This window comes from Mobula hypostoma, chromosome 2 (assembly GCF_963921235.1).
Source record: "Mobula hypostoma chromosome 2, sMobHyp1.1, whole genome shotgun sequence".
Lineage (NCBI taxonomy): Eukaryota > Metazoa > Chordata > Chondrichthyes > Myliobatiformes > Myliobatidae > Mobula > Mobula hypostoma.
Window position 1 is genome coordinate 34,269,734 of NC_086098.1, and position 121,896 is coordinate 34,391,629.

The following is a 121,896-nucleotide window of genomic DNA, read 5'->3' on the forward strand; positions in this document are numbered from 1 at the left end:
AAAATGAACCTGAGACAGCTATGGACTTGTTAAAGCTGATCGAGACGTTCAAACAAAAAAAAATGCTGTTGAATTTAAAAGAAACAGCCCAGCACATGAAAAATTGGTCTTCAGAAGGGAAGACACAATTGAGTTTTTTTAAAAAAGGCCGTAAATGAAATATTCAGTGAGTATAAGGTGATAATAATCATTAATAAAAAGCAGAAATGGCTGGCTACATTGGGAAGAAAGTTTGATTACACAACAGGTAATTGGCTCATGTATACTGGAACAGTATTTTGAAGCAAATGAAATAACCAATGAGAAGCAAGTACCAATTTTGCTAAGTTCATTAGGTTTAAAGGCATACAGTTTGCTTCAAAGTTTGACTGCTCTAATCAAACCATCAGAAATGAGCTTTGCTGCTATATTGAAAATGATGCGGGAACATTTAGAACTAAAGCCATTTTTGATTGCAGAATTCATGAGGTTTCATAAGTAGAATCAAAAAGAAAGGCAGTGCATTTTAGTGTACATTACAGAATTGAAGAGATTATCTGAGCATTGTCAGTTCAGCAATGGACAGTGATTCACTGGGAGATCCTTTAGTTTATGGGATCTTACAAGAAAACATTCCAAAACAACTCCTAACTGAAGCAGAACTTACATTTCGAAGAGCAGTGGAAATCACTGTTTTAATGGAAACCTCAGACAGAGACGCAATTGAGTTGCAGTTAGGAATGAAAATGAGCATGAACAAAATTGCAGAATCTAAATAGAAATCGGACTGGCCAAACAAACTGTGTTACTGTTGTGGTAGGGGCTCACATACACGAAACAAATTCAGATTTAAAGGTGAAGCTTACAGAAAATGCAACGAAGTAGGACATTTACAAAGAGCATGTCAGGCGGACAAAAATAATGGACAGCACAGATAAGAGAAGAAGATAAAAAGTCAAGTGCAGTTTCAAAAAGAACACTAATCTGCATGCTGTTGATTAAAAATCTGATAGCGATGAGAGTGACACAGGATTGTGTAGTCTTGAGATTCACCATGTGAACATTAACAATAGACAAGCGATATGGCTTATGCCAGAAGTGAACACCAAATTAATTAAAATGGAATTGGACACTGGCTCAACTGTTTCAGTCATTCCACAAAGTTAATTTGAACTGCATTTTAAAGATACCGAACTGAAGCCTGCAGGTATCCAACTGAGAACTTATGCTGGAGAAAATTTAATTCCTATGGGAAAGACATTTGTAACAGTGAAATACAACAACCAACAAGCTACATTGAGCTTATATGTGGTAAAAACAGGAAGACCAGCATTGTGGGGGGATGATTGGCTCAGACAACTACAATTTTTGCATGCCACATTCCCTGAAATGAAGCCAACTGAAAGTGAATTAAGAAATGTAGCGAATGATGCCACAACTGTCTCTATGTCAAATACCATGAATCGTTGCCTAACAGAGGACAAACAGGCATTGGTGCCAACCTCTGTGCTTCAGGTTGGAAAGCATATTGGACCAAGGAAAGACCATGCTGCTCAGAGAAATCATGAAAGTGTTGAAAGCAGTGATCCGACTACAACAGTTTTTGTTGGCAACATATTTGAGAAAGCTTCTGATATATTAATCAGGCAGTTACTTGTGAAATGTGGCTTGGTTTTAAGCTGGAAGAGAGTTCAAGGAGCTTCAGGAAAGTTGCAAGCATTCAGCTTTTATGATTATAAAGAACCAGAATGTTCTCTACGTGTATTGTATGAACTTCAAGTGGGAGACAAAAAGCTGCTTGTTAAAGGACATGCAAAGACCAAACCCCAGCTGGATGAATGGCAGGCGAGAAAGAAATTACTCAATGGAGATACGAAAACAGAGGATTCATCAGATAATGTTGTGGATGTGGAAATAAAGAGGAGAGATCAGATCATAAAGGGAGCAATAGAAACATTGACAATAGAATACTCCAGTGAACTAAATGGATCTTTCCAAGATCAAGATGCATAAACTAAAAAAAGAAAAAGGAAGGGAGAGATGGAGAGAAGAAACATGAGAAAGAAAAAGAACAGGATCGAAGTAGATCCAGAACGAGAAAAGGAGATGAAAGGTGTGCAGAGCTGTCAGAACCACTTCCTGCAGTCTCAGAGTCAACTCGTGCAACCACCACAGAGGAAGGTGCAGAACCTGAGATTGTTTCACAGCCACAAGTCTCACCCGTCAAACAGAGTGATCTCACTTGTCAGGAAAGACGTTATCCCACAAAAGTAAGAAATCCTCTACAGCGATGAAATCGTTTGGCCTGGATGGGGTAATTTACCATGCTGTGGATGTCTGTATTGTAGTTGTATTATATAGTATATTGCATATATAGTTGAGGTGGAGTTTATAGCCAACAGGAGGTGTGATGTGTATTTAATATCTCCATAATATTTGAGTAATCTTATATATATACTTAATTAAGCATTCTTGTTTGTTTAAACAAGAACCTACAGGCTATATGTAAAAATACCTTAATTGCATATGTCATCAAGCTAGTACATGGCACATACATGCCTCATTTAAACAAGCTCAAACTGCACCCGTATTTTCAGACTCTGTGTGTTTCTTTGAATTAGTTTAGTGTTTTGAAGTTACAAAACATAACAAGAGGAACATCCATTTAGAATGGAGCTGAGGAGGAATTTCTTTAGCCAGGGAGTGGTGAATCTGTGGAATTCATTGCCACAGGCAGCTGTGGAGGCCAAGTCATTGGGTATATTTAAGGCAGTGGTTGATAGATTCTTGATTGATCAGGGCATGAAAGGATATGGGGAGAAGGCAGGAGAAGGCGGGAGATTGGGGCTGAGAGGGAAATAGATCAGCCATAATGAAATGGCAGAGCAGACTCATTGGGCCATATTGCCTAATTCTGCTCCTATACCTTGTGGTCTTATGGTCTTTCAAAGGTGTGCCTGAGTTAGGTCCTTGGTGAGTTTCAAATAAAGACTGAGGCCATAATAGTTCTTGAGAGAGCGCAGGGACTGGGACCTCAGTGAGTCTTGATCTGTATTCCAGTGAGACCTAGGGGGGCACGGGGATGCTCTGGTTATTTTGCTAAATGACCTTATGTCGTATCCTTTCTATTTAACTATCGAAGTTCTCTTTGTACCTCTGATTTTTGAATTCTCTCCCTATTTAGAAAATAGACTAGGCCTTTTTTATTTCTATCAAAGTGCATGACCATACACTTCCCTACACTACATTCCATTTGTCATCTTTTTGCCCAAGCTGTCTAAGTCTTCCTGCAGATTCCTTGCTTTCTCAGCACTACCTTCACCTCCAGCTATTTCATATCATCTGCAAACCAGGTCACAAAATCACCAATTCTGTCATCCAAGTCATTGATATACAACGTGAAAAGAAGCTTTCCTAACACGCTCCTGCAAAATAACGTTAGTCACCAACAGCCAATCCGAAAAGCTCAGCTTTATTCCCACACTTCGTCTCCTGCCAGTCAGCCAATCTTCCATCCATGCTGGCATCTTTCCCTTAATATCATGCTCTTATTTTGTTTAGCAGCCTCATGTGTGGCACCTTGTCAAAGGCCTTCTGAAAGTCCAAGTACACAACATCCACTGACTCTCCTTTGTCTATCTTGCCTGCAATTGCCTCCAAGAATTCCAACAGGTTTGTCAGACAAAACTATCCCTTAAGGAAACCATACTGACTTTGGCCTACTTTATCACATGCCTCCAAGTACCCTGAAATCTCATCCTCAATATTGGACTTCAACATCTTACCAATTACTGAAGTCAGGGTAACTGGCCTATAATTTCCAGTGATTTGCCCTCCTCCCTTCATAAAGAGTTGAGAGACATTTGCAATTTTTCAACACTTGGGAATCATTCCATAACCTCGTGATTCTTGAAAGATCACTATTAGTGTCTCCAAGTCCCTTCTCTTTTGTAATAGCAACAACATTCACTTCTGCCCCCTGACTCTCTAAAATTTCTTGCATACTGCTGGTGGAGACAGATGCAAAATACTTAGAAGGTTCACTCACCATTTCCTTGCCCCCTATTACTACCTCTCCAGCATCATTTTCCAGTGTTCCAATATCCACTCTCATCCCTCTTTTACTCTTTATCCATCTGAAAGTACTTTTAATATCCTGTTTTATATTATTAGTTTTATATGTCATCTTTTCTCTCCTTATTACTTTTCCAGTTGCCTTCTGCTGGTTTTTAAAAGCTTCCCAATCCTCCAACTTCCCACCAATTTTAGTTATATTACAGTATATGCTCTTTCTTTTGCTTTTCTACCATCTTTCATTTTCCTTGCAGCCGGGTTGCTTCGTCAATAATGGGCATTAGAGTTGCAGGCTCACACTTCTCTGACTGGCAAAAGACTGATAACGTTAGAGAACTGAAAGTGTGGCTTGGAGGCTGGTGTGGAAGAAATGAGCTTTACTTCATTAGGAACTGGTGTAAGTACAAGGAATGAAGGAAGATCATTCTCCCTTTAGAATTCTTCTTCTTTGAGATGTATCTATCCAGCATCTTCCGAATTGCTTCCAGAAACTCCAGCCATTGCTGTTCTGCAGCCATCCCTGTTAGAGCACCCTTCTAATGAAATTTAGCTAACTCCTCTCTCATGTCTCTATAATCCCCTTTATTCCTCTCTAATACTGATACATCTGACTTTAGCTTCTCCCTCTCAAACTGCAGGGTAATTTCTATCATATTATGATCACTGCCTCACACGGGTTTCTTTATCTTAAGTTCCCTAATCAAATATGGTTCATTACACAACAGCCAATCTAGAATTGCCTTTTCCTTAGAAAGGCTCAACTACAAACGAAGCTGCTCTAAAAAAAAACCATTTTGCAGGCATTCCACATATTCCCTCTCCTGGGATCCACCACCAACCTGATATTCCCAATTTACCTGGATAATGAAATCCCCCATGACTATCATGACATTGCCCTTACTGCATTTTTTTTCTATCTCCGGTTGCAATTTGTATTCCACATCCTGGCTACAGTTCAGAGGCTATCAGGGTCTTTTAACCCTTACAATTTCTCAACTCTACCCACAAGGATTCTACATCTTCTGATCCTAATCTCCTCTTTCTAAGATTTGATTTCATTTTTAGCCAACAGAGCCTCCCCACCCCCTCTGCCTACCTGCTTGTCCTTTTGATACAAGGTGTACCTTTGGATATTAAGCTGCCAACTATGATCTTCTTCCGGCCACGACTCTATGATGCTCACAATGTCATACCTGCCAATTTTTATCTAACCGTGCTACAAGATCATCTAACTTATTCAGAGTTTGGAGCATTCTGACTGGATGCATCCTCACCAGGTATGGAGCCTTCAATGTGCAGGATCTCAAGAGGTTGCAGAGGGTTGTAGATTTGTTGTCACATGCATACGCCTCCCTGCCATTGAGGACATCTTCAGGAGGAGGTTCCTCAAGAAGACATCATCCATCATTGACCCCACATGTCCTCTCTGTGTTCGTACCATAGGGGAGGGGGTATAGGATCCTGATGATGCACACTCAATGTTTTAAGAACAGCTTCCTGCTCTCCGCCATCTGATTTCTGAAAAGTGCATGAACCCATGAACACTACCTCATTATTCTTCTTTTGCACTTTTTTCATTCCTCTATCCACCTGTATCACCACTTTCAAGGAGCTATGGCCCTACACACCAATATCTCTCTGCACGTTAATGTTTCTCTAGCCATTGCCATTTATTTTATATTTCCTACCAGAATTTGACCTCCCAAAGTGCATCACCTCACAATTGTCTGGATTGAATTCCATTCACTGCTGCTTTACCAATGTTCCAACTGATCCGTATCCGGTTGTATCCTTAGGCAAATTTCTTCACACTCTGTGACTCCACCAATTTTGTTGTTGTCTGCAAACATACTAACCTTTCCCCTTATGTTTGCATCTAATATCACAAACAATGAAGGTCCTGTCACCAGTCGCCGTTGTTACTTGTTACAGATTTCCAGTCATCCCACAGCCACACCACTCTGCCTTCTATCACCAAGCCAAATTCGCAACCCTTGTGTTTTAACCTTTAGGACCAGGTTACCATGCTGGACCTTCTGAATCTATTTTTTCCAGGGCAGGAGATTCCAGGAACAAGTTTAATAGCCCATTGCTAGCAGTGATGCACCAGAGATCTAGCATCCATGACTGGACATTTTTCATGGTACCTTGGAGGACTGAAAAATCCAGCTATAGTCAAGATCCAATAAATATGAAAGAAAGTGAAAATAGAAGATTAAAGTTCAGAGCAGATAAAAACTTCATAAGACCATAGGGCATAGGAACAGAATTAGGCAATTCAACCCAACAACTCTGCTCTATCTTGCTCAGTCATGACCCTAAAATGAATACCTGAATATGAAATGATACTTTGTAGGTGAGTATTCTCATCGGCACTGAGGCAAGTTTATGTTGTTGCAATCCATAAAATCAGTGGTTGAGCATTGTATAAAACATCACTGGTCATTGTTTACTGTTTTTTTGAAATAAAATAGATTTCTCCAAAATTAATGCTTGTTTTTAGATCTGTTTTCCTCCTAGCACAAAAAAAATCTGATAACTCTTCTGTGTTTAAATTATAACATGCTACTGAATTTGAAAACTCTTTTCAGTCCTGCATTAGTAACCTTCTCTAAATAGGTGCTCAAGGTCTTAATAGAATCAGGCACCAAATAGTGAGTGAAAGATACTCACTATTGGCAGCTTTGCTGTTCTTAAGGCTCCGTTGCCCCCTGTGACTGGGTAGGTGTTTCTTGTTCCATGGTCCACAGTATTTGAATACGTCTGTTTCATGTGACTGCTGAAATGTTAGAACTGCATTGCAACATACTCCCCATCAACTGCTGCATGCTGCCTCAGGTAGATCTAAACAAGGTTGCAAAAACCTTATGATTTTGAATTGACATCTGAATAAACAAAAGACATGTGGGAAAACTATCCCTTGTCTAGTCAGTTGATATGAGAGATTGAATTTCTAAAGTATTTGCATCCAGTGACATATTTAATCAGGCTGTGAAACAAATGTCCTCTGTTATAGATTGAGGAACCTCAGATAGAAATTCCACCAGGTTCAGAACCTTAACAAAGTCTGGAATTGCCACATAAGAGAATATTAGCTGTGGCTGGCTCAACAGTTTGAAAAAAAAAAGGAGTCTCTCTATTTTCCAGAATAAGATTTTTTTTTGAAGTGTTACAAGAAATGTCTTCTTGTGTTTGAGACGTTCCCAGGGGAACATAGTTTTAAAACACACCCTTCTTTGAGAAAAACTTGAATACAGGCCAATCTATCAGGGAGTGTAGTCTCCAGTAACTGGAATCTGATAGCTAAAACTTTTTTCTCCTATTTTTCTCCTATTTTTCCTTCTCAATACCAAAAAATACCAAAAATTTGTGTTGGTATTTTTATTTAGTTCGTATTTTTACAGCTATCAGGAAGAGTGAATATAGTGAACATTTTGACTCTAAGGGACTTTGTATTCATATCCAATTGTGTTCTAACCCAAAATCCATGCACATACTGTACATATCTAGATGATGTAAATGTTTAATAATCAAAAGCAGGAAACCTATTCAGTTTTCCTTCTTGAAGCCAAGGACTTTGTGACAAATTATTGTACTTTTGGCTGAAATATTTCAAAAGAACAGGAACCAAAATCTGTAAATCCAATTGAAACATATTAAGAATGTGCTGTGCAATGGATACATGTTAGTGACTTTTAGAGATGGATTCTTGTACGTATATAACAAGTGAATTCTGGATTCTAAGTGCAGCTGCACGCAATGACTTTCAAGTGAAACTTGAAGAGACACGGTAAATTCTTCTTTACTGTCAAGGCCTCCCAATGTGGTTGCAGAAACAGCAGCTTGAACAAGTAGGAGTGGGGTAGACATAAATGGAAATGGATAACAAAGGACATTTTGGAGAAGTCAAGGACCTCATTCAAAGAAAACAAAAAAAAAAGCAGGAAAGACAAATGTGGTTAGCAAAGAAGCAAAGAAAAAAATGAACAGCAAAATCGATACAAAAATTTAATTTCTGAAGGGATGGGCCACCACATTTGTAAAACTGACCTTTAGAAAAGTTTTAAAAGTTTATATTACCTATATGCCTATAAGAATTAATTTAGACTTCAATATTTTATGTCATATTTAGTGTGTGATTAATGGGCAAGATCTCCAAATTCATACCATTACAAAGGCTGTTCTAGCTCAAACCTGTATTTCTATAAGAACTCATGTAAGGACACCGGAAGTTGCTTTCTAATTTTCTTTATAATAATTGTAAACACAATTAGTTGTATTCCAACTCAAAATCCATGGCATTGATTTCATTGTGAGCAGATAACTTCACTCTTCATCTGACAGGAGACAAATGCCCAAACTCTAATTAACAAGGTGAACTTTGAGATTCCATTCCTCATGAGGCCACTCCGATGAGCTCAGTTTCACCTTCAGCAGCTGAAGATTGCTACCTTGAGCCACCAGATTAATTTATCAACGTTGGATTAGGCGGGGCACTGTGGTCTACTGTTGAATGGATTCTTCTGCACAATTGATGCCACACTCCAAAAGACTCAGCATTCAAAAGACACAGTAAATGGGATCGCTGGAGAAGGCAGGTTTGACTCCGCTAGGTGTAAAACCACTCCCCAACAAAAGGAGGAAATTACTTTGGTGATAGCCATCACTTCCCTTGCTAAAATTATTTTTACACTTCCATCTGAATATCCATAACAACGTCCCAGCTTTCTTAGTTGAAAGTGTTCTCACTCATTAAATGTTGTTGACAATATTTATCCCTCAGCCACTGATCATTTTCTCATTGTTGTCCGTGGTACTCTATTGTGTGAAAGTCGGCTGCCCCTCATGCCCATGGAATCAACAGCACCTAAAAAGGACTCCGCCTGCTGTTTGTTAAAGCCATTGCATTATTATATTAATTGATCCTCGCAAAAATAAATCATTCTTCCTTCCTCTGACATCAACCAATGCGCCAATTCACCACAAAGAAGCCATATGAAATTCAATTGTACCAATACCCACAGTGAAGTCGGGAGGCAGTGATATTGCCAGTTGGCAGCTGAGAAAAAAATAGGAGGTGTTGCAGGAATTGCTATTGGCAGTTGTCTGACTACATGATAGGTCAAGTCAAGAGGCAGTACATTGTTAAGGGCAAGACCCTAAACAATATTGATGAGCAGAGATCTTGGGGTCCAAGTTCATAGCTCCCTGAAAGTGGCTAACACACTTTGATAGGATGGTTAAGAAGGCATATTGCTTGCTTGCCTTTATTAGTTGAGGCTTTGTGTTCAAAAGTCAGGAAGTTATGTTGTAGCTTTATAAAACTCTAGTCAGGCAGCATCTGGATTATTGCATACAGTTCTGGTTGCCTCATTATTGAAATGATATTGAGACTTTGGCGAGGTTGCTGAAGGGGTTTACCAGGATACTGCCTGGATTAAAGGACATGTGCTATAACAAGAGGTTGGACAAACTTGGGTTGTTTACTCTGGAGTGGCAGATATTGATCTAGGAATGAATTTATTGTAAGTGTGAGAGGAGTTAGACTGAAGTATAGATTTAAGGTCTATGGTGTTAATGTTAAATCTATGGTGTAGCAAGTATCAGGAACAAACTTTGTTTTTTTGAAGAGAAGTAACTATTTCAAGGAGAATTCATGTGGTAAGGCGAGGGAAGTTTTTAGAAGTTCTGTTTTGTATCCAATGTATTTCTTGTTATGTTTCTGTATTATTTTTGCTAATCTTTTCTTCTGTGTTTCCCCTCCCTCTTAATCCAACCATGCCTTCCCTGCAACATTTGAGCATTAGTTGTTTCTCCTGAAGGTAATGCAGAAATAAATCTAACTACTAATTAGAACCATTTTGGCTCAGATGAGGAACTCTTGCATTTTAATCAAAAACTTGTCCATTCAGATCCTAATTCTTGTCACACAGTGTGTAACTGAGGAAGTGTTGGATTGTCGGAACAGCCATTTTTTAGATAAGATGTTAAACTCTGTCAGATGGACATGAAAAAGCCAATGTAACATTGTTTCATAATCAAAACATGGAAGTATTCTCCCCTGCGCTCTTCGACTGTTTTTAATGTATACCTACAAGGATGATCTAATTTTTATCATAGCTGGCTTATGAGAACTTGCAGTCCAATTAGTAATCATGATTTCCATATTGTAAATGTAGTTATAACTCCAAATTAATGGTTATAAAGCACTTTCAGGCATCTGTGGTTGCAAGAGCTGTTGTATAAATACAAATTCACTTTTTGAAACATTACTTACTGTCCATATTAAAAATGTCACAAATAAGAGTCTTATCCAATTTAGATTAATAATTTTGTTCCTCGCGCCTACTCATTTTCAACAATAAATATATCCAGTGGCTGCTGATGCTATAAATTATCAAAGCAGCTCAACTAAAAATTACTTGCAAACATTAACTGAGATCCTCGTGAAGCCTATATTCAAAGAACGTAGGCTTCTCTCAGTGCACATGTAGCATATTTCAATTACACCTTTGATTAAATAAATATCTTTGACAATGTAGCTTCAAGGGGGTATGACTCTCTAACATGCTGAATGTCCAAGCACTTATGAATTCTTAGGTTTGCTTGACAAAATTAAAACGTCAGAGGATCAAGTCAAAAGTGACAAGCTGGACTAACTCTCAAATGATCAGAGTGAATGATTGATTATACAAGAAGTCTGGTGCTAGCATACAGTCCCATGCTAAGAAATTCCATATAAGCCATTATGTAGTAGTACCCACCAAGCAATAAGAGCCCATGCTTTGTTTTGTGAAACCAGTAACTGAAAGGAGGGATTCTTGAATAATTTTGCTGGGCTCCCTGGATGAAAACAGGCAGCCAGCATCCCATATAATGATAAAGCTGCGCATGCCAGGGTGAGAAACATCAACACACTTGAGAGATGTCATGTTACATCAGAACGTATTGGCTATAATTTTCCAGAGCAAACTGTTGGGATTCAATGTTTAAATATTTTGGGTATGTTGTAATCAATCATTTTTGCTTCAAGTTTATGGCTTGCCTAAAGAAGTGAACTGAAATGAAGAGTGAAAGTGGGACTTCCGAAAAGGAATAAGTCTGCCAAACGTGTGGGCTGAAACTGCATATCATTTTTCATTGTTTTTGGTTCATTTTTCTCCCTTGCGGGCATTGTGTCATTCCAAGTTATATTTCTCAATATGCTTGCAGTCCCTAATAACTTATCCAACAGGCAAATTTCATGGGTGAATCTAGTTTAGGAAACACTTTAGTCAAACATGATAGGTCAGAATCCTAAGGGAAAAGTGCAACAATACTTCTAGAGTCTCCCGGTATTACTCTCCACTGATGTAAATTTGCTGCTAGCTGGATTTGGTTCAAATTCTTTCCTGAGTTCTACCTCACTATTTGACTATAGGAGCAACACAATCAAGAGATAGTGGTAGAGACTGTGGAGGCATTAGTAATGATATTTCAAAAATCATTGGACTTTGGCATGGTGCCAGAGGACTGGAAAATTGCAAATGTTACTCCACTCTTTAAGAAAGGAAAGTGTAGACCTGTTAGCCTGACCTCACAGTCAATTGTTAAGGATGAGGTTATGGAGTACTTGGTGACACAGGACAAGTTAGAACAAAGACAGCATGGTTTCCTGAAGAGAAAATCTTGCCTGATGAACCTGTTGGAATTCTTTGAGGAGATTACATGTAGGATAGATAAAGGGAATGCAGTGGATGTTGTATACTTGGACTTTCAGAAGGCCTTTGCCAAGGTGCCACACATGAAGCTGCTTACCAAGTTAAGAGCCCATGGCATTACAGGAAAGTTACTGGCATTGGTAGAGCATTGACTGATTAGTAGGAGGCAGCAAGTGGGAATAAAAGGATCCTTTTCTGGTTGGGTGCCAGTGACTTGTGTGTTCCGCAGGGGTCAATGTTGGGAGAGCTTCATTTTATGCTGTATATCAATGATTTAGATGATGGAACAGATGGCTTTGTTGCCAAGTTTGAAGATTGTACAAAGATTAGTGGAGGGGCAGGCAGTGTTGGGGAAACAGATAGGCTGTAGAAGGACCTAGACAGATTAGGAGAATGGGCAAGACAGTGGCAAATTAAATACAGTGTTGGAAAATGCATGGTCATGTACTTTGGTAGAAGAAATCAATGTGCAGACTACTTTCGAAACAGGGAGAATATCCAAAACTCTGAGATGCAAAAGACTTGGAAGTCCTTGTGCAGAATATCCTAAGGGTTAACTTGCAGGTAGATCAGGTGGTGAGGAAGGCAGGTGCAATGTTAGCATTCATTTCAAGGGGTTTCGGATACAAGAGCAGGGATGTGATGCTAAGACTTTATAGGCACTAGTGAGGTCTCACCTTGAGTATTGTGAACAGTTTTGGGTTTCTCATCTAAGAAAAGATGTGCTGGCATTGGAGAAGGTTCAGAGGAGGTTCACAAGGATGTTTTTGGGAATGAAAGAGTTATCATATGAGGAACATTTTATAGCTCTGGGTCTGTACTCACTGGAATTTAGAAGGATGAGGGGGGATCTCATTGCAACTTTTCGAATGTTGAAAGGCCTAGACAGAGTAGATGTGGAAAAGATGTTTCCCGTGGTTGAGTGATCCAGGACAAGATGGCACAGCCTCAGGATGGAGGGGCGTTCATTTAAAACAGAGATGCAGAGAAATTTCTTTAGCCAAAGGGTGGTAAATTTGTGGAACTTGTTACCGCAGGCAGCTGTAGAGGCCAGGTAGTTGGGTGTATTTAAAGCAAAGCTTGATAGCTTTTTGATTGGACTTGGCATCAAAGGTTACGGGGAGAAGGCTGGTGAGTGTGGCTGAGGAGGGGAAAAGAGGATCTGCTATGACTGAATGGCAGAGCAGACTCAATGGGCCAGATGGCCTAATTCTGCACCTGTGTCTTATGGTCTTTATTTATTTATAAGTACAAACTCATTATTACAAACACACATCCAAGAATGGGTGATAAGTTCTAATGGGTAAATGAAAAAAAATTGTAGATGCCGGAAATCTGAAATAAAATTAGCATCTGTAGAAAAGAAACAAAGATGAAAAAATATTATTGCTTCAGGTCCAAGGCCCTTGGTCAGAAAGTTCTGGTGAAAGATTCAAGATTCAAGTTTGTTTAATATCATTTCCAGTACACACACGTAAAGGAGAACAAAATAATTGTTACTCAGGATCTGTTGCAGCACAAAAAAAAACACAATAAGATAAAAAAATACAGTAATAATAAAAAAACACAATAAACTTAAATACATAATGTAGCTTCCATACATAGAGTTAATGTCCACAAAGTGAGGCAAGGCACAAGAGTGTCTGTGCATAAGGTGACTGACACAAAATGGTTGGGTGTGTGGAGGGGTGAGTTACAGGGTGGAGTTGCTGATCAGCTTTGTTGCTTGGGGAAGGTAACTGTTTTTGAATCTGGTGATCCTGGCACAGATGCTACATAGCCTCCTCCCAGGTGGGAGTGTGACAAACAGTCCATGAGCAGGGTGAGTGGGATCCTTTATGATGTACTAGCCCTTTTCCAGCACCTTTCTGTAGCTATGTCCTTGATTGGATGTAGGTGGGTGCTGGTTACACATTGGGTGGATTTCACTACCTGTTGTAGAGTCTCCCTGTCTGCCACAGTGCGGTTTCCGTACCATGCAGTGATGCAGCTCACTAGGATGCGATGCTCTCTACTGCACATCTGTGGAATGACATTGTCATGGTGCACTCTCAGGGACTGGACCCAGGTGCGGAGGAATAGCAGGATCCCTAGGAAGAGACTTAAACAGGAGATTAGACATCAGAATACCAACAGCACCTCAGAAGAGCGACTGAGCGAAACCACATGACAATTTATTCTGTTTTTTTACAGAACTATAAAAGTTTATTTACACAACAAATACACAAAGTACAAAACTTTCAGCATTTACAAGACAGCGAATAATTCAAATTAAAATTTGATTACTACAGTACTATCTACAAAACAGTCAACTTCCTGCGGGGCCCACTGGTCCCAAAACCCTCCACTCCACCCATTGTGACCACATACTCCCTGTCTAAGGACGGCAGGGCAGAAACGTATCCTTGGAAGAGGGGCAGGCAGTCAGCCCTAGCAGAGCCCTCGACTTTCAGCTGTGTAGACCCATGAAAAGCAATCTTGGCCAGGCCCAGGAGAAAGCCCACCAGTACATCCTCCTTGCGACCTCCGACACAGTGACCCCAATCAGGCACTGAATGAGAGTCCTCTTTAAATAATCATGGAAAAATGTGCCAGACACAATTAACTTGACAAGATTAAACCAAAAACACAAGGGCTTAGCGACTCTAATTAAGATATTGATTAATAAATACAGGTGCTCAAAACCTTTAGAAGATGAACGCTCTATGGCAAGCAGTAGGGCTCATGATAGACCTGAGTATGAACGTGCAAAGTCCAGCTCTCTTCAGCCACCTCAGAAAGCAGAGTCATTGGTGAGCTTTCTTGGCTGTGGAGGATGTGTTATGGGACCATGAGAGGTTGTGCACGACGTGTGCTCCAAGGAGTTTGAAGCTCTGTCTTAGACCTCAGTTTTAAATTGTTTCTCAAACTCAAAGTTCAAAGTAAACAAAGAGTGACAAACAACAAATGTGGAAATGAAGGCAAACTGCCCCGTATCCAGCACTTTTTGGAGCCTTTTCTGTTCTTGGGACAGGCATTTTCCCATATCAGGCTGTGATGCAACAAGTCAGGATACTCTCCACTGTGCATCTGTAGAAGTTTGCCAAAGTTTTAGAGGACATGCTGAATCTGTACAAACTTCTAAAAAGTAGAGGTGCTGCCATGCCTTCTTTGAAATGACATTTACGTGCTGGTCCCAGGACAGATCCTCCGATAAGATAAAGCCCAGAAATTTAAAGTTACTGACCCTCTCCACCTCTGATGCTCGAACGAGGACTGGCTCATGGACCCCAAGTTTCTTCCTCCTGTAGTCAATAACCAGCTCTTTGGTGAGCTTGTTGTTTTGTGGCACCATTCAACCAGGTTTTCAATATCCCCTTCGTATGCTGATTTGTCACCACCATATACTGATATGGCCAACGACAGTGGTATCATCAGCACCGGTTAAAAGTAGAAAATGAATATTGCAGGAAACTAAGCACACAGTCTTGTGGTGCACATATGCTGATGGTGATTGTGGAGAAGATTTTGTTGTCAATCTGTACTGACTAGGGTCTACAAGTGAGGAAATCGAGGATTCGAGAGGTAGCACGGCCTAGCTCTTGGAACTTATTGATTACCTTTGTGGGGATGATAGTGTTGAATGCCGAGCTGTAGTCGATGAAAAACATCCTGGTGTATGCATCTTCTCAGTCTAGAGGTTCTAAAGCTGAGTGAAGAGCATCTGCTGTTGTCCTGTTGTGATAGTAGGCAAATTGCAGCAGATCCTCAGACAGAAGTTAATAGGCCATGACCAGCCTCACAAAATACTTTATCACAGAGGATGAACTGTAAGTACTACTGGGTGACAGTCATTGAAACAGGTTGCCACGTTCTTCATTGGCACCAGTATGATTGAAGCCTGCTTGAAGAAGGTAGTTACCTCAGGCTGCTGAAGTGAGAGGTTGAAGACGTCAGTAAACACTCCAGCCAGTTGATTAGCTCAAGTTTTTAGTACTCGGACAGGTACAGCATCTGGGCCAGATGCTTTCTCCAGGGTCACTCTCCCCATGGATGCCCACATGTCAGCCTCGGTGACTGAAATCATCCGATTGCCAAAGTCTGTGGGAGTTTATAAAGGCGCCCCCATGCGTTGTTGGTCAAAGTGAGAATAAAAGGCATTGAGCTCATCTGGGAGCGAAACCTTATTTTCACATATCTTGCTTGGTTCTGCTTTGCAGGAGGTGATAGCATTCAAGCCCTGCCACAGCTGCCGATCATGTATAAATGTGGTCCAGAATTGCTGCTTCACTTGTGGGATGGCTTTCTGGAGGTCGTAGCCGGACCTCTTTTGCTTTCGGGGGTCGCCAGACCTGAACACCACCAATCTAGCCCACAGTAGATTGCAGTGCACCCTGGGCTTTGGGTTGGGGAAGGCTGAATTATTTTGTGGGAACACACTTGTCCATGAGTGTATTTATAAATGTTGTGGCAACTATGGCTTATTCACTCATTCATATCCTCTGATGAACCGTTGAACCGACCCAAAGCAACCTGTAGCCGCTCCTCTACCTCCCATGACCACCTCTTTATTGTCCGTACTTCTGGTGCCTTGCTCTTTAGCCTCAGCCTGTTGGAGGACAGCCAGAGGAGATGAGGTTTTCTAAAATTGCAGTCTTTCCATGGATGCTGGCTGGATGTTTGCAGCATTTTCTCTTTCTGTCTCTGTAAGTAAAATCGGTTTATTTTTCCTAAGGCAAAGAATCCCGAACGATTGAACAAAACTAGTCCAGCACCGCTCACGCAGAACACATCTCACAGTGAGACTGTACAATCACAAAACTCTAGGCCATGTATAGAAAATTTATCAGCTGAATCAGTGGATACGTTTGTATCATCCATGTCCTTACGCTTTCAAAGCTTTGTTTTTGTTTGATTTGGATCGTACATTGATTTATAGGCTGCTTGCTTAAAAACTTTCCTTCTGGACAGGAGACCAATATGAAAATACTGTATCCTTAAATCACCTTTAACAAAGACTGATGGTGTACAGCCAGACACAACAGCTATTGAAAAGACCGATGGGAAACAGAACTTTCAAGTGAGCTGTAATATTTAAAGAAAACACGGTAAAGACCAAGACCACACAACTTATTTCCAGTTTATATTTGTGCTCAGTATCAATGTATTAATCATTTAGCATTTCTGGCAATGCTTCCCGTAGTAAACCAAGACAATAAGTAGTTACACAGCCTGCCTTTTGTTATTGGCTAGTCCTTATCATCACAAGGCCTACATCCAGGAACTCTCTTGACACAACAGAACTATGAGACTATTTTCACCAGAAGGACAAGAGCAAGATGGTGGTCCATTACTACCGTCTCAAGGGCAATTCCGAATGGCCAATGAATGACTTTTCCATTGATTCCTACTTCCTGAAAATAAATACAAAACAAAAAGCACCACAAAGAGGCAAAACCAGAAGTGCTGCAAGAACTCAGCCAAGTAAGCAGTATCATTAGAAAGAGAAAACAGTTAACATGTCAGGTTAATATCTATAGCTCAGGGAAGTTTACCTTGGATTAAAACTGTTGACCTTTTCTCAGCTTGACTGTAAACGTAAATGTAACCAAATCTTCACTGCTGGGGCTGAGTCCTAAGAATCATTGAATTGGTGGAAGATGAATGGAGAAATAATGTATTTGGCCATTTTAAATTTTTCCATAGAATAATAGAAAAAAAAATGACACATTAGGAACCTATTTGGTTTATTGTGGTCACATCAATTAAAAGGTGATGTCACGTGGCCAAGTGGTTAAGGCATTTGTCTAGTGATTTGAAGGTCGCTAGTTCGAGTCTTGGCTGAGACAGCGTGTTGTGTCCTTGAGCAAGGCACTTAACCACACATTGCTCTGCAACGACACCGGTGCCAAGCTGTATGGGTCCTAATGCCCTTCCCTTGGACAACATTGATGGTGTGGAGAGGGGAGACTTGCAGCATGGGCAACTGCTGGTCTTCCATACAACCTTGCCCAGGCCTGCACCCTGGAAACCTTCCAAGGTGCAAATCCATCGTCTCATGAGACTAACGGATGCCTATATATATAATTAAAAGTGAAAGCCTAAGCTCAATTTTTACCAATTAGTATGTTATTTCATCTCTTCATGTACATTTGCAAGCATTTATTAAGTGTGATGAAAGATTTTGCCTCTACCACACTTCCAGACAATGAGATCCAGAGTACTATCATACTTCAGCTAAAATGCAGTTTTCTCTCTCATCCTTCTACCTGTTACTTTAAAATGGCTGTTAGTTTTTAAACTCTCGACAAAGAGAAATAGATTCTCCTACTTATTTATTCTCGATCACTCGTATATTATATACTTCAGTCAAATCTCTCTTAGCCTTTTCTGCCTTAAGGAAACCAACTCCAGGTGATCCAGTCTTCCCCCATAGCCTTGGTTTTCCAATTCCTCATAAATTTCCACTTTACCTGTTCAATGCAATTTCATCTGTCCTGTAATGTAGGAACAGAATACATTCATCAACTAGTTCTGTATTGTATGCATATTATTCTAGCTGTTGTGTGATTGGGTTACAAAGGATGGTCTCTCATACACCTCTTTAACTACATTATCAACCTGTCCTGCTAACTTTAAGGATCGAATGAGATGTGCTGTGGATCCCTATTTTCAATATCACTACTCAGTATGCCTTAATGTATTCCTTGCACTGAATGCATTACTGACTTCCTTTGGATTAAATTTCACTTGCTGCTTTTCTGTTCGACTAACCCAGACTGTCTACATCTTCCCACTCTTTGCCAATCACATATCGAATTTTCGCATCACCTGAAAACTTCTTTATCATGCCACCTACTCTTGTCTAAGTGAAATAATATGACAAAATGCAACTAAGTTCTGGCCACTGTAGAATCCCACTGAAAACAAACTTCCAGTCATCAAAAACACCCATCAACCATTCCCCCTTCTTTCCTATCATCAAGACATGTTGATTGGCACTATCCCTTGGATCTTAACAGCTTTTAATCATTTGACATATCTACCATTTGGAAACTTATCAATAGCCTTGCTAAAATCCATGTGGACTGCATTAAAAGTACTGCCCTCATTGAAAGTCCTCAAAATGTTCCTTAGCTAATCTATGCGAGTGATACTTCATCAATTTGCCTTTCTATGTGAAGATTCTGATATTTTTCCCACCACTGAAGTTAATCTAACTGGTCTGTAAATGAATTGGGCTGTACTTAGTTTATTCCTCTCTCTCTTTTTAAACAATGGTTCAACATTTGAAATCTTCCAATTCTGGCACCACTGTGCAGCCAGGGAAATTTTTTTTAAATATATATGTTAAATATAATTTCCACTATTGCCTCTTTTTACAGTCTGGGATATGCTTCATTTGGTCCTGGTGATTTATCCACTTACAAAGATATTAATCACCCTAATAAATCCTTAATATTTATTACCGTACTGTGTGTATCCTATCCAACATTTCACACTCTCTCCTGGGATGGCCAGTTTGTCAGAGACTTAGCAGACTAGGTTCATATGCTCTTATGTTCGGAAGTACGGCAGTTGTCCTGATTGAAAGGTAAAGCATTCTGATGGAACTTGATAGTGTTTGGCAACTTGGTGATTGCCCTGTTGGACTATCCACCACAGTGAGTCATAATCTCAACATAAGGAGTCCGCGACTGAACAGAAATGAGAAGAAAGTTCAACATCTGCCCTTGGACTCTTTGGAACTCTCCACCCAATGAGGTAGCAGACGCCAGTTGTTGTGAAATTCAAGACCATGATTAGATTAATAATAAGGTTTTTAGGTTAAATTTGTAGTTATAAGGAAATCAGGGGATTCAGCAATTGGGCAGGAAAATGATGCTGAGGTAAAAGATGCTGTTGAATAGTAGAGCGGGCCTGCAGGGCCAAGTGGCCTTCTATTTTTACTCCTATGTTCGCTTATTCTCGCTCCTTAACTATAAATTTTGACATAAGATCAGAAAAAAAACGATGGAAAGTCCAGACAGTATTTCCTGTGTTTGAACTAGGCAATGTTATTGCTTGTCAGTTTCATGGAGTCCAGGTTTTGTGGTGAGCCCTTAGTAAATTTCAGTTATTGTGCAAAACATCACAGGTGATTGCACCTATGCTGTCAGTTGCATAATCCTTATATATTTATTTATTTATCAGCACAGAATTGGCCCTTCCAGCCCTTCAAACCGTGCCACTCAGCAAACCCGAATTTAACCCAAGCCTAACCACGGGAAAATTTACAATGATCAATTAACCTACCAACCGGTATGACTTTGGAATGTTGGAGAAAACTAGAGTACCTGGAGGAAACCCACGTGGTTAATGAGAGAACGTTTAAGTCCTTACAGGCAGTGGCAGGCAATGAACCCAGGTCACCTGTGATCTCTGTCTTTAAGGTTGACCTCAGGCTGTCCCTCAAGAGGGTGAATCTTCGCAAGGTGACAGGCCCTGATGGAGTACCTGGTAAGGCTCTGAAAACTTGCACCAATCAACTGGCGGGAGGGTTCAAAGACACTTCCAGTGCTCATTGCTACAGTCGGAGGTTCCCACCTGCTTCAAGAGGGCAACAATTATACCAGTGCCCAGGAAGAGCAGGGTGACCTGCTTTAATAACTATCATCCAGTAGCACTCACACCTACGGTGATGAAGTGCTTTGAGAGGTTGGACATGGCTGGAATCAACTCCTGTCTTAGCAAGGACCTGGATCCACTGCAATTTGCCTACTGCCACAAAAGGTCTACGGCAGATGTGATCTCATTAGCTCTTCCTGCATCCTTGGATCACCTAGACAATACAAATGCCTATGTCAGGATGCTGTTTATTGACTACAGTTGAACACAATCATTCCTACAGTTCTGATCAAAAAGCTTCAAAACCTGGGCCTCTGTACCTCACTCCACAACTGGATCCAATGACTTCCTTACCCGAAGACCACAATCTGTGCGGCTTTGAAATAACATCTCCACCTTGCTGACAATCAACACTGGCACAACACAGGGGTGGGTGCTTAGCATAATGTTCTACTCTCTCTACACCCATGACTGTGTGGCTCAAATCTGCTGATGACACAACTATTATTGGCAGAATTTCAGATGGTGAACTGATTGTGGACTTCAGAAAGGTTAAGACGAGGGGATAGGCACCAGTCCTCATAGAGAGAGCAGAGTGGAGAGAATGAGCAATTTCAAGTTCTTGGGTATCAATATCTCTGAGGCCCTAACCTGGACCCAACATATCGATACAGCCATAAAAAAAAGGCAAGACAGTGGATATATTTCATTAGAAGTTTGAGGAGTTTCGGGATGTCACCAAAAACATTCGCAGATTTCTACAGATGTACCGTGAAGAGCATTTCAACTGGCTACATCACCGTCTGATACGGATGGGGGGAGGCTGCCGCACAGGATCAAAGTAAGCTGCAGAGAGTTGTAAAATCAGTCAGCTCCATCATGGGCACCAGTTTCCATAGTATCCAGGACATCTTCAAGGAGCGGTGCCTCAAAAAGGCAGTGTCCACCATTAAGGACCCCCATCACCCAGGACATGCCTTCTCCTCATTGCTACCATCAGGAAAGAGGCACAGAAGCCTGAAGGCACACACTCAGTGATTCAGGAACAGCTTTTTTCCCTCTGCCATCTGATCTCTAAATGGACATTGAAACTCCTGAACACCACCTCGCTACTTTTTTAAAACTTTTTTTGCACTACTGATTTAATTTAACTATTTTATATTTTGTAATTTGCAGTTATTTGTATCTCTGTTATCATGTTTTGCTTTGTACTGCTGCTGCAAAGTTGACAAATTTCACAACATATGCTGGTGATATTAAACCTGATTCTGATTGTGTAAAGAGTTGGGCTAATTATTATTCTACCATGTCGGTGAGGATTTGATTTAAAATACCACCTTATTCTTGGGTTTCAAGGGACTATAGAACTCGAGCATGGATTTTATTGGAACCAAAACATTTGAAAACCTTCTTAAGGACAACACATATTATTTTATGTTCATATCTGCAGAGTAGATATGCAATGAGGAAAATCTAGTCATTCTAAACATAATTCAGAAGAATTTTAGTTAGGAATCTGAGGACAGAAATTTTCTACCTTTTTCAAACTTATTCTATTTCTTTGTAATATATGTTGAGAGGAGCAGAGTCGATGACACTAATGGTTCCTTTTTTTATCATGTTACATAACAGCCCATATCTTCTTTTTTTCTTAGTTTAGTTGATTAACACTGTTTAGGTTAGTTTTTTTGGGTGATTTTTTTCCTTTTTCATGATTTTTTAAAGATTTTTTTGTTTTATATTGTTCATCTGTATCCTGTATGATTGGGAGATTTAACACTCATGTGTCAACTGGGCTTATATTTAACTATGTTAACTACAACAGTGTATTCCCAATAACTTTGTATCAACATTATGGTATGTTTATTATTATGAAACTAATAAAAAGATTGAAAAAGAAAAGAAAGAAAAGAAATTTTCTTCTGCTATCTGAAATATAGCCTCTGTGGGGCTGTTGATAAGCACACAACTGAACATTAATAAAAAAAAGAAACTGAACCATGTATTATCTGTGGTTTATTTGTCTGTCTTTTCTATTGTTCTATATGGTTCATGAATATCTTCAATACCTTTCCCTTAAGTTTTTAGCTTGCACTGGATCATTAAGAAGGTACCCGGTGAATGAATGAAGTGATCATATTATCTTTCCATTTATACTTAAGATTGATTTCCATTCATATTTAAGGTTGAATTAGGAATCTAAAAAAATTACTCCTGACCAAACTCACAGTTACCTATAATAATTATTCAAATTATGTATAAAGTTAAATGTTTCCTTGTCCAGGACTTCCAACCAGCAATATATTTTCAGTGGCCTTAAGTTTGTAATTATCAGTAAAACACTCCTTGGAAAAGATTCATATGAAGTTAAAGAATTTTAGTAACCTTTATCAATACTCAGAACTTCGTTTATATCCGTAAAAAAACTGAAGGACAGAATTTGCACTGAAATTCAGGGGATGTTGGTGCTCATAAAATCTGGATCCCATTCTGATGATCAGGAGTTAATCTTCATTAAACTTCATTTTCATAGGAAGCTGTAACAGTGGAAGTTGGCGCAGAACTAAGATGGAATAGTCACATCTAATTCTGATCTGCCTAGGATGGTCACAAACCCAAACTTGTGTTTCTAAAGACAGTTAATGTTAAGTGATACATTTATCACTAAAATTGCTGTAGCAGCTGCTTTTCAACTCTAAACATTAATCCGTTGTGAACCTCTACTCAAAATTTTCCAGAACAGACTGCAAAGTTATGATTTGCTTGGAAACACTAGGAGCTCTGAGAATCAGTATTTAAACAGAAAGGCTCTTTGCACCATATTGGAGTTGGAAAAGCACAATGTCAGAATACCGTAGAGAAAATGTCTTTCATGTTTATTTGTATAACCCTTGAATACTTGAAGTCAATAAAAACCTTAGTGAATTATTTTTCATAGTACATACTTCAAAATGCAGTAAAACAGCTCACTTTGTGTAAGATGTTAATGGCAAAGGAAAAATAATTTTAAAATGGAGCTTGTAAAAGGTCTTTGATAGTTACCATCAGTCAAAATAACATCACTCATTCCTAAAGGGGGATTTGATCTTTCTTTCATCACATATTCCTACCTCCCATTGATGATTTTTTACCACATGCAGAAACATTAATTTTTTTTTGTTCAGGCTGATATTACAGAGAATGGTGACTCTAATCTGTACTTAGATGATTTTGGTCGAATACAGATGTGACAAACTTCCTGTAGTTTAAGTCAAATGAATACAGGTATAATGTGAAACCATGCCAGATTTACAGTATGGTATTCAGGTTCTGATTAAATATCATAAGACCACAAGACAGAAGCAGAATTAGGCCATCTGGCCCATCGCATCTGCTCAGCCATTCAATCATGGCTGATCCTTTTTTTCATCTCCTCCTCAACCCCAGTACCCGGACTTCTCCCCGTAACCTTTGATGGCATGCCCAATCAAGAACCTATCAATCTCTGCCTTAAATACACCCAACCACCTGGTCTCCACAGCTGCATGTAGCAACAAATTCCATAAATTCACCACCCTTTGGCTAAAGAAACTTCTCTGCATCTCTGTTTTGAATGGGTGCCCCTCTATCCTGAGGCTGTGCCCTCTTGTCCTAGACTCTCCCACCATGGGAAACATCCTTTCCACATCTACTCTGTCTAGGCCTTTCAACACTCGAAAGATTTCAATGAGATCACCCCCTCATCCTTCTGAATTCCAACGAATACAGACCCAGAAACATCAGACGTTTCTCGTATGATAACCTCTTCATTCCTGGAATCATCTTAGTGAAGCTCCTCTGGACCCTCTCCGATGCCAGCATATCTTTTCTAAGATGAGGGGCCTAAAACTGTTCACAATACTCAATGTGAGGCCTCACCAGTGCTTTAGAAAGCTTCAGCATCACATCCTTGGTCTTGTATTCTAGACCTCTTGAAATGAATGCTAACATGGCATTTGCCTTCCTCACCACTGACTCAACCTGCAAGTTAACCTTTAGGGTGTTCTGCACAAGGACTCCCAAGTCCCTCTGCATCTCAGATTCCTGGATTTTCTCCCTGTTTAGAAAATAGTCCATACATTTATTTCTACTACCGAAGTGCATGACCATACATTTTCCAACATTGTATTTCATTTGCCACTTTCTTGCCCATTCTCCTAATCTGTTTAAGTCCTTCTGCATCCTACTGGTTTCCTCAACACTACCTGCCCCTCCACCAATCTTCATATTGTCCGCAAACTTGCCAAAAAAGCCATTATTTCATCATCTAAATCATTTATATACGGCATAAAAAGAAGTGGTACCAATGCCAACACCTGTGGAACACCACTAGCCACTGGCAGCCAACCAGACAAGGATTCTTTTATTCCCACTTGCTGCCTCCTCATCTACATGAAACGTTAATTCTCTTTCTAACCTCACAGATTTGTGATTATTTGCACCACTCTCTGTTTTCATTTAAGAATTCCGGCATCTACAATATTTTACTTGAGGGAAAAAAAGACAAGATTGAACATTTAGATGGAAATATGCATTCTAAAGCTTGGTCTGTTGAAGTGCAAATAGACCGAGTTTTTATTGCCCATTTACAGGCCGTGGGCATGATAGGGATGTGCAGTGACGGTGTAAGTTCAGAGAGAGAAACACTGAGGCTGATGAACAGTTCACTGACTTTTAATAAGAACTGGGCAGAATTAAAGAAAAAATAATAAATGCTAGACCAACAGGATTGTTAACCAAAATTGCCAAGCTAAAAGCTAACACTGACACTGCCGCTCTGAAGTAGTAACTTAATACTAAATAAATAGCACTCCTTTACAACATCAATATCTAAATGTAGTCCTCTTTCCCAGAAATGGGACAGAGGCAAGCAGGGAACTGCTTTTGGTCAAGACTGCCTGAGACAGTGGTGGAGGCAGATACACTCGTGAAATTTAAGAGACTACTAGACAGGTATATGGAGGAATTTAAGGTGGGGGGTTATATGGGAGGCAGTGTTTAAGGGTCGGCAAAACATTGTGGGCCGAAGGGCCTGTACTTTGCTGTACTATTCTATGTTCTATGTTCTATTCAACAAAACTGAAATGAGAGGAATGCAGTTAATATATTCACCTCAGTGAAACACTAATTGTCCGGAACGTGCATACTCAGGAGTGTTGTTGGCCGATCCCCTTCTGCGGCCTGTCTGCGAGAGCACCCAGTCCCCACGGTGGTTGTGAGCGGGCATTGCTGAAATGCTATCGCTGATGAGGTGCAACTGTACCCACAGTATTGTTGGGCAGGAGCTCTAGTGATGTGACATACTGATGATGCAAGACTGGTAGAATACCAGCATTGTGTGTGATCGGAAGTTCAGCCCACAGGCGTTTCTGTGTGCTGCACCTACTGCACATAAGCTTGGTGTTTGACGTTGCAAGGCTTGCAAAGTGTTGAGAAGAAGCCTTGTTGAGTTACTGCAGGATATGATGTAACCATGATATTATCAGCTTATGATCAACTCCATCCCTCGCTGATGAAAGTGCCGAGGAAAATTAAAATTGTCAAGGCATGTGTGGAGGTGAGTGAGTGTTCTGCGCCACCTACTACCCTCTTGCTCGCTGCTCCCAAATGAAGGCCTTGTGTTGAGTGATCTCTCTCTCCCTCGGTGCTTTCGGAGGATGGTGCTGGAGCAAGGGTCAATCAATGTGGTTTGTGGATGTGGAGTCTCATTCACGTTTATGATGTGTTCTGGCTTCTGGTTGCTTCTTCTCTTGTTGTTAGCTCAGGCGATTTTGAATTGGGTGGCCTGCGGATAATGAACATGAACATATGCAATACTGAGCTGGTGAAGCGGTGAAAATTAATGTCAATGAGGGTGAACTCATCCAAAGCAAGTGGGCTGTTTTGTTATGCTGCCAACTTTCTAAGTGCAATTCAAATGGCACTTACTTTAGCAAATTAACTCTAATTCATCACACTCTTGGCTTGCTTTGTATTTGATAATAAGGCTTTGGAAAGTTAGCATATAAGACATTTGTTAAAAGTACCCAAATTCTGCTGTGCTCAGTATTGATAAGGATGTTGTAGTTAATTTTTTGAGCAATAATGAGCTCCATAGCTACTTAATGATGGTAATGCTGGTGAATGCCAAGAGATAGTAATTAGGCTTGACAAAACTGCATGAGATTATTATTGCCTGGCACTTATGTGACACAAATATTCCTTGCCATAAACAGTCTCGACTTAATACTATCTAGGTCTTTGTACGTGCTGGCACAAGATGCCTCATGCATGATCTGAGATGTAGTGAATGAAATTGTCAGCAAAATCCCGACTACTGATCTTATAGTAGAAAAATATCATTAATGAGGCGGCTGATGAATGTTGTGCATTGCATGCTACCCTGAGAAACCTGCAATTTTAACCTGGGGCTGATATAATCGACTTATAGAACCACAACCTTTTTCCTATATGTGAACTATGACTTCATCAATGGGATGTTTTTCCCGCGATAACACTGACTTTAATTTTACCAGGGCTAACCTATGCCTTGAAGTCTAGGGTAGTCACTCTCACACTGGAGTGTTGCTCTTTGGTCTACTTGGACCAATTTGTGATGAGATCCAGACAAAAGCCAAAGAGGCCACTGCCAGGAAGGCTATTGGGTGAGAGATTATTGCATGATAGTACTGTTTTTACATCTTTCATCACATTGTTAGTGATCGGGGAGGGCGCAGTCAACTGATTGACAGTGATGCAATGGATTGGATTGCCTGCCTTTTTGTAAACAGTAGACTTTCAGGCAATTTTCCACATTTCAGGCAGAGGGCATTGTTACAATTGCACTGGAATGGCTTTGGTTAGAAGTAGGGCCAGACAGCCTGGATGTTGTCAAGTACTGTAAACTGGCATATTCAATGTTCTCTGCTATTTATTGATATCACACAGAGAAAATAAAATCATTTGAAGACTACCTCCTGTGCATTGACGACTTCAGGAGAGATAGAGAAGTATCACTCATAGAGCATAGAACATAAAACTGCACAGTACAATATGGACCATCCAGCCCACAATGTTGTTCCAACTCATACACAGCCCATAATCCTCAATTAGTCTAACATCCATGTGTCTATATAACAGTCTTAAGTGTTTCTATTGTGTCATCTTCTACCAGCACCCCTGGCAGAGAGTTACAGGCATCCATCTTTCTCTGTGTCAAAACACCTACGTCTGTCATTTTCAGCTGAACTCTGTCAAAAACTTTTGTCAGGATGTTTCTACTTTTATCATTGTCAAGGATGTGGATGTCAAAGGAGCTTCTTCTTAGTGTTTGTTGTTTAGTTGTATACTGCTATTCACACTTGCTATGCAAAGGTCACAGGGAACTGACGAAATCGTTCTGGTATTTCTTCTGTGTTGCTCCTGCCATTTAGCATGCAAATACTGTACTCAAGTGATTAACCTACCCTCACTGGCACTTCAGTTTTACATATGCCAAGTGTGCTCCTGCTAGTCTTCTATATTCTTCACTGAAACTAACCAGTTCTCTGGCTTGATAGCATTGGGAATGGAAAACAAAGGCCATGGATTCACAGATTTACGATGGAAAACAATTCTGCTACTACTTGTTCCTTGGCATTTCATTGATGCCAGGTTTTGAATTGATAACTCTGTTCCAAAACCATCTGAGGTAAGTGCCTCGGTCTGGCCAATATTGTCATGACCAGCCACCCATCTGCCACAGGTATATTGACAAGGACAAATTCAAGGAGGTTTATCTTTGGCAGCTGTCTCTTAAGTTGGCTCCTTTACTTCTTTACAGGACAAACCCAGCAGATATGATAACATTGTGTACATTTGGAAGAAATGACTCTGAAAATCTTCGGTATTGATTTAGGATTCCATGAAATTGCATCCTAGCCCTTGTCCATCAGGACTTGGACATTTCAATCAATGGTCATGCAATAAACCATCTTGATAATGAATCCGAACTGCCAGCTTAAAACTACATTCAGAATCAGAATCAGGTTTAATATCACTGGAATATGTCATGAAATTTGTTAACTGAGCAGCAGCAGTTAACGTTCTCTGTCCTTGCTAATCACGTTGCTTCTTCAGTTCCAATTTCAACCTGCAGGAATTCTGACATCATCTGAGGATGAGCACATTTCCCTCTCAATTCTTTACCTAATTCCATGCAATTTCATGGAGTTCTGAATCTATACTGAAGATTTGCAGTCTCATATATTCCCTATATAGCTCAGGAGACAATGATAGAGGCTTCTAAAATTATGAGAGGGCTCATTCTGCTCCTATGTCTTAGGGTGTTCAGGCAGACAGTCAGAATCTTTTCCATAATATAGAAATGTCAGCCACCAGAGGACATGCTTTTAAAGTTAGAGGGATAAGTATGAAGCTGACATGAGGGGTAAAGTTTTTACACAGAGCGGTAACAGCAGGTGATTCTATACAATTTCAATACATAGTTACAATGACATTGCTTACTCTAACACTTTGGGTTGACAAATGGTTCCTTTGAGATACACAGTGGAAACACTTTTTAATTCACAAGACACCTCTGAAGGTCCAAATGCCTTTGGGAGAAGCTAATTATCACAAATATTTAAAAACCTTTGACAGAGAGCCAGACACCCAAAATTAATGTAGTCAGGTCTGTCTCTGAATACACAAACACAAAACATGCTGGGGAACGCAGCAGGCCAGGCAGCATCTATAGGAAGAGGTACAGTCGATGTTTCGGGCCAAGACACTGCATCGTGATTTCTGATCTCCTTAAGAGCACTGGGGTGTAGTCTATTTAGTCCAGGTGACTTATCTACCCTCAGAGCTTTCAGTTTTCCAAGCACCTTCTCCCTAGTTATAGCATCTGCCCCTTGACACTCTCAAACTTCCTGAATTAGAAACATAGAAACATAGAAAATAGGTGCAGGAGTAGGCCATTCGGCCCTTCGAGCCTGCACCGCCATTTATTATGATCATGGCTGATCATCCAACTCAGAACCCAGCCTTCCCTCCATACCCCCTGACCCCTGTAGCCACAAGGGCCATATCTAACTCCCTCTTAAACATAGCCAATGAACTGGCCTCAACAGTTTGCTGTGGCAGAGAATTCCACAGATTCACCACTCTCTGTGTGAAGAAGTTTTTCCTAACCTCGGTCCTAAAAGGCTTCCCCTCTATCCTCAAACTGTGACCCCTCGTTCTAGACCTCCCCAACATCGGGAACAATCTTCCTGCATCTAGCCTGTCCAATCCCTTTAGGATCTTATACGTTTCAATCAGATCCCCCCTCAATCTTCTAAATTCCAACGAGTACAAGCCCAGTTCATCCAGTCTTTCTTCATATGAAAGACCTGCCATCCCAGGAATCAATCTGGTGAACCTTCTTTGTACTCCCTCTATGGCAAAGATGTCTTTCCTCAGATTAGGGGACCAAAACTGCACACAATACTCCAGGTGTGGTCTCACCAAGGCCTTGTACAACTGCAGTAGTACCTCCCTGCTCCTGTACTCGAATCCTCTCGCTATAAATGCCAGCATACCGTTCGCCTTTTTCACCGCCTGCTGTACCTGCATGCCCACTTTCAATGACTGGTGTATAATGACACCCAGGTCTCGTTGCACCTCCCCTTTTCCTAATCGGCCACCATTCAGATAATAATCTGTTTTCCTATTTTTGCCACCAAAGTGGATAACTTCACATTTATCCACATTAAATTGCATCTGCCATGAGTTTGCCCACTCACCCAACCTATCCAAGTCACCCTGCATCCTCTTAGCATCCTCCTCACTGCTAACACTGCCACCCAGCTTCGTGTCATCCGCAAACTTGGAGATGCTGCATTTAATTCCCTCATCCAAGTCATTAATATATATTGTAAACAACTGGGGTCCCAGCACTGAGCCTTGCGGTACCCCACTAGTCACCGCCTGCCATTCTGAAAAGGTCCCGTTTATTCCCACTCTTTGCTTCCTGTCTGCTAACCAATTCTCCACCCACACCAATACCTTACCCCCAATACCGTGTGCTTTAAGTTTGCACACTAATCTCCTATGTGGGACCTTGTCAAAAGCCTTTTGAAAATCCAAATATACCACATCCACTGGTTCTCCCCTATCCACTCTACTAGTTACATCCTCAAAAAATTCTATGAGATTCGTCAGACATGATTTTCCTTTCACAAATCCATGCTGACTTTGTCCGATCATTTCACCGCTTTCCAAATGTGCTGTTATCACATCCTTGATAACTGACTCCAGCAGTTTCCCCACCACCGACGTTAGGCTAACCGGCCTATAATTCCCCGGTTTCTCTCTCCCTCCTTTTTTAAAAAGTGGGGTTACATTAGCCACCCTCCAATCCTCAGGAACTAGTCCAGAATCTAACGAGTTTTGAAAAATTATCACTAATGCATCCACTATTTCTTGGGCCACTTCCTTAAGCACTCTGGGATGCAGACCATCTGGCCCTGGGGATTTATCTGCCTTCAATCCCTTCAATTTACCTAACACCACTTCCCTACTAACATGTATTTCGCTCAGTTCCTCCATCTCACTGGACCCTCTGTCCCTTACTATTTCTGGAAGATTATTTATGTCCTCCTTAGTGAAGACAGAACCAAAGTAATTATTCAATTGGTCTGCCATGTCCTTGCTCCCCATAATCAATTCACCTGTTTCTGTTTGCAGGGGACCTACATTTGTCTTTATCAGTCTTTTCCTTTTTACATATCTATAAAAGCTTTTACAGTCCGTTTTTATGTTCTCTGCCAGTTTTCTCTCATAATCTTTTTTCCCCTTCCTAATTAAGCCCTTTGTCCTCCTCTGCTGAACTCTGAATTTCTCCCAGTCCTCAGGTGAGCCACTTTCTCTGGCTAATTTGTATGCTACTTCTTTGGAATTGATGCTATCCCTAATTTCTCTTGTCAGCCACGGGTGCACTACCTTCCTTGATTTATTCTTTTGCCAAACTGGGATGAACAATTGTTGTAGTTCATCCATGCAACCTTTAAATGCCTGCCATTGCATATCCACCGTCAATCCTTGAAGTGTCATTTGCCAGTCTATCTTAGCTAATTCATGTCTCATACCTTCAAAGTTACCCCTCTTTAAGTTCAGAACCTTTGTTTCTGAATTAACTACGTCACTCTCCATGTTAATGAAGAATTCCACCATATTATGGTCACTCTTACCCAAGGGGCCTCTCACGACAAGATCGCTAATTAACCCTTCCTCATTGCTCAAAACCCAGTCCAGAATAGCCTGCTCTCTAGTCGGTTCCTCGACATGTTGGTTCAAAAAACCATCCCGCATACATTCCAAGAAATCCTCTTCCTCAGCACCTTTACCAATTTGGTTCACCCAGTCTACATGTAGATTGAAGTCACCCATTATAACTGCTGTTCCTTTATTGCACACATTTCTAATTTCCTGTTTAATACCATCTCCGACCTCACTACTACTGTTAGGTGGCCTGTACACAACTCCCACCAGCGTCTTCTGCCCCTTAGTGTTACGCAGCTCTACCCATATCGATTCCACATCTTCCCGGCTTATGTCCTTCCTTTCTATTGCGTTAATCTCTTTTTTAACCAGCAACGCCACCCCACCTCCCCTTCCTTCGTGTCTATCCCTCCTGAATATTGAATATCCCTGAACGTTGAGCTCCCATCCCTGGTCACCCTGGAGCCATGTCTCTGTGATCCCAACTATATCATAATCATTAATAACAATCTGCACTTTCAATTCATCCACCTTATTACGAATGCTCCTTGCATTGACACATAAAGCCTTCAGGCACTCTTTTACAACTCTCTTAGCCCTTTTTAATGCTTGCCCTGGATTTGTCGGCCTGCCACTTTTACTTTTCCCCTTTGTACTTTTTGCTTCTACGCTCACTTTACACCCCTCTGTCTCTCTGCACTGGTTCCCATCCCTCTGTTGTGAACTAACCTCCTCACACCTAGCCGCTTTAATTTGATTCCCACCCCCCAACCATTCTAGTTTAAAGTCACCTCAGTAGCCCCCGCTAATCTCCCTGCCAGGATATTGGTCCCCCGAGGATTTAAGTGTAACCCGTCCTTTTTGTACAGGTCACACCTGCGCCAAAAGAGGTCACCTTCTACTAGTGTCTTCCATGGTGGCGATGGCTCTCGGCCCGAAACATCGACTGTACCTCTTCCTATAGATGCTGCCTGGTCTGCTGCGTTCACCAGCATTTTTTGTGTGTGTTGCTTGAATTTCCAGCATCTGCAGATTTCCTCATGTTTCTGAATGCACAAATATTGATTGCCTATGCCTGTGACCAGGTATGATATGCTAAGTAACAAAATCCATCTGGTCTGCCAGCTTGCACTCAAATCACAATCATGCAAATAACTTGGCCACGTTTGCCTAGTTTGATGCAATCCAATTAACACAAACATATTGCCTCAATTTTTATCTCTTAAATATGCAATCCCTATGTCTGTAGAGCTGCCTGTGCCTTTAACTTTAATTTACTGCTTGAAAAAGTTTCACAAAAAAACTGAAGACTAATTGCAGGCTTTTTGAACTTATTTATATTTTCAATAAGAACTGAAGCCTGGTTCTTGTTTGAATTAGTATCTGTTATATTCAGATAACTCATGAATACTCCCTGACATACTCTCCTCTTGGTCCCTGGACAGAAATCTGTCCCAGGAATGCCAAATTTAACGAAGATATGATTAAGTAGGGTAGCAAAAAATGCCCTTCACTTCAAATCCCTTCCCCAATTATGTCCACAAGATGCTGAAGGAACTCTGCAGGATAGGCATCATCTATGGAAAAAAGTACAGTCGACGTTTCGAGCCCGAAACCCTTCGGCAGGACTGGAGCCAAAAAGATGAGGAGTAGATTTTAAAGGTGGGGGGTGGGAGGGAGAAGCACAAGGTGGTAGGTGAAACAGGGAGGGGAAGGGGTGAAGTAAAGAGCTGGGAATTTGATTGGTGAAAGAGATGCAGGACTGGAGAAGGGGGAATCCGATAGGAGAGAACAAAAGGCCATGGAAGAAAGAAAAGGGGGAGGAGCACCAGCGGAAAGAGAAGGGCAGGTGAAGAATTAAGGTGAGAGAAGGAAAGCGGGATGAGGAATGGTGAAGGAGAGGGGAGGCCACTACCGGAAATTCAAGAAATCGATGTTCATGCCATCAGTTTGGAGGCTACCCAGATGGAATATAAGGTGTTGTTCCTCTGACTGTGGCTTCATTGTGACAGTAGAGGAGGCCATGGTAAACATATCAGAATGGGAATGGGAAATGGAATTAAAATGGGTGGCTGCTGGGAGATCTAGGTGCTTGACGAAGCTGTCTCATCAATATACATGAGGCCACAATGGGAGCACTGAACACAGTATATGACCACAACAGAATCACGAATGAAGTGTTGCCTCACCTGGAAGGACTGTTTGGGACACGAATGGTAGTGAGGGAGGAGGTGTAGGGGCAGGTGTTGCACTTGCAAGGATAAGAGCCTGGAGGGAGTTCAGTGGGGAGGGACAAATGGATAAGGGAGTCGAAAGCTAACTTTGTTTCAGGTTCACAGCCAACAGCTCACTTTCACACCAGGACAGAAGGTTATCAGAACCATCCTGACAGCCAGTCTTTCTGATCAATCCACAGGTGGGTTTGTGGTGGTCTCTATTCGAATAGCTGCAAGGACCTCGCCCCGGTCACACCTCCTCCCGGACTTTCCTTCAGTCATAGGCTAATCATTGAAGGGGCTCAGCTTATTTGTGTTCACTCCCCATTCAGCTGGTGTGGCAGCCTTCTGACGCTGTGTGCAATTTCTTCTCTCTTTCTCTGTCTGCCTTGCCATGAGGTTGTGGAACTTCATGTCTCTGATCTTTTCCCATCTCTTTTCCCCAATATCTTACTATTCTGATCTATACAACTAATCATCTACCTCCAAGAACCAGCCTTCATTACAAAGCATAGTTACTGTTATACTTTAAATTTCATTCACAATTCGCTGACACACTCCCTCTGTCTTCCGCATTTGGGTTTCCATTCTCTTTCATCTGTGGGTCTACTTCCATCTGGTGTGGTCAGATGTTCATCACTTAGATTCTCTGTAACGACACTGTTCATGGGAGAACTTGATCCCCTGTTCTGTCTGTGAGGGTGACAAGGAGGTAAGTCATACTGTTTAATCAGAGTCCAGTATTTCCACCGGCTGCCTCGCCAGGTCTGCACACAAACAGGTGTCACTTACCAGAGACACCACCTGTGTTCCTATCCACCTGGGAGTGAACCCTGCCCCTTCAGGCAGCTCCCTTATTAAGACTTGGTCTCCTGGCTGTGGGAGGATGATCTTCTTTCCCTCTGGCTCTCTCTGCTCAGCAATGTATTGCTGTTGCTTTGTTCAATTCCTCAACATTTTAAGCTGGTCACAGAGGTCCTTTACGTACTGGGTAGTTTTATCCCTGTGCTCCAGTTTCTTCTGTAACCCATAGTCACCCTGTAACGGAGTTGCATTACTCCCCCCCTCAATAATTCATAGGGGCTGAGACCCAGTGCGCAATCTGGGGTTGCTCACAATCTGATCAGGATTCCTGGCAATATATCAACTCATGTCCTTCCTGTCTCTGTTATAGCTTTAGCTAAGGCAGTTTTGATTGTTCTATTTATCCCTTCCACCATTTCTGAGCTCGGAGATAGGGTAGGGTAGGTGGAATTGTTGTTGAGTCCCTAACAGCTTGCACATTTCCTTCATCACTTTCCCTGTAAAATGTGCTCCCTGGTCTGAGCCACCTGGGCTTGGATTCCCCACCCGGGGAGGATTTCCAAAGCTAAGATCCATGCCTCTGTGCTGGCAGTACAATCTCTTGTTGGGAAAACCTCTTACCAGGGTTATGCTGAGCACATATGATACAACGGTAAAGAATTTCTCAACATTCCCACTCATCCCTGGCCAACACCTGGCCTGCCAGAGAGTCAGGATCATGCAGTGCCTTCCCTGATGCATTGCCCCATGTTATAACTACAGTAGTATTTGCCTAATACATGGTGGCACTACTGCGACTCCTGCCTCCCCATGAGTCTCGCTCCTATCTAGACCCTCCTTTAATCCCTCCCTCCTCCATCTCTCCTTCTCCTCTGCCTCCACCTCTTCACATAGTTTTACTAAGGTGGCGCCAGCGGTTTCTTCCTGCACTCTTGCAATTTGAGTTGCCTCTCGTTCTTCTGTCTGTGCCCTGGTGTCTGCCCACTCAGTCCCTTTCTGCTCCTTACTCGCCCCTTTCTGGTGAGCCTTTACTTCAACACTGTCGCCTCGCTACCGCTGCTGGCAGCCTCACTACTTCCAGCAGTTCTTGTATGAGGTGACATGCTGAGCACCTGCCTCTCTTCAGGTTACAAATCCCAGTTGTGTCCTTGCCATCAGATAATCATGCACCACCCCATAAGCATACCTACTCCCTCTCTGTATATATTTACTAGACTTCCCTTACTGTATCTCATTGTTTCTATAAGAGCCACCAGTTCCGCCACCTGAGCTGAGCAACTACAGATAACTACTCACCTATTTCCTTCACCACGGTACATCCAGTCCATGGCTTCCCATCTATGTACCTCTGAGATCCATCTATAAAAATCTCCTCTGCTTCCCCTTCCAGGGGTCTTCCCCTCACACCAATATCTTCCTCCTGCTCTCTTTCCATTTGGCACTCTTGTGCCTCCCCCTCCATTAGAATGGTGCTTGCAGGGTTCATTCCAGCGTCCCTTACTATTGTCACTAACATGCCTTTGGGGATGTGAAATGCCGCCCTTGTGATGTCAGTGACTGCTCTCAGCCTCCCTGTCTTCAGCAGCGCCACAGTGGGACAGGGAGCGTGTAACGTGAGTTGTCCCATCATCACAACAGGTTTGCTTACTTGCACTGCTCACATTGCACAGTCCAATGCCCCTACACAGCGGGCAAGTCCTGCTACAAGAGGTGCCTGCTTTGTTCAATAATATGTCACTGGATTTCTTGTGTGCCCATGGGTCTGTACAACCACTGCGCTGTAATGCTCTCCCTCGTTGCTGCAGTATGGGTGAGAGAGGCATTGGGTAATCCGAGTGCAGGTCCAAAGACCAGTACTTACTTTACTTCTGTAAAAGCCTTTTCCTCATCTGGTCCCCATTTTACTTTCTCCAGAGGGGGCTTCACTCCTTTGATTAAAGCCTGTCTCGGACCCACTAATGCTGCAAACCCTGATATGAAATTACGGCGGTAATTGAATAGACCCATTATCTTCCTCACTGCCGTTACGGTGAATGGGTGAGGCATGGAGCTGATTGCAGAATGTCTGTCATCTGACAAGTCCTTCCTCCCCTGCTGAATTTTGTATGCTAGATACAGTACAGTTGGTTCCCTATCTGAGCTTGTGTGGACTGCTTTTAAACCCCTTGTCAAGCAGTTCTAAAACACTGGCCATCACCCCTCAATGACCTGCTTCATTCTCCAACCAATTAATAGATCATTTGTATATTGTAAGATGGTCGAGCAATAGGGTGTTAAATTGAGCTTTCCCGACATCTGTGCCAAGACCTTATGGAAAATGGCTAGGCTATTGTGGAATCTCTCTGGTGACTAGTCTATGTATACTGATGCCCACCAGGGGTGAAGGCAAATCATTCTTGGGACTCAGGCACTAATGGGAGCCCCCAAAGCCCATAATGTCCAGGACTGTGAACATTTTACATTCTGCAGACAGGCCATTCAGGATTGTGGCAGGGCTGGCCAAAATGGGACACCATCTCCGTGTGGTCTTAATGAGGGCGATATAGTCTATTGTTAAACAATATGATCCATCAGGCTTCTTTACTGGCTATATAGGCGAGTTAGTGGTTGACACAGCCTCTCTTAGTATCCCCTGGTGTTTCACTGTTATCTGTATAGTTGCCATTGTATCAGCTTTTATGGGATACTGCTTATGGGGTTTATGCAGATACCACCCCCATCCCATTCTTAATAGGTCTCTTTTCACCCTACCACAGTCTTGTTTGTGTCTAGCCCACACCTCTGGGAACTGCTGACAAAGTGACCCATAGACACCATCCTGGCTCCAGTGCGGAATGACTGGAGTGTCTGTGGCTATGCTGGCTAGGTTGTGTACCTGTACCCTACTGCTTACACGTGTTCACTGCCCCTGCCTTGCCCTTGTTACTTGTCCCTCTCCAGAATCTATCACAGCTCCTGCCTCACTCAGAATGTCTATTCCAAGGATATTGCCCTAACTATTTGGACAGAGCTGGAAACACACTGGAAGCTGCGCTCCACCGATTTTGAGTATCTATGACTCACTTCTTTCTGCCTTCACAGTTTATCCCTGTACCAAAATCCACCAGGTACACCCCAAAGACAACACACACATTGGTTAAAGCTAAATGCCTGAGAACCACATGGGGCAGTATGACTCCAGGGGTGCTGGATGGAACATGGAAACTAAAGGGAATATTGGCAGGGAGGAAAGATATTGGAACTCTAAGGAAGTGAGGCAGCGACTTGGGGGAGGAGAGAGTAACTTGGAATGATAATGTCAGATGTTCAGATGCCCGAATGAATCTGCCATGGACTGGGCAGAGTGAAAATACCAGGCCTGTGAAGAATACTCAGGGCTGGGCAATCCAGGGAGGGTTGATCCAGTCTTCCTGAAAATGCTGAAGGAAGGGCTGAGTTCAGCCCAGCAGGAGGTTTTAGACTTGGGGGTAACAATGGGATCCACCTACTCCTCTACATGAGGGCAGTTCAGATAGAAAGTTCTGCTTTTCCCCCAGAATGAAGGGCTTGTGGATGGTAATGATGAGTGTGAGTGACTGGCTGGGATCATCGACATTCTGAGCCTGTCACTGCCTGGTCTGAAGAGGTGCCCAGATCCCCAACTGGTCAATTCCTGCATTGTTCGAATCGTTCTGTCTGTTTCTCACCCACATCTCCTTCTCTCCTTAAATGTTCTGCTCCTTCAATCTGTCTAGCCCTAAACTCGTACACTGTCTTGCTGTTCCTTGTGTTCAGTAGCTCTGCCATTTGTACACAATGTGATTCCAGGCGCTTTGTTCCCTCTCACAAATATACACAACACAGAATGACTGCTGCTTTATGTCCATTCCTCTTCGATTGGCTTTTCCACCAGTGCCAATGTTCCTCCAATCTCCAGGTCTTAACCCACTGAACTTTGTCCATTCCCTCTTCAACCTTCTCAAGTTTATGGAGCATATATTCTGTGCGTTCTCCCCTCTTCATAATTGAGCCCATGATGTTTATGTAGAAAGTTAAATATTTCTGCTCTGTCGCCCGTCTTGGGCTTTGATTCTCAGGTTTGTCCACACACAGAAAGACACAGCATGCTAGCACAATGCTTTAAAGTAACAGGTAACCAGGTTCGATTCCGGTCACTGTCTGTAAGGAGTTTGTACGCTCTCCCCATCGCCGTGTGGATTTCCTCCGGGTGCTCTGATTTCCTCCCACAGTCCAAAGATGTACTAGTTGGTAGGTTAATTGGTCATTGTAATTGTCCCGTAATTAAGCTAGAGTTTGGTGGTGGGGTTGGAAGGGCTATTCTGTGCTCTATCTCAATAAATAATTAAATTTTCCAAACGAATATACACACATCCTCGGGCATCCCAAACTGTATCTCCTAGTGTTCTCAGAAGGAGGAGGGAGGAGAAGATGGCAGCGCTACGCAGCGCGTATGGCCGTTCCGAACGAATATCGTATGTGTTAACTAGGGGGCCGTGCACAATCCAGATTTGATGGAGACAGACGTGAGAAGCACAGAGGAACACCTGGAGTAACTTCTGAAATGCCCGCTTCGCTGCCGCTACTTCTGTGCGATCGAGAATCTCCGGAGGGGAAGGCCCCGAATCCTCGGCTTTGCCTATTGCCTGTTGCCGGGGCCGGGGTCGAAGTGCTCGGTGCTCGGTGTCGGACAGCTGGTCGGAGGCTTGGCGTTTTCAGATGGACTTGGAATTGAACTGTGATCAGATGCTTCCAGGATGCTGCATCGGCAAGTTGGCGGCGCTGGAGGTTCACCGTCTGCGTGAGATGATGGGACTTTCGAGAGACTTTGAGATTTATACTGTGCCATGGTCTATTATCAAATTATGTTATTGCTTTGCATTGTTGTAACTATATGTTATAATTATGTGGTTTTTGTTAGTTTTTAAGTCAGTTTGTCATCTGTTTCCGTGATATCTTTCTGGAAAAACATTGTATCATTTCTTAATGCATGCATTACTAAATGACAATAAAAGAGGACTGCATGCCCTCATAATCTAATCTAATCTAAACACTTAATCTGTTGCCCACCAAATGAGTACACACAATCTCTGGCGTCCCAAATGATCAGTCATCATCTTTCGCAACTGGTGGCCCTGTCTCGACAAACTACTCAGTGCTGTCTGGTGGCTGATCTCTTACATGAAACACAGAAATATATACACACACACACACACACACACACACACTCTTTTATATCTACCAGTTCAGCTCTCAGCCATGTCCTTTGATACTCCCTGATCATTGTGGTCATTGACCTAAACTGTCCTAAATATGTGGGTGTTACTCTTTAAAAAATACTTATCCACTTAGACTGCTGAAGTCACTGGCCACACTGTGAGTCATGAACGTATTCCGGATGAACTAAGTGGTCAGCCCTTTATTCTGAGGCTGTGCCCTTTTGGTCCTTGACTCACCCACTGCAGGAAACATCCTCCCCAAATCCACTCCATCCAGCCCTTCAATTTTCAATTGTTTTCCACGAGACTTCCCCTTCATTCTTCTAAACTCCAGCAAGTACAGGCCTTGAACAATCAAACGCTCCTCATATGTTAACTTTTTCAATCCAGAATCATTCTCGTGAACCTCCTCTGGATCCTTTCCAACACCCGCACATATTTTCTTAGATAAGGAGCCAAAACTTCTCACAATACTTCAGGTGTGGTCTTACCAACACCTTACAAAGGCTCAGCATTACTTCAGTGCTTATATGGCATCAACACAGGTGATGCCAACAGGCTCAATAAACTGATTAGAAAGGCTGGCTCTGTTATAGAAGTCAAACTCAATAGACTGGGGGCTGTGGTAGAACTAAGAACCCTACGGAAAATCCGGGCAATTCTGGACAATGTTTCTCACCCTTTGCGTGTCACCTTGGCTGAACAGAAGAGCACTTTTAGTAATAGATTAAGACAGCTACACTGCTCAAAAGAGCTCTATATGAAGTCATTCTTACCCTCGGCCATTAGGCTCTATAAATAGTCAACCTATAGCTGGGGAAATGATGACCCCTCCTGTTAGACTCTTTGTGGTAACTCATTTTTTATTCTTTCTACCTCTCTTCTAATATTTATATCTGTGCACTTGTTCAGCTGTAACACTAATTTCCTTTGGGATCAATAAAGTATCTATCTATCTATATTCAGGTCCTCTCAAAATGAACACTGACATTGCATTTGCCTTCCTAATAGTGTGCATGCGCCGGTCGTGCGGGCAGCCTGGTACAGCCGTTCCGATCTATTCTTTTACTTTCTTCTTCTTACTTTTTAATGCATGTTATTTTTGGTATTTTTTTCTCACGGTAACACATCGAAGCTGCACCCTCTCTAATATGCTGGTAGAGAGAGTTTTATTTGGATTTTCTTTAGCGCTGGAAATGGTTACACCCTGACACGTGGGACAGAAGCAACGTCGCATTGTGTATTCCACAGACCAGCAAATTCCGGTCGGCTTAGCGAACAGAGCAGCAGACACCCCTGCTGAAATCCAGAGGAAAGCACACAGGGGGGGATCACAAAGCCGAGGAAAGAGGACTGGGTCGAGACAACAGAGACTTTTGGAGAAGAGGGGTTCGGTGGGTAATACTATTCCACCTGACCAGAAGAGCACTGAGAGTGGTAAGTGGCGTGAAGGAGTGGGGTGCTTACTGTTCTGGCTAACAACGGATGGTGCAATCCGGGGCATATTACGATCGAGGAACATGTTTGCAGACTGGATATTGAACTTTTTACTGTTGGACTTCGGCCACATTCCACCGTGATACAACACTTGGCGGCATGGGAGGTCGTTCCTGCCTGTGGCCATCGAACGTGCAGCTCCTCCCATGGAGGGTCAGACACCCTGAGCCAATAGACTGGTCCTGGACTTATTTTCCATCTGGCATAGTTTTGCATTTTGTTGTTTGATTGTTGGAGTTTTTTGGATTGCTATATTTACGCTCTATTCTTGGTTGGTGCGGCTGTAATGAAACCAAATTTCCCTCGGGATTAATAAAGTATATCTATCTATCTATCTACCTATCTATCTATCATCTTATCACTGACTCAACCTGCAAGTTACCCTTTAGGAATTTTGCACAAGAGCTTCCCAGTCCCTTTGCACCCCTGAATTCTGAATTTTTCCCATTTAGAAAATAATCCACACCTTTATTCCTTCTGACAAAGTGCATGACCTTGTATTTCCCTACACTGTAAAGGATTTGTCAGACAAGATTTTCTCTTAAGGAAACAATACTGACTTCAGCCTATTTTATCATGTGCCTCCAAGTAACCCAAAATCTTATCCTTAATAATGGATACCAATATTGAAATCAGGCTAACTGGCAATTGCAATTTTCCAGACTTCAAGCCATTCCAGAATGGCTCCCAACTATGATCTTCTTTCAGGAATAACTCACTGATGCCCATAATGTCATAGCTGCCAGTTTCAATCCTGTATTCATCATTCTTTTCAATCTTGCCCCCATGTTACTGGAAGCTATATTCTTATCCCTTTCTAAACCTTTTGCCTTTGTATTTATTCTGCACGCTTTTCTAACCTCTGCTGCACTTCCCCTTCCTTTTATCTTATCCTTACCTATCCAAACCGTTGAACTGTTGAACCCACTATTTGGTTTAAAGACACGCATCAACCCATCCCACTGACTGCAAATTTGCCTTTCAACTGCCTATCCTTCCTCAAAGTCTCTCTACACACTGCATCTACCAACTGCTCCGTCCTCTGCCCAATCGCTCCTCCGTTCGTCCTCCTGCCAAATTAGTTTAAACCTTCTCCTACAGCTCCAGCAGACCTGCTTGCACGATATTAGTCCCCCTCGAGTTCAGGTGTAACCCATACTTTTTGTAAAGGTTATAACTTCCCCAGGAGAAATCTGAAACACTCCTGCATTAACTCCTCAGCCACACATTCAGCTGCCAAAGAAGTTAGAATTGCTTCCCGAAAAGACATCGGATGTAATTATGCAAGATGCTTTCTGAGTCGAATTAACAATGTCATTAAACCCCAGAAAGCTTCAGGAGATCTCAGACAAGTATGTGATAATTACTTGCTTATGAGACATAAAGGGGGCACTAAATTGAAAAGCCACAAGTCAAATAGCCAGTACAGACTGTGTTTGTACTCAGGCTGTTGCGAAAGTTATTTGGAACTTTAAATAGGTTTTCACTGCCCCATCCTAGAATAAGCATAGGCCCATCACATGTTAACAAGACGTCTGATGTCTGTTTGAGAACTGTCCAAGGGGAGCTGGCACCAAGCAACACACACAAAATGCTGGAGGAACTCAGCAGGTCAGGCAGTATTGATGGAAAAGAGTACAGTCGACATTTCATGCTAAAACCCTTCGGTGGGACTGGAGAAAAAAAGCTGAGGAATTGGGGGGTGGGTGGGGAGGAGAGAGAAACACAAGGTGATGGGTGAAATCTAAAGAGGGAAGGATGAAATAAAGAGCTGGGAAGTTGATGGGTGAAAGAGACAGAAGGCCATGGAAGAGAGGAAAAACAGGGGGTGGGGGAAGAGCACCAGAAGGAGGCGATGGGCAGGCAAGGAGATAAGGTGAGAGAGGGGAAAAGGGATGGAAAATGATGAATGGGGGGATGGTGGTCACTACCGAAAGTTTGAAAGGTTGAAAACTACCCAAATAGAATATAAAGTGTTGTTCCTCCAACCTAAGTGAGGCCTCATCATGACAGTGGAGGAGGCCATGGATAGACATATCGGAATGGGAATGGGAATGGGAAGTGGAATTAAAATGGGTGGCCACTGGGAGATCCCGCTTTCTCTGGCAAATGGAGCGTAGGTGCTTGGCAAAGTGGTCTCCCGATCACCGCCGGGTATCACTGATATACGGGAGGCTACATCGGGAGCACCAGGCACAGTACATGACCCCAACAGACTCCTAGGTGAAGTGTCACCTCACCTGTTTGGGGTCCTGAATGGTAGTGAGGGAGGAGGTGTAGGGACAGAGGTAGCACTTGTTCCGCTTGCAAGGATAAGTGCCAGGAGGGAGATCAGTGGGGAGGGACGAATAGACAGGGGAGTCGCAGAGGGAGTGATCCCCGTGGAAAGAGGAACGTGGGGAGAGGGAAAGATGTGTTTGGTGGTGGGATTCCATTGGAGATGGCGGAAATTTCAGAGAATTATTTGCTGGACATGGTGGCTTGTGGGATGGTAGGTGAGGACAAGAGGAACCCTATCCCTGGTAGGGTGGCAAGAGGATGGGGTAAGAGCAGATGTGTGTGAAATGGAAGAGATGCTATTGAAGGCAGCATTGATGGTGAAGGAAGGGAGGAAAAGGAGGACATCTCCTTCATTCCGGAATGAAAAGCCTCATCCTGATTGCAGATGTGGTAGAGATGGAGGAATTGAGAGAAGGGAATGGCGTTTTCACAAGTAACAGGGTGGGAGGAGGTATAGTTCAGGTAGCTGTGAGAGTCTATGGTTTAAAATAGCGGATAAGCTGTCTCCAGAGATAGAGACAATGAGATTGAGAAAGGGGAGAGAGGTGTTGGAAATGGACTAGGTGAATTTGAGGGTCGGGTGGAAGTTGGAGGCAGAGTGGATGAAGTTGATGAGCTCAGTACAGGTGCAGGAAGCAGCACCAGTGCAGTCATCAATCTAGCATAGGAACAGTGCGGGGCGGTCACCAGTGTAGGCTTGGAACGTAGTCTGTTCCACGTAGCCGACAACGGTAGAAATTATTTAAAGTGAGGGCACTGGCACCAAATCTGCTCTGATTATTTCTTTAGAGGTTCCTATATCCTCCGCAGCACTAACCAACCAAAGGCAGAAACGAGTCCTTAAGAAATTAAGGATTAAACCTACGGAGGCAGGAATTCTCGCACAGCCTGTTTGCATTCTGCAATTTGCTTCCTGATATTTTCTTTGTTCTCTTCAACTGCAGCTGGTAGAGCTGGTGCCTTGGACCTGGGATCAATCCTTGTCATGAACCCTTCAGACCAGCAAGGGGCACTGGGCAGCAGCAGGTCTCAATACACCTGTACGTCATTTATTTGAGTTCATTAGAGTTTTTTAATGCCTACTTTTATCATTAAGCTGTCACTGTTTTTTGTGTTATTCGTTATGTGAATAGTTTCCTTATACTTCTCATTCTTACTGTGTTGGGCACGTGGCCAAGTGGTTAAGGCGTTTGTCTAGTGATCTCAAGGTCGCTAGTTCGAGCCTCAGCTGTGCTTGTGCTCTTGAGCAAGGCACTTAATCACACATCTAGACTGTGCGAGGAGTGGCGCCCCACACAGACTTCCAATTTGCGCCTTGTAAGGCATGAAGATGCCCGACGCAGGCCTCTCATGGTCTGAGTCGACGTCCCCCTCCCCTCTCATTCTTAAATGTAAAAGTTGCTGGTGAACGCAGCAGGCCAGGCAGCATCTCTAGGAAGAGGTGCAGTCGACGTTTCAGGCCGAGACCCTTCGTCACGACTCACGAGTCATGACGAAGGGTCTCAGCCTGAAACGTCGACTGCACCTCTTCCTAGGGATGCTGCCTGGCCTGCTGCGTTCACCAGCAACTTTTATGTGTGTTGCTTGAATTTCCAGCATCTGCAGAATTCCTGTTGTTTTCATTCTTAAATGATTAGTTTTTCATTTTGACCTGCACGAGCATCCTGTGTTTTATGCTCTACATAAGGTTATTGTGGCCCAGCACTCAAGTTCTTTGTGAACTACCGTTCTTTTTGCTCAAGTCCCACGTAAGTGAGCTCTTAGCTTGATTATTCCCCATATTATTGTCTGAATAAATCTTCATCGTTAATTTCTGCTATCAAGTCCTGGGGCTGCTTGTCTGAAACAAGAGAAAATCTGCAGATGCTGTAAATCCAAAGCAACACACAGAAAATGCTGGAGGAACTCAGCAGGCCGGGCAGCATCTACGGAAAAGAGTAAATAGTCAACATTTCAGGCCGAGACCTTTCATCAGGACCGGAAAGGAAAGAGGAAAAGTCAGAGTAAGAAGGTGAGAGGGGAGGGAAGAAGTACAATGTGGAGGATGATAGGTGAAACTGGGAGACGGGGAGGGGATTTGAGCAAGGAAGTTGATCGGTAAGAGATAAAGGGGGAACCTGAATGGATGGCATTTTTACAAGTAACAGGGTGGGAAGAGGTATAGTCCGGGTCACTGCAAGGATCAGTAGGTTTATAATGGAGAATTATGTGCAGAGGTAACATCTCAGAGGACATCTCAGAGGTTCTATCCTGGGCCCAACTCTTTGATGCCATCATGACAAAGGCACACCAGTAGCTATACATCATTGGGAAACTGAGGAAATTTGCCACCAAAGGCTCCAGCAGAACCCTACATATTTATTACGGAGGGCATTCTAACTGGTTACATCACCAGTTGGTATGGATTCTCCAAGCACAGGATCAACAAGGGTTGTAGAGAATTGTAGACACTTTCAGCTCCATCCTGGGCACAACCCTTCCCACCATCAAGGTCATCGTCAAAAAACAATACCTAAAGAAGGTGGTTTCCAGCATTAAGGACTCTCACCATTCAGGACATGCCCTTTTCTTATAACGACCATCAGCGAGAAGATACAAGAGTTTAAAGACCAACACACTATATTCTTAGTTAGAACAGTTTCTTCCACTCTGCCTTTAGATTTTTGAATGGTCTATGAATACTGCCTCGCTATTCCTCTTTCACACTATTTATTTATTGATTGATTATGGCAACTTGCAGTAATTTTATGTACCATACTGCTGCCACAAAGCCACAAGTTTCATGATATATCGTATGCCAGTGATTATATACCTGTAGCTTATTCTGATTCTGAAACATCAGGACCAGTTTTGAACATCAGGCTTCCTTTTAGCTGTTCTGAGCCCTGGAAATGGCATGCAACAACTTCCTACCCTATAGTGTAAAATATCAGTGAGCAGATAAAATAATACAGTTACAGAATCATTCAGCATGGAAACAGACTCTTCTACCCAATGAGGCAATGCTAGCCATAAAACCATTGACTGTAGGATATAGGAGCAGAATTAGGCCATTTGGCCCATCGGGTCTGCTCCACCATTTCCTCATAGCTGATTCAATTTTCCTCTCAGTCCCAATTTCCTGCTTCTCCCTGTATCCACTCCTGCCCTGATCAATCAAGAATTTTACAAACTCTGCCTTGACTATACGTAAATATTATGGCCTCCACAGCTGCCTGTGGCTAAGGATTCCACAGATTCACCACTCTCTGGCTAAAGATATTCCTCCTCACCTCCATTCTAAAAGGATGGCTCTCTATTCTGAAGCTGCGTCCTCTGGTCTTGGACTCGCCCTCCATAGGAAACATCCTCTTCACATTCACTCTATCAAAGCCTTTCACCATTCAATGGGTTTCAATGAAGTCACCTCTCATTCTTCTGAATTCTAGTGAATATAGGTCCAGAGCCATCAAATGCTCTTCATATGACAAGCCATTCAAACCTGGGATCATTTTCACGAATCTCCTTGAACCCTCTCCAGTTTCAGCACAACCTTTTTAAGATAAGGGGCCCAAACTGCTCACAATACTCCAAGTGAGGCCTCACCAGTGCTTTATAAAGTTTCAACATTACATCTGTCCTTTTATATTCTAGTCCTCTTGAAATGAATGTTAACATTGGATTTGCCTTCCTCACCACAGACGCAACCTGCAAATTAACCTTTAGGGAACCTTGCACAAGGACTCCCAAGTCCCTTTCTGCCTCAGTATTTTGCATTTTCACTCCACTTAGAAAATATTCAACTCTTTCATTTCTTCTACCAAAGTGCATGACCATACACTTCCCAACATTCTATACCATCTGCCGTTTCTTTGCTCATTCTCCGAATCTGTCTAAGTTCTTCTGTAGCCTCTCTATTTCCTCAAAACTATCTGACCATCCACCTGTCTTCATATCATCTGCCAACTTTGCAACAAAGCCATCGATTCCATAATCTAAACCATTGATATATAACGTAAAAAGAATCAATCCCAACACAGATTACTGTGGAAAACCACTAGTCACCGGCAGCCCGTCAGAAAAGGCTCCCTTTATTCCTACTCTTTGCCTCCTGTCAATCAGCCACTGCTTTATCCATGCTCAGATTCTTGTATTACCATGGCTTTGTAGCTTGTTAAGCGGCCGCACGTGTGACACCTTGTCAAAGGCCTTATGAAAATCCAAGAACACAACATCAACTGTTTCTCCTTTGTCTATCCTGCTTGTTAGTCCTTCAAAGGATTCCAACAGATTCAAAGGTCAGGCAAGATTTTCTCTTGAGGATACCATGCTGACTACAGCCTATTTTATCATGTGCCCCCAAGTATCCTAAGACCTCATCCTTAATAATTGACTGCAACATCTTCTCAACCTCTGAGGTCTGACTGACTAGCCTATAGTTTCCTTTCTTCTGCCTCTCTCTCTTCTTAAACAGTGATTTTCCAGCCTTCCAGAACCATTCCAGAATCTAGTGATTATTGAAAGATGACTACTAATGCCTTCACAGTCTCCTCAGACACCTCTCAGAACTCTAGGGTGTACACTATCTGATCCAGGTGATTCATCTACCTTCAGACCTTTCAGTTTCCCAACAACCTTTTTCTCTAGTTATGATAACTTCACATACTCATGACCCCTGACACCTAGAGCTTTCACCAAACTGCTAGTGTCCTCCACAGTGAAGACTGATGTAAAATAATTATTTAGTTCATCTACAATTTCCTTGCCCCCCCATTACTACCTCTCCAGCAACATTTTTCAGCAGTCCAATTTCCACTCTTGCCTCTCTTTTACCCTTTATGTATCTGAAGAAATTTTTGGTATCCTCTTTATTATTACTGGCTAGCTTACTTTCGCTTATCCTTACTTTCTTAATGACTTTCTTAGTCGCCTTCTGTTGGTTTTTAAAAGCTTCCCAATCCTCTAACTTCCCACTAATATTTGCTCTATTATATGCCCATTCTTTGACTTTTATGTTGGCTTTGACTTCTCTTGTTAGCCATGTTCCTCTATGGCATGTATATATCCTGTGTCTTCAGAATTGCTTCCGGAAATTTCAGCCATTGCTGCTCTGCCGTCATCCTTGCCAGTGTTCTTTTCCAATCAATTCTGGCCTCTTCTCTCCCATGGCTCTGTAATTCCATTTACTCCACTGTAAAACTGATACATCTGACTTTATCTTCTCCATTTGAAATTTTAGGGTGAATTTGATCATATTATGATCACTTCCCTAAGGGTTCCTTTATCTTCAGTCCTCTAATCAATTCTGGTTCATTGCACTATACCCATTCCAGAATAACTGATCCTCTAGTGGGCTCAACCACAAGCTGCTCTAAAAAGACATCTCATAGGCACTCTAGAAATTCTCCCCTCCTGTAATCCAGCACCAACCTAATTTTCCCAATCTACCTGCATATTGAAGTCCCCCATGACTAGTGTAACATTGCCCTTTTGGCAAGCATTTTCAATTTTCCATTGTAATTGGGAAGTCACATCTTTAGTACTGTTTGGGTGTTTATATAAATCTCCCATCAGGGTCCTTTTACCCTTGCAGTTCCTTAGCTCTATCCATAGTGATTCAATGCCTGGCTGTATATAATGATCTTAATTTCCAGCATTAGGATGTTAGCCTTATATACTATCACATCTTGAATGGCCATCTAAATATTTCTTAAATGGTGAGAGTACCTGTCTCCACTGCCTCTTCAAACTTCCAGAATCCAGCCATACTTTTGGTGAAAAAAATCTTCAAGTTCCTTCAGAATTTTCTTTCCCTTATCTTAAACCTTTGGATATTGACAACTTGCTAAGGGGATAAGTTTCTCCTTTTTCATTTACCATTTTAGCTCCCCCTGTTACCCTTCTCTTCTCCTCATAAATCTATCACTTCTTTCTGGTGCCTATCACCCTTTTTTGGTGAAAAAGAGGAATACAGTGAGAAATGTCGGTGAATCTTCTCTCTACCACGACTGCACATAGTATTCCAGCTCGGACCTAACCAAAACCTAAGAAGGAAAAAAAGTTAGAACTACTTAAAATTTGAATTGTTGATAGTAGAATAGGGTAGTTCAGACATATGGGTCCAGGAGGCCCCCTAGTTCAAATCCCAGTCTTCACTGAGTTGGCTGATTTCTGCCTAGTTGGTCTTAGGATTACCACAAAAGGCTTCTGTGTCCCTGGACTGGAAAGGGAAACATCAGTCAGGATCCTCTCTCCCCCTGTTGAATAATCTGTCAACACTCACTGTCTAGGATTACGGGTGTAGAATGATCTAGAGGTGACGTGCCCATAGAACAGTATCTCGGCGTGAGTTAGAAACTGCTGGAAAGAAAAATATTAGTTAAAATGCTGTATAACTGATGATTTTGAAATGAAAATCTCAGAGTGCAGTTTGTGCTTGAGCAATTTAATATTTTTGCAAGTCTCTTCTCATTATAGTCTATGCAAGGATGCAGAAAAGAACCAAGTTCATGGAGGTGATGGACGGACTGGAATATGAGTGCTAACTATCCAAATTGACTATGTTCTAACTTGAATAAATGGCTGAGAGGTGACAAGATTACTGTTTTTAGCATTCTTAAAGGAAATATGCTGAATTGTAAAGTGTGAATTTGAACTTTAGTTGGATAACACAAGAACTCAGAAGAAAGTCATTGCACCTATACATACTCTTTTATAAAGACACTCAAATCTTTATTCTGCTCAACGCAAAGAACTGTAAGTTGTTGTGCAGATTAATTAGTGAGCAAGGCTAACCATATCCTGGCTTTTATTATAGAAGGACTTGAGAACACAAGTAATCACACATAATTGCAATTATATATTTACTTTACAGTTTTTATTATCATGTACAGTATTGCAATCTGCTGCTGCTGCACAACAATAAACTTCATGGCATACGCAAGTGATTCTGATATGATCCCACACAAAATGCTGGAGGAAATCAGCAGATCAGGCAGCATCTATGGAGAGGAATGAACAGTCATTTCGGGCTGAGACCCTTCATTAGTAGTGGAAAGGAAGGAGGAAGAAGGTAGATTAAGAAGGTAGGGGGAGGGAATGGAGTACAAGCTAGTGGGTGATAGGTGGAGAAGGCAAAGGGCTGAAGAAGGAATCTGATAGGAGACAACAGTGGACCATGGGAGAAGGGAAGAAGGATAGGTATGTGAGAAGAGAAAGATAAGAGGAAAGTCAGAATGAGGATTGGCAAAAGAGAGAAAGGGGAGGGTGGAGAAATTACTAGATGTTAGAGACATCAATGTTCATGCCATCAGTTTGGAGGCTACCCAGATGGAATTTGAGGTGTTGCTCCTCCGACGTGGGAGTGACCACATTATGGAAGTAGAAGAGGCCACATGTTGGAATGGGAATGGGGAGTGGAATTAAAATAGTTGGCCGCCAGGAAATCCTGCCTGTTGCAGATAGAGCGAAAGTGTACAGCAAAGTGGTCCCCCTGTCTATGTCGGGTCTTGGTGATATAGAGGAGGCTGCACCGGGAGCAGAGGATACATTGGATGGCTCAAACAGACTCACAGGTGAAGTGCTGCTTCAGCTGGAAGAACTGTTTGGGCCCTGAATGGTGGTGAGGGAGGAGGTGAGATCGATTTCTCTAAACACTTCATATTCTGTCTGGGTAGCCTCCAATCTGATGGCATGAACATGGAGTTTTCTAACTTTTGGTAATCCCCTTCCCCTTCTCTCTTTTTCCATTCTCCATTCTGGCTTCCCTCTAACCTCTTCTCCTTGCCTATCTATCATCTCCTTCTGGTGTGCCTCTTCCTTCCCTTTCTTCCACGGTCCACTCTCCTCTCCTATCAGATTTCTTCATCAGCCTTTTTCATTTTCCACCTCAACCTCTCACTTCATTACCCTCCCCACTCAGCTAAACCCTGTGTTCAGCGAATGATTAGTAGATAATTGATGGATATTGGCCTGGCACAGGAAAATGGTGCAGAGGCAAATTATCTGCCATGATCTTGCAGAACAGCAAAACCGTCATCGGGCAGATGGCCAACTCCTGCTTCTGTTGCTTATGTACCTGAGTAGACGTTCAGAAACCCTCTGGTGGTAACTTGACAAGACTCCACCATAAATGTTGTGGTGGCAACGTAGAAATGAGAAGGCACCATTATCCTGCAGCACCGATTGTCCATCTGCAAATGCTGTTGATAAGAACTTCTGCTGGCTGTGAAGTCCTGTGAGATTCCCCTTTATGTTTTCAAGCCGGATGGAGCCCACTTCCGCACAGCTATCCATATTGCCACCCTAGGGCAGGATGATGTTTTAAAACAATGAAAGAGAAATATGAGAGTGAATAAAATCTCTGCTGATGGACTTGACCTCTATTTTAGCACTGGATTAATCCTACTGACCAAATACAAATCAAAAACAATCTACCATTATAAGTCAACACTTCATGATAATGTGTGTCTACAATCCCAATACCACAGCTCTCCTGAGACAAATACCTCAAAAGCAGAGTGAATCATTTATACACTACACGGCTATTTTTTTAAAATCTAAGATACCCTGTTAAGAGAAAACTTTTGAAAAACTTGAGTATTAAATCCAGATGCTTCATAGGGTTTAAGACTTTCAAATTATAAGTAATTGGAAAAAAGAAAGAGGAACTTTATTTTTGTCAAATTATCCCAACAGCACAGATTCTAACTAGGTCAAATTTTAATTTAGAAAGTATGGTTTGGAATAGAACCATGTTACAAATATTCATTTCACAGCATTCATCAAATACAATTGGGCATAATGTACTTAAATTTCTATTTTGACAATTGACTAGTTGTTATGATAGCATCCTGAAAAAGTACAGTTTCTTCTGTTTATTCAGCAAATTTTACCATGTAGTTCATTCTTGTATACTTAGACCACCCTGAAGCATGGAGTATTAAGTTTTGTTAGGAAACAGAAATCCTTAATTGAACAGGAAATAATTCATTGTTATTTACTTGGGTTTAGTAAATAACAAATAACTAGTTACAGTCACTTCTAAAACACGATAATGTTATTACTGTTAGAACTACTGTGTTTTGAAAGTGAAATAGATTTTCATCATAACTATACAGCAGAGAAATATTACAGTCAATTCTCATGTAGCATTTTTTCTTGGAGGGTTCATTTGACTAAGGTTTACTAATGTGCCAAATGAAGGATTATGTGCATTTTAACATCATCATCATTGGATGCAGTCTCAAGGCAACCAGTGTTTTTTATTTGACATTGAAATCTCAGATACTTGATAATTTATGGGGAAAATTTACAATCCATTGATTTAATTGATAATGATTTATGAATAGTACTAAACTAAAATCTACAGGTGTTGCTGGTGAGGCGGGCTCTGTTTGATTACAGTTAGTAAGAGAAAGAGATCAGGTGAGAAAGGTTATTAAAGTGTATGACAAGAGACGGAAAAATAGTATTACCAAAATATTTTATATGCCGGATTATAAACCAAGTATTTTATTCTATGAAGTTCCTTATCAAAGAATAATTTCATAAATGCATCTACTTTCACTTAAGTAATTGCTCTCTTCCAGAGAAAACCTATTTACAATAAGCCTAGATGCTGTTACAACACAAATTTGATAAACTTTGAGTAATTGAACCTTAATAATTTTTACTATCATTGTTTTATAGCCTTATCAATGGGGCTATCTCAGATTTTGCACCTAAGTTTCTGCATGAACACATTAAAATTCTACAAAAAATATCAGATACACAACCATGGATCAAAAACACTGTTACTAAACTACACATCAAAGCTGCAATGTACAAGGGACCCCAAAGAGCTTGGTGTCAGGCTGAAATAATGTTCTACTGTGTCTGATGCACAATGCAGTGTGCAGAAAATTTGCCAATCCTCAGTAATGTCTATAATGCACACTAATTGCAGTCACTGGCGAGACAGCATGCAAAATACAACCCTGCAGCCTGAGAACTTGTGGGAATTACCATTATATGTTAAAGCAGATGGCTTGAAAGCATTTCACTGATGAGGTCAGACACCAAGCATCCCTGATATCCAATAGGTTAGCACGCTCTCAAAGCTGAACACCATGAGCAAGGCGTATGTAGATTATAGGGGTGGAGGGAAATCTCTTTACGAAAGTATTTGTTACAATCATCCATGGCACATTAATTGACATTACTGACCTGTGGATATGAGCATTATAAAACTATCTTTGTTTGCTAATTCCAATAGCATGTGAGAATACAGAATGCAATCACCTTCTATACTTTCCTGTTCCAGTGAAATGAATGCAACTGGATATAAGCAAATACAGCAAATTGTTCATAAACTCCTCTGTTTAGTAGTGTTGACCAAAGGCAAAAATAGTCACTCTCTCTTCGGCACCTGGCTATCTAATCATTAAAAACACAGTATAGCTCTTAAAAGATAGTAGTGGGCTGAAACCAAAAATCTGATAGCTAAAGGAGAGCTGTGGAAGATTTAAAACCTGTGCAGCAACAGAAAATTATTGTTTGCGATGAATCAAAAATAATCAGGAGGTACAAGTGTAAAGACATTGTACAGGAACTTGCTGGGAAATGCCTCTGTATAAATGTTTGGTTGAACACAGAAGTCTTGAAGCTTTTTAACTGAGCTTCGTTTGACATTGGGCTCCACACTACATCCATTCATGGAGAAATTCCCATGCAATTTCTGGGAATATGTATAAGGGAACAGAGGGACTTAGGAGTACAAGAGCATAGCTTGTTGAAAGTGGTGTCACAGGTTGATAGAGCGGTGAAAAAGGCATTTAGCACACCGGGCTTCATCTGTCAGGTCACAGAGTATAGGAGTTGGGACACTATGTCACAGTTGTATACGTTGTTTTGTGAGGTTGCACTTGGGAGTACTGTGAACAGTTATAAGAAAGATGGCATTCATAGCAAGAGGATTCGAGTACAGGAGCAGGGAGGTACTACTGCAGTTGTACAAGGCCTTGGTGAGACCACACCTGGAGTATTGTGTGCAGTTTTGGTCCCCTCATCTGAGGAAAGACATCCTTGCCATAGAGGGAGTACAAAGAAGGTTCACCAGATTGATTCCTGGGATGGCAGGACTTTCATATGATGAAAGACTGGATTGACTGGGCTTATACTCGTTGGAATTTAGAAGATTCAGGGGGGATCTTACTGAAACATATAAAAAAGGGATTGGACAGGCTAGATGGAGGAAGATTGTTCCCGATGTTGGGCAAGTCCAGAACGAGGGGTCACAGTTTGAGGATAAAGGGGAAGCCTTTTAGGATCAAGATTAGGAAAAACTTCTTCACACAGAGAGTGGTGAATCTGTGGAATTCTCTGCCACAGGAAACAGTTGAGGCCAGTTCATTGGCTATATTTAAGAGGGAGTTAGATATGGCCCTTGTGGCTAAAGGGATCAGGGGATATGGAGGGAAAGCTGGTACAGGGTTCTGAGTTGGATGATCAGCCATGATCATACTGAATGGTGGTGCAGGCTCGAAAGGCCGAATGGCCTACTCCTGCACCTATTTTCTATGTTTCTATGTTTCTGTGTAAAGTTGTGGTTAAACTGGAAAAAGTGCAGAAAAGACTGTTGCCACGACTTGAGAACCTGAGTTATAGGGAGAGGTTGGCAATGCTAGGTCTTTATTCATTAGAACATACAAAAATGAGGGACAAGCTTATAGAAATGTTTAAAATTATGAGATAAAGTGGGCAGAAGCAGTCTTTTCCCTGGTGTAAGGGAAATATTTCAGATGAAAGGGGAAAGATTTCAAGGGACCTGAAGGGTAACATTATCATGCAGAGGGTAATGAGTATCTGCAGTGAGCTGCAAGAAGACGTGGTTGAAACAGCTGCGTTGGTAACATTAAGAAGCACTTGTACAGGTAGATGTCGGGCTGGACTTAGAGGGATATATAAAATAATCACTAGCAGTGTGGGCACTTTGGCTGATGTGAACTCAAAAGAGCCTATATTCATGGTGTAATTGCTCTGAGTGTTTGAGATAGACTGGAATTGTACCTCTGAACCTGCTCCAAGCTAGAACTGGCTCAGAGGAAGTCAGCCCATTCACTTAAAGGAGAGAGTTAATGATACGGATAGCTACAACTTACATTTCTTTTTACTGAGTTTAATATCATTTGAATATAATTAATATACATAATGTTTTAATCATTTAATTGAGCCTTAACAGCTTTAAATGCTTTTGAAAATTCTGCAATTTTCAAAAAACTTGCCTGTACCTGAGAAGTTAACAGACGGCTTGAGGAGCGTGTGACTTTCACAGCCTTTAAGGTGATTTTAGCCATTGTAAGGATGGAGCTTGTTGGCATTACACCACCCCAGGCTTTACTGCTGAGGATAATAATCAGATGTACATGGCTTTGGGCAGCAAATCAACCCAAGGGCATCTAGAAAAGCTAGATGGCAGATACATCAAAGGCAAGTGCTGGCAACTCACTGCTGTAAGCTGGAAACAAAAACATCTTTTACCTTTACATATGAGTATTTTGCCCTAGAAATAAAAGATAGCCAAAATGGAGACGCACAGTACATAGGGAGAATTGTCCTCAGGCAACCTCATCTGTAACTCTAAAGAACTTCATATCAAATATGCTGTGCCAACTTTTCGTGCATTGCAGAAGGAGAGAACTACATGAATGATTGATCTAGGAAGGCCTCCTGAGTTAGGCAGTGCTTAGACTTCATTGATGCTCAGAGACATGAGCTAATGAAATCTGAGACAATAGAGAAAGAACCCCAGTCTTTATCAATGGCCAACAGATACGTTAATTGTTACTGCTTTTGTGGGAGAAACAAACATTGAAAGGGAAGATGGGCATGTGGATCATATCACTTTGAAGGCCGTGCAGAACAGAGGGACAAGAGTGACAAGAAGACGAGTGAAAGCAGCAGTGCTGGAATAATGGAAGAATGACCCAAGGATGTAATAAAGAAGAAAGAGTCTTACTCTTGGAGTTTATTATGTAGAACACTAGACTAGTGAGTCAAAGATTAACAAAAGCAAGTTTATAGACTCAGCACAAGTATTGCACATTTATGGCATCTCTAGTTCTTTTTATTTCTTCTTGTGAACAAAGCACAATCAAACTTCAGTTTTCTCAGAGATGATGCTGTTTAGAAGCATTCAATATTCTGATGAATATGTTTATTTTAGTTTAGAGCATGTTATAACTTGAGACAAGGGAAATTAAGTCTGTGAATATACAAACACAGTTTTCTTTAATTAATTTATTTCATAAATGCTTATTCAGATCGAGCTGTTTCAGCTTTGCTTAATGCCATCTGATTTCTTCCCACAGATATAAATCACAATTTGTACTCTTGATAAACGCTTGGTATTATCCCTCAATCTAGCATTCACATATGAAACCTAGTACCGTCCAATCATGTAGTCTTAAGTTTGCTCTGTCATGAAATACTGAGCTTCCCGTAATGAACTGGAAGATTCAGCAGCAAGAGTAACTATATAGTGATTTAAGTGTTATGGCAGCATAGCACTAAAATTGTACTAGACTACTGTATTCTGCACAAAGGACAAGCACAGTGATCCAGAGGCATGGGTTTTCACCCCATTATGACAGCTGTGGAATTTCCATATCAGTGATAAATTTGATAACCTGAGTCAAAGTACTAATGCAGACTAAAAATAAAAACTGCTCGAGGATTCTCAGGGCATCGGGCAGCATCTATGGAGGCAAATAGTCTGTGTTTTGGTCAAAATCTTTCATCCCGACTGGACTGATAGACTTCGTAAATGGCTGCAGAGCCCTTAGCTTGGGGAGGGGAAACATGAATAAGAGTCTCTGAGTATTCAATCTCTGCTGCAAGTCAGTAGAGCATGGTTAGGACTCTTTCTCTATACTTGGAATAGGTAGCTTGATTCATAATGGTCACAAGCAACTGGGACTTGGAGAACTTTAAAGAACCAACTTCCTTAATGTAATTATAACAGTGATACAAGCAAACTACTGAACCCCAGAAAAGTATGGATGTTTTTTGATCAAATAAAGAGCCCAGCATAAAATAAATAATTTGCTTTCTTATGTAGCACTAAATGCCGAACGTAACTCTCAGCTGATGCTAGCATCAAAAGATAAACTGCTTGACCTGTTGATTCCTTCTAGCAAAGGGATCGTTGATGTTTCAGATGAGACACTGACTGATTTGTGCTGCAGAGACTCGACCTAAAAAGTCAATCATCCCTTTGCCTCCAGAGATACCGTCTGACCCACCCAGTGGCTTTATCCAGCAGTTCATCTTGTTCCAGATTCGATTTGTCTCCAGGTTTAACGTAACAATGTTAGATACAATTGTTTCTCCAAATGAAAAGCACTGGAGGCTAATATTTTATGAAAGTACTTCGGTAGGGCCAACCAGGGTAGGTCTTACACAGTGAACGGTAGGGCACCGAGGAGTGCGGTAGAACAAAGGGATCTGGGAATACAGGTCCATAATTTGTTGAAAGCAGTGTCACAGGAAGATAGGGTCGTAAAGGAAGCTTTTGACACACTGGCCTTCATAGATCAATGTTTTCACTACAGGAGATGAGATGCTATGTTGAAGTTGTATAAGACGTTGATGAGGGTTAACTTGGAGTATTGAGAGCAGTTTTGGTCGCACACCTAGAGGAAAGATGTAAATAAGGTTGAAAGAGTACAGAAACAATTTACAAGGATATTGTCAGGATTGAAGGACCTGAGTTATAAGGAAAGGTTGAACAGGTTTGGACTGTATTCCCTAGAATGTAGAACTGGCATACAAAATCATGAGGGGTTGAGATAGGGTAAATGCAAGCAGGCTTTTTTCACTGAGGTTGGGTGGGACTACGGCCAGAGGTCATGAAAGGTGAAAAGGTTAAAGGGAACATGGGAACAACTTATTCACTCAGAGGGTCATCAGTGTGTGTGGAATGTGCTACCAGCACAAGTGGTGCATGTGAGCTTGATTCAAGATTTATTATCCAAGAACGTATAAGTTATACAACCTTGAGATTTGCTTGCTCACATGTAGTCACAAAGCAAGGAACCTGAGAGGATTGAAGAAAAAAATAAAACTAGAAATAAAAGACCAATACTCAACGTGCAAGTGAAAGAAAAAAAATTAAAAATCATGCAAACAATTGAAGCAAACAATAGCACTTCGAACCAGAAGTGAGTCCTCAGAGTTGAATCCCAGAGCGGTCCAGATTAGGCCCAAAATCTCGCTTATCAGTTCATCATATTAGCAGGCAAAGAGCACAGCAGCTGGGACAGTCTTCATAGCCTCAGTGCCATGGAGATGACCATTGCAGAGAGAGTGAAATCGACTCTCATCTGACTAACACCCTACCTTTTCAGTCTATCTGGGCTGGTGTTTACACTGTCTAAACAGTGCATTGTATCTCACATTAAGACCCAGATACCACTGCTGTGAAAACCTTAGTGCCTAGCCCACGCTGTCTAGCGACTCGATTCCATTATCCAGCACGAAGCTGCTCTCAAGCTCTTCAAATCAGCTCGGTGCCCAGAGTGTTCTAACTTCGCACCCGGCCTTTTGAACAAGCATCAGAATTTCTCTGCCCGAGCCCCGACTACTCCTTTCGATGCCCAGAATGATCCAACTTTGCTCCCAGGGCATTGGAACTCCATGTGCAACACACTATATTGGCTCAGTCGCCTCACCATCGTTCACCCCTTCACTGTTTGCGGCGATAATTTAACACAATTTACCTCAGAAAAGTATTTGTTTTTAGACGGATTTCTTAGCTTTCGACTACCAGAGAGCTGTTGCACACGTTCGGTAGTGCCATTTTAACCAGAAGTTAAAGAGAAGTTTGGATAGGTACATGGATATTAGGGGTATGGAGGGCGGTGGTTCCAGTGCTGGCTGACGCAAGTAGGCAGTTTAAAAGGTTTCAGCGTGGACTAGATGGGCTGAAGGGCCTGTTCCTGTGATGTGCTTCTCCAAGACTCTAGGAAAGATTACAAAACTTAGTTTTGGCCATCTCTATCACAAAACTATTGTGTCTAGGTGTGTTTTTAATTTAGTCACTGCATTATTTTCAGGATTAAAACTCTACGTAATAACCCATCTGAGAATTGCACGTTTCATTACGTACTCAATTCCTTACATATTACATTATATAAACTCAATCTTGTCTAATACACAGAGGTGCAATTAATGATACAAACTCTACGAATCCTACCTTATTTCATATACAATGAGCTACAGGAACCTATGTATCCAACATGAGGGATGAAAATACAGAAAAATTAATGGATTAAACCCTACAGATGGTAAAAATATTAAACAAGAAGTTTGTCATTTTAAGTACTCTTCCTACATAATTTAGTAGGAGTAACAAAGGCTAACTGAGCACTAATGCGACTTTCCTATTTGGTTAAGACCAATGCTGAAGTACAGTTACAAGAAGTAGCTTGTGCACCCTTTGCAACTACCTGGTTTTCTGCATTAATTACTCATCAAATGTGGTCTGATCTTCATCCAAGTCATACTAATAGACAAACAAGCAATTGTACTTCCTCTCGTCAATACTGAGTACACCATTTAAACAATCATAGTCTAGGCTCAAAAAAGTAAGTGAACCTCTGGGGTAAAGCTTTCTCTAAAAGCTACTTGGAGTCAGGTGATCCAATCAAAAAGCTGAGACTGAAGGTGTGGGTTGCAGAAGTGCCCTGCCCTATGAAAAAGACACACAAGGTCAAGTTCCTGACAGAGCCTGCTCTTCTCAAAAAGATGTTTATGTGCACCATGCCTCAATCACAATAACTTTGAGGACTTTAGAAGAATTGTAGAGATGCATGAAGATGGAAAAGACTACAAAAGCATTTCTAAAGACCAGAGTGTTCATCAGTCCACAGTAAGAGAAATTGTCTACAAATGGAGGAAATTCAGTACTGTTGCTACTCTCCCTAGCAGTGGGCATCCTGCAAAGATCACACCAAGAGCTCAACGTACAATGCTGAAGGAGGTGATAAAGAATTCAAGGGTAATAGCAAAAGACCTGCGGGAATCTCTAGGACTTGCTAAAGTCTCTGTTCATGTGTCCACTACAGGAAAAACAGTGAACAAGAATGGCATTCATGGAAGGACACCATGGAGGAAACCACAGCTCTTTGAAAAAAAAATTGCTGCATGTCTCAAGTTTGCAAAAGACCACCTGGATGTTCCACAATGCTTCTGGGTCAATGTTCTGAGTACAGATTAGACAAAAGTTGAACTTTTTGACAGAAATGCCAATTGCTATGTTTGAAGGAAAAAGGGCAATGCACACCAACACCTCTTCCCAACTGTGAAGCAAGGTAGAAGGAGCACTGTGGTTTGGGGCTGCTTTGCTGCCTGGACTACTTGCAATTGTTGAGGGAACAATGAATTCAAAATTGTATCAAGACATTTTACGGGAGGATGCCAGGGTAGCGGTCCTTCACCTGAAGCTTAATAGAGTTGGATGCTGCAACAAGACAATGATCCAAAATAAAAGATTAAATCAACAGAATGGTTTAAAAAGAAGGAAATTTATGTTTTGGAATGGCCAAGTCAGAGTCCAGACCTTAACCCAATTGAGAAGCTATGGCATGACCTGAAATGGGCTGTTCATGCAAGGTATCCCAGAAATATTGATGAACTGAAACAGTTTTGTACAGAGGAATGGTCTAAAATTCCTCCTTGCCAGTGTGCAACTCTGATCAGCAGCTACAGGAAAGGTTTAGTGGAGATTATTGCTACTAAAGAAGGTTCTACCGGTGTGAATGAGTAAACAATGTGTCCAATAAAGGCATGAAAAGTACAATTGTTTGTGTGTTTTTAGATTAAGCAGATTGTGTTTGTCTATTATTGTGACTTAGATGTAGATCAAATCAAATTTTATGAGTATTTAGTGCAGAAAACCAGGTAATTGCCAAGTGTTCACAAACTTTTTCTTGCAATTGTATATCTTTTCAAAGTTCAAAAGGTTTAATTATTTCAGTCGTTAAAATAAAATATACAGAGAATAAACAAATTTCACATTTTATTAGAATGATACTCAAATCACAGTACAAATCACTCTTTTCCATAAGTTTAACATACAATTAAGAAAATGTTCAGAAAAGCTTTGACAGTAGACCAGCTTAACATGTTTTCTTCTTTCAGTACTGACAAACAGAAGACTACTCCATATATTACTTAGAATCTCCATGTGGAATATACAAAGGATCCATATATACTACAGAAAAATTCTCAGTACAATTTGCACAGGGTGACATCTTGAAGTTTCCTTTATAGCCATTATTGTCACAGAAAATACTTTATTAAATGGAGTTCACTGTACAAAGTAATGTGAAATGCATGCAGAGCAGAGGATTTTCCACTTTATCAATACTTCGCTGCCACAAGTCCTTCTTTTTCCAGAAGCAGGTCTGCATACCTCTGCTGAAGTTCCTTCTCTCTCTCCTGTTGTCGTGCGACATCTTCCCTCAAAGACTGAGTTTGGAGTTTGAAAAAGATATGGCAAATAAAAGTCACAATATTGTTTATGAATAGGCAGCAACAGAAAGCTAAGCCCTGCCTTCACTCTGAGACACCTTAAAATCAGAATTTGAAACCTGCCATTCCTAAAATGCAGAAGATATCCTACGTTTCAATTCCCCCACCTTGCTTTATGGGTGAATGCTCCAAGTGAAAGCAGAATGCTACCTAACATTTCTAAGGATTAATTTTGTTTTTGTACCAGAAAATACCCTGTACCACTGGTAGTAACTGTACAGACAGCAGATGTCATCCTCAATGATTTTACAGTTAAGTAGTTTAGTGTGCCTTGTTTGTGCAAGAATCACCTACAAATGACTACATTTATAAAGAATGACAGTTTTGCTTTATGGCAGCTAATTGTTATAAAATTGTGGCAGGTTAAGTAACTGATTCTTCTACAGGATAGACAACAACGTTCCCATGACATTTACCATCCAATTCCAGAATAGTCTATTTCGTACAGCTCAAGTTTGCAGTAAAAAAGTATTTTCTTTCATTGTTACACACACAAAATGCTGCAGGAACTCAGCAGGTCTGGCAGCATCTATGGAAAAGAGTTAAACAATCCAATGTTTTGGGCCAAGACCCCTCATCAGGACCAGAGAAAAAGATGAGGTCAGAGTAAGAAGGTGAGGGGAGGGAAGAAAGAAATGCAACGTAGTAGGCGATAGGTGAAACCTGGAGGGGGAAGGGATGCAGTAAAGAGGTGGGAAGTTGACTGGTGAAAGAGATTAGGGCTGGAGAATGGGGAATCTGATAGGAGAGGACAGAAGGCCATGGAAGGAAGGGGCAGGAGCACCAGAGGGAGGAGATGGGTAGGTAAGGAGACAAGGTAAGAAAGGGAAATGGGAATGGGGAATGGTGGGATCATTACTGGAAGTTCGGGATATTGATGTTCATGCCATCAGGTTGGAGACTACCCAGACGGAATACAAGGTTTTGCTCCTCCAAACTGAGCGTGGCCTCATCACGGCAGTAGAAGAGGCCATGGACTGACATGTCAGAAGTGCTAGGAGGGAGATCAGTGGGGAGGAACGGATGGACAAGGCAGTTGTGTAGGGAGTGATCCCTGCGGAAAGTAGAAAGTTGGGGGGGGGGCTGGGGAGAGATGGTGGTGGGATCCCGTTAGAGATAGAGGAAGTTACAGAGAATTATGTGCTGGACGCAGAGGCTGGTGGTGTGGTAGGTGAGGACAAGAGGAACCCTATCCCTGGTGAGGTGATGAGGGGATGGGGTGAGGGCAGTTGAGCGTGAAATGGAAGAGACGTAGTTGAGGGCAGCAATGATGATGGAGGAAGGGAAGCCCATTTCTTTGAAGGAGGACATCTCAGTAGCAGATGTGGCAGAGATGGAGGAACTGAGAGAAGGGGATGGCATTTTTACAAGTAACAGGGTAGAAGCAGGTAGCCGTGAGAGTCAGCATTTTTATAAAAGACATCAGTAGATAAATTGTCTCCAAAGATTGAGACAGAGAGATCGAGAAAGGAGAGGGACGTTTCGGAAATGGACCAGGTATATTTGAGGGTGGGGTGGAAGTTGGAGGCAAAGTAGATAAAGTCGATGAGCTCCACATGGTTACAGGAAGCAGCACTGATGCAGTCGTCGATGCAGTGTAGAAGTTGGGAGTGATACCAGTGTAGACTGTTCCACGTAGCCAACAAAAAGGCAGGCATAGCTGGCACCCATGCAAGTGCCCATTTATGTGGAGGAAGTGGAAGGAACTGAAGGAGAAATTATTGAGAGTGAGGACCAGCTGTGTCATTGAGAGGGAGGAGAGTGGAGGTGGAGAGGAACTGGTTGAATCTGGTGGCCAGAAAGAAATGGAGAGTTTTGAGGCATTCCTGGTGGGGGATGAAGGTGTATAGGGATGGGACATCTATAGTGAAAATAAGATGACCAGAGCCAGGGAACTTGAAATCATTGAAAAGATCAAGTGCATGCAAAGTGTCATGGGTATAGGTAGGAAGGGACTGAACCGTGAGGGGGGTGGAGGAAGAAATGGGAACCGAGTCAAGGTACGCAGACACAAGTTCAGTGGGGCAGGAACAAGCAGAAACAATGAGCCTACCTGGTCAGGGGAGGTGCGGGGCAAGGGAACTATGAGGTTGGTGGCAGTGGATGGAAGATTCCAGAGTTAAAAAGGTCGGTGATTGGTGTGGGAGACACCACACCAAGTGGGGTCCTGTTCAAGAGGCAAGTAAGAGGAGGTTGTTGCTTGGCCTCAGCAATGTAGAGCTCAGTCAGCTAGACTACTATAGCACCCAGTATATCTGCGGGTCTGATGGTGAGGTTAGGATTAGTGTGGAGAGAGTAGAGAGCAGTGCACTTGGAAGGAGTGAGGTTGGAATTGGAGAGAGGGGTGGTGAAGTGGAGACAGTTGGCAGTTAGCAATGAAAAGATCCAGAGCAGGCAGAAGATCAGAGCTGGGCATCCAAAGAGAGGAGGAGGGTTGAAGATGGGAGAATGGGTCATCGTTACGGGTTGGAGAGTAATGGTCAAAGAAGTAGGCACGGAGTTGGATGCAGTGGAAGAAGAGCTCTGCGTCATGGCAGGCACTGAGGTGTGGGCGCAGGGGGACGAAGGTGAGGCCCTTATGAAGGACAGAACATTCTGCCACAGAGAGGGAAGGTCAGAGGGGATGGTGAAGACACGGCACGGATAAGAGCTGAGATCACCGGGGGAAGGGTTTTGGTCGTGTCAGAGAGAGGAGAGAGTTGGGATGTTCAGGGTAAGGTGGGCTAAGAGGAAGATGGAGTCTCCGAGGACCCAAGAGCTGGTGGTGGGACCTGAAAGACATGGGACTGCAGAGTGGTGGTGGGAGAAGGGGAGATGGGGCTCCAGTGGCAGGGTATAAAGTCCCGGCCCGGGGGTGCTGTCGGTCAAGGCTGGAGTTGGAGGTTGCACATTAAGCACTTTGAAAGGGTCCGAGGACATTGGAACCCGCACTGATGGCTTTCATTGCTACACTGTATTACTAATGACTTTAATTTTCCAATTTTTTTAATGTTTAAATAAATTAGTGTTTTAATAGTGTATTTTAAAACATTACAGTTGATTAACTGCCGTAATTACCTCTTGTCTTCTCGGAATAGCAATATCTTCATGTTTCTTCAGTTCCTCAAAGGTGCATAATTCCAGATGTGCTTGTTCAATTTGATCCCACAGATCACTCAACTGTTTCATAAGCCCTGTGGCACGTGACTGATAGCCACCAAGCAGGATCTTGAGCTTTTTCTCCATTTTTGCTGCCTGCTTTGCCTCTGTGGTCATATGATTTCTGTTGGTCTAAGCAAGAAATTACATAAGCAGATTTTTTTCCCCAAGAAATACTGTTGTCAGCATTTTCTAAAATTGAGGGTTATTAGAATCAACTCCTGTATAATTCACAAATGAGGCTGATTTTATCTGACACTTCAGTCTTGTGAAATTTCCCAAAATATCTATCAACATTCAAGTTTGGTCTAATCATCACAGAAGAATATGAACAGAACAGTAAGCCATTCAACCCCCAGCACCTACTTCACTGTGCACCAGGATTAAGGGTAATCTTTTACCTCAGTGTCACAAGATCATGTCCTTAGATTTCGTTAATATGTAAAGTTCTATTAATGCTCAACTCAAATATATCTATGACTAAACCTCCACAACCACCTTGGCAGTGAATTTCAAAGTTGATTCTTATTTTGAAACCATAGCCCCTGGCTCTTGACAACCCAGTCGCCAGAATTATCAGCTCTCCATTTACCTTGTCAAGCAGCTTAGGAGTTTCATATGTTTCAATTTCACATGTCAGCCAAACACATTTAATCTCGGTGTATGACAAACCCATTATCTCAGGAATCAATCTGGTGAGACTTTACTGCATTCCTGCCATTTCAAGTATCTCCTTCGAGAGTCAGAAAGAGCACAATCCAAATACCACAGCTTTACGCAAGAGGAATAAAATGTTTCTACCCTTGTACTCAAATCCTCCTGCTATAAAGGCAAACATATTTCTTACCATTTAAATTTCTATTTTTTTTTTGTAAAATTCTATTCTATTTCTTTTTTCCTGTAAATAGAAAATCTCAAGGTAGCATATGGCAATATACAAATACTTTGATACGAAATTTAGTTTGAAGTCTGCCTTTCCAGTTGCTTGTTGAACTTATATTTTTACTTCCAGTTTTAAGGGCAATGCAGATTGTCCTGAACACCAACATCTTTTAATCTGTTTCTACTTTTATAAAATTCCACCTTTTCTTTTTTCTCATCCAAGCTGGGTATCTTCATTTTTTTAATTCCATTTGCCATATTCTAGCCCATTCATTTAGCCTGTCTACATTACCCCCGTACAGCTATCTAGCTTTGTATCACCTGCAATCCTAGTTGTATTATACTGGATTACCTCATCAAAAGACTTGCAAATTCCCACTGGTTTCCTTCTATTACCCAGTTCTTAATCCAGTATATTGCTCCCAACATTACAGGTGGACATATCAGTTCACTTGCACTTCTTCCAATCAATATTCAGTGATCTGCTCCTCGAGGAGAAAACATGTGAGGCACTTGCCTTTAATCCAGCTAGGTGACTCATGAGAATCAGATAATATTAATCCTTTCAATTTGCATAATACTCGATCTAAAGTTGCCTACTCCTTATTGGCTCTTCACACCCCAATCTCTTATATACAATTTACCCTCCTCACTGTTGATTTTATACTAAGATTAAACTAAGTTCATACTAAGATTAAAGTCTTTCATGATTATTATATTAGTCTTATTACAGGCACCTCCAATTTCTTGATTTATACTATACCCTGCATTACCATTGACAGCTCATACATAAACACAAGAGATTCTACAGATGCTGGAAATCCAGTGCAAGAAACATTCAAAATACTAGAGGAACTCAGATCAAGCAGTATCTATGGAAATGATAAACAGTCAATGTTTCGAGCTCAGACCCATCTTCAGGAGAGCTATTATTAATATTTTCTATCCCTTGCTATTCTTAGGCTCCCCCCCCCCAATTGATTCTACTTAACTTTGAGCTATGACCCATTCTTTTTACAGCTTTTATCCTTAATACCAAGGCTACCCTAGTACCTATTCATTTTGCTTATCTCTTTCAAGAGTAAGTATTCTGGAATATTTAGTTCCTAATGTGGACCTCAATGCAATCATGTCTTTATAATGTCCTTTGGAGTATATCTACTTATTTCAGCCTGTGTCATTAATTTGTCCAGCTTGTTATGAATACGTTTTGCACTCCAGTGATGCACTCGTACCCTGATATTCTCTGTCCCTTCCAGACAAACTGTAGTTATTGTCACTTATTTTTCTACCCTGAACTACGGCTTTGCCATTCCTCTAACTCATTAAGGACGTGCCTTTGTGGTGGTGGGGTTTCCAAATTCCTATCCAAAAGAATGCGGGGAGGGCAGGAACCCTCTGCATATTTTTTTAAAAATCCACATGAGAAGTTGATGCAATTTAATCTTTAGGACTACAGGATTAATCTGAATGGGATGAAACTGGTGGGATGTGTGATTTACTCTAGTTTATAAGCTTCCAATTCTATCTAAGCTCCTGAATAGCACACTCAGTTTTAAAAGTACCATAAAGTTTGACTGTCTCAAGATAAAGTGACAGATTACCCAATCCTTCAAAATTACCAATGAGGGAAATTGTGCAAGCAAGGGGAAAAAAAAAGAGGCAAGTTTAGAAATTTGGAAAATATCAATGTTGTTATAAAAATGCACCTCAGAAAATGTCTTAATTTTATTGATAGAGGGAGCAGCAAAGCAAGAATTAAACTGAAAATATTATTTTACCCTCAATTATACAAGTTTTGAAGCTGTAACTGAAATAATGAACTAAATGAGAATTTCTCATTGTTTTGAATTTCTCAATAAATTGGTACTGATTACATTAAAATAAACTAATGAAAATGCTCCATGCTACAGTATAAATATCTGCCCCAAAGCCCAAAATTCACTGATGCAAGAGCTCTGTGAATTTTTCAAAACACATTCCTAGAGACCAGAATTTGTTTTTGTTATAATCATTTCACTGGTCTCTTTTTTTGTAATAAACAGGTATTTCTTTAGAATTCCTTTTAAAATATATTTAGAATGTACAAATTTTAAAATGTTATATTATCCTGACTTTGAGTCACCTTATGTGGTCAAACAAATAAATCCAATCCTTGAATTCATTATTTTTGAGACATAAAAAGTTATGCATTATAGCTAAATACAAGTACAGACTGTAAGAAAAACAGGAAAATAGAAGCAGGGAAGGTCACTCATCTTTTGCTGCAAGTAGATTTTAACTAAAAGTAGACATACTGCATTATAATAGTGCTGAGCAGTGGTTTAGGTCACCTTACTACCATTTGTATTCTATTACGAGGTTCACAAACTAGATTTGCTGGAATTACCTGTGCAACACAGTGTAGGGTCAAGTTCGGTGAAGCCTTACTCTATTGCCCCTTTAGAAGTTCTCACAGATGCTGACATTTATCTCAGCATTTACAATATCAACAGCTAGCTTTGAAAATGACACTGTGCATCAGCAAAAGGTAGCTATAAAGGAGTACTACTACTGAATGATTAGAGGAAAGTGGTAGGTGATGAGATGAGACAGGGAACACCAGCTAGGTTGAAGAAGAGGAGTGTACACATGCAAGAAGCACAAAGAAAACATCAACGACTACAGCTGGGAGCTCCTGGCAAAATATAGCTGGGGAGATATTTATGAGTGCCTGCACTTTGAGGAAACCTACAACACAGGCAAATCAACAAGCCTATTTTACATACTCCTATGGGGTTAAAAATAGTAAATGAAACCTCCTCCCCTTGATCATGAGGTTTGAGTGACCATTCAAACGCAACAGTGAGCAACAAGCATGAGAAGGGGCAGACTTACAGTAGACAACAGCAACTTTGAATGATGTCAATGTCGGGGAGTTGAGAATGATTGTGACCTTGATCTCTAAGACACAAAAAAACAGTCCAGATAAGTGAGCGGCGGAATGGGACAACTTATTTAGGTTGCAGGAGGTCACAATTTTCTGTGAGGGCAAGAAATACAGCTAGAGTACTGGCCCTTTCAAAAGCACAGGTGTTATTAAATCAAGATGCTCTGTAATTAAATCAGAACTGTTTCTGAGAAAAAAGTGACGTTAGAAAAATCACATTTGAAAATTTTGGACACTGTTCTACTGTTGATGTCATGAGTTGAGTTTTTTTAAATTGGAGAAAGGTAGAAGTGCAAACAAAAATCCCACAAGAAAAAAAGAGGAGTTGAATTTCTCAATGGTACATACTGCTTAAGTCCCATTTAAGTCTCGTCAATTATAATATTACAAGAAACTATTTTTGGAGTTATACAGAGGAATTTTTAAGTTTGATACTTCAAATAAAAAAATTCCTAGTAATATCTATAAATGAAAAGCTAGGATTTTTTTCAAAGTAGTTTACATGTTCGAAATAATGCTCCTTTGTGAAAAAGTGACGGAGGTAGCACTACCTCAATTATTTTGTTGTAAAATTTGAAATTTTTACTGAAATGTAGGGTTGGAGACTGGAATTCAAAATTGAAATAAAAACTGAATTAAACTATAGAGCAAGATTAGGCATTGAAATGACTGTAGCCACAAATGTAGCTGTATTTGCTTATTGGTTTTCCTAAAAAGTATTTAGATATTGCACACCTTTAAGAGTGCAGGATACTGACAAACGTATTAACGTTTATTGCAGCACAATCTGCAGCTGTTTTCAATACCAAGAGGAGAAGTGCAAATTCTCTGAATGGAACTGCTACTGCCTAATTCTTAGAACTACCCATGTGAATGATTTCCAACCTACTTTTCCCTGCCAAGATGTTTTAAACAAATCCACCTTTTGTGAATAACTTCCTTGATTAACTGAAACTTATACTTATGGGTATAAATAAAACATGCTATCCTTGCTATTCCGTTGTGCTTATTTTTGCAAAGAAAATTGGAATTTAAAAAAAGAAACATTACTTCTGTATACTTATTATGTATTACAATTCCTGCCATTCATTTTGTTCCAGAATTTATAAATCTTGGAAACAGTGAGATTATCCTAAAATAATAAAAAGCATGACTTTTAAAATAGTAGATAACACTATTTTGTCAGAAATAGGAAGCAAGATATCTTGACATACATTTAAGCAATATTTTAATAGCTTCGTTTGAATTATCAGTTCAGTGATTGGTTATATTAGACATACATTTTAATGTTAAATGCACAACAATGCCCAACTAATATTTAAACAATGAAGCCAAAATAAATATCATTTAGCGAACAAGGCAAATATTCCCGTGTCGACAGTAATATCATACAGATTAGTCGGGTTAGATTTACCACTTGATTCATTTTGAGCTTTCTACTTAAATCTAGAAAAAGGTCATCACAATCAATGTAAAACAAATCCCTAAACTTTCATCTGCAATTAGATCATTACTTGTGATAAACCTATTTATTTTTATGGCAAAAAGTTCTTGTTTAAAAATATGTTTTCATTAGAAGCAGACCAATACTGCACTCTGCTGGATAGATGTCATTTCTGCAACTAACATTGCCTCACATGCCTTAATATGCAAATTAAAATGCATTAATTCTACTTCAATGTAACATACTGTTCAAGGTTTATATGCCACCATGCTATAGGTGTGTGTCTCAGTAACGTAAAACTAAATGCACACGAGTTATCCCTGGCTCCCATGGTTTCCTTTCCATTAGTTTTATATTTTGTAGGAACAAAACATAACAGTGGCAACAAGCAAGTTTAAAAAGAGCTCAAGACGACTATGTACCTACTGAAGCGAGTCATGCTAACTTCTCAAGGGCAGAGTGAGATATTCGAATTTTTTTTAAAAAGGCTGAATATGGATGAAATATATGGGTACATAAGCAGTGAGTACTGGATCATAATAATACATTTTTTAAAAAAGCAGAAAGATCGATTCATTTGATTGCACATCAGATAACTGGGTGATGTATACTGAACGAATTGAGCAACACTTTGAAGCAAATGAAATAGCCAATGAAAAGTGAGTGCCAGTGTTACTGAGTGCGATAGGTGAAAGGCATACATTTTGCTCAAAGGTTTGACTGTTCCATCCAAACCAGCCAAAATGAGCTTTGCTGTTTGTAAAACGCTTTAGGTTTCACAAGTGGAATCAAAAGGACAGGAGGTCCATTTCAGCTAATGTGGCTGAACTGAAGAAATTGTCAGTTCAGCGATGATGCATTGGGAGATCATTTAGATTCAGAATCTTACAAAAAAGCATTTAAAAAAACAGATCCAACTGAAGCACAACTCACATTTAAAAAAAGCAGATAAAATTGTTGTATCAATGGAAAACAGCAGCCAGAGATGCAACTGAGTTGCAGTCAGGAATGAAAGTGAGCGTGAATATAATTGCACTGACTAAACAGAAACTGAACTGGTCTGGCTGAGTAAATTGTGTTACCGTTATGGCAGGGGCTCACAAACATCAGACCAATGCAGGTTTAAAGGCAAAACTTACAGAAAGTAAGACCATAAGATACAGCAGCAGGATTAATCAGCTGGCCCATCGAGTCTCCTCTACCATTTCATCACAACTGATCCATTTTCCCTCTCAGCCCTCATCTCCTGCTTTCTTCCTGTGGCCCTTCATGCTCGGACTAATTAAGAATCTGTCAACCTCTGCCTTAAATATACATGAAGACTGGGCCTCCACAGCCGCCTATGGCAATGAATTCCACAGATTCACCACTCTCTGGCTAAAGAAATTCCCTCCTCATCTCCATTCTAAAAGGACACCCTCTTTTCCGAGGATGCGTCCTCTGATCTTAAGGCTCTCCCGTCACAGGGAACACCCTCTCTACCAGAACCAGATTTATTATCACCGGCATAAGATATAGGAGTAGAATTAGGCTGCTTAGCCCATCGAGTCTGCTCCACCATTTTATCATGGTTGATCTATTTTTCCTCTCAGCCCCAATATCCTGCCTTCTCCCTGTATCCCTTCATGCCCTGACCAATCAAGAAACTATTAACCTCTGCCTTAAATACAAGTAAAGACTTGATCTCCACAGCCGCCTGTGGCAACAAATTCTACAGATTCACCACTCTCTGGCTAAAGAAATTTCTCCTCATCTTCGAAAGCCCCTCTTTTCTGAGGTTGTGTCCTTGGGTCCCAGGCTCTCCCTCCGTTGGAAACATCCTCTCCACATACACTCTAACAAGGCCTTTCACCATTCGATAGGTTTCAATTACTCCAAGTGAGGCCTCACCAGTGCTTTATAAAGCCTCAAAATCACATCAATGCTTTTATGTTCTTGTCCTCCGAAAAAAATTTCTAACATTGCATTTGCCTTCCTTACCACAGACTCAAGCTGCAAATTAACCTTTAGGGAATCCTGTACAAGGACTCCCAAGTCCCTTTGCACCTCAGAATTTTGATTTTTTTTCTCCATTTATGAAAGAGTCTATCCTTTTATTTTTCTACCCAAGTACATGACCATACTCTTCCCAACACCGTATATTCCATCTGCCACTTCTTTGCCCATTCTCCAAATCTGTCAAAGTCCTTCTGTAGCATCTCTAATTCCTCAAAACTATCTTCCATTTATCTTCATATCGTCAAAGGAGTCAAAACGTAACAAAGTGTGTGTGTTCGTCCATCCCCAAGGCCAAAGGACGTGTCACAATTACGATCCTTTTTAGGATTTGTGAATTACTACGACAGGTTCCTGCAAAACCCGGCTATTGTGTTCCAACCCTTGAACTCATTACTACAAATTGGGAAGAAATGGCAATAGACAAAGCAGTGCGAGGTAGCTTTCCAAAAAACACAGGAAGTGGTGACATCAAACACTGTACTCACACATTATGATACACATAGTCCAGTGAAGTTTGCCTGATTCACTGAAATAACCCTGAGGAATTTAAAGCTGCTGTCCCTCTCCACTTCTGATCCCCACCAATGAGAACTGGGTCATGGGACCTCAGATTTCTTCCTCCTGAAGTCAGCCAGATTTTTATTGTCCCTCCTATATGCTGATTCATTATCACCTTTGACTCGGCCAATGACAGTGAAGTCATCAGCAAATTGAAATATGGCGTTGGAGCTGTGCCTAGCCTCAGTCATAAATATAAAGCAAGTAGAACAGAGGGCTAAGCACACAGCCTTGTGGTGCACCTGTGCTGATGAAGATTGTGGAGGAGATGTTGCCAATTTGAACTGACTGGGATCTGCAAGTGAGGAAATTGAGCAACCAGTTTCACAAAGAGGTATTGAGGCCTAGATCTTGAAGCTTATTGAAAATTTTCTAGTTATGGTTAAACACCCTACAATTCAGAAGGTTGCAAGATATTATGGTAACCGATAAAGCAGACATGGAAAAACTATTTGTCTAAGAATCATACAAAAGTGATAAAAAAAAATTAAATTATTCTGAAAGTGATAACTGACTGATGCACACAATCAAAGATCAACATTTTTGTTAACTGGTAACATTAAGAAATAAGGGACAAAGGCTGGTATATGGATCATATCACCTTTAATAGAAAAAGATCTTAAGTACTCAATAGCCTAGTCACGCAGCCAAGAACACACAGGATAAACTGCCTGCAATGTCTCTTTTGGAGTGGTCATCAGGAAAGGGAAACTGAAAATGTCTCACATTCGGGACTCTCAACGCAGTATTACCTAGTTGGAAATTTTATAGAGTAGGGTGTTCTTTAGCTAACGAGGATGTTAAATCATATTTTGTTCCCATTCATTTTAAATATAAACACAATCTCAAAAATATATATTTGTTATTTGTTCTCAGTAGTGATAACATTGCATTCTCTGTCAATAAATGTTAAAAATGCCTGAACAGGTTAGACATGGTAAAGTTATTTCCCATGGTAGGGGAGTCTAGGACAAGAGGGCACGACTTCAGGATTGAAGGACGTCCTTTTAGAACTGAGATGCGGAGAAATTACTTTAGTCAGAGGGCGGTAGAATTTGTTGCCACGAGTGGCTGTGGAGGCCGAGTCATTGGGTGTATTTAAGGCAGAGATAGATAGGTTCTTGATCAGCCAGGGCATCAAAGGGTATGGGGTAAAAGCAGGGGAGTGGGGATGACTGGAAGAATTGGATCAGCCCATGATTGAATGGCGGAGCAGACTCGATGGGCCGAATGGCCTGCTTCTGCTCCTATTTAATGTTGTTCGTCCATCTTTTCCTCTGTCTACCTCTCCTCCTTTTCCCCTCCACAGTTCCTTGTAGAACGGTCTTTGCAAGGCCACTGGACCTTGTTACGTGGCCATACCATCTCAGCTTTCTTTTCTTCACCTTTGTGAGAAGGTCTTCATGGGGGCTAATGTGGTGCTGGATGGTCTTACGGACCTGCTCGTTTGTGATGTGGTCCAAGTATGAGATGCCCAAGCTGTTGCGATAGCATCTCATTTCCAATGCCTGTATCTTCCTCTGTAGCTCTGCTGTGAGAGTCCATGTCTCACATGCGTACAGGAAGATGGAGAATACCAATGCACACAGGAGTCTGATCTTGTACTTCATGGTGATGTTGCTGTCCCTCCATATTGTCTTGAGTTTGGATAGTGCAGTCATTGTCTGTGCTGTTCTTGCCAGGACTTCTGGTCTTGATCCTTCATCACTGATGATTACCCCCAGGTATATGAACTGCTGCACTGTCTCAAGTTTCTGACCATGGACTCAGATGTCTGTTGTGATGGCACCATTGGCATTTGCCATGAGCTTGGTTTTCTCGGCACTTATTTCCATTCCAAACTTTGTGGAGGTTCTGTCAAGATGGCTGACCAGGTTGGCCAGTTCGTCCTCTTTTCCTGTAAGTCCATCATTGTCATCAGCAAATCTTAGGTTTGTGATGTTCCTCCCTCCGATGCTGACTGTGCCCACATGATCTTCAAGAGCAACACTCATGATTCATTCCAGGAAGACGTTGAAGAGAGTGAGGGAAGAGGAGGCAGCCCTGACGGACTCCTACGGAGGTATGGAACCACTCCCCGATGGTGCCCTGAGTGAGTACTGCACTGGTTGCCTTGGCGTAAAGCTGATGGATTGTATGAACATGCACTCACAGTAAAAAATATTACATACCATTAATAAATATACAATGTGTGCAGGGTAACAAAAGCAGCATCGGGAGAATACCTGAATCAGCTGTTGAACAACGAACAATGGCAGACTTTCAGTCTTGACCAGTCTTGCTGTGATTTGATTAAAAAGGTTACAGTTCACTCTATTTGTATTTTTTTTTAGGTTTTATGCAAGGTATAAAAACAATCAGCATTGTGGACTTGCTCTGATGTTAGATTTTCACCAACAACCATCTTGACAAAGCTCATTGTATTTCTCTGCTGCTTACTGATCAGCAAACACTTTATGACCACAAATATTTAAAAATTTAATGTCTGCAACCAGCCTGCTGAATATTCACAGTTACCTTCAATTTTCAGTTTGTCATGATAGATCTTTCCATTTCATGATCAGCATACTGTTAAGTGGCATATGATCACTCTGACATCCATGAATCCATTCTTTCAATACACGATCGAGGTCTTCATTTGTTGCTTTATTTTCATTACCTTCTGTTCATTACATACACAAGGTCGCATCTCAGAACTCTTGATGTGCAGAGACCTGCACATTGCCTAGGAACCTTCCCAGAGTCTTGTCGAATTTTCCCATCTGTGACATCATATTAGCGCTCAAAAAAACTTCAGATTTTGGAGCTTTTCAGATTTTGCAACCTGTTAATATTTTTTTTCCTCAGTTTATTTCCCACTGCCTCTTAGCAGTCTCACCATACCAAGCTACTTGTTAATATACACAAATGATTATAGTGAGTCGATTGTGCTCAATTTAAAAGGTTTAAATATCAGTCTTGAATCTTGAATTCCTTACTGCTTACCGGTAGCACATAAATTCAGAGTCGGATATGATGGCAAACCCAAGCTATCTCAGTATCTTTTTATAAAGATGATAGAAAAACAGTACAGTTGAGTATCTAATTAGTCAGGGTATCAAGGGATATGGGAAAAAAGCCGGAAATTGGAACTAGATGGGTGAATAGTTTAGCTCATGGGGGAGCTGCGGAACAGACTCGATGGGCTGAATGGCCTACTTCTGCTCCTTTGTCTTGTGATCTTGTGAGTATTCCTTATCCGAAGTTCCAAAATCCGAAAACCTCTGAAACCTGAATTTCTTTTTTAGCACTGACATGACGTCACAAATGCAAAACTACACAACACACTGGGAAGATTCCAGGCAATGCACAGGTCTCTGCGCACCACAGACAGCTCTGAGAAGTGATCTCACATATGTAATGAACAGAAGTTAATAGAAAATAAGAAAACAACTCAAAAAGTGAAAAAAGATCTTGATCATGTACAGTATTGAAAGAGTGGATTCATGGGCGTCAGAGTGAACATATGCCACCTAACAGCATGCTGAAAATGAAACAAGGAAAGATCTATCATGACAAACTGAAAATTGAAGGTAATTGTGAAAATAGCAGGCAGAAATTTAAGAAGAGGCATAGCTTTAAATTTTGAAAATGTCTGCCGATCATGAAAATCTAGCACAGGGGTCCCCAACCTTTTTTGCACCGTGGACCGGTTTAGTATTGACAATATTCTTGCGGACCGGCCGACTGGGTGGGGGGGGGGGGGTGTTCAAGTAGGGTTAAACTCACCTCAACATGTCTTTTACAGTCAGGGTTGCCAACTTTCTCACTCACAAATAAAGGACAAAAGTAGCAGTCAAATCCCAGGACACTTTACCCCAAGAAAGACTACCATGACCATGAAGCCTTGCGTGGGCACCTGTGTGTGCATGCGTGACGTGCGCATGTGATGTGCGCATGCTAGTACGTCCCGATTTTTTCCCCCACAAATTGGTTTTGCCTTCATCTTCCCGACTATACTGTACATACATTATTTCTACTTAATATAGGCTGCGTATTTATCATATCTTTCCTGCTTTTACTATATGTTAGTGTTATTTATTTTAGGCTTTATGTGTTATTTAGTACGATTTGGTAGGTTTTTTTTGGGTCTGGGAACGCTCAAAAATTTTTCCTATATAAATTAATAGTAATTGTTTCTTCGCTTTACGCCATTTCAGCATGAAAGGTTTCACAGGAACGCTCTACCTTAGAGGGGGAAATATGGGACAAGGGCAGTCCTGTATGGGACAACCAATTTAGCCCAATATACGGGATGTCCTGGCAAATACGGGACAGTTGACAACCCTATGTTCAAGTTCAACAGTGCGTGACAGGGAATAAGGAAAGGTGCAGCTGACTCATATCGTTTCTTCGCGGCCCGGTAGCACATGCTTTGCGGCCCGCTACAAGTCCGCGGCCCGGTAGTTGGGGACCACTGATCTAGCAGAAGGGTAAATCCACAATGTTGATTGTTTTTATACCTTACATTTCTAAAGTGCTGATGATGAAAATCTAACACCAGAACAAGCTTACAGTGCTGATTGTTTTATACCTCACTTAAAATCTAAAGAAGTAAAATACAGATACAGTGAATTGTAACCTTTTAATCAAAACATGGCATGGTAGGTAAAGATTGAAAGCTTGCCGTTGTCTGTTGCTGTTCAACAGCTGATCTAGGTATTCTCCTGATGCTGCTTTTGTTACCCTGCACACATTATATTTTCATTAATGTATGTAATTTTATTTTAACTGTTAAGTACATGTGTTATGAACAAGTGTAAGACAAAGATGGCTTACCAATAGCACATAAATTCAGAGTCAGAAATAATGGCTATCCCAAGCGACATTGTTATTTATTCCAAAATCCAAAACACTTCTGGCTGGAGAACTTTGGATAAGGGGTACTCATCAGCTCCATCATCATTAGGAACAAATATATTATTTTTCATTGAATGATCCCGTTTTCGAAGATATACACTAACCTCCAGTTTTTTTTCCAGTGATTCTATGCGATCCTTCTTGCTGGCCAGATTGGCACGAGTATATCTATTCTGTCCTGGCAGATAGAGCACCTGACTGTAACATTCTTCCCACACTTGGTTATATGCTTCAAGTGGAAGGTCTCCATGACCCATACCATGTTTAACAACTTCCATCTCCTGAGACAACAAATCACTCGCCTGAAAAAAAATGACACATTCACTGAGTTGGAAGTAGATATAATTGACTTTAAAAATTAAAAATCTTACCAACTCTAGGGAAATTAAAACAATTGCAAATTTTACTGTTTCTTTCCATTTTATTCATCATATTTGAATTCATCAGAAGTATATTTTGATTAAAAATATCTGCCAATGATGAAAAGCTTAAATAAAAACAGAAAGTATTGGAACCTTAGAAAAAAAGTGGAACAGTTGACATGTCAGGTCTGGGTCCCTTTATTAGAATAGGGAAGGACAGAAAACAAGTTAGGTAGCAGAAAAGTAGGGGAGAGATGGTGGAATATAGAGAATAAGTCTGACAGGGCAAGACCAGATGATATAATGTGGCAGCCAAGAGAAGTGATAATCAAATGACTCTGTAATATGTAGCCAATGATAAGGCGCTGCAGAGTGCCCAGCTGGTCAGACTTTAACATGGGGGGAAAAGAAACAGAAATCTGAGCCAAAATAATGGCAGGTACAAATGACCACTTCTGATACACACAGAAAGACCAAATTGTTAGAGTCATAAAATTTAGGTATAGAGTCCTGCAGCTTATAATGCAGGAGGGGCTGTTCCTAAAACTTGCATTTGGTCTTGCTGTAAAAATGCAGGAAACACAAACAGCATGGTCAGAGTGTGAATAGGACATTGAAATTAAGTGACCAGAAATTTGGGGTTAATCCTGTCTACTGATCTGAATTGCCATTTGGTCACATGGTCTTACACTATTCAACACATTCTGTTTCCCCCTCCCAAGTATATCTATTACATAAAACTAACTTGCTGTTCTCTTTCCCAATTTTGACGAAGGTCTTCAGCTTGTAATGTTAATTCTGTTGATCTTTCAACAGATGTCATCTGACCTGTTGAAAGTTTCCAGGCTATGAAATTTAGACTGCTGTCTGGAATACTGTTTTCATAGATTACTGGCCAAAACTGGCAAGTTGATTCAAATTTTATGGTCATAAGGCAGATTGAGATCAAATTCTTAGTCCACTCATTCCTTACATCAGTCATGCCTAACACTGTAGCACTTCATTAAAAAGACATCACTGACATCTAGTGGTACAATGGTGTATCATCATGCAACATCACATTCTAGCCTACATATTGATATTGAAACAGCTACCTTAATTGTACAATTTCCATTAATGTTAATAATAATGTCGATAAACCATTATTCCAAAAATGACACTTCATGCATTATACCCTATATCTCCTTTTACCAAGATCAAAACCCATAATATTCAGCTATTTAAGAAAATATGTACATTTATAAAACTCAGTGGTAACATTTTTTAAATTACCTTAAAATCACTTCAGAATTGTGACAATTAAATTATACCTTTTTTTGTCTTCAGAATTTTTTCATTCAAATTACAATGCTCCATGCTTCCAAAATGATACATGTTAAACTAAAATACTATTATCTGTTCAAATTACAAAGAAATTAATTACAGCTAAATGGTTCCTTCAAATGCAACTACAAGAATTCCAAAGTGGATCACTTAGACTTTAAAATTGGCCATGCACCAACACAACAGTTGAGTTCTTTGCATACCACTCAATATATTTAGTTACAATAGCCATTACTAATTTGTTCAATTCAACATAGTTCACATGTAATCACACTAATCAAACTTTTCTTAGAACTATTCTACTCTATGCACAGCACACTTGAAAATGCAAATGCTCATTCAAAAAGGGATGAAGTATTTATCCAACTAGTTTCTCAAGGATTCTTCAGAGTGTACACAGAAAAATAGAGCAAAAAGCTGGCCAGTTGACCTTCATGTCAGTACTAGTTCTTTGAAAGAGCTATAGAATTGATTCCACTCCACTGCTCTTTGCCCAGTGCCATGCAATTTTCTTCACATTTCCTTTCAAAAGGAAAGCTTCCACGACATTTCCAGAACTCAGCTATTTTGTAGAAACATTGCCCCTCTCTTCTATGGCTTGTTTCCAGCTTTACTTCAAATTTGCCTCCTCTAGTTCCTAACTCTCTTATCTCTAGAAACAAGTTCTCCCTATTTAACATGACCAAAACCCTTTTAGTTTTTGGATTCCCTTTAGAAATTTTCTACTGAATACATGTTCTTTAACATTTCAAAGAATACATATCAGACCAAAATATCTTAGTGTGTAAAATTAATTTCTCACCTCTGACTCTTTGGCCTATTCCCTCAAATCCAAGTACATTCGTTACCGCTTTCATGGCCAGTACAAATAATTTGTCTTCTACACTCCATCAAAGCCAGCTCTTTAATAGTGCTACATAAAATTATTCACACTAGCTTCTCCCATTGCTCCACGTGATTGAAGTATTTCAGTAAATCTTCCCTCTGCCCCCTGCTTTCACCCTCTTTGAAGCACAAGTGCAAATGCAGACACAATACTTCAAATGAAGCCACACTACCGCTATAAATTTTATTAGAATTGCAACTGTCCATAAGATATTGCTTTCATACATATATAATTTTTAAAAATTATAGAGTGTGTAGATAGGATATAATTGAATAGCTTTTCAATAAGCCCTTTCATTAATAGATTAATTTTACTTTGGCAATCACTAATTTTTAACATCAGTTACTATAGAACTCCACCTTTCCATCATGGGATCAAGAGTATAATGCAAACAATTACACTCTATATTAATTAAAATAACTGACAAACCTTTTTCAGGTCTTCTTTATTGATTTTCTCATATTTGTTGTGTTCGAGGAAAGCAATATGCTCAGCATTACTAGAACTTGATCCTGCACCTTTGCCTCTTTTATTAAACTGGTCCACATATGGATGATGCAGTGTATCATAGTGAAGCATGATAATCATTTCTTTCTTCACCATCTCTTCAGCTTTCTGCATTTCAGTTAGAGGAGGCTCTACATTCAGCGGACGCAAGATGGTTTCGTTAACCTAAAATTAGAAAGGGATTTGGTTGTATACACTAATGCTATATTTTAAAAGAACACTTTTCTTACCATTACAAAATTCTAAACATAACCATGATTTAACAGATTCTAAAAATGTACTTCATTAACCTTTTACCATGCTAATTTAGCAACTTTTAATAATGTATTTTTTCTATTGGTAAGATTGTTGTACTTTTCCTTAGGGCATAAATAACTCTGTTCCTCTACATATTAGCTAACTTTCTATATTTCAATACAAATTGCTTATTTCATATTGCTGGTCCCCTGCTTTACCTGAAGCAAACTTCAAAAGCGTGTTGCTGATCAGTGGAGACATGAATAGCATAAAATGAAGGCTTACTGAGAAACTCTTTTGACATTTGGCTAAGTTTTTAGAAAAGTGAAATATATTCAAAGACTATTAAAATCTGTACTACTGAGTAACACAGGGATGATGAAGGGTCTCGATCCGAAAACAGTGACTGTTTACTTTTTTTCCATAGATGCTGCTTGGCCTGCTGAGTTCTTCCAGCATTTTGTGTGTTGCTTGGATTTCCAGCATCTCCAGATTTTCTCTCGTTTGTGACTGTACTACTGAATAATTGTTTAAAAAAAGAATACTTCTAAAAGAGAGATATTAAGGCCCTAGTTAAGAAAAAGAAGGAGGTGCACAGTAGGTATTGGAAAGCATTCTAAGGGACCGGATAAACGTATAAAGTATTTGGATAGACAGGGACTGATTAGGGATAGTCAACATGGCTTTGTGCATTGTAAGTCACGTCTAAACAATCAAGTTTCTTGAAGAAGTTACCAGGAATATTGATGAAGGCAAGGCAGTGGATGTTACTTACAAGGACTTTAGTAAGGCCTTCGACAAGGTGCCATAAGGGAGGTTGGTCAAGAGGTTCAATTGCTTGGCATTAAGGTGAAATCATAAATTGAATTAGGCATTGGTTTCGCAGAAGATGCAGAGAGTGGTTGCAGATGGAGGCCTGTGACAAGTGGTGTGCTGCAGGGATTAGTGCTGGGTCCATTTTTGTTTGTCGTCTATATCAACGATCTGAATGATAATCTGGTAAACTGGATCAGCAAATTTGTGGATGACTCCAAAATTGGGGATGTAGTGGACGGCGAGGAAGATTTGCAGCGGGATCTGGACCAAATAGAAACATAGGCTGAAAAGTGGCAGATGGAATTTAATGAAGGCAAGTGTGAGGTGTTGCACTTGAGAGGAGCAACCAGGGTAGGTAGCAGTAGGGCAATGAGGAGTACGGAAAAACAAAGGGACATGGGAATACAGATCCATAATTCCTTGCAAGTGGCATCACAGGTAGAGTGTGTCATTAAAAAAAAAGCTTTTGGAACTTTGGCCTTCATAAATCAAAGTATTGATTATAGGAGTTGGGATATTGTGTTGAAGTTGCATACAACATTGGTGAGACCCCATTTGGAGTATTGTGTTACCTACAGCAATGATGTAAATAACATTGTTAAAAATTTACAAGGGGGTTGCTGGGACTTGAAGACCTAAGTTATAGGGAAAGACTGAATAGGTTGAAAAGGTTTATTCCCTAGAAGGTAGAAGAGTAAGGGGAGATATGATAGAGGTAAGCAGAATGGTGAAGGAAAATGATAGGGTAAGTGCAAGTAAGCTTTTTCCACTGAGGTTGGGCGAGACTACAACTAGAGGTCATAGATCAAGGCTAAAAGGAGAAATATTTAAGGCGAATATCAGGGGGAGCTTCTTCACTCAGAGGGTGGCGAGAGTGTGGTGTCGACTTCAACATTAAGAGAAATTTGGATAGGTAAATACATCAGATGGGTGTGGTCTGGGTGCAGGTCGATAGGACTAGGCAGATTAATAGCCTGCTGCTGTACTGTAGTGTTCTATGACTCTCTCAATGAAAAAAAAGCTAGATAAACATAACTAAGAGCAACGATCTCCCTTGCAGCTATTTTCTCCAACTGAAATGAATCTCCCTGCAGCAGATCTAATCTGGGGCAGGCTTAGCATTCAGATTTCCCAGTGCCTCTCTGGAACACAGAAGCAAATGTTGTTAAAACCACAAGACCATAAGACATGGGAGCAGAATTGGACCATTTGGCTCATCAAGTCTGCTCTGCCATTTCATCATGGCTGATCCTATTTTCCTCCCAGTCCCAATCTCCTGCCTTCTTCCTGTATTCCTTCATGCCCTGATCAATCAAGAATCTATCAACCTCTGCCTTAAATATACATAAAGACTTGGCCTCCACAGCTGCCTGCGGCAAAGAACTCCACAGATTCGCCACTGTCTGGCTAAAGAAATTCCTCACCTCTGTTCTAAAAGGATGCCCTCTATTCTGCAGCTGTGTCCTCTGGTCTCAAGGATCTCCCACCATAGGAAACTTGTTCTGGAGCTGCTCCGGCCTATGGTCAGGCCACACTTAGATCCCCTCCAGTTCGCCTACCAGTCCCAACTAGGAGTTGAGGATGCCATTGTCTACCTGCTGAACTGTGTCTACGCCCACCTGGACAAGCCAGTGAGCACTGTGAGGGTCATGTTTTTTGACTTCTCCAGTGCGTTCAACACCATCTGCCCTGCTCTGCTTGGGGGAGAAGCTGACAGCCATGCAGGTGGATGCTCCCCTGGTGTCATGGATTCTTGATTACCTGACTGGCAGACCACAGTACATGTGCTTGCAACACTGTGTGTCCGACAGAGTGATCAGCAGCATTGGGGCTCCACAGGGGACTGTCTTGTCTCACTTTTTCTTCACCATTTACACCTCGGACTTCAACTACTGCACAGAGTCTTGTCATCTTCAGAAGTTTTCGGATGACTCTGCCATAGCTGGATGCATCAGCAAGGAAGATGAGGTTGAGTAAAGGGCTACTGTAGGAAACTTTGTCACACGGTGTGAGCAGAATTATCTGCAGCTTAATGTGAAAAAGACTAAGGAGCTTGTGGTAGACCTGAGGAGAGCTAAGGTACCAGTGACCCCTGTTTCCATCCAGGGGGTCAGTGTGGACATGGTGGAGGATTACAAATACCTGGGGATACGAATTGACAATAAACTGGACTGGTCAAAGAACACTGAGGCTGTCTACAAGCAGGGTCAGAGCCGTCTCTATTTCCTGAGGAGACTGAGGTCCTTTAACATCTGCCAGACGATGCTGAGGATGTCCTACGAGTCTGTGGTGATCAGTGCTATCATGTTTGCTGTTGTGTGCTGAGGCAGCAGGCTGAGGGTAGCAGACACCAACATAATCAACAAACTTATTCGTAAGGCCAGTGATGCTGTGGGGATGGAACTGGACTCTCTCACGGTGGTGTCTGAAAAGAGGATGCTGACTAAGTTGCATGCCATCTTGGTCAATGTCTCCCATCTACTACATAATGTACTGGGTGGGCACAGGAGTACATTCAGCCAGAGGCTCATTCCTCCAAAATGCAGCACAGAGTGTCATAGGAAGTCATTCCTGCCTGTGGCCATCAAACTTTACAACTCCTCCCTTGGAGGGTCAGACACCCTGAGCCAATAGGCTGGTCCTGGACTTACTTCATAATTTACTGGCATAATTTTACATATTACTATTTAACTATTTATGGTTCTACGACTATTTATTATTTATGGTGCAACTGTAACGAAAACCAATTTCCCCCTGGGATCAATAAAGTATGACTACTACAACAACTACTAAACATGCTCTCCACATCCACTCAATCAAGGCCTTTCACCACTTCATAGATTGGGGTCTGATTGACACCACTGAAAACACCAGGAAGTTGGGACTTAGTTCAAATGAGTGCCTTTAGAAGTGATCCGGTTTATTAATGTAACCCTGCTCACAAAAAATGCTATGGACTGCTGTTTTACACTCACCTCTGATGGTCTGGGAAAATTTCGTTGTATTGCTTGGTGTCTCTTTTTCAACTCCCTCTCACGTTCAGCATCTTTCATTGCCTTAAAAGGAAACAATAAAAATTCTGACAATTACTAACCCAAACTTGGTTGCAAGGTACAAAATACATGAAGTATGCCATTCTAATGCACTGAATTAGTAGACAGACATAATGTGAGTGATTACTCCGTAGGATTCAAATACCAGTCTCACTTTTCAATTCCATCCTCACTATATAAGATACAGGGTAAATGGAGAATCAATTTCAGAGTTAGAAAGTTTTGTGCAGAGTGTAAGGTAGAATTCTTGAAGAAGGTTACCTGTCTACGAGACTCTACATCAGCAGCATCTTCTATGAAGTTATCTTCTGTCTCCTGTTCCTCAAGCTCTCGTTCTGCATTTTCTGGCAGCACAATTTCGAAGTCATTCTTCGGAGTAGGAAGATTCAGCAGACCCATCCGTAGTTGCTCACGGTGCTCTCTTTCCTGCAAGAAAAATTAAGTATGTCCTTTGAGACAACATTAGTGATTTTCTGAGTGAACAAAGTTAGCTGCTGATTTGATAAAAATATTGATGGCGTTTTGCAATTACGTAAGTGCAATATATATAGCTAACATTACCTGGCTGTCATTCACTTTTTAAACCCCTGTTTTCCATGAATTGTGTGTGATTATGGTGGTAAGCTATAGGGCAGATGTCACTGGTTAAAGCTGCAAATTCAGGAACTCTACGTAACCCAGACTCATTGATAGTTTTGCAATGTCAAATCTAATGTGCAATTTCAATTGTGTACAACAGCAAGGAAAATAGTCTAAGATCCTGCACCAGGTTAAAACGTTTCTCGAACCTATTGGTTTCTAATGAAGTGCGTGGTTTTGAATTAGGAGGCAAGGTAGAAACTCAGACTCCGTTAACAGCTGGGAGCAAATCGTTGTTGGCTCTCAAAGCTCTAGGGCAAGTTTGGGAAGGGGTATACCCTGTCTGATACCAGGCCAACTCAGACTCTCCGTATCCAGACTAGAAATTGCTGGTGGTAATTCAGGGCAGAGGACTGGGCCACAAAGAATTAGTAAATTAAATTTTGGTAACATTTAAGGTCAACAGGTATAATATTACTTAGATTGTTTTTAAATCAATCTACCTGAGCACACCTTGAAGGTGTGTCAGATATGTCACCTTTATAGTGAAGCATATCTACAACATTCCAATATGTTAGCAGATAGGCAGAGTACCACAGCACAGAAACAAGCCCTTTGGTCCATGTCGGCATTGTCTTCTCCTTAGTTTCATCTGCTTTCACCCAGACCATTGCCCTCTGTACTACTCTCATCCATGTAATTATCCAAATTTCTTTTAAGTGTTACAATTGAACCTATATTCACCACTTGCACTGACATATCATTCCATACTTGCATCACTCTCTAAGTGAGGAAGTTACCCCACCAATTCCCTTTAAGTACTTCATCTTTCACCTTCGGTTCTAGTCTCAACCAAACTGAGGGGATAAAGCCTACATGCATTCACCTTATCATAATTTTTGTATACTTCTATAAGATCTCAGTTGTTATAGTTGTGCAGTGCAGAAAAGGCCCCTTGGCCTACCATTTCGTGCCTAATCACATTCATGTCCTGGTGATTCAAGGTACTTCTTAAATGTCATAACAATATCTGCCTCCACCACTTCTTTAGGCAGCATGTTCCAGTCTCCAACCATCCTCTCCATGAAAATAATTTGCCCTAATATCTCCTCTTAACCAGTGGTCCCCAACCTCTGGGCCGTGAAGCATGCAGGGGGGCAGCGGTAGCCGGAGCGCACCCAGCACATCTTTAAGGAAAAAGCCGAAATAAACAAGCTAATTAATTAGTGCCGTCCGGCACGTAAATGTTGGCCCAGATCAGAGGCGATTGCCGATTTCACTTGCTCTACGCGATGTTCACTCCTCTTTCCAGGCCAGCTGTTCCATTGTTTAGTCAATTTAAACGCCAGCCCAGACAGGCTGAGAAGACAGGGCTGTCAGGTTCGAGGTGACAAGCTGAATCTACACAAACTTCTAATAAAGTATAGGCGCTGTCGTGCTTTCTTTGTAATGACAATTACATGCTGGTCCCAGAACAGATCCTCTGACACTTTTCAGAGAGAGAAACGTCGATCCTTAATGCCGAAGAATTTCAAGTTATTGGCCCTCTTCACCTCAGTTCCTCTAATGAAGACTGGCTTCTGGGTGGCACCTAATTAATAACCTTGTTTATTTCGGCTTTTTCCTTAAAGATGTGTTGGGTGCACTCCGGCTACCACTGCACCCCTGCATGCTTCGCGGCCCAGTATCGGTCCACGGCCCAGAGGTTGGAGACCACTGCTCTAAACCACCTACTTTTCATAATAAACCTATGCCTCTCATCTTAAGTAGCCCCACCATGAGAAAAATGTATTTACTATCTACCCTATCAAACCTTTATATACCTTTATTAGCTCACCCCTCAGCCACCTCTGCTCTAGGGGGAAAATAATCAAATCCACCCTTTCTAAATACTCCTTATAACTAAATTGTTCCAAACCAGGCAACATCCTGGTGAATACTGAACTCACAAATGGGATCAATGCCTTTGATTGCTAAAAAAACAGAAGGGAGAAAGTCATTTATGGTCTTCAGATCCAATTTCTTATCAGGAACTTGTACTATTAGTGTTGACTTGTGTAGAATAGGTTTTGGGTCAGGGTAGAGCTTTGTGGCAAAAATACAGCTACTTATTTTCAAAGCTCATTCATGTGTAATCCTGACTCTCAAACGAAATCAGATAAATATTAGCGTGTGTAGAATCATGTGAATGTTAGTTTGTGATATCTATTCTCTCCTGTAATCACTGCAAAGCCTTCAGAACAAAAACTGTAACTAATCAAACTAACTCCAGCTGGCACATGGCTCACAGTGGAACTTCAGTCTCTAGGCAAGCACTTAAGCTTAAATGAGTCAGTGTGCTTGGCTTAATGTACCAGCAAAAAACTATTCATTTTTCTTATTAAAACTGAACTCCAGAAATACCCTAGTTCTTACCAGTTGCTTGGTGAATGAAGGGTCGTAATCCACTACTTCCTCTCCAGGATTGATATTCAACTTATCTCGTAAAGGAGTCCTTCCAGGAGTCACTGCCACACCAGGTTTAGGTGTCATTCCACTACGTGGAGTCAAACCATCACTCCCATGTGTTGGGGTCCTAAACATTTTAAAATAAGATATTTTACGAAACTGTCATTCATGCCGGACGCAGATGAATTAATGCTGCAAAGATGACATCAAATAGAATACAGAGATGAGTTATTTTATCTATAGTGTTGTTGACAGGATCACTCCCCTTCACCTTTTCATTTCTCCCCATCTTATTTCTCGTTTTTCTGTCTCCTCCACCCTGAAGCGGAGATGAATGTCCAATTTACTTCCCTCGAATGCAAATAATCTCACCCAGATCAAATTGACTTTATAATCTGGACTTCGTTTATATCTGGTTATCATTTTACAATCTGTGTTTAAGATTTGAATATCAAAAGTGACAGATGAGAAGAACTATATTTTCTCTTTATAAATGTCTTATAATCTGTGAAGTGTTTTATCTAGATGTCACAATTAATATGCAAAATGAAAATAAACAAAGTACAAAACTTGAAGCATTACAAAATGAAAATTAAGCAAACGTCAGTAAATATAATTTTATCAGTTCTAAAATCAAGAGTTATAGTTTCACTGAAACAATTATTCAAAACTGGGCAAAAAATTAAATTACTACATTAAGAAAAACATGTTAAGGCTTACCTGAAAGGTGTCGTGAGGACTGTATTTGGTGTCTGAACTACCTGTCGCTGTGGGGTTACTCCCGAAAAATCACTTTCATGGAGTGGGGTATTCAGTCCACCTTTTAAAGGTGTATCAACATTTGTCAGTGCCATTAAATTTTGAGCTTCCTGTATATTAAAAACAAAATCCAGTTTAGCACCCAATTTCATTTACATATTTACCTTTTGTTTTTAATTTTCACCTGAGTTCACGCATAGCCTAAAACCAGGAACTCATCTCCAACACTCCACAAAACCTACTCTAAAGTACATGAGCCGCTGCAGAACCAAAGCACTGCAATGAAGTGACCGGGCATCTTCCTATACTATTCCAACAGAGGGAGAAAATAAAATTAAATCAAAATAGTAGCCCTCCAAAAAACTGTAACTCACTAAAATGCATTTTTTTTTAAAAATTGCCTCATTTGAGTTTAAGAGACAGAAACTAAAATAATGCTCCCATTCTCACTTTTCCCAATGAAGGACTCTAGCGTGGATAATAGAAAATTGTCTAACTTGTATGTCATTCAGCTCAGTCATATGCGTAAATAAAACGTGTATAATCAAGATGATAAGGGCACTGGCGTTGCAGAGGATAGAAGACAAATACATTCTTGTACTGATAATTGGTTTATTACTGTCACATGTACTGAAATACAGTTAAAAATTTGTTTCTCTCATGCCATCCATACAGATCACTTCACAAGATCAGTACACCAAGGTAGTACAATGTAAAGTCAATAACAGAAGCTGTGTATAGTGTTATTATCTTAGAGAAGGTGCAGTGCAGGTAGACAATAAGGTGCAGGGGACATTGTGAGTTTATCTTTATAAGAGGCATTCAATAGTCTTATAATGGGGTGTATGGGGTGTCAGGGAGGGGTAGCACCTCTGGAGGGGGAACATGTCGCGTCCTTTTCAAGGCGGTTAGTCCACCTTTGGTCCCCATCTGGCACTCAGCTCTCACCTGTGGCTCCCTGTAGCTGTTTGCATGCGACAGCGGCCACACCCCGGGCAACGGCTTCGACAAGCTGGCTAAACCAGGTGAGGGTAGCCGACGGGTCTCAAACCCTCGGTGAGATAGTGAGTTGTCTATCCCAGCATGTGAAGACAGACTCCGGTGGATTGAGCGAAGAGACCAATGGAAGGTCCAATGGTCAAAAAGGCGGTCTCTGCAAGCGTCGTGGAACATGTAGAGCAGGACAAGACACAGAAGACATCCTGGTCATCCACTGCGCCTAGTCCCATCTCCAGCCGTCTCGACTCTGTCTTGCCACTGGATCCAGATGGGAATTGGGAAGACAGAGTGAGGCTGACTTGAATCCAAATCATGCACTAGTCTCGACACCATCTGATGTCGAGGTCCTCATCGACGTCGACGATGGACGAATAGCAGAATAGAAGCTGTCCTTGAGCCTAGTAGTTGGAGCTCTCTTCTCACTGTTACCATCAGGAAGGTACAAGAATCTCAGGACCCACACTGCCAGGTTCAGGAGCAGTTATTACCCTTCAACCATCAAGGATCTTGAACCAGTAGAGATAACTTCACTTGCCTCATCACTGAGCTGCTTCCACAACCTATGGATTCACTTTCAAGGACTCTTCATCTCACCTTCTCAAGATTTATTGCTTATTTATTTTTCTTTGTACATTGTCTTTTGCACACTGGTTGTTTGCCCACCCTGTTGGGTTGCGGTCTTTTATTGATTATATTACGGTTCATGGATTTACTGAGTATGCTCGCAAGAAAATGAATCTCATGGTTGTATATGGTAACATATAATAAATTTACTTTCAACTTTGCTTATTTTCAGGCTTTTGTATATATTGCCTGACTGAAGGGAGGAGGAGAGAGAATGTATATGGTAGGAGGGGGTCTTCGATTATGCTGGCTGTTTTTTTCCTAAGGCAGTGAGAAGTTTAGACTGATCTGGGTCTACAACTCTGCAATTTCTTGCCATCTTCGGCAGAACAAAATCATACCAAGCCATGATGCATCTAGATAGAATGATTTCTGTGGTGCAGCTACAGTGTAAAAATTTTGGTGAGGGTCGAAGGGGACATGCCGAATTTCTTTAGCCTCCTAAATGAAGGAATGGTGCACTTTCTTAACAATAGCATCAATAGCACCAGAACAAGTTATCGATTATACCCAAGAACTTGAAACTCTTATCCATCTCCATCTTAGCACTGTTTCCAAAAAACAATGACCAACTCTTTTGTTTTGCTGACAATGAGGGAAAGGTTGTTGTCATGACACCACGCTCTCTACCTTCTCCATCTAATCCATCTCATTGTTATTTAAGATCTGGCCCGCTCATCTTCAAACTTTTTGATGGAGTTAGAGCACAATCTGGCCAGATATTTGTGAATGTAGGGAGAGTAAACCACGGGGCTGGGACACAGCCTCGTAGGGAACTGGTGTTGACAATAATCATAGCAGAGGTGTTGCTGCCCATCTCTACTGATTGCAGTTAGTTAATCAGGAAACCAAGCAACCAGCTGGAAAGGGAGTTCCAGGGCTGCATTTGTTTGGAATTGAAGACAGAGCTACAGTTGGTAAATAGGACTCTGGTGCAGATGTTATCTGCATGCTCCAGAGGTGAGTATACGGCCAGGAAGATAGCACCTCCCATGAACCTGTTTCAGAGGTAGTTGTATTACAGAGTGTCATAGTGTTCTGGGAGGTTGGAGCTGACATGTGCCAAGACCAGTCTCTCAAAGCACTTCACATGCAATATTAAGTCCCTTAGTCTCAAAAAACTAAAGAACCTAACAGGGGTGACCTATAATTATGTATTGTAAAATAAACATATTTTAAATACATGTTATCTACATGCGAAATACATGTTAGTAAGGAAGTGGTGTTAGGTACATTGAAGGGATTAAAGGCAGATAAATCCCCAGGGCCAGATGGTCTGCATCCCAGAGTGCTTAAGGAAGTAGCCCAAGAAATAGTGGATGCATTAGAGATAATTTTTCAAAACTCGTTAGATTCTGGACTAGTTCCTGAGGATTGGAGGATGGCTAATGTAACCCCACTTTTTAAAAAAGGAGGGAGAGAGAAACCGGGGAATTATAGACCGGTTAGCCTAATGTCGCTTGTGGGGAAACTGCTGGAGTCCGTTATCAAAGATGTGATAACAGCACATTTGGAAAGTGGTGAAATCATCAGACAAAGTCAGCATGGATTTGTGAAAGGAAAATCATATCTGACGAATCTCATAGAATTTTTTGAGGATGTAACTAGTAGAGTGGATAGGGGAGAACCAGTGGATGTGGTATATTTGGATTTTCAAAAGGCTTTTGACAAGGTCTCACACGGGAGATTAGTGTGCAAACTTAAAGCACACGGTATTGGGGGTAAGGTATTGATGTGAATAGAGAATTGGTTAGCAGACAGGAAGCAAAGAGTGGGAATAAACGGGACCTTTTCAGAATGGCAAGCAGTGACTAGTGGGGTACCACAAGGCTCAGTGCTGGGACCCCAGTTGTTTACAATATATATTAATGACTTTGATGAGGGAATTAAATGCAGCATCTCCAAGTTTGAGGATGACACGAAGCTGGGCGGCAGTGTTAGCTGTGAGGAGGATGCTAAGAGGATGCAGGGTGACTTGGATAGGTTGGGTGAGTGGGCAAATTCATGGCAGATGCAATTTAATGTGGATAAATGTGAAGTTATCCACTTTGGTGGCAAAAATAGGAAAACAGATTATTATCTGAATGGTGGCCGATTAGGAAAAGGGGAGGTGCAACGAGCCCTGGGTGTCATTATACACCAGTCATTGAAAGTGGGCATGCAGGTACAGCAGGCGGTGAAAAAGGCGAATGGTATGCTGGCATTTATAGCGAGAGGATTCGAGTACAGGAGCAGGGAGGTACTACTGCAGTTGTACAAGGCCTTGGTGAGACCACACCTGGAGTATTGTGTGCAGTTTTGGTCCCCTAATCTGAGGAAAGACATCCTTGCCATAGAGGGAGTACAAAGAAGGTTCACCAGATTGATTCCTGGGATGGCAGGACTTTCATATGAAGAAAGACTGGATGAACTAGGCTTGTACTCGTTGGAATTTAGAAGATTGAGGGGGGATCTGATTGAAACGTATAAAATCCTAAAGGGATTGGACAGGCTAGATGCAGGAAGATTGTTCCCGATGTTGGGGAAGTCCAGAACGAGGGGTCACGGTTTTGAGGATAAAGGCAAAGCCTTTTAGGACTGAGATTAGGAAAAACTTCTTCACACAAAGAGTGGTGAATCTGTGGAATTCTCTGCCACAGGAAACAGTTGAGGCCAGTTCATTGGCTATATTTAAGAGGGAGTTAGATATGGCCCTTGTGGCTAGGGGGATCAGAGGGTATGGAGGGAAGTCTGGTGCAGGGTTCTGAGTTGGATGATCAGCCATGATCATAATAAATGGCGATGCAGGCTCGAAGGGCCGAATGGCCTACTCCTGCACCTATTTTCTATGTTTCTATGTAAACCTGAATCTTAGCAGTCTAACTTCACAGAAAGTACAACATAATTTGACAGTTTTGGAAAAGTCAATGTGAGGACTAAAATCTCCACAACTTCATCTAAGATATGGACCTCATTCAAAACATGAACATACTATTTACTCACCCATATAAAGTCACGTGTTTTTCAGTAATTAGTGAAATGCAAGCAAAATATCTGCAAGATACTGCCACATAATAGCAATGCACTACAGTCATAGAGTCATAAAAATGTAGAAAAAGGCCCTTTGGCCCAACTTATTCATACTGACAAAGGTGACTTCCTGAGCTCATCCATTTGCTTTTAGTCGAGAACCTTATAAAAATTTCCTATTCACACACCTGTCCAAATGTCTTTTAAATATCTGACAAGGTGCCACACGAAGCTGCTTAACTAGATAAAATGCTATGGCGTTACAAGAAAGATACTGGCATGGAAAGAGGAATGGTTGACAGGCAGGAGGCAGCGACTGGGAACAAAGGAGGTCTTTTCTAGTTGGCTGCCTGTGACTAGTGGTGTTCCTCAGAGGTCAGCATTGGGACCACTACTTATCACATTGTTTGTCAATGATTTGGATGATGAAATTGATTGGCTTTGTGGCAAAATTTGCTGACAATACGAAGATAGGCGGAGGGGTAAGAGTGAGGAAGCAATATGTTTGCAGCAGGACTTAGACAAATTGGAAGAATGTGCAAAAAGTGGCAATGTTAGGAAATATACGATAATGCATTTTTGTAAAAGGAACCAATAGTGTGGACTTTTATCTAAATGGGGAGGTGCAGAGGAACTTGGGAGTCCTTGTGCAAGACTCCCAGAAGGTTAATTCACAGGTTGAGTCTGTGGTAAAGAAGGCAAATGCAATGTTGGCATTTATTTCAAGGGGAATAGAATATAAGAGCAAGGAGATAATGCGGAGGTTTTATAAGACACTAGTAGGCCACACTTGAAGTACTGTCAACAGTTTTGGACCCCATACTTCAGAAAGGTTGTGATGTCATTGGAGAGAGTCCAGAGGAGGTTCATGATGATGAATCCAGGAATGAAAGGGTTAACATGAGGAGCATTTGGCAGTTTTAGGCCTGTACTCACTGGAATTCAGAAGAATGCATGGGGATCTCATTGAAACCTACCGAATGTTGAAAGGGCTAGGTAGGGTTGATGTGTCCTATGGTGGGGTATCCAGAGACTCAAAATTGAGGGACGGCCTTTTAGAACAGAGATCAGGAAGGATTTTTTTTTAAGCCAGAGAGTAGTGAATCTGTGGAATGCTCTACCACAGACTGTGGTAGAGACAAACTGCATGGATATACTTAAGGTGGAAGTTGATTGTTTCCTGATCAGTCAGGGCATCAAAGGATATGACAAGAAGGCAGGTGTATGGGGTTGAGTGGGATCCGGGATCAGCCATGATGGAATGGCAGAGCAAACCCAATGGGCTGAATGGGCTAATTCTGCTCCTATAGTCTAAATGTTGTTATTGTACCAACCTCTACAATGTCCTCTGGCAGCTTGTTCCATATATGGACCACCTTCCACATGAAATTGCAGCCCCTCACACATTGAACCAATAACCACTTATTTTAGTCTCCGCTACTCTGGGAAAGTATCGTGGCCACACACCTTGTCGATGCCCCTCATGATTTTTTTGAGCCTTTGAGTCAAACGTCATCCTCCCTAACTCCAAGGAAACAAGTTCTCCAGTCCAGCAACATCTATTTGGTCTTTGCTGCGCTCTCTCTAGCTTAATCTCAGCTGTCCTATAGTATAGCAACCAGTACTACACACAATGCTCCAACTGTGACGACACCAATGTCTTGTACAGTTACAACATAATGTTATCATTCGTGGACTCAATCCCCCTCTTCACCATCCAGTCTAACTTTGTTATTTTCAGGGAACTATGCACTTTCACCCCAAGATCACTGCTCTCCAACACTCCTCAGGGCCTTACTATTCACTATGTATGCCCGAGTCTGGATGTTGGCAGGTAGATTTGGTGACTTGGTTCATCGTCTCCAAGCAATGCTACCAAGTGGACCAATCACAGTTGTTGCGGTCTGCGTTGCCGTGATACATGGTTACATTTTTGGGGAGGTGCGCATCAGGCTATGGCATAGGGTACGCAGCTACGCCATATTTACGGCGTAGATTCGACACAGAAGTATAAATTGGCCTCTAAGGTCCATGTGAACAACATCTATGCTCTGCCCTTATCAATCCTCTTGGTCACCTCCCAAAACACTCAAATTCATGACACACGATTTTCCATGCACAAAGCCATGCTGACCATATCTAATCAAGTCCTTGCCTTTTCAAATGCAGGTCGATTACCTGTCTCTCAGAATCCCCTCTGGTAACTTTCTCACCAGCCTGTAGTTGCCTGGCTTGTCCTTGCAGTCTTTCTTAAATAAAGGCACAACATTAGCCACCTCCAGTCTTCACCAGTGACTAACAAAGATAAAAAAAAACTATGCCAAAGATTGAGTGATTTCTCCCTTCGCTTCTCACTCTGTCCAAGGATACAACTGATCAGGCACGGAAAGAGATATCCAACTTGATGCATCTCAAGATTGTCAACAACTCCTCCTGCACAATGTAGTTATGTTTTAGAACATCAGTTTTTCCTCTTGAACTCCATAGGTTCCATGGCCACAGTAATACAGTAAATACAGATAAGAAGTATTCAGTTAAGACCTCATCCATATCTTTTGGTTCCACACATAGACAATCACACTGACCCCTAAGACAACCTATTCTCTCCCTAGGTACCCTTTTGCTCTTAATATACTGTTGGAACCTTTCAAAATTCTCCTTTACCTTATCTGCCAAGAGTATTCCATGTCCTGATTTTGCCCTTCTGATCTCCTACAGCTGAGGTTTCGGTAGCAAACAAGTAAGCTACAATTGTTAATGAAACATCAATAATTCCTTTCCTCTCACAAACGCTGCTTAATCCACTGAGTTCTTCCAGCCTGTTGCTCCAATTTTAAAATCTGCAGCCTCTTGCATTTCTGCTGAGGTTTCAGTCTTCTTTTACTGCCTCATTTCCGTTTTTATAAAATATAAGAGTTAGTTCAGCCCACAACACTACGGCAAACCAAGTAAATTAGTAATCAAATGGCCAACTAAATTAATCCCCTCTGCCATATTCTTCCATTTTCCTCACATTCATGCATCTTAAAAGTCTCTAATGTATCTGCCTCTACCAATAACCCAGCAGCACATTCCAGGCACCCACCACTGTGTGTGAAAAAACCTGCCTCCTCACATCTCCATTGAAATAACCCCCTCTCACCTTAAATGCATGCGCTCTTCTATTGGACATTTCAAATCTGGGAAAAAGGTATCCTACCTATGCCTCTCATAATCTTATAAATCTCTATCAGATTTCCCCTCAGCCTCTGCCACTCTAGATAAAACAACCCATTATCTTAATTGTTCTTTACAAGTCCAATTATAAATATGAATTAAAAACTATTTGCTTCTTGTATTGCAGCCATCCCTAACTGTACAATACACTCCAGGTATAAAACTTAAGTACAACAGGCTACGATACAAAGCTAAATGACCTTGAGTTAATTTGGTTTGATTACCTGAAGAATACGATCCTGTGCTGCAGGAGTACGTGCAGTTCGCAAACTCAAACCAGTATTGGCAATGTTATATTCAGAAAGAAGAGCGTTGGAAGCAGAATTTGGCATTCCCGATTCTTCTACAGTTTGGCAGGCTATTTCACTCGCCTGACCAATTTTGACCACTTCTTCCAGTTCAGCATCAGAGATCTTTTTAAAAAAAGAACAGTTTTTTTTTAATTAGTGGTTAACAAAGCTTCATTCAGTTTTACACTTCTATTAATTACTATTATTAAATGGGCATACGAAACCAGTTGAATGATATTCATCTAATAAAGAATTTAAAAAAGCACTAGGTGAGGTACAAGTATTCTCACATTTCTGGAAGAATGCAGTGTCAGTAGGGAAAGCACAAAAGATAAAACTATTACATCTGCAGTGTTTGAGGTGGCCATTTACCTGTGGTGCAGGAAGAACTAGTTTACTTCTTTTCTTAGTAAATTCAGAGACGCCACTGATCTGTAATATAGCAGAAGGTAAATCAGATTCCTTCTTCTTTTTCAGACGCTGCTTATCTTTCTTCTGCTCTGCTTCTTCTTTCTCACTGAATAAAATAAAATAATATGAAAATGAACATATCTGTATAGAGCTCTGAAATTTGGAAAGGTAATTCTAACTCAAAATGACTATAGCTTATTTTTCACTTAACTACTTACATGTATTTTTAAATAAGTGTCTTGGTATGATCAAGAAGCTCAAAACTGACATAATTCAACTTAAAAATATTTACTGAAACTGTTCTCATGAAACAATGAAACATATGATCTGCAAAAAAGCAAGATGAAAACTGCTGGCAAATTATATCTACTTTAAAACCCAAGTTATCTCTGGTATTTTGGGTTACAATTCTACGAGAAATAAACAGTTCAGTGAAAACTGACACTATAAATTTGGTGCAGTCTTTCATTGATTCTGTTATGGTTATCATTCTATTATGGATTTTTTCAGTATGCCTGCAAGAAATGAATCTCAGGGTTGTATATGGTAACATACATGTATTTTGATAATAAATTTACTTGGAACTTGTTCTGCATTCATAAACTGTGTTCCACTAAATTTGAAAGTGTCATTGTCACTGATGGACACAATTTCTCAATGTAATGGAAGTTAAAGACATCTCATTAAACTTTATTTTTTAATTCAGAGATATAACAGATATAGGCCCTTCCAGCTGTGCTGCCAGCAAATCACAGGACAATTTACAATGACCAATTAACCTACTAACTGGACCGTCTTTGGACTGTGGGAGGAAACTGGAAAACCTGGAGCATAAACAATGACATCTTCTATTGCTTCGCAGATGACTGAGAGTAGATGGAGTAGGATATAGTTAGCAAGATTAGATTAATGCTGTTTTTTGAGAGTAGGCTATACTAGTGTAAAAACTATATCAGGTAGATGCCACTGTTTTAAATGTATTGGAATAGCTTGTCCAGAGGTGCAGCTAGTTCTCAAGCACTAGGGCAAGTGTTTTAAGTCTAGGGGGAAAACCTAAACTGTATGTCCTAACGTGTATAAATCTCAACAAGAACCTCCGTATAATGAAGCAGTAAATATATAATGCACATAATGTAATTAAAAAACTTAAAAATGTAATAAAGTACAGTAATAACAATTTAGTATTTTGCTGCAACTTACGATCTTAGCTCTCCATCCAGATGTTGCTGGCGAAGTCTTTTGAAGTCTGGTTCAAGTGTTTGATAGTTTTCCTCAGCGGTATCATAAAAGCCTGGAGCAGGTTTCTTTTCAAAAGGGATTTCAGCATTATAATCCACTCCTCTCTTCTTTTTTCGTTTCTTCTGTATCTCTATGCCAGCTGCTCGCAATTCTCTGCGCTTCTGAAGTGCTGCCAGTCGTCTATCACAATTAAACAGTACAAAGATTTTTATTTTACTAAGTTTTCACCACTTAAAATTTCATTTGATTATAAACTCTGTTTGATATTGAATAAGATGACTACCAAGAAGATAGAATATAATTATAGCTTATTAGTGTACCAGTTAGGAAAGGGATTGACAGGATCAATTCCGAAACCTCTCATTATGTAAAGATCAACAAATACTCATTCTACGTTATGCGAGTATTATGAATACTCAGAAAGTCTCAGGCTACTGCTCTGGGGAGAGAAAGTGTTAATTTTTCAGATTGATGGCCTTTCATTGGAACTGTCATACCTGCTGAATATTTCCAACTTCTAAAGTTTTTTACTTTTTGATTATAGTTTAATGAAACACTGCCATTTCTCTTCCAACAATGCCCCCATGAAGAATCACTGCTCCTCTCTCTGGTCTAATTCTGATGAAAAAGTCAGTAACTCGAAATGTTAACACTTTCTCTCTCTACACACCCCACCCCACAGATACTACCCACTCTGCTGAGTCCCTCCAGCATTTTCACATTTTATGTCAGATTACCAGCATTTACAGGTTGTCACTTTTTAAGTTTGTGAAAGTTTATTACGAAACAACAGAATATCGTTAATCTCAACAGGCTGTGGGATAAGTTTATAATATATCAAATATTTTAACAAATTGTGCACTATTATGTTTAAAAGGTTTCTGTTTTAAACTGCTTCATAGACCCAAGTTTAATATTAACTTTGAGGCGAATAAGATTCATTTTTTGAGATTTTTCTCCTGTTATAAATGGTCATCATGTTAACATTAATTAGTCCCACTACTTGAAATATTTAGGTTTAAAATAAGCAATCACTAACGTCAGACCAGAATCAGAATCAGATGCAAATATTAGCAGTGACATACGGCATATTGTTATTTTGTGGTAGCAGTACAGTGCAAAGATATTACTGTTACAATAATAAACAAGCAGATCAAAATAGTTCATGGACCGCTCAGGAATCTGATGGCAGAGGGGAAGAAGCTGTTATTAAGACGTTGTGTGCCCATATTCAGCAGTGCCAATTTCCAAAACTGGTTATGTGAAATATGTAGAAATTAACAGAAATATTACAGATTTAGTTTATTTTACTGGAGTTTAAGATAATGTTTATGCTGGAGAGAAAGATGCACATTTTATTAATGTTAAGGGATAATCTGGTCCTGAATAAGGATCCGCAATACAGCATGCTTTTAGCAACAAAACCATATTCAGATTAAAATAAATTATTAAGATCCATATCCAGAAATACTGTAAACGCTTAAGAGATTTAACACAAACCACCATTTCAAGAGGAGCTTATTAACAATAATGATCCCTACTAAAGCAATCACTTTATAAATTCATAGATAATTGCCATAGTGGATTGACATTGGCCATTTTAACATCTACTATTTCTACACTATCTTCTCCAACAGATTAAAACAAAAGTCTAATAAAATCAAGAATATATTTTTTTAAATGCTTGAATAAGATATGTCTATTGCTTTCAAAGACACCATTTAATAACCACTCTGTTAATGATTTTGAACTGTTTAGCTTTTTTGTTAGAGGGCACCTAAGAGTCAAACATATTACTGAGGATTTTGAATCATATTTAAGTAACATTGGGTTAACTTTAGAAGATTATTTATTTTTCACTAAATAACATTACTGAATCAATTGGATTCCCCACCAACTTTCTTGGGTAAAGGAAATGACCAGTGATGAAATTCCAGTGCAGCAGTACAGTTTGGCTGAAGAAAGAGAAGGTGAACACACGAAACAGGACGGCACGTACAGCTTTTCTTGCCTAGTGTCTGACTTATCATTCAATTACATCATGGTTGTTCTTTTGTCCCTGCACAAACCTCACATTCCTTGACTCCCTCACTAACCAAAGATCTAGCAATCTCTGCATTGCATTTACTCAGTGACTTAGCCTCTACGGGCCTTTTGTAGAGTGAATCCAAATTCTCATTTCAATGTTTGACTTTAGAGAGGGAATATCTATAATAGTCATTTCAAAGTCACTAGTAGGATAAAAGAATAAAAAAATCAGTGTCACTCCAAGAATACTTGAGATCCACCTATTCACAATCGACATCAACAATTATTGTACAGAGATTCCCTAGGTTACAAATGACATGACTTTTGGAAATTTGACTTTACACAAATCCTCCCATACATTTTTAAAGCAGGTAATAATAAAATCTTTCATGTAATTATTTAATAATCAGATATAGCACATATTTCACTAGTTTAATTATATAGTACGTTAGGTAGATTTTCATTGGAATGAAAGAAGTATAACGTGTATGTGGAGCAAAATATGATTAGCTATGAAAAGTTGACTTTTCTGACTTAATGACGAAATGAGCTCACAGAAGGTTCTCAGGAAGAGAACCCTATTGTAACCTCGGGTTGCCTGTGTAAACTTAATTAATTAGTTTATTGATTTTGAAGTTGTCCATTATTATTGATAACAAGCTATCCATACTACCTTTTCAGTTTGTACAAAAATGTCCACTAAGTACACACAAATAGGCAAGCACATTTGCTTCTTGGTTAATATAGAGAATTTCTGTCTAATGGAAGATTGAGATGTTAAAAATGATGCAGATTATGCTGTATACAATGACTAACCTGGCTTCTTCAAGCTGCTTTTCTCGTGCTTTTCTTTTGGCTTTCTTGCCTTGAGTATTGGCCAAACGAGCTCTTGCCTCAGAGAGCATTTCAAGTTCATCTAAAAACAAAAATACATTTTTTTATGTAATCCCATGTAATCTAAAAATCAATACTCTAGAATCAATACTTCCTTGGTAAATAAGGTTGAGAAGAAGGGAATAAACAAAGTTGAAAATACTCAACATTATAAAATTTCTATTTAGCTGATTCTAAAAGTATTTTTTATAAACTTCCCACTCAAAAACTTCAGCATGCCTATAACTTCGTTATTTCTGTTACCTTACGTGAATAATCTCATTGGATACGAGTGGTATTTTTGTTGCAGGTTCAAACATCATTTTCATTAAATATTTTGCGGCTTCTTAACCTTTTCTTACTTACTAAAACACAGGAGGACATTTGGCCAATGGAATCTAAGCTAGCTCCTGTATTCCTACGTTATATTGCTTCAGACTGCAATTTTTCTTTTATTCTTTGCCACTTATCCATATTACTGTATCTAACTGAATCTACTAGCATGTCTTTGCTATTCCATTTTTTAAAGCAAAAAATTCTTTCATAACTCGAAGACACATTTTTCCGAAGAAAATATTTTAAAAATTATATAATTTTTTTTAAATTATATTAAAAAATTGGAAAATTTATTTTTGTACTTACAGCCATAGTCATACAGCATTAAAACAGGCCATTCAGCCCATCATGTCCACACTGACTAGTGAGCATCCATCTGCAGGAATCCCACCTTCCAGCACTTGTCTCATACCCTTCAATGCCCAGACAATTTAAGTACTCATCTGGACACCCCGTAATACTGTTCACAACTCTGCATCCACCACCATCGCAACAGTATATTCCAGCTATCTGTCACCCTGAATGAAGAGAGTCGCCCTCAAATCCACTGTAAATCTATTTCCCATTACTCTGAATCTGTGTCCTCTAGTTTTATTCATCTATGGCAAGAGAAAAAGATTTCTGCAGTCAACTCTGTTTATACCCTCTTCATTTTAAATACCTCAATCATGTCCCTTCTCTACTGCAGGGACAATAAACCAACTCTCTAGTCAATATTCATAACTAAAATGTTCCAACAGAGGTCTGACCAATATTTTATAAAGATGTGGCATAACGTTCCTGCTCTTGCATTCAATGTTCCAACTAAAGAATAACATACCACATGCCTTTTTAAACCACATTATTGAACTGGGCTGCCAGCTTGAAAGTTGTTTGGATTTGCACACTAACATCCCTTTATTCCTCAATACTCCCAAGGACCTTGCCATACATAGTCTAAGTCCCAGCATTATGAACACTCCCTGTAGGAGCCTTGTGTCTATTTTCTGTCTGCATTGTATTTTGTGTTGTGCATTTATGTTTATTATGGTAGGCAGTCATATGACTGGGGGCATGGTAGAAGTAAAGAGCTTACTGACAAAAGCATGAATTTGTAACCAAACTCTTCTTGGGAGTGACACACATCAAAATTGCTGGTAAACACAGCAGGCCAGGCAGCATCTCTAGGAGTGATTGGGATGATTATTTTTTGTTGATCGCATAATTACAGTTAAACTCACTCAACTTCACTTAAGTCAGCTTAAATTTGCTTAATTATGCTAATACTGTTTAATACGCTAAGACTGTTTATTTTGTTATATCGCTAGTTTTAGATTCATTAGTTTTATTGCTTCAACATTGTTTGTTTTGCTAGTTTCCTAATAAAGGATTGAATATATTCTTTGACTTTGGAGCCTTGCTGTTATTGGATTGGAAAGCTCATCATACAGGAACAACCCCCACCTCCACCGTGCTTAGCCTGTAAGCCATGTTAATTTGCTCGCTACACTCCCAAAACTATCATCTCACACTTAACAGGGTTAAACTCCTATTTCAAAATTCACAGTTCAAAATAAATTTAGTATCAAGGTATGGGTATGTTACCATATACTACTTTCAGATGCATTTTCTTGCAAGTATTTACCGAAAAATACAATAGAATTTCATGAAAAACTTTACATTGACAATGAATGACAAACAACCAATGTGCAAAAGAAGACACTTCTTGTTTACCGCTTCTCAGCCCACTTCATCAACACATCACTATCACATTGTAGTACAAGACTACCCTACAACTCCAGCAACCCGAGTGTAACCTGCAAACTTACTGATTATGCCCCCTACCTCCACATGCAGATTATTCAAGGACCCCAGCTTTGAGGTCTGATACTCCCAGACATTTAAGTATGTACTTGAGGCATCAAGGCATGAATGATCAAGGCATGGAAGGCTATGGATCAAGTCCTGAAAAATGAGATTAGTATTGATATGCATTTGATAGTCAGCATGGACATGGTATACATTTGTTGCTGCATGACAATATAACCACGTATCTGAATCCCTGTATTGATGTTTCCTTCTCCAGTATCGAAGTTAGTCTATTCACTAATGATATCCTATATAATTGTGATAATGACAATCTATCTGTTTTAGCTTTTCTCTACCTGCTTACTGCTGTTCATGTGGTTGACCATTGATACCTCTTTATCACCTTTCAGCTGGGCGGCACTTTTATCTGATTTCATTGTTATCCACGGCTGCCACCAAACATGACTTCTCTTCCAAGCCTGGTACTGTAGGTCATATCTCAAGGAGCTGAAGATATTGTATTAAATATGCTACATAAATGGAAAGTTTTATTGCTGAGGAGGGGAGGACACCATGAGCCTCTCTCCTCCCCACAGGCTAGCCTTGAAGCAATACACAAGTTCTGTTGTACTTCTCACTGCATCTCTTCTCCGTCCCTTCTTCCACTTGGTTCAATCAGCACACCCCTCCATCCCATAATTTCTTTTTAACTAGGCATTGCAAATGTCAAGTTCCTCGCAAGGAGGTCACAGAGCCGAATTATATGTAACAATATACTGTAATATGTTGCTGCAGTATTTTTTTTCAGTGCTGAGTGACAAATCAATTGCTCAAAAGTACTCAGAAATACCTTCATCCATATCAACTGGATCAGGCCTGGCTGGCTTAGTTTCTGGGTTTGGATCAATTTCACCAGGCTTCAGCTTTCGAGGATCATCAGCAGCTTCCTCTTCTTGATCTCTTTGGGCAGCCTTATCTCTGAAATATGTCCCAACACCACTGTCAGCTGCATAACTGATTTTTCAATTATTTTCTTGAAACATCAATTTATAAAAAAAAAATCAAACTGAGCACCAAAGATGCTTTTTAACCATAATTTGGTTACAAATATAAACAATAAAAATAAATTTGCTAAAGAAAATGATTACTCCAGCCATATAGGACGGTGTGTTACATATTACAATGGCAAAATGATAGTATTCCTCTAGGAAAGGATAATATACAAATGTTTTCACGTCATTCATTATAATTCAAATTGGCAGCAACAAGTTAATGAACAAAATAATATGTCATTATTGCAAAATATAAAGGCTGCAGTGATAAACAAGAAACATCTACATCCATACAGATATCCTTAAAATATCCAAGGAAGACACGATTTGTGAATGAAAGCACTCTCCATATAATGGTTAACAAGCCAATGAGCATTGGCAATTTGCTGGAAATCAAGCACAGCAAAATAAATCAACTATATAAAGTTTGTAACACTTTTGAGTCAGATTTGAAAAGCACGCTTATGGCAGCATTACACTGAAATAAAAATTCCCAACAGAAGGATAATATGTTATTGAATACTATTAAAATGTTGTTGGAAAGTAGGTTATTGAAATATGGAATATATTTCTTTCAAATTAAAACTGCTTTCCATGATTCTTACTCTGCACAGATTCAATTACTATCCGAGGATTTCAGCAGTTCATTTTTGTCTTCCCTTTCCTTTTGTAGTTACTCAAACAAGATACAAGTTTTTCTTTCTGCTGAATACAAAAGGAATAACTAAATGGAATGCAGTAAAACTGGAATTGAATTGAATTGACTTTAGTTCTCGCATCCTTCACATACACGAGGAATAAAAGTTTCCATCTGAAAGTGTAATTTATAGTAATTTGCAATAAATAATATGTACAGCAGAACAGTCAATATAGCTTAGAAATATCTTAGAAAATCAACATCATGTGAATCAAACAAGAGATTCTGCAGATGCTGGCAATTTTGAGCAACACACAAAAAATGCTGGAGGAATTCAGCAAGACAGGCAGCATACATGGAGGGAGATAAACAGTCGTTGTTTCAGGCCAAGATTCGTCAGTGTCTTGGCCTTAAATGTCAACTGTTTATTGCCCTTTATGAATGCTGCCTGATTTGCCAAGTTCCTACAACATTCTGTGCGCAACACCACGTGAATCCTTGATTATGAAACACCTGCCTTTCAATTCCAAACGAAAACCTAACTAAATAAAACAAGAATGTCATAGGTTTTAAATGACTCACAGTTGCAGGGACCCAGATTTGATGGTGGCGGTGGGTGCTATCTGTTTGGCAGCCACATGTTCTCAATGGTTGAGAGGATCTAATGGGTACTTTGTTTCTTCCCACAACGCAGAAACGTACAAGCAGTTTAGCTGGTTAATGTTTGTTACTCCGTAGTGTAGGTAAAAAGAATTGAAGAGGATTTCATGGGTGAGCAAAAGAGAATAAGTTGGCTACAGGGGTGGGGGGGGAAGGCAGCAGGAATGGGATTGATGTGATTTGCTCATTTGAGAGCCAGAATGTACTTGACAAGCCAAATACCGTTTTTCGGTGTTGTAATAAGTAAAAGCTAAAAATGTCGAGAAAAATTTTCAACTTACAGAAGATATTCATAATGTTCCAAGCACTGGGCTGCTGTTCGGCCAATTATTGGAGCAATGGTCCGCCACTGGGTTGGCATGAGCTTTGCCAAGTGAAGCAACTTCTCCTCCTCCTCCCTTGACCATTCTGTCTTCTTGATACTTGGATCCAACCACTCATACCTTGTTTGCAAAAAAAAAGATTTTGTTAGGACAGATATGGAACTCTAATGCTGTGATTTAGAGCTATTCTAAAAAAAACATGCAGCAAAATATTCAAATGTTTTGTTTTACTTATTTGCTCAAAGGTGGAGGAGATCGGTAGCAATGCTGACATTTATTACCCATTCCTTATCGCCCAGAACTCAGGAGTTAGTTAAGAGGCAATCACATTAATAAACCTGGAGTCAGAGGTATAAGATTTTTCTTCCCTGAAGGACATTTATGAACCAGTTGATTAAAGTATATAATTGACGTCTACTTTACAAGTTAAAATATGATCAAAAATGTCAGCGATTCCCAACAGGGGCAGTTACATGTCCTAAGGGGGTGTTAGGGGAAACAGAAGTCATTGGGGGCAGTAAGTGGCACCCTAACTATGGCACTATAATTATGAGACCTCCCGTGGTTGGTCAATCGCGCTAACTGGTACAGTATAAACGTAGCTTGCAGAACATCAGCTCTATCACGACTAAAATTCAAATTCCAATCTGAATCCTTGTCAACGCAATTTTTGCTGTTATGATTGCCTTCATCTTTGCTACCATAGTTCCAATCGTGTCAACTCACTGCTGTCGTCAACATCCGACAGGCATTCACAGTTTGTGTTAATTTTTTAATTTTAATTTAGCCCCCATTAATGATGGATAGATACATACAGTGTGATCTCTATGAGGCTGAAGGCAGTGAAGCCTTGAATTCTAATCCTGCTAAGAAACAGAAACTACAGAGAGTGCATCAATACGATGTTACATACCTGGAGTATGGTTTTATTCCATTCCCGTCTGATCAGTAATGACTTTATTTGTAATACTGCACTGTCTAATGAAGTCATAAAGCCATCAAGATTGCAGGAACACTTCCATAAGACACCCTAGAAAGGCTCCTTATGGTATTACTTAGTTCCAGAAGATGAAAGAAGCATTTGAAAAGCGTTGCATACTTGAGTCATTTGCCAAGTAAGCTAAAAATGACCTTAATAGTGGTTTCATTGCTTCTTATAATATTTCCAAAATGATAGCAAAGTGTAGAGAATCTCATAAAATTGGTGAAACATTAATAATGCCTGCTGTATCAGAAGCACTCACCACTGTCCTCAAAATGGATACCAGTATTTTAAAACCAAATCTTCTGAGTAATAACTCCATAGCTTGTAGTATTGACAAAATGAGTGAAGACACTGAGTATCAACTATGCACAAAGTTACAAAAAAAACAGAATTTGGGAAACAAGTAGATAAGTCAACCATGCGAGACAATGAGGCATTGCTAATGGCATAAGTACGGTTTATCAAAATGTAAAAGTTTATGAAAAAACTCTTTCATAAAATGTTAAAAAATCAATGGAGAATCAACCTACGACAAACTCAAAGTGTACATTGAGGATAAAAGTATTTCAATTAGGAATACTTCTATTTCTTGTGCAAAAGATGGAGCACCATATATGACAGGTTGCCATGCTGGTTTGTTGCATTTATGAAAAAAAAATTCCAACTCTGTTTGCAATCCATTGCACAATTCATCATCAGCAAAAACCTCAGCCAGCGACTTCTTTCAAGCGTGACTCTCATAACACCCGCTATCAACAAAATTAAACCTAATCCATTCTCCAGTTATGCCAAAATAATGATGAAGAGTTTGAACTCTTGTGTCTTCACACTGAAGTATGTTGGCTGTCAAAAGGCTGAAGGCTAATGCTTAAAATGTTTCTCTGATCCTTTTGACACTCTGGTTGAAATTTTGCTCAAAGTTGACAAGAGGTTGGGAAACAAGATTGAACTTCTATGTGGCATCCTAATCTATCTGTTTGACAAAATGAACATTCTAAATATGAAAATGCAGGGTGGAAATTTCAATTTAATCCAAGCAAAAAGTCCAGTGTCCACTTCTATTGGAAAATTTGAAATATATACGCAAAACATTGGGAGAAGAATGGTTTTAGTTTCCCTGCATGCTAAGTATGGCACTCTCTTTAACAGATGGTGATTTGCAAGAGTACTGCTTACACCTGCAGTCACTGAAGAAGGATTTTCAGAATCGATTTAAGGATTTGAACAATCTGGAAACTCCGGACAGGGTAATTAATTCATTTCTTTGCAAGTAGAAGAACAGGAAGAGTAGCATCAACATTCAGAATGATGAAGCAGCATAAAATGCTTTTCAAAAATGTCAGCTTTTGTGGTATACGGCTACACTGCATACGAAGTTTATTGATCTTTGGAGAAGAGCCAGACTGTTCTTCCTTGCATTTCCATCCTCCTTCCTTGTTGAAAGAGGCTTCAGTACAGTGAACCACATAATCACAAAAAAACAGAAACTGCTTGGACATTGTTACACTTGGCTTTTACATTCACAACTTGAACCAAATATAACTCGTGTTAAAAGCTTTCAAGCTCTAGGATCACATTGATATTGAAGCTGCTGTACAGCACATAGCTACTATGTAAGTTAGGCTTAAAGACAATAATAATTTAAAGAAGAATAATTTTTCCTCATGTTAGCATATGGTAGACATGTTTTACACTATGGGGGCGCCAGAAAGCATATTGTGCCTAAGAGTGGCATTGGCAATTATGAAGGTGCTTTAGGGGGAGAATTGGCAAGTATGAAAGTGCTTTAGGGGGAGAATTGGCTAAAAAAGGTTGGGATAAAAAAAAGATAGCTGTGAGTGATATCAGTAATCTGTCAAGTAGGGGATCGTGCACAATTCTGATTTGATGGATTCAGAAGTGAGAGTACGGAGGAACATCTGGTGAAACTTCTCAAATGGCCGCTTCGCTGCCGCTGCTACTGTGTGGTAACTGGAATCTCTGGAGCAGAAGGCCCCGAATTCTCGGCTTTGCTTGTTTCGGCGGCCGGGGCTAGGTCGAAGACGCTCGGGAGGCTGTATCGGAGGGGCTGGTCGGACGCTTGAAGTTTTTGGATGTGGTCGGCTGTGGTATAACCTTGGAGGTTTATGGCAGGGAGTTTCTCCCTTTTGCCACCTGCTATCGGGGACTCGGGAGTCAATCGGGACTTGAGACTTTTATTTACCGTGCCCATGTCAGTTCTTTATCAAGTTATGGTATTGCTTTGCATTGCTGTAACTATATGTTATATTTATGTGGCTCTGTCAGTGTTAGTCTTTGGTTTGTCCTGTTTTCTGTGATATCACTCTGGAGGAACATTGTATCATTTCTTAATGCATGTATGCATTTCTAAATGACAATAAAAGAGACTGAGTGTTCTCATAATCTAAAATACTGAAATATATGATAGTCATTGTGTATGTGGAGGAGAAGATGGCGGCGCGACGCAGCACGCGCGGCCTCTCCAGTGATGAGTATCTGTAATCTGTCAAGTAGGAGGCCGTGCACAATTCTGATTTGATGGAGGCAGACATGAGATCACGGAGGAACATCTGGAGAAACTTCTGAAATGCCTGCTTCACTGCCGCTGCTACTGTGTGATCCAAAATCTCCAGAGGGGAAGGCCCTAAATCCTCGGCTTTGCCCGTTGCTTGGCAGCTGGGGTCGAAGTGCTCGGCAGAGATGGTGCTTGGTGTCGGAGGGCTGGTCGGAGGCTCGAAGTTTTCGGACGGACTCAGAGTCGGACTGTGGTCAGGTGCTTCCAGGATGCTGCATCAGCAAGTCTGCGGTGCTGGAAGCTCATGGCAGGGAGAGTTTCTTCCTTCTACTGTCTGCGTGAGATGTTGGGGCTATCAGGACTTCGAGACTTTTTTTTACTGTGCCCATGGTCTGCTCTTATCAAATTACAGTATTGCTTTGCACTGTTGTAACTATATGTTATAATTATGTGGTTTTTGTCAGTTTTAGTCTTGGTCTGTCTTGCGTTTCTGTGATATCATACGGGAGGAACATTGTATCATTTTTAAATGCATGCATTTCTAAATGACAATAAACGAGGACTGAGTGTCCTCGTAATCTAATCTAATATCCTTACCATGTGATAATGAACAGCAGCTTGTACGGCTATGTGAAATTTCTGTAGTCCAGTGCTGCACTGTGTGAGTGGACATTCATCAGTAATGCAACATAGTTGGGTTTTCTTGAAGCTGATCAGAATGTTTACCAAGACTCCAGTGCCGGAAGTTGCTCATGCATAAATCTTCAACCATTTTCATTCAGACCCTTGAAAATAATCATTTTTCCAGACTATACTCCATTTAACCCACTTTGCTAAATATTACATCATACTCTAACTGGTTCTGTAATTCTTAATTCACATTGTCCACAACTCATTAGGGTTAAGATTAGGGAGAACAATGGGGTGGGAAGGTAATAGAAAATTCCACTGCTTGTCAAATAAGTTCATCTGCACAACAGCTATCTTGTGCTTGCTGACTAAATTAAGCATCAACATTGGATACAATGGAAAGAAAATGTCAAACATACCATCTAGCTTTACATTGTTTGGCTGACTTCCGATGTAATAGTGATGCAATACGTGACCACTGGTTTTTGCCATATTTCATAACGGCTGCTTTGAGAATTTCATCCTAAATAAATAGACAGCATGTTATTAATGACAAAACTGAAGCATAACTTTGTAAAGTGCAGAAATATTGCAAGTTATTCATTTTACAGAATCCAGACATGAATCTTCAGTTAGAATCAGTTTAAAAAACACATTGATTGTAAAATTAATATTATTTTAAATATGGTTTGTTCTTCCTCATTGTGAACTCTATTAGCACTCTCCGATGCAATTCTCTCCAAGTCCTGGGCTGTGCTTTCAGGTGAAGTCCATGAATAAAGAGCAAAAATGTCTAACGTAGGACAACAACCCAGTGATAGATAGTTCGATACTTCATTGATCCCAAAGGAAATCACAGTGTCATAGTAGCATTACCAGTGCACAGATGTACAAATATTAGAAGAGAAGTAAGAAAGAATAAAAAAATAAGTTACCTCAAACAGTCTAACAGGAGGGGACCATCACTTCTCCGGCTATAGGTTAACTCATTATCGAGCCTAATTGCTGAGGACAAGAATGACCTCATACAGCGCTCTTTGGAGCAGTGCAGTTGTCTTAGTCTATTTCTAAAAGTGCTCCTCTGTTCAGCCAAGGTGACATGCAGAGGGTAGAAACATTGTCCAGAATTGTCAGGATTTTCTGTAGGGTCTTTTGTTCTACATAAGCCTCCAGTATGTCCGGTTTGACTCCTATAACATAATCAGCCCTTCTAATCGGTTTAGTGAGCTTGTTGGCATCATCCATGTTGATGTCATTGCCCAGCACACCATCACATAGAAAATTGTACTGGTGACAACAGACTGATAGACCATGTGAAGGAGAGGCCTGCATACTTCAAATGACCTCAGTCTCCTCAGGAAGTAGAGATCTTACCGACAGTCAGCTGTCTCTCGAGAAAGGGAATGCAGGACGGAGGTTGAAGGAGCAGAGAAAGAAAGTAAAAGGAATGTGGCAAAAATAAATAAAACAGATATTGATTGTCTTCCTTACATGCCTAATCATGTATCACCAAGTTTAGCACCGATACATGCTGGATTAAATTAGAATAATAAATTCAACTGAATGACCAAATTTCGCTTAGATTTCAGCAGTTACTTTTGCCTTCCTGTTTTCTTTATTGTTTTTACTTAACATTAATCTGAATGAGGATTACATTTATTCAAACTACATTAAAATACAGTTGAAAGTATTACTACTGAAAAAGGCACAGTGTAAATATTAGAAATTGGAGGTGCATTTGATATGGTTAATAAAGGACGTATTTAGCAAAACAAATTAATACAAGTAGCATAGCGAACGAATCCCAAGAATGCATACAAGATCAATTTCTAGATCAGCATGTTGACAAATCAAGTAACAGCTACTTTTAATCCAGTACTGTGCAATGACAAAGAATTTATTCATAACCTTATAAGTAACTGACTCAAAGAGTGACCATAATGTGACAGAATTTTATACTAAATTGGAAAGCAATGCTATTCAATCCAATAAGCACAATTTGCAATCTAATCAATGGAAACTAAGAAAATAAGAGAGGGAGGTTGGCTCTAGGATTTTTGGAAATTATTTTAAAGGATATGACACTAACAGGTAACATAGCATATAAAGAAAAATTAAATGATTTGCTGCAAATTTACATTCAGGCACCAAATTAGATTTATGAGGCACTATTTTTACACTGTAAGACATAGGAGCAGAATTAGGCCATCTGGCCCATCGAGTCTGCTCTGCCATTCAATCATGGCTGATCCTTTTTTTCATCTCCTCCTCAACCCCAGTTCCCGGCCTTCTTCCTGTAACCTTTGATGCCATGTCCAATCAAGAACCTAGCAATCTCTGCCTTAAATACACCCAACGACCTGGCCTCCACAGCTGCATGTGGCATCCCTGCTTTGAAAGGGAACCCCTCCATCTTGAGGCTGTGCCTCTTGTCCTAGACTCTCCCATCATGGGAAACATCCTTTCCACATCTACTCTGTCTAGGCATTTAAATGAGATTCCCCCCCACCCCCCCCCCACCATCCTTCTGAAGTCTAGTGAGTACAGACCCAGAGACATCAAATGTTACTCGTTTGTAATCCTTTCAGTCCTGGGATCATCCTTGTGAACCTCCTCTGGACACTGCCAGCACATCTTTTCTAAGATGAAGGGCCCAAAACTGTTCACAATACTCAAGGTGAGGCCTCACCAGTGCCTTATAAAGCCTCAGCATCACATCCTTGCTCTTGTATTCTAGACCTCTTGAAATAAATGCTAACCTGGTATTTACCTTCCTCACCACTGACACAACCTGCAAGTTAACCATCAGGGTGTTCTGCACAAGACTCCCAAGTCCCTCTGCATCTCAGATTCCTGGATTTTCTCCCTATTTAGAAAATAGTCCACACATTTATTTCTACTACCTAAGTGCGTGACCATACATTTTCCAACATTGTATTTCATTTGCCACTCTCGGGCCCATTCTCCTAATCTGTCCAAGTCCTTCTGCATCCTACCTGTTTCCTCAACACTACTTGCCCCTCCACCAATCTTCCTATCATCTGCAAATTTGGCAACAAAGCCATCTATTCCATCATCTAAATCATTTGTATACAGCATGAAAAAAGGTGGTTCCCAACACCAACCCCTGCAGAACACCATTAGGCACTGGCAGCCAACCAGAAAAGAGTCCTTTTATTCCCACTCGCTGCCTCCTACCAATCAGCCAGTGCTCTAACCATGTTAGTAACTTTCCTGTAATACCATGGGCTCATAACTTGGTAAGCAGCCTTGTGGCACCTTGTCAAAGGCCTTCTGAAAGTCCAGATATACAACATCCACTGCATCCCCTTTATCTATCCTACTTGTAATCTCCTCAAAGAATTCCAACAGGTTCGTCAGATAGGACTTTCCCTGAAGGAAACAAGGCTAACTTTGTACTATCTTGTCCCGTGTCACCGAGTACTCCATCACCTCATCCTTAACGATTGACTCTCACATCTTCCCAAGCACTGAGGTCAGAATAACTGGTCTATAATTTCCTTTCTGCTGCCTCACTCCTTTCTGAAAGAGTGCAGTGGCATTTGCAATCTTCCAGTCCTCTGGCACCATGCCAGAGTCCAGAGTTTTTAAAAAGAGTGTGGAATGCATTGCTAGTGGAGCTGATGGTAGAATATATGACAGGAACATTTAAGAGGCATTTAGACTGATACCGGAAATGGCAGGGAATGGAAGGATAAGGAGCACATGCAGGCAGATCTGTCATTTAAATTGGCATCATGGTCAGCACAAACCCTGAGGCTAAAGGGTCTGTTCCTATACTGTAGCATTTTATGTTTAAAATAAAGTAAAATAAATAAATATGGGTTACTCCAGAAATTAAACATTATGTAAATAGAAGAGAGAAAGAAAAACAGGTCTGAGGATTAGCAGTGTTTTGGAATTAGGCAGAACTTGGCTGAGAAACTGATACGGTCCAACAGAAGACAAGAGCAAGCCAGAGAAAAACCTAAAAACAGAATACGTTAAGTAATACACCATGGGTACTTAAAAAGGGAGCGAGAACAACAGCAAACTTGAGAATTTATAATCAGGAGTAAGAAAAGAGTGAATAATTAAACAACTGCTGTGCATTTGCCTTCACAGGAAGTACAAAGGAAACTCCCAGAAACACCAGAGAAACAAAAGGCCCACAGCAAAAGAGGAAATAAAAGCAAATTAGAAATAGGGGGGAAAAAACGTTAACAAGCCTGAAAACTGATAAATCCCAATAAGCTCATGACCTATATTCTAGGATTTTGAAAGAGATGCCAATAGAGACTGATGATACCTGGTTACCATCTTCCAAAATTCTACTGGCAATTGAATGGTGCCTGCAGATTAAAGGATGGTATATGTGACTTCATTATTTTAGAAGACAGAGATAAATAGGGAGCCACTTTATCTGACATTGGTGCAGAAGGAAAATGCAGAAATCTGCGATAAAAGGAATGACATCAAGACATTTAGAAAATACAAAAATGATTGTATAGAGTTGAGAGATGGATGAAATGAAAGTATGGTTGACTAATCTACCAGAGATTTGTGAAGATGCAAGCAGTGGAGTGCAAGTGGGAAATCAGTACAACTTTGCTCAGCGACACACAAAGGGTTGCTGAACAAAGTTAGAGTACAGGATATAGACTAGTGTTGATTGAGAGATAGTTATTAAGTAGAAATCAAAAACTAGGAACAAACTAGCCTCTCTGGACACGGCAAGCTGCCTTCAGTGGAGCACTGAAGGGATTGACTATTGTGCCCCAACTATTCAAAATCTATGTCAACAACCAGGCAAAGGGGATCAAATATAAAACTTCTAAAGGCCAATTTATACTCCTGTATCAAATTGATGCTGTAGGTACAGCGTAGCCGCGTACCCTACGCCGTAGCCTGACGCGCACCTCTCCAAAAATGTAACTATGCGTCGCAGTGACGCAGATTGCAACAACAGTGATTGGTCCGCTTGGTAGCATCGCATTTCCTCCTACGCTGCAATAGCTTCCCATTGGGCGACTGAAGGGCAGGGAAGGAACTCTGGCTGCAATGCTTTCCATAAAGCTTTACAGACCTCCGAAATTACAGAGGACCCTCTGCTTGACGCCAGTTTGTAGCTAGCTGCTACAGCCTGTTGACTTCTACCTGAAGCTAAAACTCGAATGGTGATTGCCAGTCTCTGAGTATACTGTGCGTACATTGATGCAAAATAAATGGTTGGAGATGATAAACCAAATCATCAAATCTACTTGCCAACATCCAAAAATATTTGAAATGCATTTCCTCGTCCAGGTCTCTCAGTGGTCAGACAAGCACAGAAAATTCACCCTCCTTCAGTTTCAGTCGCCATTGTTTGAAGTTTGAGTTTCTTTGGGTTGCGTTTCAACACAAAGAAACTCAACACAGTGGCATAGAAACCCCACCGCCAACTAGTGTTTTGGCGGTGAATTGCAGAGCGATGCAGACACACCAACGCACAAGTATAAATGCTCACAATGGCGTAGGCCACTTGCGTAGGCTACTATGCAGAAGTATAGATCAGCCTTAAGTGTACTGATGATGTGAAACTAAGTGTGAAATTGTGTATTGACGAATGCAATGAGATTTCAAATGGAGAACGACAAGATAAGTTAATGGACAATAATACAGCAGCTAAAGTATAATGTGGAATATTACCAGATAGAAGAAAATGAAATGTTAAGTATTTTTAAAAAGATGAGAAATGCTGACAGCAGAATGGACCTAGGTCTCCTGGCACAGAAGTCATTCAAAAGTATCATGCATGTGCAGCAGAACGAAAATCGTATGGGCCTTTATTGCAAACGATTCTTGTAAAAGGGAAAGATGACTTCACAATTACAAAAGCTCTGGTGAGACCCAACAGGAATACTGTGTACAAATTTGGACTCTGTAGCTTAAAAAAAAGAGATAAACAATACTAAGATGGTATCACAAGCATTCAATAACCATTCCCTGGACTGGGAGAATGAGGAAGGATTGAGCAGATCAGACCTCTGTAGTCTAAAGCTTTGAAGAAATGAGAACTAATTTTCTCAAAATACATAAAATTCTAATGAAGGTTTTACGGAAGGGAGAACAATCCTCCTTGCTAAGAAGTCCAGAACTTTAGTTCATGCCGCTGCCTTAAAATAAGGGCAAGTCATTTTTTGGGTCACTTACAAAGTGATGAAACTTTCAAACTTTCTACCCTGTGGCTTTTCCAGAGCTGTGGGCTTAGTTTGATTGTACTTATTGATTCGTAAAGTTCTGCTTATTAAAGCAATCGAGGAATCTAGAAATAGGTTAGGAAAATTGTGCTGAGGTAGAAAATAAGCGGTAGTCTTGTTGAACGATGCAGGACACTTGAGCGGCCAAATGGACTACTCCTGCTCCCATTTCTCATACAAATCAAATTAACGCAATCTGGTCAAGATTCAGGCAAGTAACATTCTAGCCACGTAAATTCCAACAATGGCCATCTTGAATGAGAAGGGTTCAAATTAGCTCAGTTTTATATTACCATTGTTTCCTTTGTAGGGGTTGAGGCTGGAGCGTTCAAGGGTTATTGACTAGAAACTTAGCATTTGGAAGAAAAACCATTTTGAAGTTGAGCCAAGACTATACAGATTGAGGAATGAATGATCAATCCCAGTTGTCGGGCATGTAGCCAAGTGGTTAAGGCACTCGTCTAGTGACCTGAAGGTCGCTAGTTCGAGCTCAGCTGTGGCGGCGTGTTTGCGTCCTTGAGCAAGGCTTGTTCTAGTGTCTGTGCAAGGAGTGGCGCCCCACACAGACTTCCAATCTGTGCCTTGTAAGGCATGAAAATGCCCGACACAGGCCTCTCATGGTCTAAGTCGACGTTCCCTCTCCCGCCCCAGATGATGTTGAAATAGCAGGTGCCAAGTTCCATTCTTGAATTCTGCTTCAAGTATTCCATAATATTACCTGGTGAAGAGTTCTAAGATTTTCTATCTAGCACCAGTGAAAGAGTAGCAAAATATTTCAAAATCAGAATGGTGTGCCGCTTGGAAGAGAAAAAGTGAGAGATGTTGCTAAGAACCTATGTTCTTATAACCCTCATCATTCTTGTAGTAATGATCACAGATTTGAGGGGTGATGGTGGAACCATACTGCATTTTGTAGATTTGACTCACTGCAGCCCTGAAGTGCTAGTGGTGTAGACTGGATGCTACTTGAAGCAGACTTCAGTTTGCCGTGTTACTCTTCAGTAAATACTGTGACTACCAAGAGGTTAGGATATTGCAGCAGGTGACTCACCTCCTGACTTCACAAAGCCTTTTCACCATTTTTGCAAAGCATATAGGCATCCGTTAGTCTCATGAGACCATGGAAGGTTTCCAGGGCGCAGGCCTGGGCAAGGTCGTATGGAAAACCAGCAGTTGCCCATGCTGCAAGTCTCCCCTCTCCATGCCGCAAGTCTCCCCTCTCCATGCCACCGATGTTGTCTGAGGGAAGGGCACTAGGGTCAATACAGCTTGGCACCGGTATTGTTGCAGAGCAATGTGTGGTTAAGTGCCTTGCTCAAGGACACAACACGCTGCCTCAGCCAAGGCTCGAACTAGCGGCCTTCAGATCACTAGATGAACGTCTTAACCTCTTGGCCACGTGCCAACACGTGCAAAGCATAACACGTGGTGTAAAACAGTCAAGAGTATGAAGAGACATCAAGAAAAAAAACCCAATTTAATGATGCTTAAATCACCACCTTGAACCCTCCCTCCCTCATACTATCACGACATAGCTGTAATGTACACAATAGATAAAGAAGGTACTGCAGCAACTCCAAAAACCTTTTTAACCTCAGTAGCCAAACCAATGACCAAGGACTAAAGGAGAAAACACAGGAACTCTCCTCCAAGTAATGCACCATCTGTCTTACAACAGATTACTGCTCTTTCATCATTGTTAGTTTGACCACCCAAACACCGGGAAAACAACTAGGACCAACTCGTCCCCACTTTAAGGCAGTTGGAGAGGCAATAAAAGCTGATCTGGCCAAATACACTCATAATAAATGGAAATAAATTTGTTTAAAGCACTGAGGTCTTGACCCTCACTACTGCTAGCTGAAAAAATATTACTCACTTCTCCAAACTTTGACATTGAATTTATACTTCCAAGTCACTGCTTCAGAACACAACAGATTCTGCAGATACTGGAAAATTGAGCAACACATGCAAAATGCTAGAAGAATTCAGCATGTCAGGCAGCATCTATGGAGAGGAATAAACAGCTGGCATTTCATGCCCAGACCCTTCAACAAGACAGGATAGGAAAAGAAGGGGGCAGAAGCCAGAATAAGAAAGTGGGAGAGGAGGGGAAGGAATACCAAGCTGATAGGTGAGACCAGGTGAAGGGGAAGATGGGTGTGTGGGATAGTGGGGAGAATGAAAGAAGCTGGAAGGTGATAGATGGACTGCTAATTTCACTATTGAAGTTAGAAAGAGACCTTTTGCCTCTCGATTTTGAGCATCACTGTCTCCTTTTCCAGAAGCGTTGTCCATCTTTCATTGATCAAAAATTCTCCAAGTCTTGGCAGCAATATCAAATTTTCCTTTGTATCCTCTCTGGTGCTGGTACATCTTCCCCATACTATAGCCATTGGAACCAGAAGGAGACATTTTAACTCTAGCCTAACAATGTTTTATACATTTTGAGTGTGACATCCTTACAAATCACACTTTTAAGCCTCAGCCAAATGTGAGGTTCCCTATATCTGTGAACCTCACCCTGTGCTGCTACTTCAAGAAGCTGTGGAAATGCATCCAAGGCTCCGCTGTTCATCTAAAGTTCTTAACATTATATATTCATTGCAAATGGCCCTTCTCTATTTTTGCCATCACTGATAAATTACTTCCATTTCTCCAGAATGAATTACATTTGTCATTTTTCTGCTTAACTGACCAATCCACTGATACCTTCCTGGAGTCCCTAGCTTTCTTTGTTGCTGTGAAGTATTATGAATTTGATACATACTACAAAACACATGAAGTGGACCTTCGAACTTTGTAGAACTCTATTTCAAACAGTATTCCTGAAAGCACTGCCTGGTGCTTGACACCACTGAGCCAGAGTTGAATCCAACCATATAGACTAACTAGTTTGCCTTCCAAAAATTCATTTCAATTGTATTAAAAGCCCGACACAGACAATCCTGTATGACTTTTAAGGCAGCAACAAATTAGTAAACTTGTGCTCAAAAGTTTGTGTTTATATGTTAACAAAGCATGTCAAGCAATAAAGTATCAGACTGTACTGACAACTCCAGCACTGCATCCAAGATAATCAAAATAATAGAATGAATGTGGTATGACTACAGGAGAAGGTGATTCAGGGAAAATTCAAGGTCAAAGATAATCAAGGAACTAAAAAAGCATAATGAAGATTCCATTGAAGCAATCATATTATGGTTGTTATGCACTGAGCAACCTGGACATTAATATATAGTAAAGACAAACTTAGGTTAAAGAAGTTTTTTGAGGTACAAAAGAAAAAATGCAGGAGGCCAATGGATCAGTTGGTGAATTAATGAATGGTTAAAAGTAAAATGGACACATCTGTGTCTGCAGCAGTGATAACAATGGCAAATAGGAAAAAATAGAAAAAGCATAGATAATGGTTTGATATAAGCTCACTGAGCTGCTCTTTCAAAGTAAATTTATTAACAAAGTACATATATGTCACCATATACAACCTTGAGATTCATTTTCTTGCAGGCATACTCAATAAATCCACAACAGAATCAATAAAGACCACACCACCTAGGGCATTCAACCAGAGTGTAGAAGACAACAAACTGCATAAATGTAAAAAAATCATAATAAACAAACAATAAATATTGAGAACATGAGATGAAAAGCCCTTGAAAGTGAGTTCATAGATTCTGGGAACATTTCAATGATGGGCCAAGTCAAAATTGAGTCAAGTTATCCCCGCTAATTGAACAGCCTGATGGTTGAGCAGTAATAACTGTTCCTGAATCTGGTGATGCAAGTTCTGAGGCTGCTGTACCGTTTTTCTCTCTGGTTATTGCCTTACTTATTGGAAACTTTCAGCTTTTATATTGTATTTCAAGAAAACTAGGGCTAGAGAGTCAAGTCAGAACATCTTAATTGGTGCAATATATATTCTCCTTAAAAACGAGACCTGTACAGCAGGTGTGATCACCTTCCCAGACCATTAGAAGACAAAATGGAAAGTAATTAGGTCACCCAATTTCTTAATAAACTTCCTTAAGAATCACCCAAATCGGTAACAATGGTTAAATATAAATTTTTAGCCAAATCAGTGCAATTCAGGAATCTTGGGAGAAAACTTGGGACAAACGAGAATAGTGACCGAGCCTGACCCAGTTTTAACCCAAGAATTCCATCCCACAATCAAAGAAAGATTGATATATTCTTTCACGAAAGGGATAGATAGCCTTCTAAATTCTGTACTCCCAAGAGTGCAGTGGAACATAGGTTGTGATATTCAAAAGAGAGATGCACCGAATCTCAGGCATTAGTGGACGTGGGGTTTGTGCAGTAAAGTTACTGGCAGATCAGTCATGACGTGACCTTAGTGAACAGCAGAGTAGGCAGGGAAGGGCCGAATTGATTTTAATTCTGATGTTCACATAGTGCAGGACACCGGGATAGCCCAACATTAACCTGTACACGAAAACCCCAGGCCGAGCTAAACCAGGGCAGGCCAGGCCCAGAGACAGGCCTCACACTCACCTCCGTGTTCCTCCAGACGCCTCCCTTAATCATTATCCGCGGCATCTTAGCGCTTGACGAGGAGCCAGAGGAGATTCCCCGGCAGTTGCGTGAGAAGAGAAGACGGAGAGATGTCTAACTCGTAGGTGTTGTAGGCAGTAGGCTCCAGCCCAGCCAGCGCACAGCAACGACTAGGGTTCCGCCAAAGAGCGGCAGCCGCTGCCCCGGCGGCAAGAAGGCGCCTGCCCTCTCTCCGAATGACTCCGCGCCCTCTCGCCAGGCTGACTGTCACTGCACCCAGGTACACAGCACCGTCACTTTCCGGCCAGCCGGGAGCCGGGGTATTACCCCGGTGTCTCCAGTCTGCAGATTGTCTCCAGGGCGCCGTACGAGCGTTCCTGAACAAAAACATCCTGGTGGACTTGTTTTGATTTTCTGCGGAAAGGTTTGGCTATAAGAAGGAAAAAAATGGGGTTGCATTTTCACCACCTCAGGATGATGAAAAGCTCATTACAACCAACAGTGTTAGTGATTCAAAGTGCAATCTTGAGTGCAGCGGGATCCCATTAACGCAGGAATGTTCAT

The 121,896-nt window shown here is 40.8% G+C and overlaps 1 protein-coding gene across 1 annotated transcript; it reads right to left on the reverse strand.

Moving 5' to 3' along the window:
* Nucleotides 1-61,604: 61,604 nt before the first annotated feature.
* cdc5l (CDC5 cell division cycle 5-like (S. pombe)) lies at nt 61,605-121,525 on the reverse strand. The gene is made up of 16 exons (XM_063070791.1): nt 121,333-121,525; nt 110,998-111,101; nt 106,407-106,568; nt 104,627-104,754; nt 101,596-101,695; nt 98,713-98,931; nt 97,474-97,618; nt 97,036-97,224; nt 88,925-89,073; nt 88,172-88,331; nt 85,439-85,603; nt 85,100-85,180; nt 80,994-81,236; nt 78,098-78,295; nt 65,203-65,415; nt 61,605-62,082 (listed from the first exon to the last, which is right to left on the reverse strand). The coding sequence occupies exons 1-16, from the start codon at nt 121,375-121,377 to the stop codon at nt 61,975-61,977; spliced, it is 2,409 nt and encodes an 802-aa protein (XP_062926861.1). The 5' UTR covers nt 121,378-121,525; the 3' UTR covers nt 61,605-61,974.
* Between the last annotated feature and the right edge of the window lie 371 nt (nt 121,526-121,896).

What these genes read in the sequence shown, in the direction of transcription:
- cdc5l (XM_063070791.1), bottom strand. Translation starts at nt 121,377, where the DNA reads ATGCCGCGGATAATGATTAAGGGAGGCGTCTGGAGGAACACGGAG. An exon ending in TCCAGTTGATATGGATGAAG is followed by an intron (nt 101,696 to 104,626) that starts GTATTTCTGAGT and finishes TTTTGTTTTTAG; the next exon opens with ATGAACTTGAAATGCTCTCT. An exon ending in CTATTCCGAGAAGACAAGAG is followed by an intron (nt 62,083 to 65,202) that starts GTAATTACGGCA and finishes CTCCAAACTCAG; the next exon opens with TCTTTGAGGGAAGATGTCGC.